A 144,179-nucleotide genomic window follows, 5' to 3' on the forward strand; every position below is an offset into this window, starting at 1 on the left:
AAGCTATTGCTAATATCAGATACCTGTATGCCTAATAGTCACTGTGCATTGTGGAATAAAAATGATCAAAATAAATGACACTTCTTAACTCAAGGGATAAATTATGCCACAGGTAAGATGCTAAACAGTGAAAAAGAAGAGATATATCTAGATGGAAAAGTTCAGCAACATCAGCAACCCCTGCTCTTCTTTGGGATTACAGGCAGTATTCAGAAGGAATAATTATAGCTGGGGGAAAAAGCTCAGGTCTATTTAGATTAGTGCTTTTGGAGGAATCTTTAAATTCTTCAAGCTGTGTCTGTATTATCTGGAATGACTTAAAGGGAGACTGGTTTAATTTCTAATATTCGTTATAATTTTTAGAAGATCAAAATTTTGCAGATAGGCAAAAATCATCTCAGATGCCTCTGAGGTGATAGTAACCTTTCTGTTACTATGGTTCTGTAAACATGGTTATGCATTCCACTCACAGCTAATAAATATCCTCTTTGGACAGGGGATGTGGTGGCCTGTTGAAACTTCCCTGCATCTTTAGAAAGCAGAGTCAAGGGAATTTTTTTGCCAGCAGAAATTATAAGAGGGGGGTATGGAGGTGGAGTGCAGTTGTCTAAACTGACATCGGGCAACAGTGTTGAGCAAAGGCTTTGATTCTTGCAGAGAGGGATAAAAAAGTAGTACAAGTGGATTTTGCAGCTCATATAAAGCACTGCTCTCCAAGTAGCACAGATGCTGGTGATACTTTCCATATAGCTTTCTGTATTTTTCATCATAGGAAATCTAAAAAAGAGGTTGATTCTCAGCAATGAAGGCTGGTCCTCTGCTCAGGCAATCTGATTGCTCTTCCCACTCCAGTGCTTGGACAGTGAGGCCCGAGGCTTTGTGTATGGTTCAGCATTTCATAAGATGCACACCTGGGAGGTAAAAAAAAGGAAACACTATTCACTTTTCGTTTTCCACAGCAATTTGGGGTAATCTGAGATTTAATTTATTCACCAGTTGAAAGAGAAGCGGAAATCAAGCCATCATCTTTCTTTTGAGCCAAGCTCTTTCTTGAGTACCCTGTGGAGGCTCACACAAAAGAGCTCTGATCATTCTAACTAGGTGCTTGTTCTAATTATAGAAAGATTGAGCATTGCTTACAAAATTGCCCACTGCACTTCAGCACATGGCATTGTTATACTACAAAAGCTTTTCTTTTTTTTTTTTTTTTTTTTTTTTTTTGGCCCCAGCAGACCCAGCATCAGCCTGTTTAACGGAGAGCTGCAAGGAACAGAATTAATGTGAAGAAACCTCACACAGATTTTCCAGGAGAGGCTGGCAAAGTCAGGTGCTGACCTGTTCCCTTTGTTGCGAATGCGGCCGATGCCTGTGTTGTAGCAGTCAGAGCGGGGCCTGGGCTGGGCCGTGTTCTTGGACATCGTGGGTAGAACCAGCAAGCTGTGATCAGGAATCAGAGGTAGTGCTGGGGACACAGCCCCTGTTTCGGATCTCTTTGATACAGTAGGGTGATAGCTTCTAAATGGATACTTCACTGCTATGCCCAGTATCAGCCTCAGCCGTGGAGGTGGTGAATGTGCTGACTAACACAAACATTGTAGTTCTGCCTTTCCTAAGTTGTGGATGCTTTGTTTCTTAGGAGAATGTTTGCCAGTAAGACCACGTGCAGGCATTTATGTCCATGGAGATGGAAAAGAAAAAGAAAAAACCTCATAGGAACAGCAAATACCCTCAGTATTGTTGGGATCTTTTAGGGAAGTCTTTAATCTAGCACTGTCTCACAGCCAGGGTACAGATGGGCAGGTTGCCTTCGTCATGGACGAGAGCTGGGCATCAAGGTATGTCCTTGAGCATCGTGGTCAATTACTCCTTCCTCAATAAACTAGCATCTTTTGCTTTGTAATTGACGTATTCCTAAATCCCTCTTTACTCCCGGCTGCCTTTGTGTGCAACTGTATCCACGCAAATACGAACGCAGCGTGGAGGCACATTACTGCATTTCCATCGTCGATTCCAGAATCCCGTTGGAGACAATAACTCAAAGAATCGTCGCGCTCCCGCTCCGCGCGCGTTGGGCCGCTTCCCTCCAACTCCCTTCGGGCGGCCTCGCCCCGGAGCTGGGAACTACCCGTCCCGGCATGCCGCGCGGGGAGCGCCGCGCCATGTGCCAGGCGCGGGGGGAGCGGGCGCCGGGTGCTGCGGAGCCGGCGGGGCGGTAAGTGCGCGTTGCCTGCTGCGGGCGGCCGAGCGGGAGGAGCGGCGGGGCCGTTCTCCGCGCCCCTCGGCGGAGCTCCTCCCGCTCGGTCGCCCGCCGGGCCCCCTCAGTGCCTGGCCCGGCAGCTCGGGGTTGGTTGTGGGCCTGTAGGACGCGAGCGGATGTTCTTTTGGAAATAGCGACCCGTGTCGCTGCATGCGTGTTTTGGTTACTAGGCTTCTGAGAGAAAAGGCACGAGCCGGTGACCCTGCTAAAGGGGCACAGTGAGAAGCGGGAAACTTTCTGAAATGAAGGCGATTAGCGCGGTCCTTCTCCACGGGGTAAAAATCCTGCACTCTGTCAAAGGTTCTCTTGAGAGCTTGCAGAGTGAGGCAGCCATCCGTGCTGCTTGATTCATGGTGTAAGCAGAAAGACCGCTCAGTTGTGTTTTCTGTCTGACTAATAAGAGGAAGGAGAGGAAAATACCGCCGATCCATAGTTTTTCTCTCAGGTTTAAATCCTATAAAGTGACAGAATGAGACAAAAAAATGTAATATTTTTAATGAACAACATGCTTACACTGCCTTGCACACCGTAAGTAAGGAATACAGTGCTGCAAAGTGGTTAGTGTGGTTGACAACTTTATCTCTGCCCACATCTGCCAGAGGAAGAGGGGTGAGGAAAAAAGTGATGCACCCGAGGCCCACCCTGGTTGGCTGTTGAGCCAGGCCTGGGCTGTTGGTACGTGCATCTGTCTGTTCTGCCAGTGCATTCCTAGCCTGGCCTTTGGATGAGCTGATGAGAAAGCAAGTTTCACTCACTTGGTGACTGATCAGGACCCCATCCCCTGTTTTGGATGCAGCTATCTGGAGCCACCAGCAGGGATGCATCGCGTCTTCTTTCCAGTGTTCATCAATACTGAGGAGCTTTCACAAGCAGCCTAGCAGTTTCCAATCAGCTTTGGGCTCTCTTAATATTGTTAGAACTTTCTTTAAACTCTGCTTTTTAAATTCTTCTAGTACACCCTTATAATTTCACTATGCTGTCATACCTTCAAAACATTTGCAATAGGGAGGCAGCCTATTCCTGTAATAAAGAACCGACTTACGATGAGCATATGCTGCCTTTTCTCTGTCCACCTGTTGTTTCTTGTTGTAAAATGTTTGGGACCACGAATAAATCTTTTTGTGGTGGATATACAAAGTCTAGACCACTTCTGGGTTAGTGGTCTGTAGGCACTGTAGAGTTAGAAAAAATAATGAAGTTAGAGCAGAGCAGCTTGCACTTGGCTGCTGTATAGTTGCACGAGCTCTTAGCTAGGGGCAGTGCTAGCAGCACATCATTAGCAAAGGAGCAATTAAAACTTGGACCATCAGATCCCTGCAGGCATTACTATGTTTTTCTCTGATGTAACTGTTGCTGTTTTGTGTCTCAGCAGGGTTCACCAGTCATGGCAAGAAGGGCCTTGAAACTTGCCTCGCTGGCAGCAGCTGCTTCTGGCATCTATCTGTATGGCAACAAGTTCATGGATCCCAATGATTTTGGAGTTGTTCGTGTGGGCCGAGCCATTGCCACAGTAAGTTTCATAGTACAGAAAGATTCCTAGAGGGGTTTCAGAGATTTGGAGTTCACAAATACTTGTGATTCTGTACAGACCCTCTCTTTCAGTTGCTAACTAGCTCCCAGGTGTCAACAGGTCAGCTGGGAGCTCCTCAAGTTGTTGACACAGTGCTGTTGACACTGTCTGATGTTTTTTGTTTTTAGTTTAAATGCTGCCAAACCTAAAAACGTTCCTGACTTTCACATTGCATGCTTTCAGTAAAGTTACAAGTTGTGGCCCTTTGCTGGCCTTGCTTTTAAATCCATTTGAGGGTTCTGCATCCATTGCTGCTAGAAGTGACCTCCCCAAAGTACTGTCAATGCTCTGGTGGCAGAATGTGTTTATGTCTGTGTGTCTGTATATTGTTCAAACAAGAATTTTCTGTTTCTTTTGGAATCCTGTTGCTTTAATATATGGGACTGTATATGGTCAGATTTGTCTCGAGAGATTCTTCATTTCTGCTGCATCAGTGATCTCTACCTTTCTACTTTGAGATCTGATCCTCACTTGGAAAGTCAGGGATCTGCTCTAATCTGAACAGTGCAGACTGGTCTGATTTCTGGACCACAAAGAGGCTGAATCTACCAGAGTATATGGGAACTGCTGGCTCATGGCTTGAATCTCTGATTGATCACCTGAGGCGAGCCGTGAGTCAGCCACAGGTGAAGGCAATTCAGCTGTGCTGCAGGAAGGGGTGGAGCCTGGCTGCACCCCTCCTAGACCTATTTAAGAGCTGACTGCCACTAGAGAAAGATCTCTTCTGGAGATTGCCTCTGCTGGTGTTTTGTGGGTGAGCCCAGTATAGGGGTAAGCCTTCTATTTATTCTCTTTTTTTTTTAATCGTAGTCTGCTTTGCCTAACTCTTGTTTATTTTGTGATTATAACATTCTAATATTCTTTGATTATACACAGAGTAATTATTCATGTTCATTTCCTGGCCTTGCTCATTTTGTAAATGAAAACTGAGGTTCTGTAGCAAGCGACTTTGGATACTGGTGGAATCTATGTGGACCTAACCTGCATATCCTCTGATCTAGGTCTGGCCAGGTTTCTTAATTGTTGGAGCATATCCAACCAAAAGCAGGCTCTATTTGAAAGGCTGTAATTCATAGAATAATAGAATAGCTTAGGTTGGAAGGGGCCTTAAGAACCATCCAGTTCCAGATTCCTGCTGTGGTCAGGGTCGTCAGCCACTAGATCAGGCTGCCAAGGGCTCCATCCAGCCTGGCCTTGAATCCCTCCAGGGATGGGGCATTCACACCGGCCTCTGAGTAAGGAATTTTTTCCTCACAGCTAACCTAAATCTCCCTTCTAGTAGTTTTGAGCCATTCCCCCTGGTCTTGTCACTGTCAGATATTATAAAAAGTCCTTCCTTACGTATAGGCTTTCCTCGAGTACTGTAAAGCTTCAGCGAGATCTTCCTGGAGCCTTCTCCAAACTCAACAAGCTCAGCTCTTAGTCTTTTCTCATCAAAGAGGTGCTGCAGCCTCCTCTGTATTTTTATGGCTTCCTGTGGACCTACTGAAACAACTCTGCATCATTCTTGAGGTGGAGGCCCCAGACTTGGACACAGAGCTCCAGATGGGATCTCATAAGGGCAAAGTAGATGGGGATAGCAACCTCCCTGATAATTAAGAAGTGAGTTTTGCAGCAGCAGATACAAGAATCTAAGATAAGGTATAGTGTAACAAAAAAAAAAAAAATTCTAGGAGAAAGGATATGTGGTTAGGAAAGCTGGGTTAGAACTATAAAACTTCAGACAAATTTCATTTGAGATGGATTAGAAGGATTTGAATCTGCTTGTACTTCACGCATAGTGGTTTTGTAGTCCTTTGCTGATCTTCCTCAGAAAGTTGATGAAGTTCCCAGTTGCTGAGAGAACTGGCTTTTGTTTATATGTGGAAACATATACATACAACTGAGGGAACATTGTACCATGATTCGGTGAGATCTGAGGATGGTTTTAGGAGTGGTGGGAAGAGCATAAGGAATTGAGGGTCAGTAGAATCAAAAGGAAGGCCAAGCCTTTGGGACATTGAGCACTGCACTGGATACATCAGTTAAAGAAAGTAATCTGGCACTGGAGAAGGGAGGGGCCAGTTGATCTTGTAGGTCTTTTTATGTCTCTGAGATTCAGTCTCACTCTGTAATGTGAACTATTCTTGGTTGAGAATGAATTTGGTAGGCTGGACAGCATCATGTTTCAGAGTTTTCTGTGTTCTGATAAAGTCAGAAACCTGGCGGAGCGTTGCGCATTTGCCATATTTCTTTGAGGGTAGCTCAAGTTGTTTTGAGTATGTGAAATGAGCACTGCGCTGTAGCTGGAATATTTCTCACACAGTAACAGGGATTTGGCAATGTCAGTGTTGCCTATCAGGATCATCGTAATACTAATTTAGTGTTTAAGATTATGATGTAATTAGCAAATACTTAATTAATTCCCTTGTCCTCAGTAATACAGGCCAATCTGTTAGCTGCTTCTCTTCAAGTTGGAGGTGATAATTACCCTCACAGACTAGAGATAAAATACAAACCAACTCAAGCATTCATGCAAGACTGATTTGAACATCCTTTCACTTCACAGTTGTTGCTTGAGGTTGGAAAGATACTTTGAAAAATTTTTCTTTTGAGTGTGTGTCTGTGTAGCTGTGCACCTTATGAATTCATCAGGGGCAAGAGAGCCTGAAAAACCAGAAAAAAAATTTGGTTTGCTCAGTTTGTAGTCTGGAAAACAGGAAACCTAAACTCCACAAGGAAAAAATACATCTATTTATATCTCATTCCTAGCTGGATTTCCTCATGGATGCATCTCTGAGCCTTTGACTGTTGCTTTGTTGACTTTAGTCACTTTGTTTTGAAACAGATAGAATCTCCCTTTCTGCCTGACTCTTCTGATCCTCTGATTGTGCTTCAGGTGTTTCATCTGTGCCTTTCCTAAGCACATGTGCAGTGAAAGAAGGCCAGGAATCCCATTCCACAGACAGTGGAGATGCCACCCCTTTGCTAGGGAGGTTTTAGGAAAGCTTTAGATCTGTTTCATGCGAATGGTTCTTTATGGCAAGGATCTTAAAGTTTAAGTGACATTCCTTTCTCTCCCTCCAAGTAAATTTTGAGGGCATGAGCTGTGTTTTTATGTTCCATTTGCTGGCCTGACTGTGGAAAGAGAGGAACTTCAGTCAAAGGTTAAAACTGTGAAATACCCAATATTCATTTTCAGAAATTAAGGCATTTAGAAATCTCATTTTATTGTCTGTGGCTATGTCTAGCTAATAAGCTTTAGCTGGTTCTCCATATTGTACTTTTGTAATTGGGTATCTAACCCTTTTGCTCTCTAGTCCTTCATGAAGTTGAGTATCCCTGCCAGTACTACTGCCTGTGGTTATCAGTGAGCCTGTGTTGAGCCACTCTGTTTCCCTGCTGAGCCTTCTTTCTAGACCGAGCTCCCTATGTACCAGTGTGCAGTTAGACAAGCTGGAGGTGTGAAGATCAGGAATAGGATAATAGGTGGGGCACAAACAGGGCTTCTGTAGCATTACTAGCCGCAGACCTTATTGTGGAGACACCAGATGGCTGGCTAAAATCTGAGCTCACGGTGCAAGGTGCAGTGCAGAGATTATGAAAGTGCTTAGAGCTTCTCAAAAGGAAGATAGTATAGAAATGCCAAGCATTGGCTATTTTTAATAGCTGCATGCCACTGAGATCCCTGCACTGCTTTCTCTAAATGTTTAATGCTTTTTTTTGTTTCTACAGTTTATTACCGTGAACTCTACTGTAGAGCTTAAACTTTGTAGCCTGAACTACATACATCCTCCTAAACCTCCTAGATGGTTTGTTGTTTTTCAGTCCAAGATAACTGCAGAGCTTGATCAACTTTTCTGTTTTTGTTTGCAGACGGCAGTTATCACCTATGACTACCTCACCTCCCTTCGCAATGTCCCATATGGATCAGAGGAATATGACTTCCTCAAATCACAGGTAGGTTATACTACTGGTTGTGTTCCTCGGAAGCTCTTTGAGGCACAGGTGTGTTGCCAAAGCCATTACCATAAAACAAGCTATCAAGCTGTCAGCTTAATGATTCAACGTAACTTCTACCAAACTGTTGATAACTGCAGAGGCAAACTGTGGAGCATTCTGGATAAGAATCGGGCAATACCTGCATTGCTGAATGGAGAAGTTCCTTTGTCAAGAGGAGGCACATGCAACCGCTGCTTGCTTATGCCTGTTGGAGATTCAAGTTCCTATTGTATGGGGTAAGATGTGTTTGGGCCCTGCTACCAGATCCCTGCTGTCTGGAGTGGTTGTGTGGAGGTCAGGAGCAGAGAATGGTCTGGCAGCGGTTTCTTATACTGTTTATCCAAGCATGTAATGCTTGATGGCTGAGACTTTTAAGTAAAAGCAGAGTTTTGGACAGGAAATAATAAGGATGAATTAGGCCTTTCAGTCTTTCAAGAAATCGGAGGTAATTGGGCAATGATACATTTCACTGTAAGACTCTATTTTGTTGTGTTTTGATATAGCTAACTAACGTGAATAGAAAATGCATTTCTAGTGAGAAATACAAGAATCCCTGTTGCTCCTCTGAGATCTGTGCTGCACCTTTCACTCTATCCTGCAGCTATACAATATCTTGTTCTGTGACTGCTGCTAAGTTTTACTTCTGTTTGTATGGTGTAGCCACTGTCTCTCTTCTATTCAAGCTCAGGGCTGAGTTGGAGTGAGAAATGTGGTCTATGCCAAATTAGACAAGTCTGTGCAATACTTTTAAAATAAGATATTTAACTTTTTTCTTCTTAGTATGTACAAAATGTAGGCAACTGATGTGGTTGAAATACATGAGGTAGTGCTCTCCAGGGACTCTCAGACCAGAGGAGCTCTAAAGCTGGACACAGCAGTAGGCCTTGTGGTTGAGCATTGGGCTCCATTTCCTGCATCATACCAAGGTGTGTGTCAGCCATACTGGTTCAGACCTCATCCAAAATTAGAAATCAATGGCATTTGGACTTAAGCATGCTTTGGGTTCTTCTGGCAGAAAATTGACACCAACAGCATGGTCTTAAAGAGTATTTAGGATAGTTTACAGAGCAGTTTCTCTAGGCTTGTTCCCATCCTCTCCTATGTAAAGATGTTAAGCAGTTCTGTTACAGAGCTTCATCCTAAGTGAGTGGCACTGATACCCTGACATAAACTAGGGATGGGCTTGTTGGACTCCTGAGTTTTGCTTTCCACCTGCCCATGTTTCTGCTGTTTGCCTTTGAAGCCTGGTTTGCAGAAGGACTGCTTGTAGCTTTCTTGGGCAACAACCAAGTTATGGAGTCATCAGTACTGTGGACAACTTGTTATTTGGCAGCTTTTTGTAGCAGCCCTTGCAAATTCCTGACCTTTTGCTGTATGTGTCCATGACTTCATTAACCTCTGTCGTGCAGGCTTCAGTGGTTTGTCAATTCATACCTTTGCAGCCAGTCCAGGCCCTGTTTGCTGGTGCTGCTCAGAGCTGTGCTCTCCTTGTGAGGCAGCCAAGACTAGCTGAGTCAGCATCTGTCTGTGGCAGAGTGGTGTGGCCAGCGCTAGCCTTTGGCTGTGTGAAGAGGAATGACTGGGGAGATGGAGAGGAGAGAGTAAATGCAGACATAGTGTGAATTGGCAAAATTCTTTGACCTGTGAAGGTCTGTCCTCCTGTTGGCAAATGTTAAAAAAAAGTTTGTTGGTCTAGAACCAGCTCTGAAGAGGGTGATAGTTAAGAAGTTGATTCTAAAGGTTAGGCCCTGGATGAGACTAAGAGAACATGAATCCTCTTCCCAAGTGTTCTGTGTGAAGGATAGTTATCCAGATGCTTTGTACTTGTACTTGCCTCTGTTCTTGATAGATCTTTGGTGCTCTTGGCCATGAATTGCATTCTTCTGCCTTTCTGTCCTTCCAGTGAAGCCAGGTGAACTTCCTCTCCATATACTGAGTTTGGACTTTCCTTTTAAACATGTGTATGAGTTGGTTACTGATTTCCAGCTTCTATTTTTTTTTTTTTGTGCTGTGCTTAGAGCAGAGTTTCTATGAAGTTTGGGTTTAGTGACACTAGGACTGTGTATAGTACCAGCAGGTCCAGGTGCAGCTACTGTGCCTCCCCTTCTGGAGTTAGGATGCATGCAGCTGCATTCATGTCTGAGATGGGGATATATCTTGTGAATCAAAAAGGGCTACTTTTGGTGTAGCTTGTCCTGGTGCTCAGTATACTGGTGGGTGCTGCTTGAATGCAAATAGTACTTAACTCTCTTCAGATCCTCTGTCAACCATTAAACTGGGGCCTCTAAATTACCCACAGGGTAATTTAGATGGGAGATGAGAAGCTTTGGTGGCCGCACCACCAGTGCCTAAGCCTGTTGGGGTGAAACAGGGGCATAGTCATTAGGAAGCAATTAAATGCAAATCAGATTAAGAAGGAAGTGGGTTCCTCAAGGGCTTTTAGCCAGGTTCCTGCTTAGCTCCAAGGAAACCTCTTCAATCTTACTCTATTTTTCTGTCCCTCATGGGCCACTTTGATGCTAATGTTCTCAGCTAGTCAGTTCTAAGCATCTTTTTATGGTCAGTAGATTGGTGAAGTATTTGCTACTTTCTACAGGGCAAGAAGCAGTAGCTGGAATTTCACTGTGTGTCCCTGGGGTTGGTTTTATCATTTGTGTGTCTGTGTGTTTCCTAGCAGCCACAAGATGTGAGGAGCCGCCTTTCTGAAGGCACTCATAGACCTTCTTCAGCAGTAGTGAAAAGAGGCCTTAACTTTTCCATTGCTGCTGCTTTCTGTAGCAGGGATGAATCTACTCAAGAAGTCAGACCATAGCAATGTCTGTAACATTGCTTCCTTCACCTCATCGCTGATGTCTAGACGTACTGAGATAAAGTTCTTTTCTGGCATGTTCTTCTTCTGCATATGAAGATATTGCTAGGATACTGATATCAGGGCCAGTGGTAGCCAGAGTTAGACTCAAGATGTGGGATGTCTGTAAGTCTAGTGTCAGAAAGATTTTGGGAAGGTACAAGTTTTCTTCAGTACATGCCTTTTTTTATTAAATGGTTCCAACCATTTTTGCACGTATGAGCTTGGACGTTTCTTTCTGTTCCTGCCTCTGGTTGTACGGAGAATCAGAGGAATCATGAGGGTATGGTGCCCTTTCCCAGATGGATTGTTTCTTATGTATTCCTTTCTCAATAAACAATTCTATTATGTGAAGGGCTACATTTCTTTGATATCCCCCTGCCTCCTTGAACAGTTGTTTCCCCAGTCCTGAGTCAGCCTAACATTTGACATTTCTATTGTTCCTCTCATCATAGCACCTGGATACCTTGTTTGACACTTCCTATATTGCTAGCCTCAATTTCTGTTGATCCTGCTGTCAGGAGGTATCTCATGACACGTTTGTTTAAGAACTGGTGTCAGTGGACTTCAAAGTTATCATCATCAGAGTAAGAGGATTGCAGTGGGTTGTTCAGCTTGCAAATTTCTGCACTAGTGATCATAGCTAAAAATCTTGAGCAGGGCATTTATTTTGTCATTTTACTATGTAAGGCAGAAGTTACTGCTGCAATTGTGGATACAGATATATATATTTTTTTTTTTTTAACAGAGACGAGGTAGCAAGGAGAGAGAGGATCTTTGGTCAAGGTGTCTCTGGAGACAGTAAGAATCCATTCTTGAATTAACTTTGGCAGTAGAGTTGCTTTGTCAGGGAAAAGCCATTTGGGGAGGTTAATTAACTTCCTCCTGTAGAGAACAAAATGTGGATGTTCTCATTCAGGCTCTTGGTTATTGGGCTTTCAGTATCTGGACAAATATTTTGAAGGTGTAACCTTGTGACCTTGTGCCATCGTTTAAACAGAATAGTATTTCTTGTTCCTTCAGTTATTATGGTCATATGTCATGTTTGTTTCTCATGGTGAGGTGAGTATTTTGGGGGAAAAAAAAAAAGTCTTAGAGTGATGTTGCCTGAGTGAGGGACCCTACCACCCAGGTAAGAAAACAAATGAATGTGCCTGCATATGTTTGGCTGTTTTTTTAATATCATACAATTCCTGATAGCTCAGACCAGCAAAATAGCCTGTGTCTGTGGCCTTCCACCATGATCTAGTAATACTGTGTGTCTTTATAGGAAGAAATATACTAAAATTGTTTCTTCACATTGTATCTAGACTGTGCCTGCAGAGAGATGCCTGGGAGGCCTCCATGGCAATCCTGCAAACTGACGGCTCTGTGTGGGGACCAGGGCTTGTTCTCCACCACAGTTGGTGCATGTGCTGGTGGTTCTCTTTGCCTTCAAACTGAGTTGGAAAGGCTGAGAAGAATGAAATTCCATAAGAGACATGGAGTAGCTGTTAGGTAGTAGTGACCTTCTGTCACTGAGCTAAATGGGAAACCAGTAAGGGGGAATAAATAACTCCACAGCTTGTCTGTGGTACCTGAGCTGATAATGTTAGGCTGCCCTGTGCTTGTTCTCCCAAGGATTTATCTTCATCTAAATGGAATGATGGACAGTAATGCAGCCTAAAAAAAGCTACTAGCAGAACCAGCTGTTGCCTTGATGACTCTCCACTTCCAAGTGTCCTGTCTAGCAAACTTTTTGCCAACACGTAAAGCATGGAAGCTTTGCACCAGAAACACATAACACATAGCACAAGCTGTAAAATAGATCTTAAAATTTTGAGACACTTCCTTTTCCTTCTCCTATTTTCTAGAGTACAGTCAGCTGAATGTTATGGTCACAGCATCTCTAGGTTTTAATTTTGTAGTGCGGAAGGTCCATTTTAGGGTGAGTGCCTACAAAGCAGGAAGTCCTTCAATTCTCTGCATAGGTTTATTTAGAGAAATAGGCCATCTCACTGTGGTGTTTCTGGAGGAGAAGGAAGAAGTGAGGGGAAATGATACCTAAATCATTGCACTTTTCCTGCTGGCTCAGCACTCTCATCCCTGAAATGCCTAACAGGGAGCATGAGTGTTGAGTATCAGGTATGCAGCTGATCTGCAAGGATTGCCTAAGTAGTCATGTGTCTTTCAGGCACCTCCCCAACTGGAGTGAAACTGTGGAGCTTGGGAACGTTCTGCCTTCTCTCCTCCAGGTGGGGCTATCCCTTTGTATTTGAATCCGTGAGGACCTCATTGCTTTTTTTATAGTTGCTGGGGTGCACATAATAGCCAGAGGAACATCTGAAGAACATTTCAGCTGGTGCGGAGAGGAACCTATTGGAAACTCTTGAAGGATGTGGGTTGCAAGGAGCTTGCATCATGAGGAGCACCATGAGAGGAGCAAGTGGAACATGAAGAAATAGTTTTATTTAGTTTTAGACTACATCTTGAGTCTTGGTGTGAAATAGACAGTCAGTGGTGCAAAGTTGGAGACTTGGAAAGAGATGGCTTTGGCTTTGAAGAGCTCAGGGTTTAGACTGACTTGTTTGCCTGGATTTTCACCCTGGATTTGAATGGTGCAAATAGATATGCATGCAGGATTTGTTAGAGAACTGAAGAGGGAAGGAAGCAAAAAGGAAGTGAGATTTCTTATTGTTGCTACTGTATGTAACTTAAGACTGTTCTGAGTTTGGATCAGTACCTATGTAGGGATGTTTTCTTAGTGAAGATTTGGTAGTTTTCAACTACTAATCAGTTTATATAACTTAATAGAATCATAATACAGCCGAGGATAGAAGGGGTCTTGGAACACCACCAGGTCCAGCCCTTCATGGGAATTGACAGAAGCTGAAACAACTTGGTTGTTGTAGGTTACCTGTGAAATCAGAAGGGATAACAATAACCAGTGCTTTACCTATTTAAAAAAAAAAAAAAAATAGGAATACAATCGGCTTGAGAGTTATATGAGTAGATGAGACTGGTGAAATAGGTATCTAATCAGTCATGTGAGGACAGAGTATGGTGATATAAAAACAGAGGTAGAAAGACTGTTGTTGCATGCAGAAGATATCAGGACAGGTTGGAATTTCAGAGCAGGGATGAAAACTGTAGATTTGATATGCTAATTTAGTGACCTTACAGCACTATCCCCAAAATGTATCTGATAAAAGAATGTGCTGAAGGGTAGCACACAATTATCTTACCTGTCAAGCCAGTGTCTTTAGTCACTTAAGTGAGTGCTGGTTGATGTCTTGCAAACAATTCCCTGAAGCTTTTAGCAATGTTGAAAGCATCTTAGTGGGTTTCAGGCTAATCCTTTTGCATGTGTGAGGGCTACCCAGTTTGCACTCTTGAGGTTACAGTGCCTCTGTTGGGAACTCTTTTGTGTTCCTACATCCAGTGTCTCAGGGCCAGGCAGGAGTCTGTGAGGCTGGGGAAGACTTGTGGACTAGAAAAAAGGGAGCAGTGTGTCTTTGAGTTGGAACAGCTGCTGATGTAGTCTAGAAACAAAATGAAATGTAGAGTTCAGTACTGGGTTCGAAAGCAACCCCTTCATTTATTGACTGGGGTGTTCAGATGCCCTGCCTAGAAAAATCTGCTGATGTGAGTACATGTCTGCATTTTAGTGCATCTGGACGAGCGTATCTATCTGCCTGTAGGTATGTGCCTATGTCCAGGGTTTATTCGTGTTGAAAAAGCCACTTCCAAGGCAGAATCCAAGATGTCTCTGGTGGAGTGAATCTTGACATCTGGCCTAGTTAAGCCTACTTTTGGTCTCATGGAATTGGTTTGAGGCTTCTCCCCCCTCCCCGCTTTTTTCTTGAGAGAGTCCAGTTTTAGCGACTGCAAATTCTGCTGATGGTGCACCATTCAGAATAGCTTGCTGCTCCTTCCTCTGCAGCAGCATCATTTTGGCAAGTCTGACACCAGTAACAACTTGTTTTTTGTCAGTGTACTGAGCTGATGTGACTTGCAAGGGGCCCACAGGGAGCAGATAAACATAGTGACAGGGGTCGTCTTTATACAGCCTCAACTCTGTTCCTAGCTACACTTTAACAATGAATTTGCGTGTGAGCCTATACGTAAACACACATGCACAGTGCTTTATGGAATACCTCCTGCTAAGCCTGGATTTGTTTACTGGCTTGCCAGCTTTGCTGAATTTAGAGGAAAATTCACTGGAAAGATTAGTAGCGGAATTGGTTTTAAAAAAACCAAAACAAAAACCCACACAACAACGAAAAGGCAACAACAAACCAGATCCTAAAATGTCTTTACTGCCCCTGCAGTTTATTTGAAAATGTGCTGGTTTTGAGTAGCCTGTGAACTCTGTGCAGCCAGTTTGTTATCATAGGGCTGCTCTGAACACAGGTGTTTTGTTTATTTTTTTTAGCTTTGCTAAAGGGCAGCAGGCTTTGCACTCCCACTTGTTTATTGTAGAATTGTTGCATGAAGAAGGGAAGATGCAGTTTCTTCCCTGGAGCCCTTTCCATTGTATTCACAATTAGGCAGCACAGCTGGGCATTTCCAGAACCCAGCAGGAGGTTTTTCATCTCTGAAATGCCCTGGTAGTGCCTGTTCTGTATCTCTTCCTTACTTTTATTTCTTGAAGTAAGTTGAGGTTTTGCTACTGTAGTCTGAATGTTCACTGCCAGTGATGGTTTCTATGTGGTAAAGAGTTAGCAACAGCAGGGCTGTTAGCAGGGACCTTGCTTTCCTTGCATTGTGCTGGTGCTTGTGCTGAGCTGCTTACTTGAAGATGACATGTCTGCAGCCTGAAGACTGTGAAAGGGTCCCAAGTGCTATACCTGCTCCTGACTGGCAGGTCGTTGATTCACTGTAGCTTCCCTACATCTCTGTTGGCCCCAGAGGCCACAGATTAGGGGCAGGTTAGTACCTGGCCTGGATTCACTTCCTGTTTTCTTGCTTCACTTCCAGCCTGCTGCAGCTCTGCTCTTACCTCCCACTACTAATGCTCCAGCACTGGCTGCCACCTTCCTTGCTCTCTGCCTCCTGGCAGATGGGATACAGACTTACTTCACCCAGTGCTGCACTCATTGGTTGCTCACAGGGCAAAGGTTCGCCACATAATTAATTTTCAGAGAAAATTGAGACCCAAGCCCAGGTTGGTTTCATTGCCAGGCCCAGTCAGGTCTCATATGCTGCGACTTCGCATGTTTCTGTCAATGGCAGCTGAGCCAAGAGGTCTCCCCTTCCCGGTTCCCTTCTGGAGTAGTGTTCTGAGCAGTGCCTGAGCTTGGTCCTCACCTGGAGTCACAAGCAGCTGTGCCTTACTTTCTTTCCTGGAACTTTCACTCCTGAAAAAGTTCAGTGTCAGGTTCCATAGTTTGCTGAAATCTGATGAACTCATGGCATGAGAAACTCTTCCAATTACAAACAGCCTACAGAAGCCATTATACTGCATATTAGTTATGAAAGACTAATACGGGCATATGGCTTCTAGTTGAAAAATATTAAATGCAAATAAAGCAACAACAACAAAAAAGGCTCAGTCCTTTTGCAAAATCCATTAAATGGTGGGGGCATATGTGCAGCTAATGAAGGAAGGTTGCTTAAAATATCTCAAAAAAATGTTCACTGCTTATAATTGTTGGACATATGTGTAGTTAATTAAAGAAATAATGTGTAGATAAGTCACACAACCACCATCCCAGTAACAGATGCCCCTCCTCCTACCCACATTGCTCAAGAATGCTCAAGAAATTTCATCTCAAGAAGGGGAATGAATTCTCAATTGCAGCCTACCTAGTAATTAACCACACTGTAATTCTGATGTGCAATGCTGTCACCCACCATCAGATGGGAGTGGAAAAGGCCCTGCATTTTGTTGATGGTTGAACATTTGTTTTCCTCATCATTTTGACACCACAGGTAATTGCCATTCCTGAAATATTCTCTTGCTATCATTACAAAGCAACTGTTAGGGACAAATTAATTATGAAGAGTCTCGTTATGACAGATTAATAGGCCAACAGAGATTTCTTCTTCTTTCAAGCAACTGAATAGTAAAATCTAGCAGCTTCCATATAACTGTTAGGATCATGTATTTTTCTGTAAACCAAGATGTGCTTTGCTGGAAATGAGGGATATGCAAAACTAGAAATAGTGTGTTTCCAAGCTTACTTTAATTGAGCTTTTGGTTTTCCAATATTATGTGCCAAAATAAGCATGAGGTAAGGCATTGCCATATGGAGGGGAGGTCTTCATGATTGGTATTGAATCAGTAGGATCTCGGTCCAGCAGCAGTGATAGACTTGTGAATTTGATGGGTTTTAGAATGAGGCACCAAGTCATTATTTGAACTACTTCATGTTCTCTAAGGGTTCCTGTTGTGAAGGACATAAGGTCTGTGTTGTTCAAGCCCAAGAGAGTAGGAGTTGGAAATAACTGAATGGCTCGTGGCTGTGTTTAGAAGTTCACCCATCTTATGTGTAGTCCGGACAGTAATTCATGTGGACTTGTTATCTGTCAAAGAGGCAGTTAGATTATATCTCATAATTGACTGCCTACTACAGGATGTTAGTAAATCACGTGCTGATGGGCACACAATTAAAAATGAGTCTGTCTTATGCTCTAGAACAGGCATAATGTAGATTTAAAGAAGCCTCCTGGGGGAATCCTGTTCGTATCATCAGCTTTGCCTTGTTTGAAGTCTCATTCAAGTTCTTAGGCAGCAGTGACTTAGCAAAATCTAATTGGGACCAACATCCTCTCTCTTGAGTTTATCAACGCTAACTGTTTATACAGCACTCTCTCCCTTCCTTCTAAAGGATCAAATCCTCAGTGGTACAGCCCCGCTTTGTGCCATGATCTCCCTAGTAGGAGAAGATAGAAGCTGTGCTTATTTCTAGAGACAAAACCAAGACAATATCTATCACATTTTCCATGCTAACATGCTTTCTGAAATCAATTCCATGTTTCATTTTAACTTCATCCTTTTTTTTTTTATGGGATTTCCAGGTGAAGTATGCAAATTTAGTAAGAACTAATAGATATCAGATGCTAGTAATCCATAAATAATGCTTTCATTGCTTGCTTCACAACCATCTTATGCAGTGCTTAATTCTCTGTGGTCCTTTTTGTCACTCAAATTTTGTCTTTGGGTCTTATTCACAGTGATTGTGTTTTGCCAGCAAGGTCTGATTCATTTGAGAATCTTTTTCAATATATACATATATATGTATTTTTTTCTGTCAGGTCTCATACTGATTGACTTTATGATAGACCTTTTGTCTGGAGTTTATTATTTACCTTCTAGTCAGCATTAAAAAGTAGCTGGTTTTGACTTGTCTGTGTCTACTGTAGTATCATCTTTGTTTTTTTCTTGTCCAGCGTTAGCCTCCTATACAGATTCTTCTCCTTTTGGCAAAGGAAAACCTTGACTTTTGCTCATGTGAGATTCAAACTGAAGCCTCTGGATGCTTAGATGGTGTTTTGTTTTTTAAATTGTGACAAGTATGGTCAGTTTAGCAGTATTCTCCACTGAGGAGTTCTAACCAGATAATGAAGGAGCAAGCTTTTCTTACCCCGCTTCTTCAGCTACCTGCAAAAGTTATTTGTAATAAAGATCTGTCTTAGATTTCTACTGGATAAAACCTGTTTCTTGCTATATGTAGTTGCTTCTCTGGGAGAGTGGGAAGTAAGGATGGTGATATTTTTCCACAGGCAATGAAGAAAAGATCTGTTTTAGAATGCCCCAGTTTGAACTGCTCTCAATGACTATTGACCAAACATTTTGGTCCTGGATAGAATAGATAACCTGAAAATGAAGAAATGAAGTCTTTCTGCTCCTTTTCTTGTTGAATGTGTGCCAGCTTCTTGTGCACTGATACTATTTCATGTTGTACCCAGTTCCTCATAAGTAGAGTAATGGCTGACAGTGAGTCTACAGTGGGATTGGGCACTTCATTTTATTAAAATTATAATGAAACAAGACATCCATCAGTTTTACTGAATTTTTTACTTTTGTTTCTTATATTTGATATTTACAAATGTGGCAACCCTGCCTTGTGGATGCTCATTCATCTCCTAGGTGAGAGGTAAAACTCAACTGGGCAATGGAAAGGGCAAAATGTTGAATATATAGATGCACGTTAAGATGGTCTCAACTTCATTCCCTTCACAACCTAGGTGAGCCATAGCCAAGTGCAGGGTGAACGCATGCAGTGCTTTTTGTTGTGATACTGCATACACTAAAGTCAATTGCCTCTGGTACTGCTGAGGGTAATTCCTTCTGCCTAATGTGGGAGCAAAAGTAATCTGCTCTGGGTAGTGACTAAACATCATACAGGTACACTTGGGCTGTCCTTTTGCTAATCTCAATGTGATGCCATAATATTCATACTTTTTAGTTTCTTTAAACTGCTACCTTGTGCTATTTTTAAGTGTCACCCTGAAAGTTAATGCAAGTTCTCACTGTTTCTTGTGTTCATACCATCCATAAAGATTCAGCAGACCAAATGCCACTTCCTGTGGCACCCACATCAGTGTTTTTTTTCCAAATTCTGCTTCAATTGGCAACTACACACACCAGCTGTTTCCAGTGTGAAAGCAGAGGAGTGGCTATGAGGAGGGATCTGACCTTCTAATTGCAGTTTAGCAAGTCTACTGTTTGTACATGAATCTGAAGAGGCACCAGCTCAGTCTCCATAGTGGTGTCACTGTTGGGATGCTAGCTGATGCAGCTTCCTTTCTTGGTGTGGAGCTGTGTGCTCTTAACTAGAGGAGAAAAAAAAAAAAAAGCTGGAGACATTTATATATATTTCATTGAAGATAGCAACTCTGACTGATACCCAGAGGGGATCAGATCTGCTGAGTAACAGGCGGGTTTTTTTTCTTTTCCCAACACAGGCCTTTTAAAATTAGAACTGTGCTTTACTACTGGTGATGATTTAGTGCCACTGCAGCCACTCTATAGGTTGGATGTAGTGCTATGACAGTTGTAGCAATTGGTTTTTTTTTTGTTTTTTTTTTTTTTTTTAAATTGACAGCATAATCCCATGGTTGTTATCTTTTCTGAGTTCCTAGTCAATCTAATTTAATCACTTCTAGGTATTTCATGTATTGCATTCTTTCTCCTCTTCAGGCACCCTTTTCTTATGGGAAGAGGGCTGTGCTTTAAAGGTCAGGGCATTTCAGGGAGAAGAATCTGCCTGTGTCAGTTTGGTAAGGGAATGATTTATTGAGATCTCTAGAGAGACTGCAATGGAAATTCTTCTTTCCGGATTCTGTGACCAAACCAAACGCTGTTGTGTGACTGTCACTGAGGAATTTAACTTGTTTTCTGTGTTTTCCTGGCCATTGTAGTGACCTGCCAGGAGTGAAGCTACATATGTAGAAGGGGGAGAAGCTGCTGTCACGTGTCTTAATTGCTGACTTTGACTGAGATAGGTCCTGACTGGAGGTCAGCTGTGACATGCAGCTGGTAGGGTGGGATTCGACTGTCGGGAAGAAAAAAATGTCAGCCCAGATTCTTCGGCACTGACAAAGTGGATGTGATGATTTCTCCCCTCCAGCAGCAACGGCTGCCTCTGCTCTTCCTTCTTCCCTGCACACCCACACTAGGAGAGCAGACTGTGAAGCTACTGTCTTGCACCGCTGCTGCTGAACTAGATGGGATTTAGCTGAGCTTTCTTCATCTTTCCTTCTCTGTATATGACATCCATCTTTATAAATCTCGTCTGTCAGTGTATCTTAGAAATTCCTCTAGACTCTTTTCCAGCTCCATTTTATTGCAGGATGGGGTAAGGGGACTAAAGAGGCAATCAAGTGCCCATCCTTGTGTCTGCTACTGGGGTCTGTTGCTTCTCTTTGAAAGTCAGGAATATTCAATATTGAACAGATTAACTTGATATTCATTTCATCTCATTTTTCACCTCTTCACTGCCCCCATTAACGCTCTGTATGTTTCCTTTCACATTTACAGTGTCTGATTGCTTGAGCAGTTGGGGAGATGTTACCAAGTTAATCCTCTTGGTATCACTGGTTTTATTACTGAGAGCAAATCATGAAACTCGTTCTCATCAATACCATCCTGGCTCAGCTGTCTTGCAGTGGCTCCTGTCGTTCCCTGCCTGGTTTGTTTTGCTTGCTCTATACCTGGGACTTTTTCAGTGAAAAGACCTTCTCTACACCCCTGTCCCTGTTGCGAAGGCTCCCTGTGCATAGCCATTAAGGACCAGTGGCAACTAAATCCTACTGTGGCCTTGTTTGAGCTAGTTTCCCCTCGCTTTCTGTTGCCGAGGGCAAGAACTCACTTCCCATGCTAATTCCTACCCAATGTTTTCTTGTGCAGGTATAGCTGTCTGGAAAGTATCACACTAGAGCATTTTTGCTGCAAAAATAATCTCTTGCCATTTCTTCATTAGTCTCCAGTTTCCATAGGGTGTGTCAGCAATTCTCGTTTAGGGAACACTTCTGAATGTAACACATTTCAGTTGATCTTGTTACCTACAACAACTGAAAGCAATTAAAGCAGGACTTAACTGGGAGACCCCAACCACAGCTATGAACAAGACAGTTTAAGAGAGTGTCTTCACAGCCCTCAGCTTGTTTTTCCTCATGATTTGATCGAAGCTGAGCTGAATTAATTTTGCTAGCAAGAATTTGAGATACTGTGTCAAATTTATTATTGTTTCACCTGACTCTGTAACAGGAGCTGCAGACGATGTGATCAGTGGGTTGAGACGTGCCTAATTTCACTGCAGCTTCTGTGAATGTCTCTGCTTCCTGCAGCCATGCTGTTGAGTGACTTCCTTTCATTTGTGGGAACTCTGTAGTGAATCGCAGGACACCCTCGTGTACCCATTGTCCTCGGCAGGCTTAGATCAAGGGATGAGCGCGGAGCTGCACAGAGCTATGAGAGAATTTCACTTGTGTGAGAAATGTAAATCTGATTTGGCATATGGAGTGGAAACTGGCCTTCGTTTTGCCCTCCAAGTTTCTCATGAAGTAGCTTAGGCTTTGAAATGTGTGTTCGCCATTCTACCCAGAGGCTTTAGAACATATTACTGTTCTAAATTCCTCTTCCTTTCTTACCTTCTGAAGTTTTACTTTTGTATCTCTAGTGAGGCAATGCTCTGGTGTTACTTCAATGTTCATTTACAGTAAATCTTAAACTTTTTTAATTGTGAAGGAGTAACCATTTGAAACAGAGCCGTAGAAACCAGAAGCAAAACATGTCTCTAAGAATTCTAACCAGTAACAGGGTTTTTTATTGTCCAGTTCTGCCTGTCTTCTTGCTTTTGGTGAATTAGGTAGATAATCTAGCAATGAGAACAGAACAGAGAACTTTGATTTTTATTCCCAGTCCTGACAGTATTGTTCTTTGTGGGACCTACTCAAATCATTTTGCTGATATGAGTTCTTTTTTTTTTTTTTTTTTTTTACGATTGAAAAGGAAGAATGGAGATTTACCAATGTGAAATGCTTTCAGAGGTATTCATAAAGTTAGCAGTAATAGTGTTAAATGATTTTCTGGTAGGAACTCTTAGATTATGGGCCTGCACAGGGACTGCTGCCACCATTGAGGATTTGTTTACAGACAGTATCTTTCAGGAAGGAGAAAGGAAAATGAGGTCTTGGTTTTCTCTTTTAAGGAAATAATAATTTTGGCTGGCAAAAGATGTCTCTGAATCCATCCAGAATGAACTATCACTTAAAGTTTGTTATGGAACTCAAGTATATTTCTGCCAAGGGGGCATAAGAGCCCTTGCCTCCACTGGCTCCTTGAATGTGTCTGAATCAAATCTGTTGTGTTAAATTACTGCAGAGTTTACTTCTGCTAAGTTTTTGGAAACCAGTGTGGGTATGAACTGGTGGACTGGGTTCTCCTCTGGATTAGGTGCTGACAGCTGCTTTTATGGCTTGTGTCCAATACTGCAGTATATTCAGTGCCTGTACCTACCACAGGAAATACACCATCACCTCACAGTATTACAGCTGATTTTATTTCCTCCTTGTGGTTAAGTTACTCAAATGATCAGGAACTCTACTGCTGATCTGTGCTGAAGGATGTCTTAGTTGTTCCTTGCAGCAGAGATCTAGTTTTCTGAATGTTTGTACTTTCAAGCCCTCAAAATTGTGTCTGATGAATAGACCTCTTGTCTGCAGCATCAAATCAATCATTATTTTGGCACAGCTGTCACACATTCACTGGAGGTGATGTCTGTAGATAAAGGGCTCAACTTGATGTCAGTTTCAGATTCCCATACTCAAGAGTGGGTGAGAACAGGCAGGTAATGCTTGGAGCAGTGGAGGTGGCCGTCCCTTCCCTATGCTTCTTATTCTCTCCGCTAAGGAGACTTAGAAAGAATAGTACTGTGTATCACAGAGGAGGGGAATCAACTGCTCCCTTCTGATTTTTCTCCAGGACTGCCCCACAGATAACTTAATTGCTGCTCAGTTGTTTCTATTAGCTATTTACCTAAAATTGAGCTGGCTAATGAAAATGTTTCTAATCAATATGAGGCAGATTATAACTCATTATAGCAAGGTCGTCAGTAATGAGGGATAATCAGAGCACAAATGACCGAGCTTGGAGCAAAATGAAGATGGAGCATAAGCAGATGATCAGCACTGGCTGTGCATGCACCAGTCAGCAAGGGTAGAGTTCAACAAGGTGACTATGGCCAAGCAGCACTGTTTCCTCCTCTCCAGTGACTGCTGGAAGAGATGTACCTCAGCCAAGCAGAAATGTTTCCCTAATTATGTGGTGTTTTGATTTAGGACTTTGTTGCTGGGCCTCTCCTTTGTCAGCTATACTTATTGTTGAAAACCATACTGTGACTAAAGGTATTAGTGTGGGAATATGCGCAATGTAGATGCGAGCTGTCTGCGTGTGCTTGTGCATGGAAATTTGTGGTTCTGATGACCTCAAGGGTGGCAGCTTGTATATCTGTGAGTGGGCTGCCTTGGAATGTTAGGAAAAGTTTTTTCTGATTTCCACAAATTTGCCTAAGTAATGAAATGTGTTCCTTTGCTTAAATTTCAGCTTTTCAAGCATTTGTGATGCAAGGCCCCAGCAGCAACACTAGATTTCAGCTGACACATTCACTGTGATCGTCCTTCCATCTTGTCAGGGTTCACTGCCTGTGCTAGCTGAGTGACACCTTGCTCCTGTATTCGGAACTGGGAGGCTGTGAAATGGTTGCTTCAGTCTAAAAAGTCATTTCTGTCCTTTATTCTTTGCAAGCTATGTGGGTAGCTCCAAAAATAATGCCTCCTGTTTGTTCCCACAGAAACTACAACAGATACAAAAAACACAGTAGCACTATTTGATAGAGCAAATTCTCAGCTACAAAACACAATTTTGAAACATAGTCACCACTATCAGCATTTTCAGTAGCAGTGAACAATTTCCTATATGCTGTGCTTGTTTTTAAAAAAATAAATAAATAAATAAAAAATCTGCACCAGAGGAGGTGATCTGCTGTTGCTTCTGCTGAAACACACCACTCACCCCTGTGTTTTTGGTCTTCACAAATGTTCAGCAGTCATTGGTGAATGTTAATAGGTGCTATTTTTTTTTCATGGGGAGGGATTCAGTGATGTACCTTCTCTTCATCCACAATAACACGTCAGATGCCATTCTGTCAGACTGCCCCTTTGCTGGCATCTTGTACGGGGCACAAAATGTAATGTGTATGTAACAAAATGATGGAAAAATTCAATCTCTGCTCCCATACCACCACTGCTATCTGCCTTTGATGTCATAGGAGGCATTACTTTCAGAGCAGTCCTTGTATAGCTCTCTCTTTCCTGCTTTCTGGCTGTTTCACTGGCTACCTATGGTTGTGCTGGAATTTCTGAAGGATTTTGGTCTCTGCCAGGACTCTTATGAGGTATAGCAGTGTGATCTGGGATTTGGATGAAGCTCTTTTACCCCTGAACACAGCTGACTAAATTGTACAGGACTGAAAAGGTACCAACCTACCTGCTTAAGAGAGAACATGTGGAACGCCTTCATCTCCTATGGGCAGACAGAAACCCACAGAGAAATTTTTGTAAGTGTTGTACATGACTTACACAAATAATGAATTATTAGATTGTGGGCTGCATTGCATCAGGAGTATTCCAGTTCCAAAGATACACTTTCAGCTTGCAATCAGCAGCGCGATCAGTTAGTATTAGTGGAAGGAAGCATTTGAGTGGGAAGTCTCTGGTGTGCATAAGAATGAGCTTTTGTAAATAGTAGGAATAAAAGGTAGTGTATAAAGGAGGCAGTAAGAATTCCATTTTGTATTGTGTCTCAGTGCCACATCCCTGCTGTCAGTCAGTTTGATTACCAGGTGGATAGTGTTAGGGAAGGCAGTAGTAGTTATATTAACTGGATGCTATTCAGACATGTTAAAGGAGATAACAGCCTCTTGGATGCAACCACACTGTTGTTTCAATGGGTTCTAGGCTTTCTGTTGTTGTTTTTAAAGCACAGAAGTACAGAAATATTTGGCATGGCATGTGATTTCAGTCGCTCACAGCGTTAAACTGGGGTGGACTTCCTTCTGTTCCTCTCCAGTTTGCGCTGCCTTGGGTTATTTAAAGCTGCTCTATAGTTCTGCTAGTCATGTGCGTGCAGCCCCACCGTTATCAGGATTTCCAAGTCTTTACAGTGGCAGAGAATTTAATAAATATAGAAGATCCTTGGAAACCAGCTGAGTCACAGCAAAAAGATTGCCCAGTGTTATTGGAATATGGGAACTGAGTGCACCAAATGGGTTCTTCGGAGATTTTAATGATGGTGGGAGCCACCCCATTTCATTCTGTCTCTCACTGTGGCTGATCAATAGGGTGATTCTTGTCTTGAAGCCTTGAGCAAGAGTGTTTAAAGCCCTTTAGACGTTTTATTATAGGTAATGATCTTGTGAGTCTGTAACATGGGGGACAGCAATCCTGAGTTTTGTAAAAAGCTTTGTGAAAGCACTTCTAGAGATGAAAAGCTCCATATTAAATCGGTTATGGTTGTTTTATCATGAATGTCTGGGCCTTTACCATTAAGCTCTTGGCTTTTCGGACAGTGAGTGCCCCTGGTTAACGCTGTACAAAATGGTGTTTAAAAAAAATGACTAAAGATTGTTGTTTCGTGGAATACCACATTATTTGCTGTTTTGTGAGAACTGGAAATAGGAATGGCAGATTTGCCTTTTATTATTTCATGTACCTCCTTTCTCTCTTGAACAGTAACTCTCTCTAATCAAAACAGCCCCTTAACATTTCACATCTCTTCTTTATGGTCTCTTCTCAAATGCATGTTATTTTTTTTCTTGCCTTTCTCTGCCCTCTTTGCTTTTTCTTCTGTACCTCATTCTGTGATGGAATGTCCGGAACCTAAGGTTGGTTTTGTGCTTTCAGTTTATACAATAGCATTTTGATATCTCTCACATCTCTTTCCTTGTACAGTTACACACTGTTTTTTTTTTTTTTTTTTTTCCTGAGGCCTACAGGGTGCGCTGTGCAGGTGCCTTCGCTTAGCCATCTGCAGCAGCATGATGCACGTGTTCAATGCTTACAAGTAGTTTAGAACCCACCAGAGTGTGTGGGTAGGATACATTGTTCCTTCTGATACATGTAACCTTGCAGCGGTAAGTGCTGATTGTGATCTGCTCGTCTATTGATTGCTTTCCTCTCTATGGGAGGGACCTGGCAGCACTTATTTTTCCATAGTGTTGAATACTTTCTTTTATATCTCCTGCAAGTTATGTCACTGTGCTGTTTTTTCTCTTTCTACTGCTAGTAGGGAAATTAAAACTTAGTGTAAGAGGGGATTAACAGGACACTACTGTTAGTTTTCAGCAGTGATGAAGAACATTCCATTGTAGCCCCTTCTGCCTTACGGGTGCTACCTGTTTCCCTTTTCAGCACACTTTTTGGTGTTTTTGCTGCTAGCTTAGCCTCAATGGAATAACAGCATTGCAGGTGCTAATGTGGACAGGACTTCTGCAGTATCACCTTGTCTAAAATTGCTCAGAGCAAGTTGGAATGAAGCTGTGGTGAAAACACCGCTACGTGTTGCACCCTTGTCCTATCCAGAGTCTCCCACTCTTACTGTCCATAGTGCTCTGGGCTTGTTGTGAAGATGGAATTCTGAGCATCTGATGCTCTGATGTAAAAGAGCAACTGAGCAAATGATGTAAAAGAATGCTCTTACATCTTGTCCAATAATTCATTGTTTTTCCTTTCACTTTTAGTGGGGGAACTTATTGAAAGGCACTAGAAAGCCCTGATGAATATCCCCCCCCTTTCTCTTGTATTGACTGTTGCATTAATGTGCTCAGAGTATTTTAGTGGACTGGTGAAGAATGATTTCTTTTTTTGTTTTCTCCAAATTCCTGTTGGCTTTTTTACATCGGTATCACAGATAACAAGATGATTTTTTTAGTGCTCTTTGTAATTAGTGTCTCAGCTAATTTAGTTGATACAGAACAAAAGCTAACAAGATGGTAATTTCCCAGATTATTCTGGACTTTCTTAAAAGCAAAAGACCATTTGTTCCCCTTTGGTTCTCTGGAAGCTAACAGTTTTAATGCACAGTCTTTTTTTCTTTGTTATCATTATTAACATTTCAGCTACCTTTTGAAATCATGTGCAATTTTTACATGATTGATGTTTTCAGCTTTTTAAAAATATTGATGTGGAGAGCGTATCCCCACTGTTAGCAGTGATGGGCAGGCCTATGGCAGACTTCTCAGAATCTGGCAGTGGCAAGAGAAGGCATCTCCACCCCCCTCCCTTGCTCAGGTTGAGAAGTAGGTGGGATCATAGAATGGCTCATGTTGCAAGGGACCTTAAAAATCAAGTTCCAACCTCGTGCTGTGAGCAGACTTGCCACCCACTAGACTAGGCTGCCCAGGACCTCATCAAACCAGGCCTTAAAGTGAAAATGAATGGGCAGGAAGCAGTGTGGAACTGCTGCTGTTCACCTGTCCAAGTGTGCTGCCCTGTGTGGGGGTGAGAGGAAGGAGCAGCTGTTCTAGACCCATCTTCCTGTAAAAATCCAGACTGATGGGCTTTCTGAGGAATTTGTGGTTGCAGTATTCTTGTAGGCAGCTCTCATCACCAGGAATTTCTGCTGACTTGTTTGTTACGTCTTTGACTAATTGCATTTCAGATTCTTCTCTCTGCATCCCTAATCCTCATTTCACGTTTTGCCAACTTTGAGTATACCCCTCAGGGTTGGAATGACTCTTCTGAAGGATTTTTCATATGAAGAATGCTTCTGCCACTTACCTTGCTGTCCTAAGTGGCCTTTCTGAGCTCTTTTGTTGCCAGTTCTATCACTAGATAAAATACTTAAGTTGGCACCAGGAAATCTTAGCTTTGGTGTTTATCTTCTAAATTAGTTCCTTCATTTGAAGGTCAGATTAATGTCTGCTCATTTGTGGCACCTGCATGTCTGTTGCTTTGCCAGGGTCTCTGTGAGCAAAGACTCCTTCAAAAGCAACAAAATGGCTGAGCAGCCAGATCTGATTGTACATCAAGAGTAAATTAACAAATGTCCTTGTGCTCTCCTGCTTGCAGAGACTATGTGCTTCATACCAGAGGTGTCTCTAAATCTGAGAATTCCTGCTTTCATTATGGCCCACATGGAACCATTTTAGTAATTAGTGTTAATCCCAGTCTAGTCTCAGGGTTTAGGCAAGCCACATAGGTTGGATAGCCATGCTGTAAGCTAATGGACAATTGATCCTGCTGAAATTTGGAGAGAGTATGGAGTGAGAAAGAGATGCCCATGTGGGTTGGGGAAACAGCCATCTGCACACTCAGACAGCATTTGTGATCTGAAGTGCTTCCTGAGGGAGGCTTATTCTTGGTAATCCTCTGTATGTGAAACGCTTCCTTTCTTTGCAGCATGCTCCTAGGCAGGGTGCATACAAGCAGGTCCATGTCTAACTAGCTGTTGTTGCTAGCTCTTTCCCCGATAAGAAGAATTTTCAAGGTATTGCTTATGTAGCAAAGCAGTATCTTGTGAGATTCCTTGGAGAAAGCTCTGAGGCATTCCGGGGGATTTCCATTCACCGTGTGGTTTCTTTGAGATGGGACAGAAACGTGGGTCAACAGAGGCAGGCACGGTAGGAGGAGTGTGGCTCTCTTACTTTGCCTATGGTTAGGATGAAAGAAACAAATACTACATTTGGACCATGACCTGACTTGAGATCAATTAATAGCAGTAAGAATGTTTTTCTCCTGAACACCTTGTCCTGTGTGATAAGAGACCTTGACAGCGAGATTCACAGTCCTGCTTCATTCTCACCTTCACCTTTAATGAAGACTGAAGTTTTGTTGAGTTGAAGGCTACAGTTAGGTTTTCTTTTTCCAATATATGTTGTTCAGTCAACACTCTCTCTGGGCAGGAGCTGCTGTTCCCTGATCCTGACAGCCTCTAGGGCAGCTGTCTCAGTGTCAGCCAGACCAGTCATAAACATGCTGTGGAGAGTGCTGGGTGTGGGGCTCCTGATCCATTTAATTCTTCTGTCAGAGTGCCATTGTCTCTGTTAAGGATTGCTGTAATCACAAGGCAAAACTAGGTTCTCTGCTGGATGGATAAGTTTGGGAGGGCGAAAATTTCCTGTCATGTCTGCAGTGACAGGCATGAAGATACACCTTGCATCCAAGTGTGTCTGCATTGATTGTATATGCAGTTACTTGAGCTTTCCTTCCTCCCAGCTGCCTTTGGTAATTCACCACCCAGCCATTTCCCAGTGATCCTTGCAAGGTGGCAAAATACTTTGGGGCCAGTGCTTCTGGTCCCAGCTGGCCAGTGTAAGACAGTCCTGTCTTACAGCCCTGGCATCTATGTCTGGTGCTTTACTTTGAGCCGTGCAGCAGCCCAGAGCCTTTCAATGGGCTCCTGCTGCATCTTGTGGGGATCACAGTCCATGTGCTGGCCTTCACTTGGTGCTGGAGGTTTTTGAGTACATCTACAAGGAGGCAGGCCTGGTGCCGTGTCCTTCTTGTGCCCTGGGCTGCAGCTGGCCCAGCACTTTCGGGGAGTCAGCTCCACTCAGCCTTCAGCAGGACTTCCTCTGCTGCTAGAGGACTATGCAGAGGGCAGTTATCAAAGCTGCACTGCAGGCTGCGTTCCTTTAATGGGCTGAGTTCCCTGTGCTGTGACAAAATACCCAGCTGCTCTGGCTCCCTCCTTCCTCCTGCTTTCCTCTTTCATCCCATTATTCCCTTCCCATGTTCTCCTTTGTTTTCTTGTCCTTTTCACAGCTTCTTTTCCATATCCCCTTTTGGCCTGCTTTTTCTTCTGCACATAGAAGGGAAAAGCAGAAAGCAACCAGGATAAAGCCCTGCTTGTTACAGCAAGAGCTTCAAAGGAGGTGTGTAAGATTTAGCACAGGAATATGGGAGGCTTCAGGACTGCTTGTGGAGGTTATTTTCTACGTATGCCTCTGTGAGAGCTTTTGAGCAGGCAGTATGCTGAGATAAGCATTTGTTCTTTGTGCATTTATGCTTGCTTGTGTGTGGCCACCTAGGGAAAGTGTGTGTGTGTGTATGCGTGCATGTGTGCATCAAGCTGTCAGATCTCACATGCAGAGTGTGAGAGACTCTCACATTCTCCTCACACTCCCCCTGGCCTGTATTTCATGCACTTGCAGCTCAGCACCCAGCCTGTCCCCTGACATTCCCAGAAGCAAGATATTTGCCGTGCCCTGTGGTGTGACATAGCACTGCTTTGCATGGAGGGCAGAAGCGGCCACTAAACAGAGACTGTGGGTGTGGATGTACATGTAGTGGCATTTCTGCATTTTTGCGATGGTATTCATCTCTACCACGTACTTTAAGGCTTTCAGTAGAGTTCCTTACCCCAGTATCTTGGTATTTCCTGGCCAGATGAGGTCTGCACTGTGGAATTTGACCTTCAGTGACTTACAACATGGAAGCCGTAGGAATTTAGGGGCCTCTATTAAGACAGATGCTGAGCACTGCCAGGAGATGGGCACATAGTTGCTTTTTGTCATTGATTTGCTTAGATTTTATTAACATATCGGGTAAGCTTATCTGAAGTTTATGAAAGAATATTGAGTAGCTCTGTCCTTGGCAGGAGGCTTTCCTACTGAGAGTAATAATAGCAGAATAAATTATTGTCAATAACAGACGTGGTAACTGGTTGGCTCTTGAGAGGCAGAGTGAACCTCAGGAATGGGCAAGTGGTAGATGATAGTTTTTGTCATTTGCATGCTTTTTGGCTAGTGTAAGCAAAACTAGTAAGTCTCCTAATTCCCAGTCCATAAAACTACTGTCACTTTGTTGGCGATGTGAGTAGTAAGACTATGATGTGTCTGGACTTGAGTGGTGTAATTTCTCCTTTTGGCTGAGGAGTGTGAAGAACTTCCACGTGTTGCCCTTCCTCACTACCAGAGATATCTGTAGTTTTAATTATTTTTAATAATATTTTTTAACAGACTCTTCTTCCAGGCTCCAGATTATTCCTAGCTTGGTATCTGCAATTTTCTTCTCACTTGAATTCTTTGTTCTTTCAAAGATGGTCCAGTATTGTTTGCAGTACTGACACTTGTCTTTTGACAAGGGTTCCCTGTGCATCATAGCGGTGGATAATAATTATGGTAGATGTTATGTTCTGTGTGAAGATGTAGCCCTGGGCAGAGCCAAAAGCTGTTTGGATGTCCGCGATCATGGTGCCTGTGCAGATACACATGGAAGCCCCTTATGCTCTGGAGTATCTTGTCCTGGTCTACTTCAGTCCCACTAAATCAAGGTGCAGTCCTAATAGTTAACTTACGCAGACAAAGCCCAAAATTAAGAATGGAAATTCCTAGGGTGTTTCAGCAGCGGATAAATAGAAGGTGTACATGTGGTTCTGTGCGTGTAATAGGTAGCAAAAGGGCTTGGCTGATGTTCTGTCTCTCTGCAGGTGCACCTGCGCTCTGCTGAGCGCCTCCGAGAGCTGTGCTGTGCCAACCGAGGCACCTTCATCAAGGTGGGCCAGCACCTGGGGGCACTTGACTACCTGCTGCCAGAGGAGTACACCCGCACGCTCAAGGTGCTGCACAGCCAGGCCCCACAGAGCACCAGGCAAGAGATCGAGCAAGTCATCCGTGAGGATCTGGGCAAAGAGGTAAGGGCTGTTCAGGACAAAGATGCATTTGCAGGGCTCTGTGAGGAAAGACTGCTTTCCCTTGACTGCAGTAGACCAGTTCCAGCTGGCACTGACAACCCTTTAGATTTTTGAGCCCCTAATTAACCTTCGAAGAAAATAATAGCATAAATCACTTTCGGTGCTTGCAGTCAGGTAGCACAATATCCAAGGAATTTGTAACCATTAACCCCCAGCAGGCTGCAGCACTGAGATCAGAGGTGGGTGTCTGTGTTCATCAGATATAAGGAAAGTAACTGTGATATTTAAAGAGAGCATTCTGCTGCTTTTTGTCTTGCCCTGTATGAAAAGAAATCTGCCTTACAACTCCCAGGCTGACCAGGGGCATTTCAAGGAGCACAGCTGATGTGGGAGGGAGGAGGAAACTGTGCAAAGGCAGTAGTAGAAAAGGTGGAATTGCTGGGTGAGAGACAGGCTGTTGAAGAATAGAAGCAATGTGTACATACAGAGCTGCTGATACAAAAGAGGTTTATGGGGCTCTTTGGGGGTGTTTCAGGAAGTCTGTGTGGTGAGGAGGTGTGGAGAGAACAAGGGGGTTTGACTGAAGTATTTGCACCTACCTAGTAGATAAATTGTGGATGGATTTGGATGTGGTGGTTGTTGTTAGAAATGAGTTTGTATCTCCCTGCAATTGAATGGCAGGGTTAGTGTCAGCTTCTGGCCTGCATTCTCTTTGCCTTCCTGCAAGCTAGATGCTTCATTTCTCGGCGCTGTGTCCTCAGAACCTGGCCAGTACCAGCTGTGTTTCATAGCTCAGTGAATAGATGGAGCAGGACAGGCTGTCTGCTCCCTGCTGCTCTATGGGGCTTCACCCTGCAATCTCACTTCTGCAGATGTGGAAAAACCACCTTGAGGTTAGCTGCTACTAAATGATCAAAACAGCCACCTCTGTCTGCCTGTGTGGTGTCTCTCAGAAGCAGAGCCATATGCTGAGGAGGTGGGCCCGTCCTTCTATTCAGCTGCCACAGACATATCCTGGTCTCTTTCAGCGTTTTGGGAGCTAGGCAAGCTTTCCATGCCTCATTGATTCCCAGCGAGACAGCTTGAATCCAGTCTCCACAGCAGCCCTTTTTCCTCTTAGCATTCACAGCACCCACATGGGCAGTGCTGGGCGATACTTAATTTTAAAGAGACAGGGGGGATAAAAAGATAAGAATGGGAAGAGAAAGAGGAAATGCTAAAGAGAAAGAGAACAATGATTGAAAGAAGAGAGAAATGAAAGAGAATGGAATATATGAAAATGGAATAACTGGTGAAACTGGGAGGTATTAAAATCACAGGTAAATGTCCATGGTTATTAGTTACAAGGTGGTAAATTTAGGATTTTGTTTGTTTTTGTAATGATTTTGTAATGATTCTGGCCCCTCACAAGCAGCTACTGAAGCTGTTAAAGAGCTGAGTGGAAAATTGCAGGAACGGGAGCAGTCTCAGTTGCTGTTAAGCTAAAGGCCTCTAGAAACTTTGACCATCAAAATTTCTCACATCAGCATACATTTACACTACTGCTGGAGAGTTTGTTGGGCTCCAGGGAAGACTGAAAGGCAAAACAGGCCCTTACTGAGAACTTGGCAGGGATTGAGTTTATTCCTTCCACTGCTCACTTAGTTCGAAGCTGGGAGAAAGGGCTGGGGTGAGCCCAGAGGTTGACTCTTCTCTCTGTTGAAGGCAAATCGTATAAGGAGCTTGAATACGTGTACAGCCATACATTTAGAAGGATGTCAGTCCAGCCTTGCTTTGTGGGAGCACTGGTAATGGGAAGTAGTTTCTAATTGCATGATTAGCCTGCACCTCCAAGGCTGTGGCTTTTACACCAGTGCAAGGACAAGCTTACCGTTTGTAAGAATCCTCCTGCGGCCGTACAGTCATGGAGCTTGCTGCTTGAGCAGGGTGGGATACGCTGATGGTTTTACTATGATTAGTGAACAAAGCATGTGAGGCAGTGGTCCTGTGCTGTGGTTTCTGAATCAGGATGTATTTTTACAGACAGCGGTGTTTGGGGGACCCAGCCTTTATTTAGTCAATGGGCTTTGCTCTCTTTGTGTTCCTACCCTTGTGTTGGCACTGCACTAGTGCTGTGCAAGAGGAAACATACTTCTTGTCTGAGAAGATGTTATCCCTGTACAAAAACTGTTGCTAAGAGGGAGGCTTGCCCTTTTGTCACTCTACTTTAAATTGCTCATGGAGATCCCAACAGTTTCTCTGTTGAGTACATGGGCCTTATTCATCCACTGTTGAAATATAGGCATGTGCACCAGGGGAGCATGGTCACATGCAATGCCACATGGCCATGTGAACTTACCAGGGAAAAGAGCTGGGATGCAGCAAGGTACTAATGCTCTGGCTTTTGCTATGACGACCTTAATCACTACAACAAGAAACTTCCCTGCCACTGAGCTGCTGCAGTCTGAGAAAGGACAGCAGGAATAGGAGGATCTCTTCTTACTGTTATTTCTGTATGAACTCTTGGTACAGCATGGCAGCCTTTGCATGCCAGCAATGGCAGAGAGGACAGTCTGATTCCTTTATTTCAGGAATTGTTTATCTGCTCTTTAAGCACTGCAAGACATATGCTTAGTTCTGATGTGCATGACTGAAGTGTACTCGACTCTGTGGGAGAGTAGTAGAGACTTAGTATGCTGTTGGGTATTACACTGCATGTCCTGCAGCATCCAAGTTGTTCCCAAGGGAATGTGAAACACTTTCTTTAGCTGACTCCGTATGTTATACTGGAGAAGATTCTCTTGCCCTACTAGATGACAAGGTCTTCAGATTATGATGCTGCAGATCCTGATATGGCCCCAGCCAGCCACCTCCCAGGCTGGCAGTGTTGTTAAACCAGACCAGGATGCCAGGAGAGTTGACTGTTTACCCCAGGTTTGCACAGAGTGGTAGAGTGCTCTGCATGAATGTGCTGCTGTGGCTCAGGTAGTGCTCAGTTGCTCTCACTCTTGATGCTGTGCGTCTGATACCAGACGGCTCTCACAAACATGCTGTATATGCCTTGGCAAAACCTCTGAGTCCAGGTCTCCTGTTGCTTGTGATCCTGATTCTAATAGTACACCTTAAGCACCCTCTAGTAATGCTGTACCAGGTGTGTGCTTTGAAGTTGGCCCTCGTGTACATGACTACCAGACACGGGGAAATTGCAGGAAATTGCAGTTAGGTCAGTGAAAGCCTCTTGTGCCTGCTGTGGGTTTTGTATCCAGCAGAGGAGATCTCCTGTTCCTCTGTGACATTGCCAGCCTCTTGTTACACCTCAGAGTGGGGGCTGTGATGGCAATAACTCTGCATGCTGCTGTAGTGAGCACAGGGCTGGCTGTGGGACAGGAAGATCTGGCCCTTTTCCCACCCCTCCTCTAGTCTCTCTCAGTAGGCCTTTCAGGGCTTTCAAGCAGCTGTCAACAAAAAAAACACACTTGTATTAAAATTATAATGAGGAATAAAAATCTTCACTTTTCTCAATAACTTGAGTTATAAAAAAGAGATTTTTATCAATTATGAAAGGGATTTTGGCCATAAATAGGTAATTTAAAGAGTCTGTAGATGGATGGTGAATAGCATTAATGTCACCCAGAACAAATGGGCTTGCATTACTCAACTAGAAGGCAGGAACAGCCACTGTATGGGTCCTGCTGCTATGACAGCCTCCACTGTGCCCATCTCTGCCATTTTGTGGGTATGATCCTCTTGGTGCTGGTGGAGTTCAGTACAGCTGCCCCTGCACAGGGACCGTGCAGGTGCCAGCTGCCCAAAACCAGGGCCCCAGTGCTAAATGCAGAGGGAAAGCAAACAGGGAGCTTTGTGTGGGTCAGGCAGTCCTCCTTACTCTGTCACTGTGTTCCTGCATGCTCTGCTTTCAGGCTCCAGAGTTATTGATCCTTAATGCCACACCAATGACAAGCTGGTGTCTTTATTCCCAGGGAGCTTTGAGACAGGGTGCTCCCTCCTGCCCTGCGTGAGGAAGCTTTTTTCTTTTCCCAGGTGCACTAAGCCCCATTGCCCATGAAAAGGAAAGTTTTGGTGTATAGGTGGGAGGTTAATCTTCTTTGTCATCCTTTAACTTTACTGATTTACAATAAAAAAAAAAGTTGGACAGCAAAATTTCTGAGGGATTACTTTTCTTTTAACCTTCTGCAAGAAACTGAAATATTTGAGTTCAGAAAATGCAATGAAGAATGACGTGGAAAGGAGTAATTCTGGTTTGCAGAATAACTAATCTTTAATTTGCAGATTATTCAGGTGCATAGGGGCTAATATATAGCTTACCTGCATGGAATTTATTGGCTCAGTGTGTCTTGTGTGCAGATGGTAGGGTTTCTTCAGTATAGTTTTCTGAGAGATTTGATGACACCTGAAGTGTTGTCCTGGTGCAAGTCTCAGCTGGTAATGCACAGCACATCTGTGCCAGGTTGTGCTCCATGTTTTCACCCCGTGAAGGTGGTGGATGTGCTCAGCAGTGCTCTATCCATAGACACAAACCACATCTCAGCACATGGGTCACCGTTCCAGTTCCAGGCTTCTGTGTCTGCTGTACACTCAGAGGTCTATTTGATGCTCTGATACAGGCACAGGCTGGGTATAGCAAGCTTGATTTTTCTCTTAGGGAGCAGGGAATCCTGTCACTTGTCCATCCACTGATTTGCTAATTTCCTACTTGATTGTGCCCCATTTGCATTTTCTGTTTTCTGTCAGAATTTTAGGTCTGTCCAGTTGTTTAGCTCTTGACCCATCAAGAACTTTAAAACATGATGTGGTGAATCTGGCATCTTTTGGCAAAAGGTTGTTTGTAGGCAAAACAAAGGACATAACATAAAATAACGAGTTATGGGGCCTCAGCTTGGTGTGTCTGCATTTTTCTAACATGTAGAATAGACACAGCATTTTTGAGTTTTTGAGGTGTGCAGGCAATCTGGTGAGCTGTTTTCTGGTACTATGGAATCAGTCTGGGAGTTTATGATTCTGTGAAGGGATGCTGAGCTTCAATCTTTCCTGAAGATTTTCTTTCTGGTAAAAGGGTTGCTGTGGGTGAGAACATGGCAAATCCTCCATATGGGAAGCCTTACATGCAAAAGTGCTTTGAAAATTGAAGCAAGCATTGGGATCTTGGGAGTTTCCAAGTTCTATCCACCATTAGTGAGCCAAGTGTTTCAGTCCATACTAAGCAGGCCAGCCTGAAAAGAGAAAGTTTTCTAATATTCTGTGTATAACAGTCAAGTTACGTTTGTGAGCATTAAGCACATTTTGCACTTATTTTCTGTAAGATTTGCAGTGCTTTGGTTTTACAAGATGCATGATTCAGAGCCAAACACGTGAAGCTGTCTGTGACAACTGAAGCAATAAAATCACGTGACCTACAGCTTGTGCCAGGAGAGCTCAGCTGAAGCAAACCAATGCTCTTTTCCTTTACAAAACTCACATCACCACTCCATCTCAAACTGGCAAATTCTCAGAAGAGGCTGTTCAGCACCAGCCCTTCCAAATTCCAAAAGATTAGTAGAAAATATACATTACTTGGCTCATTTCTGATAATGGATGGAACCATAGTGGTATCAGTTGTGAGTGGAGAACAAAGCTAATTTTTGCCAAACATTTTATTGGATGTAATGGATTGGTTCAGGTCTATTAACTGTTATTCCCATTTATCAAGAAAGGGCAGAAAGAGGCTAGAGCAATTAAAATTACCAAGGCTTGTTAAAAGGGTTTATACTAAATACTCAATGTAACTTTTGCTGCCCTGTCCTTTGTGGCTTGCTGGCATCTTTGACCCTGCTGGCAAGGAGATACCTAAGTCCCTGAGGGGCTCCTGTGTGCCCCTCTTCTTTTTTTTTTTTTTCTTTTTCTTTTTTGTTTGAAAGAGCTGAGACCAGTTCTTAAGAGCATGTCCTGTTAAAGACACTTAGAATCATCAGGACCAGCTCAGAAATTTCAGGTTGGCTTTTTTGAGCTAACTTTTTGAGACACTGAGTGGTTCTCAGTGTGTGAGCAGGGTGGAAGGGAATGATACTGTATTGGCTCTGTAGGTCTTATCTCTCCACTGACTACACAGCCACAGCATGTTGGTGGCAGTGTGCATGGCAGAACAGCTCCACTGACTTGGTGTCCATTACCTGGTGAAGGAACCGGTGCAGCCTGGTCAGTGACTAACTCTGGTCCACTCTCCTGGCATTGCTGACAACAGGGCAATGGAGTGAATCTCAGTTCTTGGCCCTTCTTTGATGAGGTGATTCCCTCAGTTAACGGTGAGGGTTTTTTTTGTTGTTGTTGTTTTTTTTGAATGGGTGTCCCTGCTTACGTTAGATAGAATGCTTTGATTCAGCCACAAGGGCTCAAAGATTCTGAGCTATAGAAAACAGAGCTAGATAACAGGGAAGCCTCTAAAGAATGACTGATCTCATTCTGTTCCAGGAGTTGACTCTGTTGCTCTTTCTGTGTTGTTCTGTGCTGTTTTTCACTACATCAGCCCTAGGGAGGGATGTAGGGCAATTGGATTTTGGCCCTAGAACTGTGGGTTGCTGGATTGCTCAGAAATGCGTGCGAATTAATAAAAATTAACCCCCTGCCTTTGTTTCCCTAGCCAACTTTTCTCCTTGTAACAACCTCTGGCAGTGCACCCTTGGGGTGCCAGATGAGAACTTATCAAGGTGGAAGACAGATGAGCTGTTCACCACTGCACCCTGGACTGACAGCCTTTCCCTTTGCAACGCCTGTCACCTTGCAGTGGCAGCAGCAATGCTAGGTCTGTAAGTGCAGTTGATTTATGTTAACTGTGGAAACGATAATGTTTAATCTGTAAAGTGCTAATCTATTTTTTATGTTGATTATGAATAGGCCAGCTGTGCCTACTTTCCTATTCATAGAGTTTAGTGAACAAGCCCATTTCACAGGCGGGTTTTGGAGGGTGATTTACATGAGAGTAGACACTGCTTTAAGGAGGGTAAATCAGCTGAGTTATGTCACTGAACTTGAGACCTGGCAGCCCAACAAGATCTGAGGGCAAGGGAAGAAACATGGAAGGAAGAGGAGGAAGGGACAGAGAATAAACAAACTGTAAAAAGAGCAGATGTATCAGAGTAGAGCCATGAATAATAGTGGAAATATGGGCAGGAGTGGAAAGGACAGACTGATATTCAAAGGAGAGTTTGATAAGAAGGAAGTGGGAAATGATGTGGCTGGCTTCGCACAGGGCTTTCTTCCCTGGATTAGTTCTGAAAGCTCTGGCATCTTCACTAGGGGAAGCATTGTTGCCCTTCCCCAGCAGGGTGTCAGTGATGCTTTTGGCAGAGATTCAGTTGTAGATTTCATTTGCTGTGTTATTTCTCTTGAACGAGTGTTCTGGATCTCCATACATTCTTTCTGAGAGTATGCTGCCAAGGACATGAACTCCAGGGTCCCATACAGTTACCCTACCTCTGCTTCCCTTCAGTCACTGCACCTTTTCTATGTGGGGTGGACTATACAGCTGTGCCTCTTACTAGATGTACAGGTGTTTTAATATTTCATCAAGGTATAATCAGTACCAGTAACTGACTCACTAAAAGAGATTAGATTTAGGTTAGATATTGGTGAGAAGCTCTTTACTATGAGGGTAGTAACACACTGGAACAGATTGCCCAGAGAAGCTGTGAATCCCCCATTCATGGAAGTGTTCAGGACCAGAATGGATGGGGCTTTGAGCAGAGGCAAAAGTCCCTGGCAGGGACTTTGGAACTAGATGATCTTTATGGTCCTTTCCAATTCAAACCATTCTGTGATGAGTTTAACATCTCCAGCAGGGCTTTACTGTCTTTTAGCATCTTTCTTCTAATGTAGTGAGTGCATTATATCTGCTTCATGAAATGCATGCCATTCAGACTGATAGCCTTATCTACCAGGCTGCATGTACTTCCATGTCTACTTCAAAGCTGCTCTTCTAAGACTGTTCCGTATTCTTCTGGGTAATGTTGTACATCAGTAACACTTTATCTCACTTGCATTGATATAATTTTGATATAATTATGTCCAGAGCCTAACGAAGCAACGTAGCTGGGCAGAATCTAGCTAAGACTGGGGCTTTGTACTCTGCCTGTTTTTATCGTGTCACACTTCTGTCTACTCTGGTGACAGGCTGCTGGGCAGTGCAATGCAGCTTCTGCCATTCCTGCTTTTTGTCTTAGGCCTGGAAGCATTTTTACACCATTCCTTTCTGAAGAAACATAGGAGTAATCCTTGTAGTACTCACAGGAGCACTGATCTTTCCTCTCTCCACCCCCTCTCCTGTCGGTTTTAGGAGGTGGAGTAGATGGGTCTGTTGTAGCATACACTGACATGTAAGCAGTGCTGTCCTCCCAGATCTGTACCCTGCAGTGCAGCACTCTGTTTCTCGTGCACACCCTACCTCTTCAGAGACACTCCAACAACCATCCTGGCCTCTTCTTTACGTGGCTTTCTATGGATCTCGTCTGCCACTCCTCACACAAACTGTGCATAAAGATGCACTGTGCTGTGCTATCTCCTTTTTTTGTGTGCAGATTTGCATGTTGCTAAGATGCTTGTAACTCATCTGTCTCAACTCCTCACCACTCTGCATAGTCACGTAAACCTGCCCATAAACCTGTTTCCTCCCAGCCCTTTCTCTCTTATGCTTCTCAAAGCCCCCAGGCATTAAAAACTGAATCAGAGGCGTTTAAGATGAGGCACAGGTGATGTCTGCTCCCAAAGGTCCCTATATATCCTCAGGCTCTGGCAGTTGGTTATTTCTCACAGGACTGCTGCTGTAGTTCAGGCTTACTGCTGACAGGGCCCTTGGGGCGTCTTTGCAGTCAGCAGAGCCTTCCCTCTTCCTGACCATGACTAAACTGAGCCTGTTGTTGTAGATCCATTGACCCTTTCCTGTTCTACTTTCAGCCAATTTGTGGCAGGAATGTATTTATGCCAGGAGTCAAAATGGTCTTGGAAGTTCACTTGCTTCTGTGTGTTTTCTTAAATCTCACTTTCTTGCTTAATGTGCCAGCTTAGCCCCATCTCTGTGGCATTTCCTACCAAATTTGCGACAGGCCACTGATAACTGTAGGAGAGATATGGTGCTTGGAATATGTATTTGGGAATGTGATCAAGGAGTTATGAGAGTATTGGATACCTGTATGTATCTTGCTGCATGTGTGGCTTGGGAAGAATGGGAACTTTGAGTGGCAAAGGGCAGAACAGTTGTATTTCTGTCACCTATGAGCACTAGGTGACTCATAGGCGGAATGGTTTCAAGCTACGGCAGGGGAGATTCAAGCTGGACATTAGGAAGTATTACTTTTCAGAAAGGGTGGTCAGGCACTGGAATGGACTGCCCAGGGAGATGGTGGAGTCACCGACCGTGGGAGTGTTCAGGAAAGACTGGATGTTGTGTTGAGAGACATGGTTTAGTGGGAGCTATTGGGAATAGGTGAGCGGTTGGACTGGATGATCTTTTAGGTCTTTTCCAACCTTGGTGATTCTATGATTCTAGTACTTCGTGCTCTAGTCATTGACAAGAGTCCGCTATGCCAGGCACTATACAGGTGTGACTGAAAATCAGCTTCTATCCTAGAAAGCTTGCAGACTTGATGTAAGATAGAATACAACAGATCAACGCTGGCAGAGTGTCAAAGGCAGGAACCATCCTGGACTGTCAGGTTGATATTAAGTCATGAATACTTGAAGGTGAAGGAAAACAGACAGTTTTGGTCAGCAGATAGAAGGTTTTTGGAAGATTATAAACAGACCATGGTGAGGGGAAAGGTGTAAGACAGAGTGAGTTGAGGAAGTTGGGTAGTGGTGGTTTGGTTTTTTTTTTTTTTGTCTTGGAATACTTATGGTCCAGACAAGACCAATGTGTGTATGTCAAACCCCAGGGAAAAAGGTGTTTTGCAATCCAAGTGTGACAGGATGGGAACTGGGCTGATAGAAGTTTTCTCATGTTCATATGGAACTACTTGTGTTTTAGTTTGTGCTTGTTGCTCCTTGTTTTGTTCTTGTTCACCGCTGAAAAGAGCCTGGTCCTTGACACTTGGCCTTTAGATATTTTTAAGTGTTAGTGTTGAAAAGACTGCTGGGGGAGGGAGGTGTTGTTCTTACGAAACATGTAAGATTTAGACCTGGCCTGGAAATGAAATCTAGAGGGAGGTCTATGTTGAAGAAAAGGCCAAGATTGCAGGCATACTTGACAGGTTGGTGATGCTGCCTATTGCAATGAGAAAGGAAACAGAAGGGATGGTTTGAGTAAGAGGATTAGGAAATGTACTCTCGCTATGTTGTCTGTGAACAAAGAGACAAGTATCTGTAAGATGTCTGAGAGATGAGCTGAAATTTTTAGTTTGGCCAGTGGCAGTCTGATCTACAGTCATAAGAAAGGAGGTGAGAATTTCGTGAGTTATGACATTGGAAGTGCTGGTGAGAGTAGTGTCTGCGGGCAAAGCTTGGTGGAATGTTTCTAGAAAGACAGGAAAGAGGTAAGGATACTTCTCAGACTTGCTAACAGACCTGTTAGAAAAGCAGAAGATTATTGATGTCTTCCTTAGGAGTTAGAGGGGTGTTCCTGCTGTTAGCACTTTCAGCTCTATTGGTTGGGAGCAGAAGAGGAGCTTACAGGGAATGCAGTAAACCTCAAAGCCTAGGATCTCAGTAGGAAGGAGTCCCTCTACTGAATCATGGAATAAGAGAAACCCTTTGAGCAGACACTATGCAAAAGAACATTTATTGGCAGCAGAAAGTTGTCTTCTGCCTTGCTTTCACTGCTCACTAGTGTAACAAGGATGGGAAGCCTCATTTATTAGCAGGGGAAAAAAAAGAGAAAGTCTTTTCAATTAAAACACAAAAAATGGCATGGAGTGGACAAGTTGTGTGCTCTTGAAGAACCGTGCTTTCAATCTGTCTCAAAGATTGACAGGTGTGGCTCTATCCTCACTGACAGAAAGGATGCAAGAGAGGAAATATTTTTCCAAAACGACAGAGATAAAAGAGTGGATGTAATGAACGTTGTTCAATTCAAGTGGGAGACAGCTCAAGATGAAAGAGCAAATTAAGAAAAAAGGTATCGTTTATATGCGCAAAGGGAGGGCATGAAACATGGGGCAAGTTAGGGCATCTTTTGCCCCATGACTTGCACCATAGGAGAGAGAGAAAGGGGCTCACAAGTTGCTTTCTTTTTCAGAGTGATGAAATGGGAGGATGTGAACAGGAATATAAATATATATATGCCTCTGCTTTGTTCTATGCATTTTGCATAGATGCTTATATTGTGCAAAACTGTGTGCAGGGACACTGTTTAGTGTGCATGTCTTCCACCTTCTGTTCCCCAAAAGTACAGTTGCTAGGACTAGCTTGACTCTGGATTGGAAAACACTGGCCGCTGTTGAAGGCAAGTTACAGGCAGAGTGAGCTGTGGATGTTGTTTAAGGTAGCAGGCAGGGGACTAGCTGCATCAGACATGTATTCTGAAGTGGAAGGAAGTGCGATGCTGAAGGAGCCTGGTTGCTGTTCTGATTAACTGCATCTGGAAAGAGGTCCATACCAAGGTGCTAGAGGGGATGGCAATTTGTTACTATTCAGAGGTGACTTGAGGAAATAATTCATTTCAATGACGTAAATTTCTTCTGGCTTCTAGGGAAGGGAAGTGGACTTGCAGCTTGACATTGTGATGCAGCTTCTGACTAGTTTAGGCAGTGTATAGGTTGTCCAACCTTTTGGCTTCAATGGGCCACATGGAATAAAGAGGAATTGTCCTGCTGTTGAATGTTTACTCCTGGGTGGCTGAGCTGTGTTAATGTTGGCATTCCATGTCTTGGGAAGGTAAGAGGACACCTGATATTCATCGATAAATTAAAAAAAAATTTATCTCCTTGTCACAATCAGGAAGGTGTTCCTGAGACAGCTGGATTCCAATTTGGCCATGACAGTCCTTGCCTTTACTGGATCGGATACTGCAATTTCTTTTATTTAGAACAAAAGCTAGTATTTACCATCTTACCTCCTCACCAGCATAGGTTGGTGGAACCAGGTGACTTGGTTTGTTATGATCTGACCTCACTTTTCATTGAACGTGGTTATTTGATGCTCTGCAACGTGGTGTAGCCCAGCATTCCATAGGAGGATATCAGGGAGAACCAATGTTAGAGCTCAGCTCTGCTGAATTCAAGGCAGGCATTGTAATGTATAACAGATCTCCCCTTGAAAGGGACCACATTGCTTTCCCTCTATGCACTGAAAGACATAGGAATCTTGTGTAATAAGCCTTACATTATTGTTTTGGTGCATCAGAATACACATGCTCCTTTTACCTGGATTTGTTTGGATGCAATACATACCTCTATATACGTGGACACTTATGTGTATATGTAATGTGAACATGATGGAATCCATTCAGAAGAAAAGTGCTATCCTCTGTATATCTGCAATATTATTAAATATATTGAGTTAATAAATACATATTCTTGACAGATGCATTTAGGAACCATCAATTAAGCTTGGCATTCATTAGGTGGGGAGAAGCCCAATCAGATTTCACTGACTCAACAAAGCCTCCTATAAATTGTAGGCTGTTTGTTCTGACGTTTGATAAATTATTCTTCATAATCCACTGTCTGCTGCGATAAATCTAATCTTTCAGTTTTTGCTGTCTTAATAATTCTTGGAGCAACGCTGTCACATTTTGTTTTCATAGAGGGGATAGAGAGGCTGGGGCACTAGGAGAAAAAAAAAAAAAAAAACCAAAAAAAACAACCCTCATTTGCTGTCTGAGAAATAGCTTACTCTACCCAGTGTAACATTTTCTCCTGCCTAGAACTAGGTCTCTCACTCTTGCAGGGGTCAGTGGTTTTTTGGTGCCATGGACAGTTAGGTCTACGTTCTTCAAAAGGTGACCAGTAAGCAGATAGGTTCACATCCCTTGGACCTGATTCAGGAAAGGCATCCAGACTTTTGAAAGCAGTAGGGTCCCATTATCAGTAAGGAGAATTCTAGAAGTTCTAGGAGCCATAATTCTTAGAAATGCTGTGTCAGGCCTAGAGCTGAATAACTCTTCAGCTACTCTGCCGTGAGAGAGCAGGGCGACCCTGTGCTAAGCTATGTGAAGACGACAGCTGCAGTGCCCAAAACTTCCCTGGGAAACTTGCTCCTGTTCCCACGTGTGGTTCTGTCGCGCAAATCTCATTATCACTGTGCTCCACACTGTCCCATCTGGGAGGCTGCAGACTGCACAGTCTTTGTGTAAATCTCAGAAGGCTGCTGCAGTCTGAGCTTGCTCACCTTAGCAAATTGCCATCCATGGAGCTGTGATTTAGAAGGGAGTGTTCAGTGCCATAGAAAGGCTATAAAGGCAGGGCTGGCATACAATTAAGCTTTACCTGATATGATCTTCCACCTTTCATAATCTGATGGCTAGCTATTTCTTGGGTCAGAGGTTGTATCTTCATGTTTAGTAACTTGTGCTGGATTTTCTACACTGGCTAATCTACCTGCCAGGAATTTTGGAATTTGTAACCCCCTGTGGCAATGAGTTTCATGGCTTATTTCAGCAATATGGGGAAAAATACCTTTTTTTTTTTTTTCTTTTTTTTTTTTCCTTGTTTTTAATGGTGCTGTCAGCTAATCTTGTGTGTTAATGGACAATTTGCTGCTCCTGAATTTTTCTGCAGAACGAATGAACAGTGCCAATCCCATTTTCTGTGACTGAAGTTCTCTGTGACGTTCCCTCCCTGTTGTCTCTTTCCACACTGAATGGCCCTTTGAGGGGAAAAAAAAACATAAATTGAAGATAGTCTTGAAATGCTTTGGTGAAGAGCTCCCTTTCCCATGGAAATACTGAGCATTTGGAGGTCTCCTGAGTCATCAACCTGTACCATACTGGTTTGGCTCTGGCAGAGCGTGGGAAAGTTTTTCTATAAATAGATGTGGAAAACCAGAATTCTCAGTGCTGGGTCAGGAGGGGGTTCCATCGCTTAGATCCTGCTCAAGGGGATAGCTTGTTGGCAGCCCTTCTGGAGAGTGAAGTATACCTCAGCGTTGAGTGGGCAGGTTGGAGCCTGGCAGCAGTATTTGACCATTTACTGCAGCACATGGATATAAAAAGGTTGGGATTAAGAAGCAATGTACTTCAAAAGAAATTAGCTAGCAAGACGTGCATTTAATGTTTATGGTTTGAAGATTAAGACACTGGGCTGTAACTCAGGATATCTGGTTTAAATCCCAGCTCTGCCAAAGACTTCTCAGAAAATACTGGGCAGGTCATGTAAGGCAATGCTTTCAGAAAAGACTTAGGATTTAGCATCTTAAATCCAATTGACTTCCAGTAATTTCCTAAGTGTTTAAGGACAAGATTCACAAAAAACACTGAGGCATTCTGTTGCTCAACATTGAAGCATCAGCTGACGTGTGCCATGGAACTCAAGCAGAGCAGTGTGTGCTTTGGGAAGATGCTTCAGTGCATGAGGAGAACTGTGGGCAACAACCTGGGACAACTAGAACGTGAGAGCTTGTGCGGGGCTTGCATGGCTCTGCACCTTGTACAATAGCACTCTGGGCTTAACAACAGTGCTTAGGTGCAACCTCAGCACAAATGCATGCTAAGAAGCGTCTGAGTAGATGGATCCTGCAAGAGCTTTTATATCAGCTCCCTAAGGTGTGAATACTAATACCAACGATCATGAAAAGATTTTGCATATTTTAAACAAGCTTCATTCTTTAGAATTAAGCAGCCAGGGCTGTTTCCGACCAGTGAAGTACAATGACATATTCGTTTGCTGGTTGAGCACGTGCCCAGTGTGGAGTGGGATGTACAGAAAGCTAATGAGGGAAACCATTGTGTGTAGGGATGCTGCCCACCTGTGCAGCTGGTTGTCATGCTCATTTGGAAGAACACTGGTAAAGTTTCTATTCTCTCTTTTAAACCTTTATTAAACCTGTCTGGAAATTATGCTTGTTTAATCTCCTGCTAGGATTGCAGATGGTTACAACCAGTTTGATAAAGCCCTTTGAGATGAGCTGTGGCCTGGAAGAAAAATTCTTTAAGTACCACGTCGGGTGAGCTTCAAAACTCCCCCAGACTTTTGCTTGCTAATTAGCCACCATGGAAATGGTGGGCAGAATTTTTGTAAGGGTCACTGGGTACTCATGAGCAGTAAGAGCATACAGCCTGCTCCACGAACTGGGTGCACCCATTCACTTGGGAAGGACCTCTGTGACAGGCACTGTAGGAGCCTGGCTTCCCCCCTTTTCTGCCTCCATAGCATGCAGCCTCAGACTCACTTTTGCCTCTCTGGGACATGCAGCCCACTTGAGAGGCGCTAGTTGCCTCCAGCACACTGCAAAAGGACAATTTCATAATGAATGAGGGCAATTTGCTAAGTGGGGTCCTGGAGCCCTGCTGTAATTTTGCTGCTGCTTTATCTCAGTCTCACACCTGCTCATGTAATGGTCTGGCTGTGATCTGCTCCCTCCCTCATGTGCATGCGTTCCTCTTCTGCTCCTATAGGAGCCATCAATTCTCTGACCCCATTGTGGTCCCTCCCCTTGGTGCCTTGGCATGGAGCCTGCAGGCAAGCACAGATTTCCCCTTGAACTGCAGCAGGGCTGCTGGGCTGGCTCTAGTGGACAGGGATGCTAACCTGGCTTTCTTGTCCTTAATAAAAAGATTTTAAATGAAATCCTTCTGCCCAAAAGAATTTCTTGAGACAGCTTTCTTCAAATGATATTTCCTTGGAAAACTTGGTCACATGAGAATATTGTATATATTATTCCTACCAGAAGGAATATGTGCAGCTTTTTTCCCCCCCTCGCACACATTCAGTAGTGGTGAAAATGATTGGATTGACAGTGTAGGCGATTAAAAGTTTTTGAGATCCAGAGCAGCTGGAATTTTATGCAGTTTATATGCAGTTTTGCTAAAAATGTACCTTACAATGGATTCAGGCCAGTGCACTCCCAGTTCTGTGCTTTAGCCTCTTAGAGGATCTTACTGTCTTTGTGACAGGTGGACTGGTAATCTTGTCTGGGATCCTGTAAAGGGTATTTTCCTTTAATGTGAGGATGTGGAGTAGTAGAAAAGGTGAAGAAAGTCCCAGCTTGACCTCAGGTAGCAAATTCTCTGTTGATGTTTTTTCTTTCCTTAAGAATATCGTAGTATCCAATGTGTTCCTCCTGGCGCCTCAAGTCTCTTCTTAACGGGCTCCCTCTTCATCTGATAGACAAACCACACAAAGGTAGAAATCTGTCTCTCAACACATCCCTTGAGCCATCTGTCATCCTGTAGGTGTTTCTTTCTTTATACTAATCTGAAATGAGAATCTCAAAATCCAGTGAAGTGAGAGAGAAAAGAAAGGGAGGAGGAAGAGAAAAAAAACTTTTCTCTCACGAGACAGGAATGTCAATAGGTTTGAATTATGGACCTGCTGTAATTAAAAAACACATAACTAGTTGTTTTTAAATGCAGTTGTTTTACTTAATTGATTTTGCTGCCAGGACCAAACAGAATTAAATAAATAAGACACCTTCCTCGTGAATTGCTGGAGGCAGCTGAGCCACTGTTGGAATCTAATTGCTGCAAACGCTCCAGTTTGTTGCTACCAATAGATTTCTGTGGAAGGGGTTGGGAGGGAAGGGGGTAGGGTGGTGTAGGAGGGGGCTCATTCCCTGGCAGCTGCAGAAGGGAACAAGCTGCTCCTCGTATAGTATTTTTTTTCTCCTTGTCAGCAAAAAGAATATTCGTTTAACACTTTGCATGAAGACTTCGCTTAGAAATTCTTTATTCATACCTAATTACTAGCTCACTGCAGCTTCCATCTTTAATTACCTTTTAAAAAGCAGGTTATAAAAATGCACTGATGTTCTTTGTCTTTTTTTTTTTTTTTTTTTTACTGCATAAATTACAGGTTTCTCAACTGTTCACTCGACATCAGTCCAGCCCAGGCAAAGGGTGGGAAGTGTTCCCTTTGCTGACTCTTAGGGATACCTTAGAGCTTGTGTGCATCTTGCTCTGCAGAGCAGGACAAAAATTCCTGATCAGCATTACACAAACTGGCACAAACATAACCATGTTGGCACCCCTTTTTAGGGGAGCAGAGGAGCCTGCCTAGTTTGCCAGGATGATATCATGCTACTGTGCTAATAGTGGCTACAGCACCCCTCAATAGCCAAGGATGCTGACCATAATTTCTCCAAATTGTTTTCAAGACAGCTTGCAGCGGTCCCTCTCATGGTGCCTTGGCCGTTCCACATCCTAGATGAAATGTGCTGCTGACACTCTGACATAGATTTCCATAAACAGGCCACTTCTAAGAACACTTCCTTGCTGGGCAGGCTTTATTGGGAGGCCAAGCAATGAAAAGGGTAGGCAGAGGACATAGAAATGATGAAAGAACTGAGACTGCACAGATTTGGTGCATACTGCCTCTGACCACTGGTCAAGGCTTTTCTTATGGGTAGTTTCTGGCACCCCAAGCTGATGCCTCTTTCCCTTTTCCTGACAGGTAAAAGAACTCTTTGTGAGTTTTGAGGACACACCTTTGGGAGCAGCATCACTAGCCCAGGTGCACAAGGCAGTGCTGCAGGACGGGAGAACGGTGGCAGTAAAAATCCAGCACCCAAAGGTCCAAGCTCAGAGCTCCAAGGATATTTTCCTCATGGAGGTAAAGCTGCCTGGTGACTTTGACAGTTGTAATGCAAATGACAAGGAGTGAGCAGGTATAACATTAATCAGTTCTGTAGCTTTGGAACTTCCACAGACATAAATGTTGTCATACAGGCATAACACAGGAAGTTGGTGAAGATTGCTGTGAGGATGGTTGTGTGAATGGAAGGACTGAACAAGAGGGTGAGAGTGAAAAAGGGGAGAGAAGGACAGACAGGTAAAACGTGAATCACAGCTGATCAAGTCCTTATGAGTTGAAGATTAGAGAGACTTCCAGGTTTACTCTTATGTCTGTGTGCCCATTACCTCGCTGATTATACTGGTTGCAGTTCCCCTTGCATTCTGGTCTGTGTAACTGAAGAGTAATAATTCACCAACGTCAGCGTGTTTTTTTGGTTAAGGCTGCTGTGATTCAGTTCTATTTCTTGATTGGCACCTTAATGCTGACCTGATTCATGGTGGAAATAAAAACATTGAAATATGGAGAGTGTAACGTAACAGGAACAGATGCGCAAAGGAGGGGTTCAGCTAGGAACAAGTTTCTCACCTGAATGGTAGGCACTGCTTGTGCTCCCAGTGCAGTGCTGCGGCTTCTTTCAATCTCCTGAAGTCTAGTCCACTGAAGAGAGAAACTGGAGAAAAGCTGTGGTACTGTGCTTGCATTGTAATAATCAGAGATGCCAGTGGTATGGTACAGAAATGGAAGTGGGGCTCAGATGGAGGAGAGATGAAAGGTTAGATCTGTAAGTGCTAGTACTAATGCTTTTAGCTCTCCAATAAGCACGTATCTGTACGTATAGCAGAAATGCAAAGTAATACATCTATTAGTAGACATTATGTTCTTGGGACTAAAGAGAAGTTGAAGCTCAGGAAGCCTGCCTGATAAGAGTTTTGAGGATACTGCTGATGCAGTGACACACTTCTCCATCACAACAGATCAGGAAACAAAGATCCAGCGCCCTTTCAGAGGGCAGTGCGTAACTAAAACTTTCTAAACCAATAAAACACTGTACTCTGAGCAATCTTGGTAGTCTGCAAACCAACACAGCTGGTTCCAGTTAGAGCACATCAAATTGTAGCATCATTTATTTTGAATTACTAGTAGCATAAATTTTGGAGTTCGATAAATATATATTCTGTTAATATGGAATATGTTTGATTCTGGACTTGTTTGAGAACAGACAACAGTTTGAACTGGCTTTGGTGCCAGTTGTAGTTTTGGATTTGATCCAGATTTTCTTCAGGACTGACTGCAGTAGTCTGCCCCATGACTTTGCTTTTGTGAGTTGTCATTTGGCATCCTTCATTCCTGCTCAGGACAGCATAGCAGAAACTGAGCAGTCAAGACTGAACAAGATGAAGAAAGACTGTGAGATCAGCACAGTAAGAGAATTGTGTATGAATGAGTCAAGACCTAGATTCACCTTCAGCCATTTGTGCTGTAAACAGTGGACACCACAGAAAAAAAATCCCCCCTCACCTTATGACACTGTGATTGGTAATTATGCTGTTAAGAGAGATTCAGACAAATAATTTAATGATTTTTTTTTTGTTTTTGGACTAATCCTCCTTGGAAATGTAAAACTAAAGCAGTGTGCATCCTTTTGTCAGTTTGGTATTGTCTTTTCTGCAGACAATCTAGTTTGTCATGCTGGAGCTCCATTATGTGCACGCATTTTTGGGAAAATACCTCGCAACGTGATGCATTTGGTCTTTTTTTAATGGTCCTTCACTGGAGCGTTGGTTTAAATATGCATCATCATATCCTTGCGTGGAACTGTGTTTGACAAGGCTGCATTTAAAGCTGGGTTATATCCACCGAGGTTCTGGTCCTTTAAGAATCAAACAGCCACTGCAGTTAGATAGGAGGTTAATTTAAATGTTGTTGGAGACAGTCTTCTTTAGAGACTGATGGAAAAAAATCTGAATATAGATGGAAAATTCCTGAATCCACTTGTGATTTCGTAACATAATTTTCTGACTCTTTAAAAATCAGGACACCATCTGATAAATCCAGGGAGAGATCCCTCTGCTCTTATGTCAATTCTTATTTCAGGACAATGTGTTAGACAGATGTCAGAAAAGTGACAAGCCAAATATTTTTCAAGTATGTCACTGCTGATGGTCAAGTTGGCAAATTGGTTCTAAAGAGCATTCAGAGGAAGCAAAAACAATGTCTGAATTTTCTCACATCAAGCATCAGTAGCTCCTATAAAGTTTATGTACATGTTCATGAAGATTGTTGGTTACATTTCATTTGGATGACATAAATTTGTAAGGATTTGTGGGTTTAGATATAACAGTAAAAATCATTCAGTGGTGTCTGGAACCTGGTGATTACATTTTAAAGGAACATTGAGTTTGGAACTGACATTTAGATAAGAAAAGTAGAGAGAGAGGTGGAGAATAAATGTTTTCACATAGCTGAACAGTGGCAGTGATGGTTCACAAATTTATTTTTTGTCATACGTTTCAATGATAACAGCTTTCTGTGCTTGTTTTAATGTTCCTCCTGCAGTACAGGAATCCCCACCTTGTTGGTGGAGATCTAAGAAAGAAAACTGTCCTGGAACACAATGGCATATTTGTTTTCATTTTCAGATGATGTACAGAACAAGTAAGATAAAGTTTGTGAATTAAGTTTTATTTTTGTTTCATGATTCAGTAGTTAAAAAATATACATATTTCTTCCTTAACGTGTGCTCCAAATTGTCAGCTTTTATATATTTGTGACACTGGCTGCGAAACTGGCCCTTCATCTGAATAGAAAGCATTCTTGGCTGCTGTGCAGCTTTGGTTTTGCCATCCAGACACATAGTCTTGGATAGGCTTCAGGAAGGAGTGCTTTTCACTGGCTCCTTTAGTACATGTTGTTCTAAAACATTTCCAGAATCGTTTCAGTAGATATTTTCAAAGCAATGTGAAGCTGCCTAGTTCCCTTACGAAGAGGATGCTACCTCAGAGTTGCTGTCACTGACACCGAGAGGCAACTTGCTCCTCACCAAAAGTTTGTTTAAAGACATGTTGCTTACTCCCTGTATCTGAATTCCACTGTTTTCTTTGAATTGCTTGATGGATTTGCTGAATTGGCAAAATTTTTGTTTGGTAGTGGAAGAAGTAACACAGAGGTGATAAATCTTATTTTAGATTCCAATTTTTCTATTCCAATGAAGCCAAACCATGACTTATGGAATTAAAAGAGTTTAAGACTCAACAGAAAGTAATTGCTGGGCTATTCTTTTGGAAAGGTATGTCTTGTCCTCTCATCTCCAGGGCTTTGGTCACTCAGTTTTAGGCAGCAGGCAGTTGGGTTCCGGCTGCTACTCTTTTGTGTCCTATTATTTCACTCCTGGATGTGTCTGTGTGGAAGGCCAAGCCAAAATTTGTGTTGCAGAATCAAGGCATGAAGCCATATACTGTATTATAATGCTGCAGAAATCCTACAAGTACTTAAGGTGGATTTTTAAATTTTTATATGTTTAAGTTACATGGAATAATCCTGTCAAAACAGCATCTGCTTTGTGTAGCTGCCAGCGCAGCACTGTGGTAGCTGTGTGGCTTTGGAGCTGGAGTGTGGCTGACTGTCTGTTTCATTGTTCTCAGGTTCTTCTCTTGATTGTGAAGCACATCTTTCCAGATTTTGAGTTCATGTGGCTGGTGGAAGAAGCAAAAAAGAATCTGCCTTTGGAATTGGATTTCCTCAATGAGGGCAGAAATGCTGAAAGGGTTGCTCAGATGCTCAAGAACTTTGACTTCCTGAAGGTGAGGGAATACATGTTCCCATGTATGTATGTGCATTGGTAGTCTCACTTTATGGTTCTCATGCACCTCATTTGTCACCTGGAAGAACTATATGGAGGGAGAGTGGTGGTCAGTCCTTTTGTGTTCTTAAATTACTCTGCTGACCACGAAACTAGAATGAGGCTGAGGATGTCAAGGAGGGTTTGGTGTGCTGTGTGTATATTTCAGGAGGAAACATATCTGCATATATCTTTCCTCCTTTAAGACAGTATATTCTTTCTCTGAAGTAAGCATACGTTGTCCTTACACATCCATGACTAATGCACTCATGTTACCTTCATACACAAACAGCTGCACCCATACAGTGTTTCTCCTCACTGATGCACATATGCCACCTCTCCTGCCGCACACTGACAGAGGTCACTGACAAATGTTTCAGGTACAACCAGATATGCACTCATCCCCCTGTCTGCAGACGTGCTCATGTCTTCATACTTGCATATGAGCATCTTTTTTGCTGATGCATATGAGGCACAGGCTTCTGCTGTGTGCATTCTGGAAATACTCAGGTATGCTCAAGCGCTTGTAGACCTGTGGCCACAGTCACTGACATAACTGCATTTGCACATATCCAGTGACAGCAAAAAAACACCTGTTCCTTTGGACCCTCCTGCATACAGATATCAACACAAGATTTTGATCTCTTGTTTATGCAGAAGTCCCAAGATGGAAGTGATAGATGTCTGAAGTGAATTGAGTTTTTGTTAGACTTTACATGCCTATGTGTCCATTTTCTCCTTGCTTCCTCTGTGCAAAGGCTACAATTCCTTGTCACCAAGTTTGAGGCAGGCCTTTTGAAGCTCAGTGGCAGCAACTGGCCTCTTTGTAAACACAGCTAAAAGCCACCAGGGTTACAGAAGGCCAAAGGCGAATGATTTTGCTGGGTGGGCACTTATCAGAAGGGCTGTACCTTAGTGAGCTGTATCCGTTGCAGCTGTAACTAGGAGACTGTGAAGTAAATCCCCATGGAGACGGCCAATCGCTTTCTTGCTGGGTTAAGGAGCTATCATGATATCAACGTGTGTAACAAATGGCTTGAGATGACTAAATAATGGATCCTGCCATCTGACCTGCCAATTCAGAGACGTGTTCATCACCCGAAGGCAACAGAAGAATTGGGCTCTTGTATCATTAATTTTCCTAAACACGCAAGAAAGCCAAGAAGTGGATTTTGTGCTGTGAACCTGGTTGAGCTTTTAAAGCCAGAGATAAATTGTTTCCATGCACTAGCATTACATCCAAGCATCTGTGAGTAATTAAAAAAGTCACTGAAGAATTCATCTATGAGTGAGAGAGGTATTTCCAAGAACTTAGATTGTTCTTTGTAAGCCCTTTGACTTGCCCCTGTAAATCTTGAGACAAGAATGAGTGTCGTCTGAAATGATCTAAGGCAGTGAGGATCTGTGTCTAGGAGGCAGACCACAGCAGCTAGAGGGACTCTGGAGGGCTTCTTGTTTTGGAGTTTGTTTGCTTTCTCATGAATATAACTCTGCTGCAAAGAGTGAACATCCAGATAAGCTGGGAAGATTGCTGTATGGGACTTGTGTGGCAGGATTTTGGTATGATGAGGGCTGCAGGGGTAGCCTTTGTGAGTAGAGCCCAGCAACTGACCCATGTCAGATAAAAGGGAACAACTGCTGCACCACAGAAGTGGGGGGAGAGAGAAGTGAGAAACAGATGAGCAGCCCTTGCAGCCACTAAGGTTAGTGAAGAAGGAGTGAAGGATGTGCTCCAGACACAGAGCAGAATTTCCTCTGCAGCAGTGGGAAAGAGCTCCTCATAGAGCAGGTGAATGTGGTCGGACAGAGGCTGACTGTAATCCTCATTCTCTGTCTTCTGGCACCACTAGGGAGGAGGAGAAAGAATGAGGTCTCCCCTGAGCCTCCTCCCAACTGAACAATCCCAGCTCCCTCAGCCGCTCCTCGTAAGACTTGTGCTCCAGACCCCTCACCAGTTTTGTTGCCCTTCTCTGGACATGCTCCAGGGCCTCAATGTCTTCCTTGTAGTGAGGGGCCCAAAACTGAACACAATACTCGAGGTGTGGCCTCACCAGTGCTGAGTACAGGGGGCCTATTACTTCCCTGCTCCTGCTGGCCACAGTATTTCTAATGCAGGCAAGAAGAGGATGGATGGTGATGGAAGGTGTTTTTATAGAATCATGGAATCAAAAAAGCGTTCGAGTGAGAAAGGACCTTAAAGATAATCTAGTTCCAGCTCCCCTGCCACTGTCAGAGACACTGCTCAGTAGATCAGGTTTCTTAAAGCCTCGTCCAACTCAAACTTGAACACTTGCAGGGATGGAACGACAACTTTTTTGAGCAACTTATTCCAGTGCAACTTGTTCCAGTGTCTCAGGACCCTCTTAGTGAATTATTTCTTCCTAGTATCTAATTTAAACCTACTTTCTTTTAGTTTAAAACAATTGGCCTGTTTACCATAGCTACATTTCCTCATTAAGTGCCCCTCTCCATCTTTCTTGCTGGTCTCCTTTTAGGTTCTTACAGGTGGCAGTGGGTTCTCCCTAGAACCCTTTCTTCTACAGTCTGAACAATGTCAACTCGCAGCCTTTTCTTAATAGGAGAGATGCTCCAGCCCTCTTGTGCCTGTCCTTGAGCTCGTTGTGGCCTTTCTCTAGACGCACTCCATGTACTTCTTACATTGTGGATTCCAGAGCTGAACATCGTACTCTAGATGGGGTCTCATGAAACCATTTTGGTTTTTGTTTCTCACTGTTCTAGTCCCAGAATCATAGAATGGCTTAAGTTGGAGGGCATTTTAAAGATCGTCTATGTTCAATTCCCTTGCCATGGGTAGGGTTGCCAGCCACTAAACCAGGCTGCCCAATATCTCATCCAGCCTGGCCTTGAATGCTTCAAGGGATAGGGCATCCACCACTTCTGTGAGCGGCCTGTTCCAGCGCATCACCACTCTCTGAGTAAAGGATTTATTTCTGACATCTAACCTCAATATCCCTTCTTTAATTTTAAAGCTGTTCCCCCTTGTCCTGTTACTATTTACTCATGTAAAAAGTTGATTTCCCTCCTACTTACAATCACCCTTTAAATACTGGGAGACTCCTGTGAAGACTCCCCCGAAGTCTTCTGTAAGCTAAGCATGCCCAACTCCCTCAATTTTTATTCATAGGAGAGGTGTTCCAGCCCTTTGATCATCTTCATGGATCTCCTCTGGACCCTCTTCAACAACTGCATCCTTCTTGTGCTGGTGTCCCTGGGGTTGGACATAGTACTCCAGATGGGGCCTTACGGAGGCAGAGCAGAGGCAATAATCTCCTCCTTCCTGCTGGTCACTGCTCTTTTCACAGAATCATGGAATGGTTTGGGTTGGAAGGGGCCTTTAAGATCATCTATTTTCAACCCCGTTATTATAGGCAAGGACACTTCCCTGTAGACGATGTTGCTCAAAGCCCTATCCAGCCTAGCCTTGAGTGCTTCCATAGAGGGTCATCCACAACCTCACTGGGCAACTGACAGTGTTTTGATGGAGCCCAGGGTACCGTTGACCTTCTAGGCCAGAAGACAGCACTGGTGGCCCATGTCCAGCTTTTCATCCATCAGCACTCCCCAAATTCTTCTCCACAGAGGAGTTCTTCCCCTGATCTGTACTCATATCTGAGATTGCCTTGAGAAAAATGCAGCATGTTGCACTTGGCCTTGTTAAACCTGATTAGATTCTGTCATGGTTTTATGATTGTTATTGGTATATCACATCATAACGTCATACAGTGCACTGGGAGTTAAAGAGTTGATGTTCCAGTTCCATGGATTCTTGATATTTTTGGGTACCTGGTCCTCAGAAGAGAGGAAGAACTGCATCTCCCAGAAGACTTCAACTATTCTGTTTCCATTTTCTCTTAGTAGGAAAGATAAAACTGTTTGCAGGTCACAAGATGTGCCCTTCTTTCACTGCTCGTCTCTACACCTGTGTTCCCTGGCCATCTTGTCTTCAACATTAGAGTAAGGTCTTTGGTTTTGGATGCTCTCTTGCTCGCTTTATTTGATTTCTTAGCCTTAATTTAATTATATTGTAGTATATTGTGTTATCTTGCATTCCAATATTATATTTAGTAAATTAACTTTCCTCCTCAGATCATTGCCACTGTTGTGTTGTTAGAGCCTTCTCCCTACCCTTTTTTCCCCCTCTTCTCCTTTCCTGCTTTCCTAGGGCTTGGGTCCATGGGTCCCACTTGCCCCATTAGACTGGGCTGAACCAGCCTGTAAACCATGTGCAGATTCTTTTGTGCCCAGTTTCTGAGCATGTCCAGCTCCCTCTGGTTGGTGTCCCTCCCTTCTATTGTGTCAACTGCACCATTCAGCTTGGGTCATCAGTAACCGTGCTATGGGCACACTCGATCCCACTGTCTATGGTATTGATAAAGATATTGAAGAGCACTAGGAGATAGAGACCAGACACAGGTGCTACCTGGATATAGAGTTGTTGACAGTAGAGGGCAATGTGGTGGAGCATAGCTGTATATTAATGTGAAACCACCACAAGTGCAGGTAACTGAATCCCTGTTGAATGAATCCCTTAGCATCCAAGTGTATGTGAGGTTAACATGCAAGGTATCCTAGGAGTGTTGAGCAACATGATTGAGAGCTATTGAAATTGCTCAGCAAAGGACTCTTTGGTCTGGTCTCGCATATGTGGTAAGGTAGAATCAGCTCATTGGATAAATGAGCTCTCTAGAATAGGAACAGTGCAGGAGGCAGGTAGTTTGTGGAACTGTGAGGGACTGAGCCATTGTCAGTAGTTACAAGCAGAGTATAAAACAACCACTGTTTGTTCAAGAGTTCTGATAAGCTAAAAGCTAAAAGCAGCTTGGCTGGTTACTTTGGTTTAGATTTAATTAGATGGATAACAATTCTTATCTTTTCCTGCCCTACCCCAGTTGCTGGACATTTGAAGTGTGTGAATTTAAGTTCACATCTGAGTTGTGAATAAGGATAGGAAGCTGCATGGGTGTCTTTCTCTTTGCAGAATCCAAAATATGTATCTGTTTTAACTGTATCCTAGGCTGCATTGATAGATGCATGGGCAGCAGGTCAAGGCAGGTGATCCTGCCTCTACTCTGCACTGGTGAGAAGTCACCTGGAGTACTGCATCCAGATGTGGAATCCTCAGTACAAGAGAGATGTGGACCAGCTAGAGCATATCCAGTGCAGGGCCACAAAAATGACTTGGGATGGAACACCTCCTCTACAAGGACATGCTGGGAGAACTGGGACTGTTCAGTGTGGGAAAGAAAAGGCTCTGGGGAGACCTGAGAGCAGCCTTTCAGTATCTAAACAGAGGCTTTTAAGGGGGCAAGCTCTTCAGCAGGGTTTATTGTGACAGGATAAGTGGAAATGATTTCAATCTAAGAGTGGTTATATAAGGAAAATATTTTTTATGCTAAGGGTAGTGAAGCACTGGAACAAGTTACCCAGAGAGGTGGTGGATACCCCATCCCTGGAGGCATTCAGGGACAGGATGAACAGGTTTCTGAACAACCTGATCAAGCTGTAGGTGTCCCTGTTTGTTGCAGAGGAATTAGACTAGATGACCTTTAAAGGCCCCTTCCAACTCAAATCTATGATTCTATGAACTGGGGTACAGTAGTGGGAATAGATGGAGCTCTCTTATGTCCTTGGTAGAATGTACCCCTCTAATTTCTCCTACATATGAAGATAAATATGGACAGCTTGAGACACTGAAGAGCAACAGTGTGAGGAGTATCCAAAGGGAACTTCAGTAATATCAGTCTTTTGACAGTGGAAGCTTCAGCACAGAAAGGATTTCTCATGGAGACTGGAAATGGAGGAGCCTGCCTGAGCTAAGACTTTCGTTATACTGCGTCACTGCATCCCTGTGTGATACAGCACCTCTTCCTTAGACCTAACTCAGCTTGATTTACTGCGGATTGAATGAAAAATGCTTTGACGTTTTACACTCGTTGCTGTGTCACATTGGCAATTAGATAGTTAAGGGTATCCCAGGGTTTCTATGACATGCCTTTTATTTGTGACACTTGATTTTTCTCCTAGTTTGATTGCAGATGGCCTAAATACATGGGGTTTGTCAGCTCAAATGTGTTTGTGTTTCAAGGAGCACTACTGAGATGCAATTTATGATGATGTCTTATCATTTCTAGAACTGTGTAAGTGGGCCCTGTGTGTAGCGAAGGAGATCTGTTTCCTGTCTAAAGGCACCAAGTGAATGATTCAGAAACTTGTAGTTAGTACTGAGCAAGTCAGTTGTAGGAGCTGTGAAGCAGATAAGGAAGAGATATCAGACAATAGTGGGAGTGGGAAGAGGTCAAAATCTCATAGAGCAGTGCCTGAAATGTTCCAGAAGCACAGACTCTTCTACTGTTGTATTGGTGTGTTGTTTTGCAGTGTATTGTCCCAGAAAGTGACCTGCAGTGCCATTAGATGGATTTACGTCTGTTGTGCTTGGGGAGAAAAGAAGTCCTTATTTCAACCTCTTGCTTTTTTTGTTCCTTTTCTGAACTGTGATATGTTCTCCTTCCTTTCCCCAGCCTGTTGTTTGACCAAAGCTATCTATTCCCTTTTCAGGTCCCCAGAATCTATTGGGAGCTCTCAACAAGGCGTGTTCTTCTCATGGAGTTCATGGAAGGGGGACAGGTGAACGACAAGGCATACATGGAGAAGAATGGCATTGATGTCAATGAGGTATTTTCTCAGCCGCCTCTGAACTGGGCATGTGAGCAATGTTAGACCAAGGCTGATAGGACAGGAAGGGCAGAAAAGGGAGCGTATATTTGTATGAAGAGAGTAATCAATCTGAAAGATCTTAGTTCTTTTGCTTTTGGGAATGTATACAATCCCTTTTGGGAACACTCTTTTGTAGGATTGTACAGCTAGAGATCTTCAGAGTGATAACCATACTTTTATACTGTGCACACCAATGTTTTGTTCCAACGTGACAGTCTGTGTTATCCTAGTAGAACTGCTTCAGCTTCAGATCTTTTTGTCTCTTTTCTTCCTCTATCTTTCTTCAGGATTAACTTTCTCTTGGGCAAATGCATGGGATGTAGCTTTTGTAACCCGTTAGGAGGCACAGATTATAGGCCTTGTATGGTCATAGTTACTGGAGTGGCTTGACCCATGGTGTTTTGCATAATATTCTTGGATTGTTCAATTCTGATTTCCAAAATCTTTCTTTTGAATGTAACTCAATAGTTTTCTTCTTTGTTTCTTGCTCCAATACTACTGTGTAATTTTCTTGTCCCTCATTAAACAACTGCTAGATTTCATCCCTGGGGAAGCCACATTTCTCTGATGGATAAGATAATTTGTGTGTCATGAAGTTGGAAGATTTGGATTCTTTGTGGCTAAGAGATTCTTGAGGAAACAAGGCATTACTTACAAGAAAGCTAAGGTGCCTGAGGAAAGAGTTTTGGGCCATTCAACAATGTGGAAAACCAGCCCTGTTGATCAGTGAATGCTGGCTGAGGCAGTGCTTTTTGCCTTTCTCATTGTGCCCTGTTTGTGAACCTCAAAGCCACACTCGGTTGATTGGCTATTAAAGCTAGTAAAATCAATTGTACTTAATCTGTCCATCCACTTAATTCTCACTTCTGAATGTTTCCTCTCTCTCTTTACTCTTCTTCCTTTCTGCTGCTTCTTTCTATCTATAAGAAAGTTCTTGTGATGTTGGTTAAGATATACCAAGGGTGTTTCAGGGGAAGGGAAAAGTGAGTTTGGTATGCCTCGCAAAGAGAGAATGTTGTATGTATCTTCTCAGCTGCTTCCCTAAGTCACCATGATAACAGAAAAATGTCTGGTGGAGGACTAAACAACCTGCCTTTTTCTCTAGATAGAACACTTCTTTCTCTGCTCTTGATCCCAGCAGAAGCCAATAAAATATTTTCTAGTAACTGCTGCGGGCAAAAGACAGGCACCTTTTCTTGTTTCACCACTGAAATACGGGAAAGAAAATTCAAAGGTTAAAATAGATTTTGAGTCTCTTTCCATTCTAATTATGATGAACAAGTCAAGGTCAATGGACAGTAGTGAATGACTTCTCTGGAAGATGTCTGATCAGTTTTTATTAAAGAGGCTTCTTGAATAACTTCCTTGTATATAATGCAGTCTGCCTTCTTTCACATCTCCATCAGGAAGCATTTGGAGCATTTTGGTCATTAGTTTCTCTCCTCACTCCCATCAGGGAGTCAGATAAATGATTGTCAGCTGATCAGAGGTAGACACAATTCTTTGTCTATTTTGTGCTGATTATCTTCCTTTATATTTACCAAGGTAGGTTCCTGCATGATGCGTCATTGTGTGACTCAGAAGAACATGATAGCTGGTGGACTTCTCCGTCACTTGAAATTTAAAAAGCCTAGTTAGACTTCAGAACAACCAGTCAGCTCCATTCTCCCAGACAAAACAACTGGTCAAAAGTGAGTTGTTTCTTTGAGCAAATATATCTTACATAAGCCCTTTTCTGCTATATGGGCAAAGGTCAAATCTGGTCCGCAGCACTTAGATACAAGACTAAATATTTCTCAATATCCAGCCTTGAAGTAGGCTCATTTTGATGCCTTAGCAGGAGGACTCTTGAACCATATTTACATACGCATTTTGGGCAGGGCTTCCTCAGAGTTCTTGGACAGAAGATCTATTCTGAGACTGAGGTAACCAGCCCAGCAGATCCGCTTGACACTTTGGTTGTTTGCTACCTCCAGCAGTTTGAGAATTCAAAGTTGTATGGAGAAGCCCAGGGAAGTGCATTCTTGGCAATCTTCCAGGGCTTTCTCCAGACAGCCAATGTGGAAAACTCAATAACTGCAGCTTTTCAATGGGATATTTTGCTGAGAGTATATGTCAAAATCAAGTACAGAAGAAGCTGACTTCATTTTTTTTTTTTTTTTTTTTCCCCTAACTTTCAGGGGTCTTTGCTTTAATAGAAGAGATTTAGAACCTTTAGATTTAGAAAATTGAGCTCTTGTTTTTGTTCATCTATTCCTTTGGGAAGGTTGCTTTGTGATACCTTGGCAGGATAGGTTCCATGCAGCAATGAAACCACGTATTTTACTGACCTGTAAAAATGTAATTATAAAAAAGTTGTCAACAAATTTTTATTATGGCAAAGTATAAGCTGTGGAGGTTTCTGGTAGTCTGTCATGTGTGTGATGTTACTCATCTCAGTGGTAGAATCACACATTTCTGCTGACTGTTTCAGTGCCTGTGCTGAGCCGTTCTTCCTTTCTTTCTCTCCCTGCTCCTCCAAATTGATGATCATCTTTTCCTGACTGCCAATAAAGTAACAGTACAAAAGAGAGGGCACCAGCCCTGTGAGAAGTATATGATGAGGTATAAGGTCTGTTACTATGGCCACAGTAAGGTGAGGTAGGAATGGTGTGAGATGCAGCAGATGGGAACAGGTATGACCAAAGTCCAGTATTTGCTGCTGCTTGATGCTATGGGTAAGGATCTACATGGTGTGGTGGCAAAATGAGCAAAAGGCGGCAGGCACTGAAAGGAACTTGTGGAGGGGGTGGCAACAAAAGTTCCAAAACTACGATGTGACTTATACAGCAGTTTTTGTTTTCAAGAGATGCATTAGTTCCCCATATATCGCTTCAATCTGTTTGTCAATCCTTCTATCACCTTACTCCATTTTGTTTTACTGAGCTGAGAAAGAGGGGTATTCAGTAAGCAGGATTTCTCTTTTGTGACAACGCAGCCTTGAAATCAAGCTGAGCTTCTCTTCTTTAAATGGAAAAGATCCCTGAGGTGAAAGCTCCCTTCAAACCAGGTTACTGACATTTACTTAATACCGTCTGTAGCAGGATTATCATTAAAGCTGCCCAAGAGCACATTAATCTCTCTGGATCCGTCCAAGCGCTAGACTGTAATGGCATTTAATCAGAGAAGGCTTTGATTTCTATAGACAAGTGCAAACACTGAAATATCTGCCTGTGTAACAGTTACTTATTCATGTGCAAGTGTAGCAGAGGATGAGAATGCAGCTGGGGTATTGACAGTGAGCTGGAGAGGGGAGTTATGAAGAAATAAGCTGGTATGAATTTTGAGAGAAGTCCAGGCCGTGGTGGGTTGAAAAAGGCACCACTTGGAAACTGAATCATTCTTGTCTTAAGACATTATTTACGTTCTTGCTTGGGAAGATATATTTGGAGGATGTGAGTAGAGCAGAGAAGGAAGGAAAAATGGTCTGTGGAGCTCTCAGCGCATTTGTAGCATACCATATAAAGAGGGAAGGAAGCAGAGCATGTACTTCTAAAGAAGACCCAAGTGGCACAAATGCTTCTTTTACACCCATTCTGATTTTATCTGATCAATTTAGAGAGATTTTGTCCATATACAAATTTTGATATTATCTTTGATCTGCTGCATAGGTGTCCACCCTATCCATTATTTTAGATACTTTGGTATCTAAAAGCCTATTTTAGTAGAGGCTGCTGGGTCAGCAGGCTGAGGGAGCTGTGAAGCTTGCACATGTGCACATGCCATATTGCTTTCAACTAACCAGCCAGTTCAGGTAGTCAAGTGGAGAGTTTACCACAGAATCATAAAATTACAGAAGTCGAAAGGGACCTTGAGATCATTGAGTCCAAATCCCCTGCCAAAGCAGGTACCCTGTAGTAGATCACACAGGTAGGCATTCAGAGGGTCTTGAATATCTCCATAGAAGGAGACTCCACAGTCTCTCTGGGCAGCCTGTTCCAGTGTTCTGTCACCCTTAGTGTAAAGATATTTTTCCTCGTTTGTATGAAATTTCCTATGTTCAAGTTTTAGGCCATTACTCCTTGTTCTATTGTTGCACACCACCGAGAAGAGCCAGGCCTCATCCATCTGCCTCTTGCCTCTCTTTAGATATTTCTAAATATTTATCATGTCCCATCTCAGTCGTCTTTTCTCAAGGCTGAACACACCAATGTTACTCAGCCTTTCCTGATATGGTAGATGCTTCAGGCCTTTTATCATTTTTGTGGCCCTGCATGGGACTCTTTCCCAGAAATCCCTATCTTTTTTTGAACTGAACACAGTATTTTAAATGTCTAAATGTCACCGGGGCAGAGCAGAGGGGGAGGATCACTTCCCTTGACCTGCTGGCCACGCTCTTTTTAATGCACCCCAGGATACCTTTGGCTTTCTTGGCCACAAGGGCATGCTGCTGGCTCATCGCCAGCCTGTGCTCCATCAGGACCCCCAGGTCTTTCTCTGCAAAGCTCCTTTCCAGCAGGTCAGCCCCTAACCTGTACTGATGCATGAGGTTATTCCTTTCCAGGCGCAAGACTCTGCCCATACTCTTGTTCAGCCTTATCAGGTTCCTCCCTGCCCAACTGTGGCAGCCACTCCTCCCAGTTTTGTACCATCAGCAAACCTGCTGAGCATGGACTCTATCCCTTCATCCAGGTTGTTAATGAAGATGTTGAACAAGATCGGACCCAGCACCTGCCCCTGGGGAACAGCACTAGTCACAGGCCTCCAGCCAGACTCTGTGAAGAGCTGTGCCAATCAGCCAGTTGTCAATCTACCTCACCATCCACTCATCTCTCCCACACTTTCTAAGTTCGATAACAAGAATGTTGTGGGAGATGATGTCAGACACCTTGCTGAAGTCAAGGTGCACAACCCCTGCCTACCCAGTTGGTGATGACATCATAGAAAGCAAACATTTGTCAGGCATGATTTCCTCTTGATGAGTCCATGTTGACTACTCCTGATAACCTTCTTCTCTTCTAATTGTTTGGAGGGGATATTCACCATGATTGCCATGGGTTACGTTTGAGTCAGGTAAAGGAAATGGTGTCCTTTGCTTCAGCTTGCAAAGAGCTTTTTCAGGGACTGTGCATGATTCAGAAGTCAGTGTTTTGTCCAGCTGAGAAGTGAAAGCAAACAGCTGAGGTACTTAAGATGAGCTACTGCATGCAATTGTTGCCATCTGTCACCCCATCCTATGTGGCTTTCTGCTTCCTTCAGTTACTAAATAGAATCCTTACAGCAACTCTTAGTCTGATAAAGAGTCCAACTACCCTCCCGTAGTTAACAGCTTTGCAACTTAAAATATGCTTTTAGTGTGAAGTTTACCATTCTGCCTAGGGGCAGGAGCTGCTGTCTTGAAGCTGCCAAAATTTAAGTGGGATTTCCTAGACTGAAATCTCTTTGTCAATGCAAGTGTGGAAAACTCTCATGTCTCAAGTATTTGTACTTATAAAACTCAAGTGTTAGGTGAAATGGAGCATGGAGTTCGTGGGGAAAATGATTATTCTTATCCCTGCTGATTTAATCCAGGGAGATGCAAAAGACGCCACATAAAGAGTTAAATTACAGGTAAACCCTTATCTCGTTGAAAGTCAGTGTCAATCATCAGTGTAAATCAATTGTATATGGCTTAAGAATCTCAGCAAGTTGCTTTACATTAAACCAAGGGAAAACATATCTACACTTGAAGCCAAGCCAGTGAACCCCCTAGCCATTTGAGGTCTGGCTAATATGCAAGTAGCAATTAAACACCAACTGATCTTTTTTGTAGAAACTTACCAAATTAATCCCTCAGTTTCCTGGCCAGATAAGTCTGAGTAATTCTCTCCACTTATGTGCCATGGAAGATGGGTCACTCGATGGGAAAGCAATCTTCTCAGTTCTCAAAAGAGAGTTTGGAGCACGCTAGATGTACACCCCAGGAATCCTAAAAACTACTCCTGTATCTTAATGACAACTTATGTGTCCAGCAGTGCATAGTGATGGTGCTGCATTACAGAGCACTGTGTTTAGATCCTCACAACTGCATCAAAGAAGACAAAGTCTGAAATAGGATCTCTTGTGTGTGACCATGGAAAGGAGCCATTACAGAGCAGAGACAAAAAGCAAGCTCCAAATTGTAACTATTCCCCATCCACACCCTTTGCTAATTTGACACCAGTTTAATTGGGCAGGATTGTCCTGGCAGTATTAAGCAAACCCGTAGATGATGGCTATAATAACAACAGCAAAAGAAAGCGAAAACCCGATACACACTTCAATCCAATTAACCTTCGATTAAGGTTCCAAAATCAATGCTATTCTTTTGGCCTGAGGAGGTAATATTGAGCCCTGAGAAATGAGCTGCACAACGACCTTTACTTTTAATGAGATCAATAGAAGTTAGTGTCGCCATCTCTTAAAATAATTGGCAAATATTAAAGCCAAATTAAGGCCAGAGACTAGTATCTGCTCCCGATCTAAAGAGACAGTCACAAATGGAGGTGGGACAGGAAAGGATAATGCCCTATGAGGCATTGTAATATGGGTCTTATCAGGGCAGGCTGAGAGATCTGCTCTACAGTGACCGTGTCACAAGATTTTTTTTAATTTGCCCTTCATCTTCGTCTCAGTTGGTGCCATGGAGCCAGGACCTCTGCAGCTTGGTCAGGAGGCCATGAAAGTATCAGTGACATCTGCTGGGAGACACTAGCCAGTTGGTTACATTGCAGCTACCAACAAAGATGATATACTTGCCATCTTGTGTACATAGGCTTAAATTTGCACGCACTCATGGTGGTTTTTTTTTCTTGATAATTATTCACACTGCCCTTGTATTTGTAAGGGTATTTATTTGTGATGAGCCTTCCACTGTTTTTTTATTTGTTGTTCTGTCAGCTGGTTGTGCTGTTAAGATTTTCGTCTCTTACAGAGGCTGGTGTGTGTCTGGAGTTTTGCTGCTACGGAGTTCTTTGCTAGGGGATATGAGTTCATCAAGTAGTGGGGGACAGGAAGATAACGTTGTCTATACTTTCCAAACTGTCACCTGTAGTCCAGCAGTGCTGGGTAATACTGATGACAGCAAAGCTATGTGTATGTACAAGAAGAAATATATCACTACTGCTATCTGTGCAGCCATGCAGCTTGAGGTCCTCTGAATTAGGTGACAGAAATGCAGTTGATGTACTTGGTAAAACAGTTGGTGTGCTTCTTATGAGTCAGATAACTAGAAAAGGTGGGTAAGCCACAAGGTAGGTAAGAAATGGATAGAGGCAATTGTGGAAAAATATTACTGTAGCTGAGCTTTGCAAGGTTTGCCCTTCACACTGATTTTATTAGTGATTTCAGTAATGACCTTGACATGAGCAGAACTTTCTGAAGGAGGTTGCAGATGGCACCAATTTGGGAGGGTCTGTCACTATAGAGAAGGATTAAAGTAGCAATAGCACTTGGTGGCCTTGAGGACTGAAGTGATAGAAAGGGATAAAAATGAGAAATACCAAATGAAAAGCTATACTCTTAAAACTAATGAGAAGAGTTTCTTAAAAATGCTGGGAGTTTATCAGAGGAAAGTGACGTATTAGAATTAAATTTGGGATATTACTCAGTTGGCAGAGTGCATGTTTCCAGTATGGTGCAACTGTGTTAAAGGTAGGTTGACACCTTCAACACATCAGATAAAGGGACGTTCTGTAGAAATGGGGCTGTGCTCATGTTGTACTTATGCTGGTAATTATTGTTTCGGTAAACACACTGTTGGGGGAGAGGACAAGTTAAACTCAAGGAATTTGTTAGAAAAGGAAGCAATTGACATAAGCTGGACATGATTGAAATTAGTCTCAGATTTTGATGTCTGTACTGCATTCTTATTTTCTTGTGTATTGTAACTCAAGCAGGACTTGAGTTACAAGCCAATGCATAGGTTGCTCTGAAAGTAATGTCTGCTATTTATTTCCATGGAAAGCACAACAAATATAAAGAAAACATTAACGCTGTTTTATAGAGCAAATTCTCAGCTGCAAATCAGTTTTTTCAGCATAGTCACCATTATTAGCTATGCATTTTTGCCAGTGATAAAGAAGAGTGTGCATGCTGTGCTTGTAGAAGTCTGCACCACCACCTGCATCACTGTGCTCACATCCACTATTTGGTCTCCATAGGTATTCAGCGAGTGTCAATGAATGTCGGTGGGTGGGATCTTTTCTGCATAAAGAAATTCAACTCCACTCCTTTGCTTCATATGCACTTTCTTGTCTGGCACCATTTTGTCAGATTGCCCCTCTGCTGCTGTCTGTTGCCCAGCAACAACGTGTAACAGAATATTGGTGGGAAGGTTCAACCTCTGCTGCTGTGCCACCAGTGTCTACCTCTGACATTACAGGCCAGCATAACAAAACCAGAGGCATTAATTTTGGAGCAGTCTTCGTATAATTTACTTATTCCTCAGCTACATTTTCAAAAAGGAAAACAATGAATTGAAAACATGCAGCTTGCCTGACAGAGCGCAATGATCACGTCACGTAACGTGGCAATGGGAGGTTTTGTTTTGTTGTCTCACTTGATACCTATAGTCATCATGTTCTGGTGCTGCACAGGAGAACAAGTTGAACTTCTTTTAAGCAGTAGCATACCTTCTGGCTATGGGCAAGGACATGCTTCTGGCCAGAGACAGTCTGGTGTCATTTCGATCTATCAAGCTCAGCTCTGCTTGCTGACAAGCGTAGTTATTTTTCTTGTATGTTATGCCTGAATTGTCCCATTCTTAGTTACATCCTTTTTTACTTATATTTCTTGTAGCGCATTCAGCACTACAAGATTCTGTTTGTTTGGTATTCAAACCTTTTAAAATTGTTAGAGTGCTTCTGTTCTGCTACTCCTTAGCCACCTTCAGAATCTTCAGCTATTTTAATCCTTTTCCTAAGTAAATTCCTCCTGCATGCTGCTCATTTATTTGTTTTCTGTAAACACATTCCATGTTGTCTGAGTCTCTATTAATGAGGTGTCTTAAAGTGAATGTAGAATTCCAAGGGTGATTTTTAAATTTTTTTTTCACTACATTCAGTAGAGCAAAGCTGGTAGACCCTGGTAGTCATAAGGACCTCGTACTGAATGACAATCAGGGAGAGGAATGGTGACCTCTCCTGTCATAACATAATGTCTGTTTGTGTTTACTTTGGTTTTGCTACCGTAAATCATTGCAACCTTTTGTCTAATTTGCTCTGCACCTTCACCTCAAGGTCTTACGCAGCCTAAATGCGTGCTGAATTCCTCTCTTCACCACAGTAGAGGTTTTCATGTGTTTGTTTTCTCATTTCACCTGACTGCATTCTTCCAAAATGAATTCTTTGTAAGTTATTTATCCAGTGGCATTTTCAGTAAGAGTGCACTGAAGGCTAATACTGATGGAGTTACTGTACTAGAGAAAGCAAAACAGGGGCAAGCACATGTGGGAAATCTGGTGGCTTAGATGACAGCTCTTCCAATTGTTTCTCTACAAGTATTTTAAATACCTTATTCTCATAAATATTCAAAAATCAAACCTTGTCCTGGTCCCCTTTCACTGCTCCTTTGGGGATGTAGAAATAGAAAGCTAGGAAGCTGGTTAAAACAGAATTCGATTTTTTTTTTTAAATTTTTTCACTTAGAATGGTTAGTGAAAGTATTTTTGTCCTAAGTCTAAGAATCCTATCAGAATATCTGCATTTCAGTCCTTCAGCAAGTGTGCACGAGATAAATGTGTACAGAAAATGAAGCTATGTAAGTCTTACAGAGTTGGATATATGAAATGTCTGTATCAGAGGTCATACATAGCATATGCAGCTTTGAAAACTTAAGGGGCTATATTGCATTGAATGTATGCAAAAGGGTTGCAGTTATTTCTTAACTTTCTGTAAATATGAATTCTTTTTGTCTGAGCTATAATGACAGATCACTATTCACATTTTGCACTCTAAACCTTAGAAATATGGATCTCTAAGGAGGAGACTGTGGAACTGCTCTGGCAGCCTGTGCCAGTGCTTACCCACCACACAGTAACAAAGTGCTTCCTCATCTCTAGACGGAATCCCCCATATTCCAGTTTGTGCCCGTTGCCTCTTTTGTTGGCAATGAATGCCACTGAGAAGAGCCTAGCTCCTCTTCTTTGTACCCTCCATTCAGGCACTTACAGATGTCAATAAGGCGCCTCCGAGCCTCTTCATTTCAATCTGAACCGTCTCTTCACAAGAGAGAAGCTCCAGTCTCTTCATTTGGATGGCCTTATGTTGAACTATTTCTAGTATATTTGCGTCTCTTTCCACGGTGTCAATATTTCATACGTCTGTGTCTCTCTTGTACTGTCCTTCATTGCTTCAGTGATCTGTGCTGGTAATTCAGAAGGAAACATTTTTCCCCTCTGTCAGAACTTACGGTAATACCTATGTGGAAATAAGGAACTGCGTGACTGTGATATACCACCTGGTTGTCTGATTTGGTGTGAGGGCAGCATTCGCCATGATTCTGTAATGGCTCCAGCACTCACCTGAGGCATGGAGGGCTATCCCTCCTTGTTCTACAGTTGGTGTGCTGCAGAAACAGTTCTTATGCTTCCTTATCATTTGTAGTCACGAGAGCATTCCTCATAAGGATGGTGTTTTAGCTTGGTGGCTGGTGGTCTTCCAGTTTCTCTTCCAGGCTGTTGGTATGGAGCTTCGCATGCTTTGTCCTGATGCAGTAGTGTGGCTTTGTTCTATAGCTACCTAAAGAGGAAGTCACTGTGCTCCTCTCAGAGGCTGCTGCATATTGTAGGTGGTAAAACAAGACCTTGCCTGGCTGCCAGGCATTCTGCAGGACGCACTGGTTAGTATAACATTACCTCTGCTTATGGGGACAGCTATCTGTATGCTGCTTACACTGTGTGTCTGGTGGCATTTATAATGATTGTCTTTTAATTGGCTTGTAATTGCTTGATCAGCACTCCGTTGTGGAGCATTATGCCACTTTCTGGTGGCAGGGAGGCCTGGCAGTGGAATGTCAGGGTTGAGAGGCTTCTGTGTGACTGTGGTGAGGGATTGATCTGAGGCCCTGGTATTGTTTGTTTGCACATAGGAGGTTGTTAACTTGAATAACATCTCTGAGTGATGAGGAGCACTGATATGGAGGTATGCAGCAAAGATAGGATGATTTAAACAGCTTTCCTGTGCTGCTTCATCTTCACAGATATTATAAGTCGGATTAGTATGGGACAGAGGAAAGGAAGAGTGAAAGTGGGGAATGGTGTGATGGAGGGAGGGCAGAGGGAACCCACATTTGCTCTAGTAAGCAGATGGACAGGCTGAATCTCCTCCCACCCATTCACTTTTGGTTCCTGCTGTCATCTGTGGGTGGAAACACGAGTCCTCCTAGAACCCATCTCAGCAGCTTCTTCCACGCCTTCGTTGTTGATGTTTATCTGCCTATGTCTTCCATCTCATTTTCCTCCTCCTTACTAGAAACCCTATTCATACTCACAGATGTTTTTTCTTTTTTTATGCCAGGCAAATGTTCTAAAATAACTTCTGACTCCACAAACATCTTCATGTTGCTTCCTGTGTGGATCCTTCCCTAAGCATTCTTGATCACTTTGCAGTTGATGGCAGCATAAGGACATTGGCTTGTGCCAACCTTTTGGTCCTGCAGAGACATACAGGGTCTGCTCCTGTCCCTAGCAGGCACCCTGCTGTGGGTGGCACTGTGTGACCAGCTCCTGTTTCCTCACAGATCTCTCGCAACCTGGGAAAACTCTACAGTGAAATGATCTTTGTGAATGGCTTTGTCCACTGCGACCCACACCCAGGCAATGTGCTGGTGAAGAAGTGCCCAGACTCTGGCAAGGCCTACATTATTCTCCTGGACCATGGGCTCTACCAGGTATGTAACTGGGGGGCTTCCAGGTCTCTGCAGGGCTCCCTTGATTGAATATCAGGCTGGAAGATCATAACCAGCTGCTCTGTTGCTCCTTGAAGCCTGGATGAATTTATTTCTCCTATTTTTCCTGTAACTCTCCAAGGAAACTTCCTGACTTGGGGGATAAGGCACAGCTAGGGGACACAGTTTTCCTCCTCCTTTCTTCTCTGTGGACTTCTGAGGGGTCATGTCTTTCTCTTCAGGTGCTGAGTGAGTCATTCCGCATGGACTACTGCCGCCTTTGGCAGGCCCTTATCAAGGCTGACATGAAGAGGGTGCAGAAGTACAGCCGGCGGCTCGGGGCAGGGGATTTGTACCCTCTCTTTGCCTGCATGCTCACCGCCAGGTCCTGGGAGTCTGTCAACAGGGGAATTGACCAGTCACCAGTCTCAGCCAGTGAGGTAGGACTCATGGGCCCTTCCGTACTGGGAGTCCTTCCTTGGATAGTTTTCCCTTGTTTTAACCACTTGCACTGGTGCTATCGCAGTGATGTTGGATAACCCTTTGCATGTCCATGGCAAATTCTGCATTTACAGCTAAGCTAGAAAAAAGTGAGGAATTTTTCTGCAATGTGTTTTATAGTGGCTGAACTTAATTTCCCAGTTTCACTTGTCATGGGCTGCTTAAATTTTGTACGATATTTTAATGGGTTAATTCACCAGTTCTGGGAAGGCAAATCAGCCTTTTCTTAAAAAGAAGTGTTTAATGCAGCTGTGCAGGCAACCAGCAAGGAGGATAGGATGAGGCAGAGGAGACATAAAGGCTTAGTGGGAAGAAGACATGAGAAGGGTAATGCATTATCACTATTCATGTAAATGACTATCAGCACTGATACAAACTCCTAAAAACCCTTGGAAATTACCTTCCAATCACAAAACCTATTAACTTGAAGTCAAGGTTGCTTAACTGCAGGTTCTGTCAACTCAATCACTACAAATGTGGGAAATTGCGACTTACATTCTTCCCCCCCTTCCCTATCTGCACATGCTGGGATCCTTCTCACACCTCCTAGCGCTCGTTACGTGCACGCAGTGCCTTAAGAATAGTAGCAGCTCCTGCCAGCTGTGCTTTTTTTAGAGATGAGCATATACTGATGTGATTTCAGTGTCTGTAGGGAGAAATATGTTGTATTCTATGTTTTGTTCTTATCTGCAAACATTTGTTGTAGATAGGATGATAATGATTTAAGTAGCATTAAAATATTGCTCTGTTAAATTCTCTTCTGGAAATCCCTTTGGGTTGGCATTTCATTTTGGTGGATGTGGCTGAATTTGCTCTGCTGGCTTGCTGTTACACACAGTAGTGAATAGGCCAGATACTTTGAGTAAAAGAACACCCCTGGTAACTTGATTGCTTCCTACCTAAGTTAATTTTGTGCATATTAGAAATGATTTAATGACTGTTTAGCAGATCTGTGCTTTGGTCTGTTGAGTTCTGAAGCTGATAGCTCCAGAAAAAAAAAAAAGTAGGGGCACTAAAGTGAACCAACACAGTGCTGACTACACGGCTAATACTTCAAGGCCAGTGTTGAATCTGAGCTAGTAAGCAATGTTTATCCTAAACCGGCTTATGTAAGTTATGCTAGAGATATAACCATGGCCGCATGGTGCCTTGTGTGGGCTAACGAACTTTGTCAGAACTGGATTGCTTGTATGGAGCCAGCTCTGTTGGCTCTGCCTACATGACACAATTAATGCTGAAACTAGATAATCCTGTAGCAGATAATGGGGAGCTGAGCAGATTTACTGTGGCATTAGGAAATGAGCTGCTGTTTGCCCTTAGTTTAGAGGTGAATTTGGAAGATTGTATCAGCCGGGAAAGCCAAGTGGCTCTGGTAGGCAGCTGCCATCAGCTAGGGGCTTGTGAGAGGGTGCATGAGGGTGGATTGACAGGAGAATGTTCTGTGAGACCCTCCTGATACAAAATCTTAGTTGCAGTGCTATGTCCAATCTGGGGCACTGCCTCTGGAGGAAGGTTTGATGAAATTTGGGAGAGGCCAGTGGGAAGCTATGAGGACTGGTGGTCAAGCAGATCTAACTCAGGAGGTAAGTCAGGGCAGAAGCAATCTAGAAAAGTTCAGGCTGAGAATTTGTGTGTGTGATTTCAGTCTGTTAAAGACTGCTGCAAGCAGGACAGGAAGTAATGGGCATAAAATTTCAGCTAAGAAGATTTGGGTAAGAATATGAGAAAAGCCAGATCTAATGGAAAGGGTAGTGAGATACTGGTGCAGTGGTCTGGGGAGGATGCTAGTCACATCACTGGGGAGTTTTAAGGAGAGGCTGGGCAAATGTGTGAGGATTTCTCTAGGTGTAGTTGTTCATGCCTAAAGCCAAGGCAGGCAGCTGACTGCTCAAAGTGGCTGCTAGCCCTATCTCATCAGATTTTATGATTGCGTTTTGCTGCATCCCACAGCTGTCTCTGTGATTGCAGCCAAGGGGCTTTTCTCAGGTCCTGAGGCACATCTCAATTCTTCCTCCGTGTGCAGGCTTCACTCCTGATAGAAAATGGCAGTTCTGATGACAGATCATGTGGCTGCTTTGTGGTGTGTACAAACAGCTGGAGCTAAAAATACAAAGAGAAGAAAGAGAAAATAAAACTTCTTTGTGGAAGATAAAGTACCCTCTGCTGTGGTGCTGGTGAGGATAATGAATATCAGCAGAGAATTTTCTGCCAACGAAAAGTGGAATGAAACATTTAACATTTAGGAGAAGTGAGCATCTTCCATCTGAAGCTTTATGTGTTTGTTCAGCAATAGAGCCAGAACATCATTTATAATTTATTTGTCAACACCAAAGCGACCATGGTGGTGCTTGAGCTAGATACACCTATGACCACCATGGCCTGCATACTGCTTTTGTGTGGGCTTTTTCCTCTGTATTGAGTCTTAAGTTTGCAAAAGTTGAGTATGAGATCTCATATCATGAAGTACGTACACATACACACAATCTGTCATTCCATAGGAGAGAATGTTTTATAGCAATCCTTTCCCTTCCTTACAGAGGACCCTCTCTCTCTTTAAGAAGTCATTTACTACTCTCTACATCTGTCCTGTTGGATTCTGGCTATTTTAAGTGTTTCAGGGACTTTTTGGGGGGTTTACCAATTCATGTCATGGCCTTTGTAGGAAGAGGTAAGAGCAGAGTATATATGGAATCAGATCTACCATCCTGTCCTACATTTCCTGGAGTGATGGTGAAACTGTCAGATGTAAGAAGCAGCAGGCCTGAGGCAGAGGGCTGGCTGTTGTATGTGCTACAATAGTAGCCATCTTACATGGTTCAAGCTTGTCAGTAATTGCTGAGCTGTGCTATCCTAGGTTAGTTTATTTGTAAGCTGGGGAGCTGAAGAAAAGGAAAGATCTCTGTGTGTGCCTTGATTTTTGTACTTTCAATATCTGATCATGGCTGCTGTGAGACAAAATATAGGTGCGTCAGACCAAGGGTCCTACAAATTACAGTTTTATGATATTTTGGGTTAACGTGAAGGTATGCATAATGCTTTCTCACCTTCACTCAGTTGTGTTGAAAACAAGGATTAAACGGGGCCTTGGAAATAGCTTTACCAGTAAATCACAAAGCCTTCAGTTTCATGGGACAGCAGAACACACGTGACATGAACCAGCCTGGTTGTTTTTGCTTTTTAGTACCTGGTAAAATGCTGTCTCCTCCTTGCAAATCTCAGTTGTGTCTGGACATGAGTTTCCCACACTCAGCTTTTCTGTCCTTTCTCCCTGACATGACCTGGCTGAATGCAGGATGTGGAGATCCGGTCCAATGCTGCTGCTTACCTACCCCAGATCACCCAGCTTCTCAACAGTGTCCCCCGCCAGATGCTGCTGCTGCTGAAGACCAATGACTTATTAAGGGGAATTGAGTCAGCTCTGCATACGCGGGCCAGTGCCAGTTCCTTCCTCAACATGTCTCGCTGCTGCATCAGAGCCGTGTCTACGTAAGTCTTTTTTCCAGACATCGCAGCCCAGACACAGAGCAGCCTCCAGATATGGAAGGCTGGCTGCCCTCTGAGGGCTAAGGGGAATCCTAGGGCCAGCAGGCCAACGGACCAGTCTCACAGCAAGTATGTGAGCAAGCAGTGGTGTCAGGATTGCTGGAGTGCTACAAATGTGCAGCCAGTGAAGGCTACAGCGGTATGCACCTGTCCTTGTTGAAGTAAAGCTGGGCATGGAGGGAGAGGACTCCATGGCCTTGGGCACTGTATGTAGTGCAAAGGGAACTGGGTTCATGCGAGAGCAGGCTGCCTCTTCTACCAAATTTGTGCCAGAAAAGGAGACTCCAATTCCTCAGGAACTTCTGTTTGGAGAAAATCTGTACTCCTAGGAGACCTGACAGCTGGTGATTATCCAGGAGTGGGACAGTCTACTCCCCTGGGAAGGGTTGGTTGTACGGAAGGAAATTGTAGGATAGGCCATCTTCCTGTTGGGCTGTGTCCTGCTGGATCTAATGCAGCTGTTTCTCTCGTTCTAGGTATCAGAGGAGCAAAAGTCACTCAATTTTCAGGAGAATCCACATCTCACTCACAGAAGCACTGAGTCTATGGCAGATCAACTTGTATGAACTCTTTCTGTGGCTGAAAGGGTCTGGTCTGGGAAACTGGGTCATTGCTTTCCTGAGCCGGATGCACCATTCCACGTAACTGACATGAACTGATGGGAGAGGCTCAAGTGTTCCCGCCCTCACTTCTACTCTCCATGGCACATTTGCATTTATGATTTTTTCTGTCTGTTCTGTGGGCTATTCTTGGGTCTTGCTCCTTGTTACATGCTGCACTGTCCTTGCTTGTTACAACACAGCTTTCTCTGTGGCAGCAAGATGTGGAGTAGGTATGAGGGTTCTGCTGCTTTATAGTTTAGGAAAGGAAGGTGTGGTATACTGTGTGTCAGGAAAGGCATAGTACTTTCTGTCCCCATTTGAACTGGGGAAATTCCACACAGATTCCAGTGGTACCGCACTGGAAGCAAAAGACTTTTCTAGGCTCTTTCTTAAACAATCTTACAAAATTAAAAAAAATCACTGCCCTGCCTAGAATACCCCCAAACCCCATCCCTTTAAATTCCAATATGATGTATTTTAGCTATTGCAGAGTCTCCCTAGTCTAACATCTGCTCAAATGTGCAGAGAGTTTCTCAGAGAGAAGTGAGACCTTGTGGAGAGCTGGCATTATGGCTTCTACTTCCAGCCCTAGGGCACCCTAATGGTGAGAACAGTGGACTGGAACCCTGGCTTCCTGAGGTTCATCTCTTCTGTTGTCAGCAAGTGCCTGTGTGGTTTTGGACTTTTTCAGTCCTGTTTCCTTGCAGTTGTAATGAAGGAGACAGTGGTCCTATGGTTTGTGATTTTTTTTTTTTCTTTTTTCAAAAATCAGGGATAGCAAGAGGAAGGACAACTCAGGGCTCTGAAGCTGCTGGTAATGTATGTGTACTGTACAGATACTGCCACACAGCCAAAATAAATGTGTTGCATTAAAGACATTTGTAGGAAGGATGCCAAGCTCTGTACTCAGGGTGATATTGTGACCTCTAACCTCAAACCTGTCTCCAGGGGAGTGAGTGATGCAAGGCAGTGCTTGTTAACTGCGAGGTGAATGAAATACCATCTTGGTCCTTCCTCTGCTCAACCAGTTTGTTCCACATCCCGATCCTCTGCTGTTGCATCAAGTGTGTTGGGATGGAGTGGAGGAGTGGTTACCATCCCCCTGGTAGGACACACCACTCCTGGCCAGCCAGATCCATGCCATGCCTGCCTCCTCACTGTCTGCAGAAGTGTGCTGCAGCACATCTGTGAGATGTCAGCATCCCCATGCTGCGCATTGAGCATTTTGCCTTGTCACTGCCTGTGACATTTCACTGCTCTTGCCTCAGATGAAAACCTGCCACTTGCTCGGTGGTGCAAGTGACAGATCTGATGACTCTCACTGCAACTGTGGGATGGTTACCAAGAAGTCTTGCCCAGTGGTATCTCTTTTGCTGATCCTAGGAGGTGACCCCGCTGTTTGTGAGGATTCCACTAGTCAGCAAGATGGAGGTGGCTGCTGAAGTCATTTCAGCTATTTCATCAGCTGTCTTGGTGAAAAAGGGGCTCCATGCTGAGTAGCAAAGATTGAATGGGAATGTTCCTTCGCTGCCACTAAGCTTGTTCAGGTTTGGCTGAGGTTCCCTGAATCATTAAGGCTGTGCCTGAGAGTAAGGCACAAAAAAGGCCTCCCATCTTCATACAGCTTCCCAGTTTGCACAGTTGTGAAACATCACCTTGCAGTATGTCCACTCGTGTGTGAAGGGAATCATGGGACAGAAGTGTGGGTAAGTACCTGTGTGAGTCCTCAGTGAACTGACTCTCTTACTGGCTGTGCAGAAGAGGGAATGGATTTATTCACAAAAGGTACCTGACTGCATGTGCACTTGGACATATTGAGTTAGTGACTGTGGAAATGTGGCTTGCGACAGTGACTGCGTGTTTTTGGTCTCCTATGCAGTCAATTGCTTGAGCCTTCCCTATGATGGGGACAAGCAGGAGTGATGTGCTTTCCCATCTTTGCTAAGCATGAAAACAGAAAGCAAACTAAGACCAAATGTCCTCACAAAGCTTGTCCCTCACCTGTGCAGTGACAGGTCAGAGATTCTCCCTGCTTCTGGGTTGTGTAATAGCATCAGGGAATAGAGTGGAGGTGACTGCAACGACGAGACTCCTGAGTCGACATGAAGTCACAGGAATCCCAAGGTAGTGATCCTGCAGTCTGGATGTGAGTAAACTGGTCATGTGAGCAGTCTTGCTGAATCAGTACCTTTCTTGGGCAGTTAAAGCTGGTAGCCTGGCCGCTGGGGGATATGCCTGTCTCATTCTCTTCACAAGCAGAGCTATGCTCAAAAAACTGGTCAAATGCACTGAGTCACCTACTGTGCAGCCCCTTCTCTTTTAGCTGCCTCTGCAAAAACTGTTGCTTAGCCCTGTCTAGATATAATGACCAGAGCACTGTTTGGATCTCTCAAAGATCTGTGAAAGCTCATTCCTTAATGGGATCCTAGTCATATGACTCATTTCCTGAGGATCCTGCAGCTGATATCTGCATGGATTGCTGAACCACAGCCTGCTCCCAGCCAAGCCTGTTCTTTCATCCCACCAAGACCCAGCTACACAACTGCTAACAATGCTGCTTGAGGAAGGTGCGAGCTCTAAAAGTGGAAGGGTGTCATCAGTCCCTCAGACTCATTTTTGGCAGCATGCAGCAGTCAGACAGCAGGATATGTTTGAAAGAGCTTTGTCTATTGACATTAGTTTCTGCCGGGAGGCTGTGTGCGGCAGAATTAGCAGTGGGACTCCTCAGTCAGTTTTGCTCAGCTCTCTCCCTTCCCACAGTCAATCAATGAGAGTTTGCCTGAGGAAAGAACAAGCAAACACCCAGCATTTGACCCTTTAACATTTTTGCTTTGTCTTTTTGCTGAATGCTCTCAAAGGTGAATCTGTTAAAAGGGTTTTGAAAAGACACCTCCTCATCCCAACTGTGCTTGTCGAACATGGATAACCTGCATCAGTTCTGTGCACTTGGCTTCTCCCTCCAACCTGCATTTATTGGTGTTCTCACCGCCAGCAAATGCAGTCTTTGCTGTTCTGCTTGCAAGTTGACACTCTGCCTGGGTTTAGCTGTGAATGAACTGCTCTCTGCTTGGTGCAGGTATTGAGCATTTGCTTTAAAGCAGACTCCTGAACGCACAGACTCTTTCTCAGGACAGACAACTGGGGTGGTTAAGCTGAAGCCAGAGATGCAAAACTAATGTGCCACTTTCTGCTCCCATGGTATGAAATACTGCATTATAGCTTGCTAATGTCTCCCTTCCTAATAGCTCTCGGTGCTCTCAGAGGTGCTGAGAAGGCAAAAAAGCCTTCCAACTGATATTTAAACGTGCATCACTGGGTTGGCTTAAGGTGGAAAACGGGGGTAGTCAGTCAGAATGATGTTGCCTTGCAAAGCTGTGCAGGAGTTTAGGGTTGCAAGTGAACAGGTTTCTTTCATAACCAAATCAAAAAGTGAGAGAGCATTAGTTCAAGCTAAGCACCAGAGCTTTACCTAACATGTCCAGTGAATTTTAATGACAATGGGTTGGCTGCATACAGATGTACAGATTTAGGCTGCGCTGTGCTGCCATCTTGGAGGACTTGTGAACCTGGTGCAGTCACAGTGTAGAGGCTTTCCAAACAAGCCACTGTCTGCATCTCATAGCATGTGAACTGCAACCAGCACTCAGCCAGGCCACCACTGAAGTTGATTCCAAATGGGGTTGTTAGGGCTACGTAACTCTTGGTATGGTTCTTGCCTCTAGCTACTGCTTCAGTCCATTTCCCCTCTACAACTGTCTCTGGAGGCAACAGCCACTCCACACTCACTGCCTCTTACTATGCTACATGTGGTCAACCTGCAAAGCCCAAAGGCTTTCTGCTTCTGGTTTGCTGATCTTCATGCACTCCTGGCTGGGCAGGCAATGGCCATTCTGCCCCACTGCCTGCGAGAGGGACCAGCTCTGGCAGCTTCATTGTGAGCCATTAATAGCCGTGCTGGGCAGTCCTGCCAGGCTGCAGGCAGCTCTTTGGAGAGCAGCACAAGGTTCCGTGTGATGCTGTGTGCTCCCAGCAGTTAATGTTTCTAGCTCAGATTGGGAGCTTGAGGTTTGGAAGGGAGGAGACTTGAAGGAAGGAAAAAGGAAAAATAAAGATGTGCCATCTTTCCCATTTAGTTAGTAAATACCCAAAACTGTTGTGTCTGTAAGCTGATGCATAATCTTTAAAAGCTTCTGGTCTGCTCTACGTGCTTTTTGTTTTGCAGGTTGCCCGGACACAAGCAGACAAAGTGAAGAGTTCCCCTCCCGCAACCCCACATGCCACTGCAGTGTGGTGTAATGCTGAGGCACAGCCATTTGCAGGCATCTTTGAGCTTTTTTTTTTGGCTCTGTCTCTGTGGAGCTTTCATGTGGCTGTTATCCTCTCTCCTCCATATGAGACTGGGGGCTCTCCTGAGCTTTTTGTTCCAGCTGGTCAGCTAGCAGCTGTCACTCGCTGGGGATGCAGGCTGGTGCATTTGAAGCCCTCAGCTTGGGGCCTGTCTTGGCTCCCTGTGGTACAGAGCTGGGAGGCTTGGCACGGCTCTGCAGTCCCTCTTGGCCACCTGGCTCTAGCTCCACCAACATGCCTGCAGGCTGGGGACATCCTTGTTATTCCAGGCATTTGCTCAGGACTGTGAAAGAGCTGGAGAGTAGAGAGTGGCATCAGTAATTCATGAATTACCCTCCTGAGAAATGTTATCCTTCCCAAACATCATGCAGGTGACAGTAAAATTCCCTGACTTCTTACTTCATGAAGAGTCACTAGAGCCTTTCTCCTGAAAAGAGAGACCAGCAAAGTCGTAGCCCTGCTGAAAAGGAGCAGGAGGGGGTTGTGGTGGACCCACATAAGCATGAGCTTGCAGTGTGTTCTCGTTTATACTGGTGGAAGTCACATCCTTGGTTATATCAGGAGCATGGCTGGATTGTTGTACTCTTCTGTTTGGTGCTGGTGAGTCCACACCTGAACCATTGTTCCCCTTTTGAGTCTCTCATGTCAAGAGGATGTTGATAAACTGGGCAGGGTCTGTTGGAGGGCTATCAGCATGGCCAGGACTTGCTTCCTACAGCCTGAGAAGGAGATGGGCTTATTAAGTCTGGCAAAGGTGAAGCAAAGGGATGTCCTGATAATGGGTAACAACTGAGAAGAAGTTAGAGAGACAACAGAGCCAAAATCATCTTGGCAGTGCCAGATAATTTAATGTGGGCCAATGGCCACAAGTTATGCCTTGGACAATTGAACTGGAACCAAGGAGAAAGTTCCCCACCCTGGGCTTGTCTTTCCTCTGAAATAATGCCCAGGCCGGTGCTTGCCAGCCATTTTGTTTGGTTTTGTTGCAGACTGGCTGTGAGTCTGGGTGCCCTGGCTTGAAGCCAGGCTGGGTTACTTACCTTGCAGCTTGAATTGCCCAGCATTTCTCAGTTCCTTCTTAGATGAAACCCGCATGTTTTGGTGCATTCATGTGAAGGTTCTGTGTGCTCCTCTCCAGGATCCTGCTGGGAGCCCACTTATGCCAAGGCTGCCTGAAGCTTTAAAATAGGAGTAAATTCTGCTTGCATCCGGATGAAGTCTTCCTGAGTGAGCTGAAGGGATGTTAAGTGACCTTTGTGTGGTGGGAATTGGGGCCCATGCTGGAAACACCCATTGTTTCTTCATTTGAGGGTGTTTGAGCCCCTTGCAGGAGCTGCATACAACTGAGACCTTCCCTGCATTTCCTTGGGAGGCTGCAGCCAGTTCTTGGAAGTGTAGTGATCCAAGTCTCTGTCATCTCCAGGAATCATTGCAGTGTGTTCACCCTCAGCTAAGCTTGAAGGATCTCTGAAAGTTGCAGCTCAAGCAAGAGGTGATTCTGCACTTCTCTGTGTGGCTTCCACTAAACCTGTGACATGTTCAGGAGCACCAGCCTCCTTCAGGAGCTTCAGTGAAGCTCAAAATTACGTTCTCAAAAGGGAGCTGCCTTTCTGAGTTGCCTTGTGTGACACAGAGAGCTTCCCTCTGCTTGGAGTTCTCCGTGACACTTCAGATCAGTGGCAGTGTCAGATCACTGGCTGCAGTCTTTGCATAGCTTCCCTCTTGACCCAACTTGCTGCATTCCAGGTATTCTCACTTTCAGTGTTCTGTTAAAAACTGTTCATTCAACCATTCAGCCTGCACAATATAGAGTAGGAAGGAGGAGGTTTTTTTTTTTTGTGTGTGTGTGTGTGTGTGCGCATGCATGCAAAATGCAGGTTAGCTGCTAGTTTGCAGCCCTGCAGCTGTAGGTTTAGTGTGGATGTAAGTGACCAAGCAAATGTCTATCCAGTGTGGTTGTCCCTGCAGGCTGTCTTCTGTGGTGTCTGTGGACTGCAGGTTCCTCTGGCCTCTCAGTTGACTGCCTCATAATGCCTCTGACTTTAATAAACCAATGACAGAAGAGGTTGCTAAATGGTAGCTAATAAATAAAGTGACATGCACTAAGTCTGGTAATATAATATTTCTCCTAAAGAAAATATGAAAAATAGTAATCACAGCCATTGTTATTACTATCTTGTCCTTTGTCAGGCTTAAACTATCCATCATGCTGATAAGGCTGAAAGGAATGCCCAGCAATGTAAGATGCATACATCACAGAAGATGCACTGGAGATGAGCAGTAGAAAGCTGCTCTGCAACAGAATGTATGGAAGGCTGAACAGCATGGTGGCATGGGCTGGGGGTTTGCTTTGGTGTGTCAGCACACCTGGAACACACAGGTGTGAGCCGGGGCCGCGGGAGGATTGTTTTATGTGGTGAAGGGCCACAAGAAGCCACTGATGGCTGTGCCTTGCAGTTTCCTGCTGTGGAGGCAGGCTGTGGGGCCAGGCAGGGTGCTGCAGTGGGCCCCTGCGGCCTACACAGAGGCCTTCCGGGAGGCAGGTGAAGCACCGGGCAGCCATGCCTGAGGGCTCTGCCTGTCCTTGCAGCTGCAGATCCTGCAGGCCAACACCTCTGGGACTCCTGTCCCATCCCCCAGGCAGTGACTGGGGCAATTACCCATCCATGGTGGTTAATTAGCACTGCTGGCCTCCCCACACGCACCGCTGGAGGTTCGCCCAAAATGAGCTGTCATGGGTGCCATGAAGAGGTGAGTGCGGCCGCCATTGTGAATGCGCTTCTTGTTTGTCTTTTCAGTGCCGAAATCCTGTCAGTGAGGAGAAGCGATAATAACATGCTATTAAGTTCTTTTTGGATAATGTAATTCAGGAGTCAGGAGGCAGTTTGGTCATTTATGCCTTTGAAAAGCTCGGAATAATTTCCAGTGTCATTATCTTCCCTTTTAAAGAGCCCATCTCAGACATCAATACACAGAGCCCCTCAGTGCCTCATATTGCTTTTGTAGTTTTCTCCCACCTTTTGTTCTTTTCTCAGAGTTTTCAAGGATTTTGTTTTTGTTTCCAGTCAGCCACGTACCCTGAAACATGCACCACACCCCACCTTTCTGGTTTCTGTAGCTCTTTTCCCCTTTGTTATCTGCTTGGGAGCTCATTCCTGTTTCATTTCACTGTTTCAGGCAAGGGATGGGGAGTGGCTGCTACACAGTCCCACATCACCACCCAGACCTCTGGGCAGTGGTGAGGGGTGGGCACAGCATCTTCAGCCTCACTGCCACAGCACGCGGGCATGGCCTTGGCAGGTGAGTTGCGTGTAGGGCGTGATGCATCATTACTTGCTTTGCTCATGCTTTTGTCCACTGTGTGCTTCTGTGTAAGCGGTTAATAGGCATTTTTGCCCTGAAATAGCCCCCAGGATAATGGAGTACAGCGGCTCCTCTGCAGATGCAGCTTACACTGTGGGCATGAAAACAGGCAGATGTCTCCTAGTGAATGCAGCAAAAATTACTACCCAGAACTGGGGCAGGAAAAAAACCTGGCTCTTCTGCATACGGAGGGCACAACTGAAGGGGAGAGTTTTATTCATTAAATTAATTGGCAGCAGTCTCTGAAATATCAGCCTTGGCCTTAAGATTGCTTCTAGTCTTGGAAAGTAACCTAGCTCTTCTGGTTTTAGAAGATGGTATACGACTCCTATTTTCAGTGTGCTGGCACTGCTGAGGTTTCAGTGCAAATGGGAGGGCTAATGCCCTTCTATGGGCTGCCTTTTCCTTTCCAAAGGGAAATGTGTTCTCCCAAACTTAGTACAAAAGATCTGCAGGGATCTGAACTCAGTCATAGGCTTATAGAATATCCCGAGTTGGAAGGAACCTGTATCATTGAGTCCGACGTCTTCTGAAGGAACTGGCTGGCACTCACGTACCAGAACAGCCTTTGCTGGAGTCAGGGTGTGACCTGGCGTGAGCTTATTTGCAGAGATGGTGTGGGAAGTTTTGCACAGGAAGCAGAAACATTAGCAACAACACATGGCCTCATTAGGGGGTTGGCTGAGCATTGCTAGCATGGAGTATAAGGTTTCCTTGGGTGTGAAGAGGAATGAGGATGCTCTTTCCTTTATGAGGGATGAATAGGTCTCTTAAATATTTGTGATGGTCTCAGACTTTAATTCACGGTTCAGTGCTAGTATTACCAAGAAGGAAACCACGCAAGCAAATGGTGTATCAAATACATCTGATCATAGACAGCCATGCATTTCATTTTGCCCAAAGAACGTGGAGCAGAGACCTGCTGTTGGCCCAGCTGTGACAGGCTGTGCCAGCCTCCATTGCCTTGTCCAAGTGACCCTGTCAGCATGGAAGTAGGTGAAATAGTTGCTGTAGCCTGGCACATTCACCTGGCTTCTTCCAGCAGTGTGTTTGTGTGGACAATGGTCAGAGAAGGACAGAGTGCTCAGACCTATGAAGAAGGGCTGAGTGAACTGGGTCTGTTCAGCCTTGAGAAAAGAAGGCTGAGAGGGGACCTGATCCAGGTCTATAAGCATCTAAAGTGTGGGGGGCAGAATGGCGAGGCTGAACTCTTTTCAGTGGTGAATGGAGGCAGGACAAGGGGAAACGGCTGGAAACTGCAGCATAGGAAGTTCTGCACAAACGTGCGCAAGAACTTCTTTACAGTGAGGTGACGGAGCACTGGAACAGGCTGCCCAGGGAGGTGGTGGAGTCTCCTTCTGTAGAGATATTCAAGACCTGCCTGGATGCCTACCTGTGCGACCTGGTGTAGGGAACCTGCTTTGGCAGGGGGGTTGGACTCGATGATCTCTGGAGGTCCCTTCCAACCCCTACAATTCTGTGATCTAAGAGAGAATATCACAGCCTGGAGAGCAAAAGGAAGCAAAGAAGAAAATAAAAGCACAGGGAAAAAGTCAAGGGCTCTTGTTTGCTAGGACAGTCAGAGCAGGGCTGGTGTATTAAAGCAGGATGGACTCAGCCAGCACCATTACCCTCCTTTTGTCATTGATTTCTCACGTGTTCAGTGGAAAAGAGCTGCTTGGGATATCTTTGCAGTGGGACATATATTTCTGTGCAGCCTTTGCACAGAAAACCATGCCACATGGTTACACCACTGAGAGCGTAGAATGCTGTTTAATATCTCTCCCCATTGCCTGTATTGGATTGGCAATAAGATGTGTTTAAACAACTATTCTATATCTTACAGGTTCGAAGAGCAAATTCTGCCAGACACTATACATAGAGTCAGAAGAATTTAACTTACAAAGATAGCTCTGTATTACTGCTGTATTCACATAAAGATAATTTTGAACTCCACGCTACATTACTCTAGGGAAGCTATTCTGGGCTTTCACCAAACAAACTGCATGTTGGACAGGGGATGTTGTCCCTTTTGTATGCATCTTCAAGTGGGTCAATGAGTATATTGGCCACTGTTACCAAATCTGAATGGATTATCTCTAGGCTCCTACCAGCCTATTCAGTATCTGTCTTTCCACAGAAATTCCTTGAAATATATGGATTAAAAGCATTACAAGTGCTGAGTATTATAAGTGTCTCAGTTGAAAACATACAGCCAGTGTCAAGAGAGAGAGTATGTTTATATTGTTAAGGCATGTGCCAGTGAATGATCCCACTGCATATAGACTTTCAATTTATTTTTCTTGTTTGGCTGTGGTAGCATGTTAAGTGGCACAGAGGTTTTGGAAGGTTTGGGGCAGAGCAATAAGCCCTAAGAGGAAGAGTCTTGTAAAGCACCTCTGTTCTACTTTGGTCTTTTATTAATATATTTCAGGGGAAATCCATTCCTGTTACAGGCTGAGGTCTTCAGCAGAGCAATAAGCCCTCTTCACCATGAGCTCTAGGGCTGCATAAAAAGAAAAAATGTTTAGAATATTCCTAGGTGCAAATTTTCTGGTTCTTTGCTGAAAGGACATGCTACATGCCCTGAGCATCTGCCGTTATATAGCCAAAGTGACGTCTGAGTGCTGTAAAGTCATTAAAACCTTAACACTACTTATAATTAATAGCTACCATTTCTAAAATGAAACTGGACTCTTACTGGCCGTATAAGACCAATGCTCCATCTAGTCCAGACTGCAGGCTCCAAAAGTAGTTCATTCTAGTTGGCCCCAAGAAAAGTGAAAAGCCTTGTGAATGGACAAAACTTAGTTGCCAGCTGGAGAAGTTTCCTTCTACTCCATACTTCTGTTTGTAGCAAATCTGAACTTTTAACAGGAAAGATTGTGTTTCTTTTGTTAATACACATCAATATATATGTCTTTACATATAACGCTGCTGTGACTGTTTTCAGTGATTACTGAGTACTTTGAAATCTTTGTAATTGGTACAGAGCAGTGACTAACCAATTGACTGTATCTACCTGGGCCTAGGCACCTCTTATGACACAGAAGAGGCAAACACTGACTCAGAGTGGTCACCAGAATGTCCTGTTCAGGCCCTCCTAGTCTTATGAGTCGCTTGGCTCACTCATATCGGCAGATTATCTTGGATGCTTGAGTTATGTGGGCTGGGGTTGAATCACCGAGACCCCATGAGGCATCTCCATTCCCAAGATAGGATCAGTCACTCCAGTAAAGTGCAGATAAACTCAAAAGATGGCCTTTAAAACCACGGTAAGTTATTCTCCACCTTTAATATTTAATCAGAACAATGAGTGTTTTGTTTCCTTCCACCTAAATTGATGCAGCCTGTGACTGTTGCAGCACTGAACTGTAGTATGAGTTTGTGTTACAAAGTAAGTTGGGACTTGGAGAGCCTTTCCTGTCACCTCCCATGCCTTCCTCTGGGTTATTTCTGGCTGTAGAAAGACCTGTTGGAAAGCTGGAGAAAAGGCATTGCTCGTTGTTGTGAGGAAAGAAATAGCTTAATAAGAGGAACTGGTGGCTGTCATCGCATTTGGAGAAGGTGTCAAAAAGGCGAACAGCAGGGGAATTCTTAACTGAAGAATTTGGAGGAGATAGAGCAGAGGGCCTTGAGGTGGAGGCAAATGGACAGAGATGACGGTGGAGGATTCCTCCATGGTATAAAGTTTCAGTTTAGTTGTGAGGTGGAGAGGGGCTGGCTCATTTCATTGATCACTGCTACCTGTGTGGACCTGCAGTGCTGAAGGAATGCAAAGGCGGCCAGAAGGCAGGGTTTCATGGGGATGTCTGCATCCCAGGCTGAAAGAAGACAAAAACAGGTAACTTTTGATGTGATTCAGAGAGTGGCTTTGCAGATATGCCACAAACCTGCCCTACAGGGGATCCTCCTTAGGATGATGGGAAATTCCCTGTCTCCCTACTCTCTGCTCTCCTCTGAAGTTGCCAATGGGGAGGACAACTTGGGGGATGCATGGCAGTGCCTTGCAAGACGCATGCCCATGCTTACCACACAAGCCAGTACTGACTACATATTTTTGTAGTATATACATACTGTGCAGTTTTCTTCCGCTTGCGAGATTGCTCAGTGGAGGTTTGTTTGTTTGTTTTTCAATAGGTAAAATATCACAAAAGAGCAGCATTCTGGTTGTAAGCACCTGCTAAGAGATCTCAAAACCCCGATCCCAGCAATCTCTGGGATGCAGCGTGATTCAGTGATGTCTTTGGTGACATTGCTAGTGACTAAAAGCTCTTTCCCAAGCAGCAGAAAGCTTAACCCTTGATTTATAGCAAGGGCCAGTGTGTTAATACCTGCAGTGTTTCAATTTTGCCGCTTTCAAAGTGTAATGCGTATTAGTGAGGACTGAGTGTACTTCTTCCTGCTAGACTGAGGGGAAAAGATTCAGAAGGGATGCTAGAAGCTGTCCTCCCATTGCAAGTGGGACAAAACACAGGGCCAGCCAACTTGCAGTCATAATAATCTGGAGCTCATTAAGCATTCTAATCAGGCAGAAATATATTTTTCCATCAGCTCATTACAAACCATAACGAGGTTGAAGCTCTGGGTTATTGCTGCTGCTTCTTTCTCTGGAGATGAGTGTCTGCTGAAGGCTTCAGTATCTCCTTTACTAAGATATCTGCGTGATGTGGGAAAGAAGAGAAAATGGGCAGAGCCAAGAGCTGTGGGGCTGTGCCAAGGAGAAGAGTGGTTTTGCCTGGTGACCTGGAGGAAGGCAAATGTTTCTTTGCTTCTCTGGCAAAACATCAAGAGAAGTATGGCTAGGGAAAGTCCTGCTCCCTGAGATGGTGTTTGCTTTTGAACATGATAGCATATCTCTTATTGGAATTGCAAGTCTGATGAAAAATATGTAAAGAGAGCTTCATGCTGTCTCGGGCATGGGCTGTTGTTTGGGGTGATGTGTGATGGCATTTGAGGACAGTCAAGAGAAAGTGAGAAGAGAGTAAAGCAGTGTTTTGGCTTTTAGAGAGTGCCATGTTCTGCATTGATTCCCACTTTCCCGTTCTCTTTCTCCCCCCCCCCACATTACTGAGGGAGTTTTGTTTTGTACTTCAGCTCGTTACTCAGACCCAACACACTACTGTCTGTGTTACACCAGTACCCCTCCTCTCTCCCTGGACTTTGCAGGAATTTGGCCACGTGAGTGCAGCTTGCAGTACGAAAGTCTCTGGGAGACTGAACACATAAACAATGTTGTAATAAGCAAGAGTTGACACTTTTTCTGAGTCTGATACTAGGTCTTATTGACTGACCCAAAACTACTGAGCCTACTGACCCTGAGAAACTTCTCTCAATATGGAGATCCATGGCAGGCTGTATTTATTACCAAGAAAACCCATGCTCTAGTTAATCCTCTCATGTCAGCTACTCAATAACCTCATGGATTCCTTTGCATCTGCAAAGCTATCTATTTGCTGAGACAAATGTCTTCCTTTCCTCTTATCAGTGGCAAAAGTTGTCATCTTTTTCCACCATTTTTCTGTCCGTCTTCCAAGTTCGCAATTCATAAGACAAAAGCCACATAGTAGCTAAAAGAATGGTGTTCTGGTGTGATGTCTAGGTACCAGCTAGCAAGAAATGCTTTCAAGGAAGAAGCCGATTGGAGACTGTGTTGGGACATTAAATTAGATTAACTTGGACAGAAGAATGTTGAGTATGAAAATTAAAATAAGCAAGTAATTAGTGTCTGGAGTTGCAGGGGGCAATTAATTTAGTAATTCCACATTGAGCTTGCTGGGTTTAAGTTTCTTGGTTGTGTTCTTAGAATTTTTTGCCTCTGACAGGCTTCCAACTGCTATCTCTGTGCCACATTGCTTTACACCTGAGTTGACCTGCCTTGATAATGTGGACTTGACATCCAGTCAAGCTGGTTTTGAAGCAGAAACTCTTCTCTTAAAATGCTTTCTTTCTAGTCCTAATAAGAGCGAGTTTGTAACCTCCACTGAAGTGCCCTTTGTGCTCCCTGTCACCCTTTTCAAAGTGCCTGGCTGTGCTTGCTCTCATTTGCAATAGTGGGCGATTGTGTTTGAGCAAATGCAGAGAAAGGGCTAGCAGGGCTGGAGTCCAGGCCAGATCTAGTGAAGTGCCTGAAGACTAAGAACCAAAGTGGTGTTCCTAGTAGCAATTCTGCTGCTTGTCTTTATTCTGAGGAGCAGGCTGTATTTTCCTGTGAATGAGACAGCTGAGAATCTGGTGTGGAGACTATGGAAGCCTTATGCAAGTTATGGGATTTACCAGGAAACTTCTAGGTGCTCATGAATTCTCCACTCTCTGGTCTGGAGGGTGCCCAAGAAGCCGTGCTGAGCTGGCTGTGCAGTATAGCTCTTCCAGCAGGCAGCCTGTGCAAGCTATGGAAAGAACATGATGAGTAATTACGTGCTGTGTTACAACACAGCTACACAGGGAGATTTAAATGGCTCTTTCCAGCTATTGCCTGATTGCTGCTGTGTGAACAGGAGTGAGGATCCTCAGCCTCTTGGAATTCAAACTCCCTTCCCCCACATATGCGCTATGACATCTGTATCAGAGACCTCACCTCTGAACTAATTTTACTGCTATTTTTGCCATCTACTACCTTCACTGTGGTCTCTCCTTCCTTTCCAAAGCAGTGTCAAGCCTGCTGTCCATCCATCTATCACAGCCCCTTGCTTGCTGCTCAAGGTGTTGGCAACGGGGCATTGAAAAGGGAAACAAGTTGCTTGACAGACAGTTTTTATAGCAGCAAATCAACAAGAGAAAACCATAAGAAAGGCACGTTGGCTCAGTTTCATTAATGCATTTGGCTTTAGGAAAGATGAGATTTTTCTTGGAGCAAATGGCACAAATCGGGCTGCAGAAACACATCAAAATAAAGAAATCTTCAGGCTTTTAATTTTGGAAAATCTCTGCTACTGTCTATCTTTTTCTTTCTCTTTTTCTCTCTCTTTCTTTTTCTCTGTCTTTTTCTCTGTTTCTTCTCTTTCTTTCTTTCTTTTTCCTTCTAGAAAACTTGAGGATGGTTCCCAAAAGGGACATGAAGCCTTTGGTTGTGCTTCAGACTATGTCCATCTCCGCCCAATATACTGTTTCCTTCCACTTCAGTATCAGCTGAAAAAAGGAAGGGAGAAAATGTAGCAAGTTGGTAAAACCTGCAAAAACAGCCATGGTTACCACCGAGCCTGGAGTTGGGCACTGGATCAGGAACATGGGGCAGGGAAGTATTGGTGCGTTTTTGAAACTTGTAAACTCACCACAAGTGTATTGAAGTGAATTTAAGGTGAGATTTTTTTTCTGGAGAACTAACAGAGACCACAAAGCCTTGGAGAGGGCCAAGATGCATATGGTTTGGAAGTAAACACTTATTTTTGCCACAAAAAGGTTGAGCAATTTATCCCAGCCTTCTAGTCTCCTGGCAACTATGAAAAACAGACCATACTAGGACCACTATTTTATTTAATCTAATCGCAGGTCCTTTCTGTCCTCCTCCTTCAGTCAGCCTCCTGGGAGATGGAAAATCCTTTTGAGCACGTCATCTGCAGGATTTGGGAACTCAGGCTTGCTGTGCTGCAGTTACATGTTGCTCAGGGCTGTGCAGGACTTCTGCTAAACGTTTCTTTCCCCGAAACAAGGCATTACTTCGGAGAGGTTTTGTTGTTGGTTTTGTTGTTGTGTTTGTTTGTTTGTTTGTTTTTAGGGGAATGTGGCTATATTAAAATGAATTTGATGCATTCACTTCACAATTAAAAAAAGGTCCAGTTGTATATTACCTCAAAATAGGAATGCTTTACAGTTCAGATCTCTTTCCTTGTTTACTTTTCTGCCTACCCACAGTGTTTAGAATATTTCACTAAAGGTCTCTGCTCCTACCTATTCACTAGAAGTTCTTTCTTGCCTATGTAGATACGCAATATGTTTAATGTGCAAAGCGTGTGATTAAGAAACATCTATTCTGATCATGAGGAATATCACCTATTTTCAATATTCTAGAAAAAGTATTTTCTAACTTGCTCAGGCATCAGGAGAATTAGCTCAGTTCTCACCTGCTCAAACTTCTGGACTTCCACAGCCACCTGGGCTGCTTGTTCAGGAAAATGGAGGGAAATCACCCCTAGAGTCAAGCAGCAAGACATTGCACCAAGGGGGATTTTGGCATCAAGCATGGTAGTGTGAACAGGATCAGGACTGTGTGGCTACACTGACAAACTGGGTAAGGCCTGGTGTGATCAGTTCACTGCGATTAAACTGCAGTGCACAGGGAGTCTCTTCTTTACTCTCTTTCACTCTGTCTTTCAGTTGGCTCTAGAAAATGAGAACAACTCTGTTTTGTACTTTTCTCCTGGAAACTGATATGCCCTGTGTACACAATACTGGGTAAACAAACCACTTGCTCTACCTCACTGCCCTGTGGCAGTGATATAGGATCGTAAAAGGAAGGGTCCCAGTGTCCACTGGCAGGGCACCCCACAGGGAGGCCTGAAAATAATTAGGAGGCTGTTTCTAACCCTCCCCTTATTCTTTGTTCAAGTTGCACTTTTTTACCACTTTGTTCAAAGGACTGACCTCAGAGCTATTCTTATCAGGCAGATGACCTGAACTGCATACTCACCTCCTAAGGTGACTTCTGGAAAGCCTTTGCTCACATGGGTGAGACCAGATGTCTGATGCTGCAGCACCCAATCCCATAGGAAATCTACTCAAGAAACGTGTAGGGCCAAGCTCTGAGAAGAGCAATTGCTAGAGGTGCGTGGTTTTCTTAGGAAGCTCTCCTGCCCTCTGCAAAGTGTATTCGTGAAAGCTCTAGGAGGCATCCTGAGCTGTGAACCCTGATGGAAGCAATTTGGTAGGCACTGGGGGAGGGTGGTGCAGTTCTTTCTTTCTTCCTGATCAGACCTAGTGCCTGAAGGCTAGCTCTTTTTGTCAGAGCAGGGAGCAGCATGCAGCCATCCCAGGGACACTAAATAAAACACCTGGTACTGTTCAATGGCTCCTCGATTTCCGTTGTTGCTACAGGAAAAAAAAAAAAAATTGTAGTTTCTTTCTTCATTTGTATCTTTGCCCTTCATACCCTTTTCCTTTTTAAAAAATCCATGGAGAGATTAGATTTGCAAATGAACGGGCAGGGAAATGACAACAAAAGGGAGTTGGAGCAGAGGAGTGCAGGTATAATTACTGTAATTAACTCAAGCAGGGGCACAGCCAGCACTGGAAACATCACACGGAGATGCTGTGGGCGAGAGATGGGAGAGGAAGGATGGCCAGTTGCAAGGAGCACCCATGGCCCTGTGGGTTCCCCACTGCCCATGGCAATAAGGAAAGCTCAGTCCTGAGCCAGCCCTGAAGCCGAGCAAAGCAAACCAGCTGTGGTGACCTCCATCTCCCCAGATGGAAAGCTGCGGGTTGCTCACAGCCTCCATTTCCCCTTGATCTCAGGAATAGAGGATGCTATGGGTGTGTATAGTGCCTCTGATGTGATAGACCACGTCCTTTCACATGGAGGAAAACCCTGTGGCAGCTGAAGTTGCAGTAGAAGTTGAGACCAATACTGGTTTTAGGATTCTATTATCTTTTCAGATGTGAACCTCACTTAGTGAGTGTGTATTTCAGATTTAATAGATGAGGAGTTTGCAGACCAGTGCCTTGGGATGCCAATACGTTTCCTAGCTAGAACTGCTGAGAGGAATGTGTGTGCAGGGCTGTGCAGCTGTATGGTCACTGCTCAGAAGAGTTACACAGGCTTGTTAGAAGAGGCTCATGCTTTTGCTGTTGAAAGATTCATGTCCCAAGCTCTGTTCCATCGTAGACTTGAGAGCACCTAAATATGTGGCTGGTATATTTAGAAACTGCTATGACTACAGCCCATAGATTCACTGAATCTGTATAGCTACTGAGTATTGTGCTGTTCTGTAAAAACTTCAAAACTCACCCTTTTCATTGTGAAAAATATCTGATATGTAGAGGGGGGAATAGAGAGTTCTGTGAACTGCTTCTGCTTAAACTTGCTTTCAAGGATCAAAAAAAAGATAGGAAGTTGGGTTGGAAGGGGCTTTGAGAGATCATCTAGGCCATCTCCTTGCTTTGGGCATGTACATCTGCCCTTCCTTTGCCCTTGACAACATTTTGACCAAATTCTGCGCACCTATTCCAATGCTTCCCTTTTCTAAACAGATTAATGTAAATCTTCCATGCTGAAGTTTAACTATCACCTCTCTGGGTGTGGACCATGGGTGTGGAAAACAGGTTATTCTTTTCCTTGTAGAAGCTCATCAGATACTTGAGAACTCTCTCAATGTCTTCTCAAGCGTATTTCTTCTACCTAAACATGCTCTGTCTGTTCTATCTGCTCTTGTTGGCCAGAGATCCTAAGCTTTTGGCCATCCCCCTTCTTTTCTCCTGGACTCTCTCCACCTCGCCTCTGTCTTGGAGTCAGTTGCCCGACAATGAATATAATACTTCATGGAATAACCTACATCAAGGTCTGACAGACTAACGTCAGCATCCCAATATAGTACTTCCATCCTCTGAAAGCAAGACACATTTCTTACTCCTTTCCAGCTTGTGACATACAGTAACTTCCAGATTCCTTTTTGCAGAATTGCCATCTAGCCAACTGTTCCTTTTTCTGTATTTATGAAGTTGATTATTTCTGCTTAAGTTTAATTACACGAATATGTCCAGGTTGAATTTCAGCTTGTGTTCTGAGATCATTTATCCAATTTGCTGTGATTGTTTCATATTCTATTTCTGTCCTCTAGCGAATTTAATCCTTCCCAGCTTGATGTCATCTGCAGATTTAATAAGTGTACTCTTCATTCCATTATCCAAGTCATTAAATGAAATACTGACTTGTGTTGGACTCACCAACAAACACCTGTAGAATCCACTCAATACATTTTTCATCTGGGAATGAAACAGTGATAACCATTTTGAAGAAATGGTTTTCTGACTAAAAGTTATTATTCCACATTAGGTTTATGTAGACAACCTTTTCTTGAGTGGTGTGAGTCAGATGTCAAAATGTCAAAAGCTTCACTAGAGTAGAGACACAGCACTGCTACTTCCCAAAACCTGTTATTCTGTTGGGAAAGGAAAGTAGATCACTGCAACCAGAGTTACTCTTGCAAATCCATACTAGCTGTTAAGCTGCTTCATAAGTATAACTTTACATTAGCTTCCCATTCCTGTCCTATTGAAAAGATATGGCTAAGCGCTTTAAACCAATGACTTCTCAGTACTTCATGTATAGTATCTGTTGTATACTGATATAATCCACTTTATATTTGGAAGTAGTTACTTGCTAGTATTACTAATATTACTTATACTGAAGGGAAATCTGTGTCCCAGAAAGCCTTCGTAGCTTGATCAGTCAGTCACACGGGAAGATGAATCTAAAAGCCTTGAAATCTTGCCCCTTGGTTTGGGTCCAAAACGTAAAACAGATGAGCAAGGACGCATGCTCTCATGCATGTGGGCAGCACAATCCCACAGCAGCTTTCTCCAGAGATGCAGCCATCAGATGGGACTGGCTGTGGTTACCAAAACCCTTTGGCTGAAGAGGCTCGCAGCTCAAGTCTGCAGCTCCCAGCCTGCTGCATGAGATGCTGTGCACCTAGCAGATGCCATAAGGGGTGGTGCTTCAAAGAAACAAAGTCCCATATTCCCTGAAGAAATAATTTGCATCTTAACCCACCAATGGGGATCAGGTTGTGAATCCCAAGCACCAAAGCCAACCTGCTTCCTGGGTTCCTCATAATCTGCAGCACAGACATGAAAATACTGCACCTTCCGCAGATAGCTGCCAAGGAATCTCAGATTGTGGTTGTTTACCTCTCTTTTTGCTTTGATAATTGGATGATAAAATGCTGATCTCCCCTCTGCTCAATAAGTGTATTTAGGTATTTCTAGCAAATAGATGACGAAACTGCTAATGTAGAAAGTCTAACAATTTCCTTTTCTTCAGATCCTATCGGTTAGAACTTTGCCTCACATACTTAGGAAAGAAATGAAGCAATTCAACAGCAATACATATGCTTTCTGATTTGGGGAAAACTTTTTGTTCTGTCCCATTAATTCCCAGCTGTATTCCAACATCATTCTGGGCAGTGTTAGCATGACCGAAGGGACTCTTCCATCTTAAAGTTAAGATTTTTATTTTCTCAGCTCTGCCAAGTAAAAACTCACCTGAGCTACATTGCAAGTAGGTGAGATGTTGATGGAAAATTCTGCAGAAAGGGAAGAAAAAAAAATCCTAACCACCAGCAAGTAAAGCACTCCTGGTTGTCCTGGATTTTGTCCCATCCTTTGTCACTTTTTATACACGAAGCCAGGATGCTGAAAGCAAGCATCCAGATATTTGTGTAGGATGAAGGGGCTCAAACTAGAGGTTTTCAGGGGCAATGATTCACTAACTAGCTTCTTGAAAAACTCCTAGCACACTTTTAGAAATAATTAGAAAAATATGAGCTGATGCAAATTTGTGATAAAATAGTGTGACTCATCAAAATGTCATCAAATTACATCCTCATCTTGTTACTTCTTAAAGTGTCTTTAAGCATTGTAAATATGCTGTAAGCCACAAGTGCTATTGGAGCATATAATAGTACCAGCAGAATTGGGATGAATGCTTACTGTTATAATAGATCTAGTTTTCTTGTGCCTCATACTGTTAGAAGTTGGGAGTGACTGTGATGTAGAAAGCAGGTGTTCTGTTGTAAGGAGATAAGCAGCTGGCCATAGATTATAGAGGCTTTCTTTCTTCCAGCTTACATTTTTCCCCCCAGATGTTTCCAATGTTGACATGTTCAAATTGGAGAGAGAGCAAGTATTAGTATGGAATAGCTTCTGGAAGTCCAGTATCCTCAAATCATATGATTTTTCTGAATGACTGGCTAAAAGTCTACTTTTCAGTGTTGGAATTTGAACTTTGTTGTGACACTTTTTTGTAACAGCACTCCCCTGTTGGGATTCTCTGCTCTGTGATAAGTGTTGAATTCACAGTTCAGCATGTTGCTTCATAGAAACTTGGCTTCTTTCTGCAGTCCATTTGCCTGTTTTCATGAAACTTGCAAAAACATAATGACAGATGGAGGTGTAGCCATGTCAAATACTTAGCTGAAATTTGCCCACAAATATGCAAGCTGTGGGGAGCTGCTGCAGTTGTAAGCAATATACTTACAGAAATGAGGCTTCCCTAAGGAAGCCTTGGTGTATTTAGCACCCTGGGGATGGAGTCCTCTCTCATGATGACAGCTGCCTTGGGGAGCAGCAGAGAGGGTTAAGCCTGCAAGGTCTCCTGTCTGTGGAAACATTGGTGGCCTTATGCATGGTAAAGTGCCTTTTTGGCATGCAGAGCTGCTAACAACCTCCTTCTCCTCCTCAGGCTCAATGCCAGTGGGCAAGCATCTGCAAACCAAAATTACAAAGCTCTCTGGATAATGATCTGCCCATTCCATATAGCAGGTGTCTAAGGCTGAATCCATACCACTCCTTCCCAGCTCTATTCCCATGCATGTCAGGAAGAGAGGGCTATTCCTCTTTCCAGCTGCTCCCACCCCTGAGATGCCAAGGGAGTCACCCTGCCAGTGGAGGACACAATGGGCTGATCCTCCCTGTAATAGCTGCAGTGAGCTCTGATCAGAAAGCCCTGAATCAAATCCCAGCCATGTGCATGGGCAGAGAGGAGATGTCATTTTTTGTCTGATTCATATGATGGATATACGGAAGAGCAGTGCCAGTTCCCACCTCCTCTCTGGGCACCAGGAGGGGGAACTAGGATGACAGTTAGGTCACTCCTGTAGTGCAGTTCCTGTGAGTTTTAGGCTGCAGGGACCTACCAAACTCTCTCTGGGTGAAGTTTGGAAGTCGTCATGACCTTCCTGTAAAGCTTCTGGATAGCCTGCAGCCTGGTAGCTTCTTGCAGCTTCATGGAACTTTGTGTGCTCTGGTTTCTGGAGACTTCACTTTGGTGGAGTCTGGCATTTGGATGTTAAAGGCTCCTAGGCACCATGTCAGTTGTGGCCCTGTGAGCAGTACAGATTTCTCTCAGAGTATATTGTGGGGAGGGGAAGTGTTGACAGAACAGGATAGAAGCATGTGTTGCAGCTGCATTCCTTGAATCAGGATCTTCTATTTTTTTCCACCACAAGCAATTTGCACCCATGGATTATGGCCTGGCTCCCTCCTGCCTTGCGTGACTCCAAGTTGCCTGGAGTAAGGGGTCATTCTTGGTGAGGGAAAAAGAAATAATTTCACATCACTAACAGCAGGGAAGAATATCAGTCCTCAAGCAGAGAAAAGCACAATGCCCATAAGCATGTGAGATCAACTTTCTTTTGGCTATTGGGGATAAACTGAGAACTAAGGAAGATGAAGCTGTTTATCTTTTACATTAATATAAAGGATGGATGATTGTTGTGGTTTAAGCCAGCAGGTAGCTCAGCACCACACAGTTGTTTGTTTGCTTTCCTCCTTCCCAGGCGGATGGGGGAGAAAATTGAAAAAAACACAAAGTAGAATTCATGGGTTGAAATGAAGCTATTTACTAAGATAGAGAAATGGAAAAGGATGATAGTTGGGACAATAAATATATATATATTGCTTGTTATAATACATTCATAAATACATCCACGAGCTATTGCTCATCACCCCCTAATTGATGCCCAGCTAGGTCCCTGAGCATTGGAAGAGAGAGATAAACTCCCACCTCTTTCAAAGCTCTCCTTCTGCATGATGTCATACAATATGGAATATCCCTTTGGCCAGTTTAAGTCAGTTGTCCTTATTTTGTTCCCTTCCGGCCCTTTGTTAGTACAGCCTGAGAAACTGGAATGGCTTTGGCTCTGTACAACACTGCTTATCAGCAACTATAAGCACCAGTGTTCTATCAGCATTATTTTTTTCCTAGAACCAAAACATAGCATCATACAGACATTTTATACAGAGACTCTGTGACTCCTCTCAGAAGGAATCCTTCCTTATCCACATTTATCTTGTAAAATAAATATTTAATAAACAAAGGCAAATACTGCTGAAGGGCATTCCAACACATTAGCTTATTCCCCTAAGCAATAGAACAAACAAAGCAACTTCATTAGCATTATATATATTCATATATAGTGTAGTGTTTAAGTACCTCCCGTTGGGTGGAATTACTGGGCTTGTTCAGGCAAACCTAAGCAGCTCGGAGACTGGCATGGGCCACATTATGCTCACAAGGATGGAGGCTCTCTCATGGTACAAAGGTGAAGATTTCCTTGGCGGGGACATCAGCCTGGTGCCTTCAGAAACCTGTGTGGCCACAGCACGGTGGAGAGACCTAGATTCGTAGCTATATCACTTTTTCAAAGAACAATCTGTATGTCTAGAGGATAAGATTCAAATACTGCTGTCGTGGTGGTGTTGCATCTCTGTCTCCTTGTTACTCTTGTTGGCTTCTTCATGAAAGCAAAACCTTCATGAAAGCAATCATTTCACAACAATGGAGGGAGAATGATAGGGTGAAATGGAATGTAACAAAACTTGTAGAAAAAGAGGGAGTGAGGAGGGAAAAGAAGACCATGTGGAATGAGTCAGTCTTGCAATAGAAATCTGTGAGTTGTGCTCTCCTGCTAGCTTCTTTTTCAAAGTTTTGCTCTTTTTGGTGAGATGTGGATCACTTAAGAAATAATGTATGGTAATGCTTATCTTTATAGGATAGGTGCATGAATTATTTTAAAATTTGTTCTAATCTGACAAATGTTGTAGGCGTAGTAATATTTTGCCCATCTCGTTTATCTCCTCCATGGCGATTTTAAAGCACATTGAAAACCATACACCAAGTTTCTGAAGTTTTTACAGGAAAGGTTCACCTCTGGTTTACAGATAACGACATTCAAACTAGAAGTTCAAATGGTTGAGCCAAGAGAATGCCCCCGCACCCAGACCCAGCACTGCCAGCTGATGTGAAGCCCAACCATGCAGGCAGTCACCTTTGTGGCCATACAGGAGAGCCCAAGGCAGAGCCTGGGGAATGGCTTAGCAAGAAGAGGTTTGTGGCGCTCACCGCTAGCAAATGCCGCTGCTCTGTATTTGTACAAGCACCTTGCAGGGGAGCTTCCTTCACTGTGCGGCCTGATGCCAGCACAGGCCCAGCTGTGTGAGCGGTGCCCAGGGGGAGTTGTTCAATGCTGAGGACATGGCTCCCCTGGGCCCTGCACTCTGTGGCTGTGCTCAGGGCAAGGCCCTCCTCACTGAGCCCCCCTGAGCTGGCACAGACTCTCCCAGCCCCTCTCCAGTCCATTTACTACTGTTAACTCTGCATTCCTCAGCCCGGAAATGCATGCTGCTGGGGAATGGGATGGGTGTGTGTGCTGTGCTGTGCTGTGCTGTGCTGTGCTGCGTTACTGGTGGCAGCAAGGCAAGGAGGCCTCCGCCAGTGCTCTTTTTGCTCCTACTGCTATTGCCTGCAGAGAAAACAAGGCAGCAGTGGCATAGAGTTTCCATTAATACATGGTGTACATATGGCAGGTGAAAATCTGGTACACAGGAAAAGCTGAAGCCAGTGTTGGGTAATCCAGCCCCATCGGACACCTCCTCTCTGTTTCTTTTTCAAGAGCAGTGGCTTTTCTGCTGCTGCTCCTTGCTGCTGGACAGCCCTGTCACAGCCAGTTAAGTCAAGCACATCTCACAGCACTGCCCCCGTGCTCCCCGCGCTCCCTCCCTCATACCAGCAGAGGTTGTGTGCTGCACGGTGAGAGGCTGAGGTCCGTGGGCTGCAGGTGCATCCTGGGAGTTGGCACCCAATCAGCTGGGCCAGGCTGACAGCACTGGTGTGGTGGAGACCCCTGGGGCAATGAGGGGGTCCTCTGCAGTCCTGTTCCCAGGTGACTTCATCTCAGGGGCCTGCACTGCTCCCCTCATGACCAGTCTGCAATGTGGGATTTACTGCAAAGGTGCTGCTGTGGTCCCAGACCTGGCTGGTAGACTTCCAGACAGGAAAGCCATAGAACAAAAAGGCGGAATTGCATTTTGATCTCAAATACAACCGTGCTGAGCCTGAACTATCTCTCATTGGTAAAACAGGGCTGTCTCAGGTCCTCCAGGCTATCAAAACAATGCAATTTTATCAATAGTGACTTCTCCTCAACCAAAGATATTCCAGCCCCTGGGAGGAAGCACTGCATGGCCAGGTCAGTCTGACTTGGATATGTGTACTTAGTCCTGATCCCAGCCCTTTCCTCCCACTGCTTTGTTCCACGCTCTCCCCAGAGTGATTCTTTTCAATGTCCTGCACATGTGCCAGTGCATAAGGAACAGAAGATGCTGCCAAAGTTCATAGTGAGTGCCACTGAGATCTAGAATAAATACTGCCATGTAATAGATTTTTATCCACTGCCTTGCCGTAATCCCCGTATGAATCCCTTCCAAATTGCAGTCAGGCAGCTGTTTGTACAAGTCAAACATTGATTCAGCTGCTCTCGAAAGGGATTCAGGGAATACAGGCTGGAGAGAGCGCTAGCAAGGGAGCTGGAATAATGGGATTTATTTGTTACAAGCTGAAGGGTTAAACTGTTTTCACAGTGCCTAATGCCAGAGTATCTCTCCTTTCCACACACACACAAGGAGGTATTCACAGAAAGGATAATTGCTTAAGCAGCGAGCCTGGCACCTCAAGGAGCTTTCGTGTCCCTGCTCACTTGGGCATGGAGGGCAGGGCTGCAGCCTGGGGCCATGTGTGTGGCTGGCTTGTGGAGTCTGTGGGCTGGAGACCTACTCTCTATGTGTGAGGCAATCACCTGCTTGGCCTGGGTTACAGCTAACAATGTACTCAGCATCCCTGGTGGAGTGCAAGGGGGGTTGTTTTCTGGGTGATACGTGGATGTTCAGGCAGTCCCTATGGAGGCCTTTTTAGGATTGCTCTGACTTCTGGTGGTGCTGCATTACAGGACATGACCTGGTACCCAGAACACGGGGCTTCTTCCAGGAGTCTCTGGCCCATCCCAGAGCGCCTCTGTGAAGGGGAGCAGTTCAGAAAAGTCCCAGAGTCCTGAGCAGTAGTTACTGATAACCTTCTGCTCATATTATCTGGCTTTCTTAGCATCTGCAAAGATTTCCTCTGGAAGGATCTTTCAATCCCTCACTGTGTTTGATTTCTAATTCTATTCATGCCTCCTCCAGTGGGCTTTGGCTCATGTTTTCTCTTTGCTTACCTCTTCCCTATCATTGGCACTGGGTTGAGAGGCATTGACTCTTGGGACTATGATGGTGTTGAGCAGCTTGTGCAGGGGTGCATATCTCTGCAGGAGCCAGCTGCTCACATCAGACTCCAGGCTGCTACCATCGTGGAAGGCCACATCAAACATGGAGTAGACAGAACCAGCATGGTTTTGTTCAGCCAGCTGCTTCCATATGACTTGACACCCCTCCAGCAGCAGTGACTTCCTTAGGGGTCTCTCTGTAGCTTCTCACAGAGTGCTTCCATACTCATACTGTGTTCCAGTGGAAGAGAGAAAGCCAGCATAGTCAGTCTCAGGCTGGTCAGTGTATCCTCCTTCCATAGACTGGGGCAGGCTAGAAAGAATTGCCATGGTGGATTATAGGTCAGTGAGGCAGAGATCAGTTCTTGCTCTTGTTAGAGTTTGGTGGAAGTATTCTCCTCCGTGTATGGTGCCATATATGATTCATGGACACAAAAGAGCTTGGGGACCACATGGCATCGTGGCATCCTAGGCACCAGGCACTCAGTGAAAGTACCAACCTGCAGCCTCGGGTCAATTGCCACTGCTGTTGCCCATAGTAGAGCAAAACATAAAAGGCAGAGAGAAGCAAAAATGAAGGATGCACATTTCCTGAATGAAAGATTGTTGTGCACTGTTTTAGATGGGGGAGGGGAAAGTAATTGACAATGATAGTCTGCTGGGCAGGAGACAGAAATTTCCATGACTGTCAATCACCAACAAACAAATCAGGTTTGGTCTAACCTAAGCCAGATCTGAGCAAAAACTCAATCTACCTGACCCTTCCAGGAGTGGTGAACTATCAGGGAAATCACTGTAGATTTTCCATGTGGGGTTTTTAGGCTTGTTTCCACATCTGCAATAAACAAGCAGGATCATGGTGCCAGTGAAAGTGATTTCAGCTCAAAGACTGGGGCAGCCATGGGTGAGGAAATGAGGGGTGTGCATGCAGTGTTATCTCCTGCTTAGCTCCAGCTTCACAGATCAAGTCAAAATTCACAGGAGAGGAAACAAATTAAATCACCTGATTCAGGGAGAATCTGTTGCAATGAGACTGTCCACAGATTCAGGGTCATCTCAGGATGGGGAGGGAGAGGAATGGAGCTGTCCACTCTCCAGGAGAGTGAGAGCAAGAGGCTTAAGGCTCCTCAGTGGAAGAGAAAGTAACTGGGTGCCCTGGAGCTCACAGCCCTGCTTGAAAATGATGGAGGCTGACAGATCTGGGATTAATCTAAAGGTTTCAGCTCTCTGAGCACCGAGTGGAAATTCGCCTGGAAACCACAGCGCAGGAGCTTGGCGTGACGAAAGCACTAAGTGGAATGGGGGGAGGTGGAGGCACGCATGGGTCAGATAGCTTGCCCTGCCTGATTATGCACGAAGGAGAGAGCCTTTGTCTTCTGCTTTCACAGTGATGTATCTGTGTAAGGAGGGAAGGTATTCAGTGCTAATAAGAGTGTTAGAAAATAGGCCACTTTTTTGGTGCATTTGGTCTAAATGCAGATTCTGCTCTGGGTGCAGCTTTGCATTGTTAATTACATATAGAGGCAAAGCTGTACAGACACCACAAGATGCGGTTTTACCTTTGCAGATATTTGTAGGTGTTGGGTTGCTTGTGTGGAATGGGAACAGGGATCAGGAGCCAGCTAAGAGCTGGAGTGAGACTGTGCATTGTTGATGCAGACTTGGACTGCTCCTATTTGGCTTGTCTAGCAGTGTAAGAGAAAGGCTACCTCCTACCTAGAGTGTCTGTCGCTCTCCTGTGAGGCTAGGCTGCTGGTGTTCAGTCCAGAATGTGGAAGACCAGGGCACTCTTTCTGTCTCATTTTGCATCCACTAACACTGCTGTTGTATCCCATAGAATTACAGGCACATATCAAACATCATACAATGTCCAGCTGAAGTCTGCAAGGAAGGATGTCATACACGGGCATACATATGCTCCCCTGTCCTCAGACACCAATAGGCTAGAGCTGAGGATGCAGAAAGTATTTTCTCAGTGCAAGAAAATTACAGATTCTTGTACATCCAGCACTGCACAAATCTTTCATTATTAGCACAGCTGTCATGAAACTCAGCCATATCTGCACATTTGTGCCTTTATCTCCAATTTCAATACAACAGTGGTATCACCTCTGTTGTTCACATTATAAGACTGGATGCATCACAGTGCACACTCTTCACTCTTCACACACTGAGTTTGCCCTATATGTGATATATATCCTGTGTATGGCTCTGCTAAATGCTGTGGATGAGTTTGCTGATCTGGTTATTCGAATGTCACTGGACTCCATCTTCAACAGTACATCTGAACTGGTGCAGCAGATAGTGTTGCCAGTTTATACTGGGTTGGGATTTGGTACATAATGTTAATCTGCAACAGGCACTTGTTTGTGTTTCTGAAAAGCAGAGATATTCTCAGTGTGTAGTCAAATTGGCATTCTTATCCAGGCTCCTGCTTGGTATAATTGTAATTTCCAGTTGATAATTGTTATTAAATTATTAAATAATGTAGCAGAAGGCAGGTTTAAGGTTGTGATGTGATTTTTACTTCTCTGATGCAATAGTCAAATGGCAATCAGCATAATGGTATGTGCTGGTACAGAGACTGGGTATGCAGCAGAGACGAACACAGGCACAGTTTCAGACAGACCAGCCAAATCTGAACACATGTTCTCTTTTAAGAAAGGAGTTTAGGAGAAATAATTTTCAGCTTCCTGTTCCTCACGCCCAGTCATTATGACAGACATTATGATGGTCTCTCCCTGCTTGTGTTTTAGAAAAGCTCAAGGGCTGAATTGCAATACAGTCTTTGCTAATTCAGAATAAGTGGGCAATACTGCAGCTGCTGTCTGTTTCCCTATCTAATATGTGAATAGCAATTGATCTGGATTTTTTCTCCAAATGTGATGTGATATAGGGTATGAGATCATTGCCAAATCTTCATGAGGATTTATGCTTGGATTTGCTCAGAGGCCAAAGCAGCTTTGTTGCCTTCTGTATGGGTGAAGCATAGAGTCCCCTCCTGCCTGGAGAATTGTTTCCCTATGGGCATCTTCCTCTGTATTTTGTTTCAGAAGCCCTTTTTGTGATCAAATTGGCAGCAAGACTGCTGCTTTGACATCTTAGGAGAAAAAGCACCACATAAGTGGTACATACTGTTGGGAATATCAGAGAAGTAACTGCAAAATAGCGCTGTGCATTGTGTTTATTCTCCCTCAGTGATGTCTGCATTAAAGCCCTTCGATTACAAGTGATGACAAAGTTGTTCCCTGCTGCAAGCTGAGCCTGAAGGCAGGAGGCCAGTGTGTGGTGGAAGGCACTGTGTTTCTCAGAAAGATACGTTGCCTTTGCTTTCTCTCAGCAAGCGGTTCTGAGGAAGAAATTCTTTGGCTTGATGTTTAAGTACAGAGACAGAGTCAGTGATGCTGGGAAGAATTTGGGTGTGGGAGGGAGGTAAATGGGCTTGGATGAATCAATAACAAAGTTAAATCTTTGATCAAAACATGAAGTGACATGTCTGCCTCTCTCTCCCTCCCGCTATCTGTGCAGGGCTTGGGTGAAGCTTGGGAAAACGGGAGTTAACAAATCTTTTTTATCAACTGACTTTGCAATTCTACACTAACTCAATGTAACGACATATATTGTGCCAGTACCTAGAATGATGTGATATGACAAGTGAAGAGACGAAAGATGTCTAAACCTCATGTAAGAACATGTGTACCATTTCTCTTTTTCTTTTCCACTGTGTGTGGACCGAGCTGTACTACAGGCACGTGTCCCAGCAGGGCAACAGCAGAGCTAAGCTTTGGCTAGGTCCCATTTTCTTCTGCATATTAGAGTAGAAAAAAACTGAGCCTCCAAGATCTGAGTGCTTTCCTTCAGCCTACTGCTTCTGTTTCAATACCTGCCTTTCTTGTTCAGCCTCATCTGTGTCCTGCTGCCAGTGGTTGGAGCCAGTGGTTGCTTCCCTGCCTTACTGCCAAGCCTGGCATTATGGGGTGGGACTTCTGGTGCTACCTTCTCCAGATGGAGATGGAGATACCACTCATGTGTTGGCTCTTTCCTCTCCAGTCCCTGCCAGGGTAACATAGGCATTTTCTGTGTAATTCATCCCTCATGCAGGATTCACAAGGCCTACAAGAGGAAAGAGAACTCTTGAGGCCAAGCAAGCCATAGTTCATAATATCATGAGAAAAGCAGTGAAGTATATTGGAAGCAAATTGAGCCGTCACCTCAGGCTCATTGCTGGCATGAAGCCACTGCTGAATTTTGTTTTTTCACATGGATTTGAGAGCTGCTGTAACACCCTAGCCTCATTCTTGGCCTTGTGTCATTAATGCCATGATTTTGCTTCATCAGATTGGCAGAAAGTGACTTGTGACATTAGAATGGAATAAAAACAGAGAAGAAAGTTAGTGTAGTTCAGTCTGGTGTACCTGACTTTTCAAAGTAGTCTTTGATTCCTGCAGAACCCTACTTCCAGTGGAAGTTCCTCTGCACTTATTAGTATATCTGAGGCAAAGTTCAGCTACCATTCTACTGAGGCACTGAAAACAGCAGCAGTTAATACAGATCTGAGGAAGAGATTTCCAACCTTGGTGTTTGCAGACAAAAATCTGATGACTGTATAGTGCCAATGAAAACCTAGCTTGGATCCCCACTTCTAACAATCTACTCTGAAGAAGTTTGAATCCAGTGCTAGTTTTGGTTCCAGCTTACCTAATCTGCAGGATGCCTTTGAGTCCATCCTATAGACACAGTCAGTCCTTACTGCAGGAGTACATGGAGCGAAGTTGTTTCCATAATCTTGCTTGAACCTCAGTGTCCTGTTTTACCACCACATTGCTCCTGTCTGGGTGTCACTGGTGTGAGCCTGTACTGGAGGTTTGGTTGATTTATTAGAGGTGAAATAAAATACTCTGTCCCTGGCTGTGTCAGTGCATGAGAGTATCCAGCTGTCAGTAGGTGTTCAGGCAATAAATCACCAGCATTTACTCCCTGGACAAGTCCGTAAAGTTAGAAGTGCAAACAGCAGTCTGTGTCAGTGATGGAAAGCCACCAACAAATATGGACACAATGGGAGCAGATTTTCTCCATGAGCTGCAGTAATAACTAAGCCAAAGGATGGAAAAATGTTGTGAGAAGAAGCTATTAGAGTTGCAGTTGGCACAGCTGGTGTCTCTGAAGTAGGGAATGTGCTCAAGTTTGATGGTAGTCGAGTTTCTCCAAAGTTTGACATGTTTGGCAGGTCTGAGTTTGTATCTGTGTTTCGAAAGCTCAGTAAAGGTTGCAATGGTGCCAAATGCAGGAACCATTGCTTGCAAGTCTGCCTTCTCAGGAGCCTTTGAAATTAAAGCCAATGAAAAACAGGCATCATGTGAAAAAGAATGATGTTTAGGACTTCTCATCTTCATGGTGCTTCACAAATATGACCCAAATAAATCTTCTGATGTTGGTAGAATCCATGTTTGTTTAAAACCTGGCCAACACTTGCATTTAATTAGCTCATGATATCTACCATTCAAGGAAAAACTGCCTTTTCCAAAGGCCATTCACTTCTCTTTGAGCAGAATTTCATTCTGGTATATTATAATGCAACCACATCCAAGATAAGATGGGCGCCTTTTTTGGATGCTGTCTCATCTCAGGCCTTTCCGGACAAATCTGTTGTCATATGTGTTAACGTTTATAGTAAAATCTGCAACTATGATCCTTTGTGATCAGTAGAACCTAAACAATTTGATTTTTTCTACATTAGTGATATATATATATAGTGAAATACATTTGTAGGCACAAAGTTGAGAAATGAGGCACCCAGCACTACCCATTGAGCCACAGCTGTTATTTTGATTAGTACTTTGAACTTTTTACCATCCAAGTCATCAGAGAATTAGGCAACTTTAGATGTAGTTTTTCTTTGTTGGTGGTGGAAACTTGAAGCACCTGATACTTAAAACATGGAAAATACGAGCAACAGGAACCAATGGACTCATTAGATATGAAACTTTCTGTGTTTGTCTTCAGTGCATAGGTACTGCCTATTTCATGATCCTTTCTAACACATAACAGATTGCCATGACTTTGGTCACTCTGTATGCTACAGTCTTGAAGCCTATACTCCTATATTACAGGTGAGAACTCTGGTTTCTAGTTCATTTTATAGCTTTGCGTACTGTCCTGAGCCAGAGTTGCAGCCTTGCAATAGTGTAAGTATAGCTGGTCTTGCCTTGGAGCAGCGGGATGGATTGCATAGCCCTCAAAGTCTCCCTTCCAAACTGATTTTCTGTGATTGCAACACACACACACCTTGCAGGAATACCTGGCCTGCGGCTCTCTGCTCCCTGTAAGCGGCTTTCCTAAGCAGAACTGCTGCCTGGGGACACTCAGCCACTCTGCCTGTTTCCCAAGAGGCAGTGTGGCTGTATCCCTGGCCCTGAATGGGACATCAGGGGGAAGACACTTCAGAAGCAGCGTCAGCTTTTTCTGCAGCTGAGCTATGCTCTGCCCCTCCTTCCCTCAGCCGCTGCCGGCAAGGTAGCAATTACACTTCATCGATCCTATTCTCCTGGAATTGCCCCGTACACACCAGCACAGTGTTGCAATCAATAGCCCAGCCCTCACCAGAGATGGCAAGGGGACCAAAGAGGCAATTTGCTCACTGGACAGGTTACGATGAAATAATATTGTGTTAGGACGGGAAGCAGCAGAGCGGCTAGCACTACAGATTTTCCTCTGTGGCCACAGGGAAAGCCAGGGCTGGATGAGATTTAGAGTCTGGCTCAATAGCTGCTGCTTAGATCCTGCGGGAGATAAAGTGTGACTTGAAAGAATGTGAGGAAAAGATTGTTTAGGAAACAAAAGCTGATGTGAACCTTTAAACCTATCACTTAAAAATTGTTCTGGCTGGGAAGAAAAGAAAGAGAGAAAATGCCTTTGTTTTTTGACTTCTAGCTGATAGGCATTAGTATGTACAGGCTCCAGAGCAGACAAAACTCGGCTTTCAATAGCCAAGCTCAATCAATTAGTTTATTAGTAAACAGCGAATACTGCATTCAAACAAGGGAGGCACTTGCCTTGCCAGTCACTGCTGTCATCCTGTGTTAGAGGAATATTACAAAGCAGGTAATGAAAGGTACAACTTCAGGTTTCTGCCAATTTCTGACAGACAAGCCAGGGGGAGTTTCAAGACCTCTGAAATGCTTTTATCTTTTCTTGAGTAGCCCCTTGACTTTGTATTCCAAATGAAACGAGTAAATATTTTCATGCCTGTTAGTCTTCAATGCAAAGCTCATGCTGTGTAAAGTCATCTCTCCCATGTGAAGTATATTACAATCTTCAGCCTTGCTTAGTCTAAGCAGAGAGGGCACTGTACATGCAACTTAGCTGAAGGGCATTCATGCTCTCAGTACTTATTTGTACCCATTGTCCTCTTCCTAACATATTTTAAATACTTAGAACACTTAAATGCATAATACTTAAATACATATAACTATTTAGAAACCTAATACTGATCTCTAACATGGAATAAATGTTAATAAATTAAATCAGGTTCCTATGAGTATGGTTAAGATCTCCAGTCAAAATGTTGGCTCACAGGAGGGGAAAGCGTGATGTTATACCAGAGGAATTCCCTGAAGGCTGCCTGCAAGGCCATGCCTTGCTCATACTCTGCCATCTCAGTCACATCACGTGGGTTTTTCAAAACTGCCCAGTAATTTGGAGTGCCTCATTAGTGGTAACCCAGGATTGGCTTACCTGCAGGTCGAACAGCTCTGCCCACCCAGTCCATCAGGCCTGCCATGAGGCATCTCACAGCTGGAATGAAGGCTTTCTGCTTTCAGTGACTCTCGGTTTCCACTTTTTGAAACAGAGGCAGTGCTGCAGGAGCTGAGCAGCTCAGTGGGAAGCCTCTAATTCTGGCTTCAAGGCCAGAATAGCTTGTTCACATAGTGTGGCAGCAAGTAAACCATGGGTGACTTGGTGCTCCTGAACAAACCTGGCTTTTAGGTGCCAACTGCAGGCTGTGCACCCTGGCTATGGGGCTAGATCCTTGCAGCTTCCTTCAGCCTCCTGCAGCCTCCAGCTGTCCCTGGGTTGACCAGTGTTTCTGGGCAATGCTCTCAGGCCCAGCACAGTGCAGAGATGGATCCTATCACTTCCATCAGGGAACTGTCTGGGCACTGAATTGACTATGATCAGGCTGCTCACAAGGCCCCTGAATGTCTCTTCAGCTTCCACATTAAAATACTGCTCCCCAGCTCATCCTGGGCAAATGCAGTACAAAGCTCCCTGTCCCTTTGTGAATGGAGTACAACACATTTGAGTTGGGACCAGCAAAGCAGGGAGCATTTCGCTAGTGAGCAGGAGACCCTGGCTCCCTGGTGCTGCAGAGGGAGAGGCTGAAGTGCCAGCTGCCCTCTCAGCACAGCTCTGCTTCCACCTCTGCCAGAATGATGTTGCTTATTTGTCACCTCAGAGAGGAGAACCCAGCCATGTGCAAGCATGGCATCTGCTTGGCAGGCTGCCTCTGCTTGACACTAAGCATCGTGCTGCACAACTCTGTTTGCGGGTCCTATGCAGCTTGTCCTTGAGGCTTTGCAGCAGTGCTGCCACAGTGGGTTCCAGTGCAACAAGGGACAGGGAACAAGTGCCTCTCACATCTGAGCTTCTGTAGCTGAGCCTAAAGCAGGGTGGCTGCATGCGGACATGAGCAGGGACCCAGGCCAGCAGGGACCCTGTGCCAGGTGTGTTGCTTCTCTGTCTCTAGGGGTGAGGAAGTGTCAGCAGAGTCGGTTGGCAGGTGATGGGTGTCCAGCTGTGGGAACTGGGATGAAGTCTCACTCCCTTTTTGGGGTATCTCCTACCTGGAAATGCATTCAAGTAGCATTTGAAGATTTCTTAATTGTTCTTCTTCACAATGCAAATGGATCTGGCTCAAATCCCTAACTGCCAATAATTTTTGAGTACTGATTTAGTTCTGGGTATGACACCAAAGTCTCCCTTCCTCCAAAATACTGTGGTTATGTTATGCAATGGCATAGTCCTGACTTGGAGCAAGGGGAAAATGAGTGGGTTCCTGAGCAAGGAAGGAGAGCTTTGCCCCAGGCATACAGCAGCATCAGCCCTTGAGGTGCAAGAGTCCCTGTGGAGCAAGTCCCCCCTCCGTGAACTGAAGATCCCATGCCTGTTGTCTGTACTTGTGCAGTGATGAGGGCTTTCCACTAGAGAGAGACATGAGTACACACACAAAACCTGTTAGCTATTTGTATCACTCATTCCACCTGGCCAACATGGTGCAAAAGGGAATGGCTGGAGCAGACCATGAAATGAGCTTTTTCCAAGACAAAATTTTTACTTTTATTTTCTTAAAGTCCTCAAGGCTTTTAGGTTTTGACAATGAAAATCCTCAGTTTTCTTCATTCTTGCTTTTAATTTTTTTTCTCTTGCTATTTTAAGTACTCTTAATAGAGGCCAAAATATTTTCATACACTGGACAATCTTGAAAAAAAAGTCAAGAAACTTGTCAAAATATTTTTATCAGAAATGTGTTTGTGGAGAAAATTTTCAGCTGATTGCTGTTTATCTGACAGGGAAAGGCATATTACCAGGCAAAAACTGGCAATTCTTAAGGACCTTTTTTTCTCCGTACACAAAAACCTGACTCAGTGATCCCTAAAGCATGAACTTCTGTAGGGGGACCACAGCAGCTATCAAACAGCACAACAGCACCTTTAAAGAGTGAAAGTGAAGAATGACCTTCTCCATTGAAAATCTCAGGAAACAGAAATGTGGCCGAGGGCAGTGGTGTTAATATTATTGTATTTTGACATGCCTTAATTCTTGAAGGCAGACAGGACTGTATTTCGCTCACCAGAGGGAGCTGGTCGTCTCAGCTGTTTCTTACCAGAGATCTGGTGTAGCCAGCAGAACCAAACCTCCATTGTGCACTGCTGGACCATTTGGAGGTAAAAGCACTGTTGGGTGAGATGCCTTCAGCACACAGTGCATTGTTTTATGCATATAGATTGGATTTTTCTTCGTGGTTTCTCGCTGATATGAGTGTAGAATCTGTGTAGCACCTACCAGTGCTTTGCCTGGGATTTCTGGTGAGTATGTAAGTCAGGGGCAGGGCTGTGAGTCACACTATTTATTCTATTTTGAGTCCTCTTTTGAATTCTCTCCCCTGTGGTATATGGGTGGTTGAAGGAAACACACATATGCACACTCCACATACTGCAAATAGAAAGTCTGCATTTAAAGGCCTCCTATTGCTTACTCACAGACTCTGCCAAGCTTAAATCTGCTTGTCTTAGTAAACACACCTTCCTGTGGTGTTGCTCACCAGGAACAGATGGTCCCTTGGGGGACAGATGGCCCTGGAGCTGGGAATTTCCAGAGGCTTTTGGTGGGAGATGGGATACCACCCTTTCCCTCACAGATCTATTCTAAAGGCTTTCTCCTTTGGTACTTTTCTAATACCATGAAAAATCCCTTTTCATTGCCAGCAGGTGTAGTTAGGTACATCCCTATTCTAACCTATGGTGAAGCAGTGTGCTCCAACATGCAGTGTACTCCTGTCTACTGGACATACAAGAAATCAGAGGAATGAACAGGGAAATTAATGTAACACATAGACTTGAAGACATGAAATGTGGACCTTTTCCTGTGGTTCCTGCAAAATACCCTCTTGCCCCCAGATATGCTTCCTGCTCTACCCAGGGTAAGACCACAGAAGATCTCTGTCATGACTGCAGACTGGGGTGTAAATCTGTGGCTTTAAGAGTTTATTGTGAATTCATGTAGATTTGAAAGAATCTCAACGTCTGCTCTTCAGTTACATTCACAACTTTTTTTCTTTTATATACATTCTGGGGCAAGAGAGGTGTGAATTTGAAATTATCCCTTCAACTATCAGCATCTGTTCCTGAAAATGAATCCCTACCTCTGAGATTGTTTCCTGGACATTTCTACAGAACATCTGATATCTCTCAGAGATGTCTTCTCCTTTTCCATTTGTATGCACTGGAACCATTAGGACCACAGCAGCTGCTGCATTCGCTAAAGCAGGGGTCAAACTGAGGGATAAGACCAAAATGTACAGGCAGAGAAGGCCTGAGAAGAATATAGGAATGATGTCTGGACGTGTAGGAATGGGGTCAGAAAAGCAGATGGAACTGAGCTTGGCAAGGGATGTGAAAAATGAAAAGAAGTTATTCTTTAGATACGTTGGGTAGAAGAGACAGGCAAGGGAGAGTGTAAACTCACCAACTAATGAGGATAACTGGCTTCCTCAGACATGGAGAAGATTGAGGTACTTCAGTTCTTTACTTGATCTTCACCAGCAGTCGGGTTTCCCATGCTTCTCATGTCCCTGAATTTCTAAGCAGGTTGGGGGAGCAAAATCCCTCCCACTATAGGAACATGGCAAGTCTGAGATCACCTCAGGAGGCCGAATGTATATTAAGTCTATGGGGCCCAATGATGTGTGTCCTAGGGTCCTGAGGGAGCTGGCTGATGTGGTTGCCAAGCTTCTCTCGATCATATTTGAAAAATCATGGCTGTCAGGTTAAGTCCCTGGCGACTGGAAGAAAGAAAATATCACTCCAATTTTTAAGAAAGGGAGAAAGAAAGACCTGGGAAACTACAGGCTGGTGAGCCTCATGTAAATGCTTGGGAAGATCGTAGAGTAGATCCTCCTGGAAAAGATGTTAAGGTCCATGTGAAATGAAGGAGTGATCTGAGATATCCAGATGATCTTCAAATTCCCTTCCTACCTAAGCCATTCTGTGACTCTATGATTCTAGGAAGCACAGCCTTCCCATGGGGAGATAATACCTTGGGTAAGGGACTTGCAGTGGAGGGGTAATAGAGTTGGGAATTTTTACCTCGCAGTCATATTTTATTGTAGATCACTTTCTCCCTTTGTAAGCCCCCTTCAGGCCTCCTAATAAACCTCTCTCTCCACTTATTTATGGACTCTCATTCTGTTTCAAAAATCTGGTAAATGCAGAAGCATTTAGACAGAAAATGTAGACTAAAAGCTGCTCTAAACCAATGTTTCTTCCCTCTTCCTTGTAAGCCCAGCGCACATTAAATGAAACTTATATGCTTCTTGAAGCTGCCTCTGTTATTATTGGAACTGATGCACATTCACTCCAACCAATCTATTTTTATTTGAACCACTTATGCTGTATGAAACCAAGCATAATAACTGTAGTCAATATAGATACATTTGTTTTTATTTAAACTCCAAAGTGTGCTAAAAGCAATAAACGCTTTTTCCCCTGAAAACCAATACGTATATCTAATAGATGGAAAATGTATGTATCAGTCTACACTGGAGTGACCAGTGGCCCACTGGGCTGCTCCTAAAATCCATCATGTGCTGCAGATGGCTGCAGGGGAGGAGGACAGCAAGAGCTGTATGCTCCTCTGGGGATGACCCCAGCCAGTTCCACCAGGCACGGCTGGTTACAGCCAATTGCAGGCACTCACAGCTGCAGTTGATTCTGGCCAGCCCCCCTGTGGGACGGTCTTTCAAGGGCACATGTGAGGCCTTCAACCCAGGCAGGGCAAGTTGTGGTACTTCTGTGAAGGTGTGTGTGAGATGGAGTGGTGTGCACTAAGTGAAGGGAACTATGAGGCCAGAGAAGGGAAGCGGAGGAGGTGGAAGAAAAGCCAAATCCTTCTCTGGATCCATTGAGAAAGAGCAGATGTGGGGAGGCAGCCTGAATATGGTTGGGAGGTGTGATTCTGAGGGGATGAGATGTGGAGTAAGAGGTGTGGGGGGAACAGAGAGGGGAAAGAGAGGTGTGTCACGGGTGAAAATTGCTTTTCTGGGGTGTTTGTTTGCTTCTTTCAGTACCAGAATTGGTGATTAGAACTGCCAGAAATTAAAAATTGATTGCAGATCCCCTCCATATCAGTAACATTTTCTGTCCACAGAGCCAATATGCCTCTCTCAATGGTATAAATTAACTGTTCTGGGAATGGGCTTTCCCTGACACACGGGCAGCAGGCCTTATGAGGGCAGCAGCCAATCTCCTGCTCTGACAGAAGCTGCCCTTTTGCTTTTGTTTCTCAGGCTGCCTGTCAGTTTTCATCATGAAGATGTTACTACGTAAGAGAAGGAAAACTTCAAGAGTGATCAAAATGGCTCATCGAGGTTGGAAGGGCAGCTCAAGGTAAATTCCAGAGTGGTTGTACCTGTCCTGGTTGTATTTGAAATGTGAGGTATTGGTTTGTAGCCTGACCACAAACATCATCATTTCATACCTGTGCAAAGTATAAACAGATACTATTTTCTGTGTTCTTTCTGCACAAATATATAGTGTGTAAAAGCTAAGAAATGCTGTGAACTGATGATCATAGATAGCTGTGCTGCGTTCTTTAGCTCCTCCTACAGCCCACATACCATCACGTCTGTTTTCTTGTTCTGGCATATCTTTCCTGTTAGAATAGTCTCTTTTTTTGTAACAGCTTTGTTATGCTTACTGTTCTACGAGGAGGATTGAAAACCTCTAGTTTGGTTATTCTGTTCCAATGCCTCTAGGCAGCACCAGCGTTCATTACCAAGCTCTCATTAAACATATTGAGTTGGGAATGGCATGTTTCCAACTGTGGCCTTTGTTGGGCTTTTAAATAGTTGTAGAAAAAAAAGGTTTCAGGGCATTTCAGTTGGCCAGCAGATGTAGTGTGTCTATATCCTGAATGCCACATGTTTTCAGTTTGTTAATATGACTTCTATGTTACCTTTAACTGCTTTCCATACCTGCAGTGGGTTAGTCTGGGCAGTTGTGTACAGATGGTTCACACTAGTTGGTCATGGTACCAAGTGATGCACCAATAGCTTTCATTCAGTGCAGTTGCTATCTTTTTAGTATGCACCAGATTTTCAGAGGCAAGCGAGCACGTTCAGCTACTGGATGAAAAAAGCAAGTTAGTCATTACTGGATGAGACTGGAGATTTATGAGCAGTATTACAGTGCACACTGAATTTACACTTTATCTGATTCATATATGCTTTAGAAAACAGTATGCAGTGGACTTCCTTTCCTTGCAGTTTGGGTTCCTGTAGTGCTTCTGGCTTGTGCCACATTTACATAAAGTTGGTTTACAAAAAGTTGCTTGTTAGCTTTAAAAGCTGAAACAGATTCACGTTCATGCAAGGTTGTCGCATAACTTGAATTCAGTAGTAATCAAAGACCTCAGGAACATCAACGTTAATATAGTTTTGCTTTGGGTGAAATCTTTTGTTTAGAGAATAGGTTTGCTTAGCTGCTAAGTAGTATTAGTACAGGTGTATTTTCTTGTGGTGAGCTGTTTTATTCTCTGCCATTAACTTCTTCCTTTTCTTAAAAAAAAAAAAAAAAAAAAAAAAAAAAAAAAATTGAGGGAAAATTGTTTTCAGCTGGGGCTGATACCATAATATGTGGGTGCTTGGAGTGTGGAATATGCCACTAACCAGTGGTATCTGACTTGATAATCATGGTGTAGACCAAACCAGAGACACTGGACCCTGAATAGCCCTATTTCTGATCTGTTACTCATTTTCTCACAAAGTGAGACCTCATGTTTATCCTATTAGCTCTAGTGGGGGGTTTACATCCTTACTTTGTCCCTACAAGAAATATAAGTAGTATGTGCTAAGGCAAGCTCAGCTGTTCTTGTAGTCTTTGTCAGAATGAATGACTGGTTGAGAAGTCAGTCAGCGTAGCAGCATCTCATCCTGTTTTCAGTGTACCAGAGCTCTCAGAAACTGTAACATAGTGTAGTAACCTTCTTGTTCATATTAGCAGAGATCGAGGGCTGAATTGATCTTTTTGCTCATTTTGGAAAGAGTTATCCTTGCTGTGAAGGAAATTACACTTTCATACTGTTCTGGGTTTCAAGTAGCACAGGTGAGCACAACACCCAGCTTTGGTCCTGGAATCACAATGCTTCTGCTGTTTGCTGCCAGTATTTAGAGGAATCTCTGAGGGCATTTCTCTCATGTCTAGGGCACAGAGCTGCCAAAAGCAGGGACTGCCTGAGTTGCTTGCTCGGGGGCAGTTTGATAGCAAGATACTGCAGACCTTCTCAGAAGCCCTCCCAGCCAGCTGAACATATAGACCTATACTCAGTGTCTGCATGGATTAAGAATTTTCTGGATATGCATGGTGGTGTCCCTTAATCCCCTTTCCCCCTCAGATGTCTCAGCTTTAGAATGAATTAGATACTAAAATAAATGGTATAAGATAGATGGACAGTATGGCAATAACAGCCACTAGATGTTTGGAGACTAATTTGATGTCTGAAAAATGTTATGTAAGGACTGAAAGATGGAAAAGCATTATTGATATTATTGATATTGCAGTAATATCTTTGAGGTCTCATTCTGGGACTTGACTGCTACTGTGCTAAGCTTTCTGCGTGCCCATAAGAGCAAGATAGTCCCTACCACAAACAGCTTCCAAAAGAACAAAATGACAGTTTCTGTAGCATATGGTGGTTAACCAGAAAACGGGGGAGAGAACAAGGTAAAAGTGAGATGATCAAATTTGGCATAATAATCTGTAGTCGTGACACACCCACTCCTTTGCCACTGCCTGTGTTAAAATCCTGCAGTGTCTTATAGTGTTACAGAATAACTAGCTTCTTCTTACAGACTAGGTATTCTTCCTCCCTTCTGCCTCTCCTGGAAGGAAAAGTTACACCCAGGTCACCACTGGACGTGCACTAAACTGCCAAAAATATCAAGAGGAATTCAGACCATTGGTGTTGGTATGCACAGCTGATTGATACAGGAGCATCTGTTCAGGCACACTTCAGACCCCAGTACCTCTGGGTTAATCCATTTAGCATTGTCTTTTCATGTTTGCTGAGGTATTTGAAGGGGCTTTATGAAAAGGAGGACTTCTCTGTAACAAACAAGATAAAAAGGTAGAGATAAGCAAAGAGACAGGATTTCAATCCTAACCTCCATTTAAACTGACTGGCTGTCAATACTAATAACATAAAGACAGCAGTGAAGTGTGGCTGACATGTGCCAGGTAGAGAATGCTCAGAGACATCTGAAAATCCCATCAGAAACTGCAATGGCAAATGTAATCAGCATGTCTGGAATTGTCTAATTCATTGGTTTTGTACTATCTTGAGAAGCTGGCAGAAATCCTCTGCACATAACTTGTACAGGCACAACTGTGTCCTTTTACAGTCCTCTTACCCTTTCTTGGTACTCTGTAAATGCAAGTAGGGGGTGGTGATGAAGATGCAAGGTGTTCCTGCCCATAGAGGATGCCCATATAGGATGTTACTGCTGTGGGAGACACTTTGGTGTATACAGGGGGCACCAGTGGTCAAAATCGTGGAGCTGGCATGTCAGTTCTGTGTATTAGGAGAACTTGACCGTCGTTTGACTAAAGGTGGTATGATGCAGGTCAGGGGAGAGAGGCACTGTCAGAGTGGTATGAGGGTACGTGGCTGGAAAAGCTGGTGTGATATAGGCCAGGATAGCATAGGTGTGTGGGGAGACATCAGAGAGTGACATGTGATGCTGTCAGTCAACTGCACATGGTTGAAGTGACTGTGGGTTACTTTGCCTTTCTAGGAACATGTCCAAACATAGGTACAGCACAGTAAGGACTGGAAAACCAGTGGGTGAGGGGGCAGATCTGAGAAGTCAAAGGCTACAAAGGAAATGCAGGAGCCCAAACTGCAACTGAATATATTCACAAGTGCACGGTGAGCAAGCAGTGGTTGATGGCAACACAGGGATTTGGGGGGCATCATAGTAAATACCCAAAGCTATTTGCACAGTAGATTAGTGAATGACCCAAAAAAATCAATAAGCAAAAAGTGCATTTTAAACTGAAGCTTGCAAACAGGTAAAAAATAAATGGATGCAGAATGGCTAATGACCACCTGTGGCTGACACTGAAAATTGACTGTTTCACACAGGAAAAGCAGCTTGAGCTACACTGACATGTTCCGTATAGATACAAACGATAAAGCTATGGGAGAACTGCTGTGTTCAACTGTTTGTCTTGACAGGGCTTTGGCAATAGAAGGGAGTCTCCATTGGACTAGTCAGCAGGATTTTAAGTAATAGTGGTGGGAGCACCTTGTGAGTTCAGGGTGGAGGGCAAGCTTCCAGCATCAAATAAGGTGCCAGCTGTATACACAGGGAACAAAAGGTCAGCTGTAGGAAGATGTAATTTGATTTAATGAGCTCATCCACAGAACTACGGGGCCAATAGGACTTCTAAAACATGAACACTACAGGGAAATTCATTAACAGTGGCTACGCTAAGAGCTGAGCTAGGAGCAAATCACAGACCCAGCTGTCACAAAGCAGTAGTTCCTGGCCACTAAGCAATGGGCACTGCACAAACCACACAAGCGAATGGGTATTGCTAGGCCAGAAATTCCTGACTAAATCAGGAGAATATCCATCGCTTCTAGTCATGCTTTTTATCTCAGTGCCACTGTTATTACTACTCTTGCCACATCCCTAACTGGTGAATAAAAAAGGAAACAGCATTGCAACATGAAATCAGGTAGAAAAGCAGTGTGGATAAATGACATGAGTTAAATGGGAATGGGGAATACAACTGTGATGGTAGCTGAAAGAGGATAAAAGAGAGAGGAGGTCAAGTGAACAGCTGTAAGGCATTGCTTCAAACGAAGTTCAGCTGCAGGAAGATTGTTCTTGAATGAACTGGGTTGGTCTTGCAGCTTGGACTCACAAGTGAGAAGGGCTGGTAGGCAAGAACAAATTTGCTATAATATTTTTTGGGTGAGGCTGAAGAAATTCCCTAGAATGCCTGGGACAAAGATACTGGAATGAAGAAACCAAAATGAGTTGCTGGCAATGGAATACAGACTGTATTTCCAGGTAACTGCTAGACCTGGTGATCCATTGCCACACTACTGTTGCAATATTAGGTGAATTGCTGATTCACCTTCCCTGGGGAAAGGGCAGAGTTGGAATAAATCAGCGGCCTTGTGCTGGTAAGTTTGTTTTGTTTTCATTTCAACTGATAATATTTCCTGTCTCTTGCTGCCTTTTTTTTTTCTTGAGTATTTAGAGTCAGTGTTTTTGCAATAAGTAGGTCAGGGACCCTAAGTAGGTCATGGTTACTCTCTAAATGTGGCAAATCTTTATGTGAAGCTGGGGGGTGGGGGAGAAAGTCTGATGATGAGTAAACAAAAGGCACGAAAAGTTGGCTTAATGGGAGAGGTGATCCTAGGGTGAATTGGAGAGGGCCTGAGAAGTACCAGTATGATGTAGGCATGGATCAGGACTGAGGAAATGAAAGGGCTGAGGAGTGGGTTAAAGCTGAGCAGAGAAGAGTAGGGAAAGGGGTAACAGCTATGGGCATGAGGAAAGCAGAGCAAGGTGCTAGGACTGAAGGGTTGGAAGGAGAGGGGTTAATGCAGGGGAGTAAAGAGATGGTGGGAGCAGCTCAAAATGAGCTTGTGTGGAAGGTGGTAAAAAATGCTGAGATAGCAAAGTACATCTGAGAGAGGGAAAGAGTGTGCTGGCAGCTAGGAAAAAAGTATGACCTGCAAGAGAGGGAGAGAAGAAAGGTGATCAAGGAAGTTTAACCAAAAGGTGTAAAGTGGGAGATAATGGAGTATGAGACAAAAATTCATGCAGTGGGAAGCTGGTGATTCCAGCAGGGCTGTAGTGAGACTCGTGAGCCTTTCCTCTTGTATTTGGGAAAGGTGGGTGTGTTGATGGCAAGAACTGCAAAAGGTGGTGTGACTCTGCCTATGCTTCCCAGTTGTTCCCCATTTTGCATGGGATTTTTCTCACTTTAGTTTCAAAGTTTTGACTCCCATCCAAAGTTTTCTGTTCTTCCACAGGAATATTCAAAATCTGTTTTCCTCAAAAGTAAGAAATATTGACATTGTGGCAACAGGAAGGGCTGTTTACACTGATAAGAGAAACCTTCACGATTTGAAAGTTAATTATTTTTATGTGCCTAATTTTGGGCCTTTGTTATGGTGTCTGGCACACTTGGGGTTGGCAGGTCAAAAACTATGTACGCTCACAATGTTACCCTCTGGAATCACCTCTAAAGCTAAGTTTCATGGAAATGAGGAGATGTCATTTCCCCATCTGCAGCTTTGTGCTCTTTTCAAGGCATGTCATGGATGCAAAATGAACTGCAGCATGCATCTGCTATGTGGAGGCATTCTGGGTCTGATTCACGTGCTTGAAAAAGTTTTTCTGGGCTCAACAGGACATTGCATTGCTTTTGGTGGTCTCTTAGGCAGAATATGCCTACATTCAGCCTGGATTCTCTCTTTGTAAGGTTTATGCTGTCCCATTATGGTATGCATATTTTTTTCTCTGAGGAGTATTAAAGTAGCAACCTGCAGGAAGGGATGCCCAGCCTGAGCCCTTATCTACTACCCTTACTCCTGTAGTTCCCCTACCAACACTAAAAATACTTTAGTTTTCTTCTATGGGAGGTATTAGGCCTGACCTAGCTGGGTTTAGTATTTTCCATTTCTTTTGCCTAGCTTAGCTATTATGTGCAGTCCTGTAGGAATTTCCCTCTAAGAGCAGTGGCTGAGAGCAGTGGATTTGGATGAGAGGGAAGGAGGATGAAAAGGAAGATGTTGAGGACGGTGTCTCTTCATTAATGTTACCAATGTGGTAAGCCTTTCTTTCCCTTCTGATTAGCGGAGATGTTGCTGCGAAGGTGGTATGCAGCTTTGATTCTAGCAGTGAAATCCACCAATTACCTCTGGGCCATTGGCAGTTCTTGTCTGCTAGGTCTATAGAGTTATCTATGTCTAGACACTGTAAACGAATGTAATCAGTTGGAGTCAGTGTGCAGATGGTTACATAGAACTGATGGGGTACAGTACTGTACTGCTGCGATATTAATAAAAATGTCATGCAGAGTATAGTCTGGCATTATCCTTACGTATCAGCATATACATCCTCCAAGAGGAGGGGAAGAAAAATTTTAAGGTTATTTACTTGGCTCGTATTCTTCATAACTAAAATCTGTGTGAAATCCAGGACCAAGACAGGGCAGCAAATTGTATTTTTCACTGAAATAAAAACAGTTTTGTCTGTGAGTGCTCTGCAATATTCAGGCAAGTACAGTGAGCACAGTCAGGTTCTTATACAGAATAGTGCAGATGTCCCAGATGGGGACAATCTTTGAGATAATTGTAGTATGACTGAATGTCCAAAATTATATTTTAGTGAGGTGCTCTAGTGACTGGGTGAAGAACATTAGATGAGTGTTTTAAAAAGAAGCCCTCAAAATAATGTTGTTTTTTTTTTCCCCGCTTACTTTGGAGCAATAAATGGATTGTTTGAGAGTGAAAAAAAAGTCATTAATAATTTAATATACTGAAAAACTGAACTAAGTTTTTAAAATCCCCCTTTGGGGTATATATTTTTTCTAGCTGTTTGACATTTTCTTCATCCCAGATGTTTCTCCTGAGCATAAATGCTTGTATTCCTTAAAAAAACAAAACAACAAACAACCAAAAAAAAAAAAAAAAAAAAAAAAAAGCACAAAACAAAGAAACTGAAAACCAGCAAAACAACTCTGCTCTGTTGGTGGAATGTCTGGTGCAAAGATATTGCAGCTACAGACTTTCCCCAAATATTTTGTAATCTGAAATACTCTGCATTGCGTAAAAACAGGGGTCCAATATGAAACACTGAAATGCTGAGGTGAAGCTGCTGCAACTTTTTAATTTGAGAGGTTTTTGAATACAAATGCAGATCTCTTGAAGTTGGTAGAAATTTGCAAGGACTGTGGTGACAGCATTTGATTTATTATTTTTGTCACTGTTTAATATTGCCTGTTGACTTTCCTCTGTGCACGTGTTAAGAACAAGAGCCACTCTGTAACTTCACAGCAGAGTTCAGATTGCAGCAAAGTGGTGTAGTTACCTGTGTTACATGTGTGGAGGAATCACTGCTGAGATAAAGAACGTGCTTGGGGTTTGTGGTGAGCAAGGACCAATAAAATTCCTTATGGTGCTGATAACCAAAAAGGATTAAGAAAGAATGAATCGCAAAATACTGTTTTGCTTTCTGGATGGAGATCTATGGGAGTTCTCAAGATCTTATTTCTTTTCAAGAGTCTCATTTCTTTGTCTTGTCTTCTCAATTCCAACCTTCTTGATTGTTCTGGAATCAAACATAGAGCTTGGATGCAGCTGGATCAGGTGTCCACCTGGGTCAGTTCCTTCCTCTCTCAATTCCCTCCCTGATTGTTTGCCTGCACCCATCTTGATCCCTTCACAGGCTCCCACCCAGTTCCATTTTTGTAGCAGCTCAGCATGCACTGCTACTTGACTGTCTTTCTGACATCCTGCTGTTTCCCTAAGGAGGCTTTATTGGTTATAGAGTCCCAGCATTTCCTCTCCAGCTTTGGAGAGGCAGTGGGAATGTGTTCTGTATCACTCCTATCTTTAAAAATGAGGACTGAGGGAACTACAGGGAAGTTACCATCACCTAAACCCCTGGGACAGGTGCAGTTAATCCTGGAAGCAATTGTTGGGCGCAAGACCAACAACAAAATTATCAAGGGAAAGTTGTATTTGAGCAACCTGATATCATTCTACAGTGAAATAACTAGCTTGGTAAATGAGGACCAAGTGGTAGATATAATCTACCAGAACTTCAGTAAGGCTTTTGACACTGTTTCCACTACGATTCTTAGAGCAGCTGATGAAGTATGGCCTGGACAAGCAGGCAGGGAGGCAGATTGAAAGCTGGCTGAACAAATGGACCCACAGCATGGTGATCAATGTCATGAAAACTAGTTGTGAGCAGTGTATGCAGAAGTCTTTAATAGTGTATTTAATATATTCTTTAATGAGTTGATAGAACAGAATGGGTGCGTTTAAAAAGTGTATGGCCAGCAGGTCGTGGGAGGTGATCCTCCCTCTATGCTCTGCCCTGGTGAGGCCACATTTAGCATACTGTGTCCGGTTCTGGGCTCCCCAGTTCAAAAAAGACAGATCTCCTAAGAGGAGTCCAGCAGTGGGCCACAAAGGTGATCAAAGGCCTGGAATATCTCCAGTATGAGGACAGGCTGAGTAACCTGGGTCTGCTCAGCATGGGGAAAAGAAGACTGAAAAGAGACTTGATAAATGTTTATAGATACCCAAAAGGAGATAGGAGGCAAGTGGATGAGGCCAGGCACTTCTCAGTAGTGTGTAGTGACAGGACAAGGAGTAATGGCCTAAAACTGGAATGTAGGAAATTCCATACTAACATGCAGAAAAACTGTTTTGTGGTAAGAGTGACAGAGCACTGGAACAGATTGCCCGGAGAGACTGTGGCATCTCCTTCTATGGAGATACTGAAGACGTGTATGGATGCTTACGTGCATCACCTATTGTAGGGTACCTGTTTTGGCAAGGGGCTTGACTCCATCCCTGTGATTCTGTAATGTATCATCTTTAAACTTGCTGTGGGTGTGAAACTGAGGGAGGAGTAGCTATATGTCAGATGGTCAAGCTGCCATCCAAAGGGACCTCAATAGATTGGAGAAATGGACTGACAGAAACATCATGAAGTTAAAAAAAAAAAAAAAAAAAAGTGCTGAGTCATGCTCCTATGGAGGAACAACTCCAAGCACCAGTATGTACTGGGGGCCATCTGGCTGGAAAGTAGCTCCTCAGAAGATGACCTGAGGTTGGACACCAAACTGAACACAAGTCAGTAGTATGTTCTTTCCATGAAGAAGGCTAGTAATATCCTGGGCTGTACTAGGAGAAGCTTTGCCAGCAAGATAACCTTTCTCAGCTATTTTTCCCTCTACTCTGCAGTGGTGAGGCCATACCTGGAGTGCTGATTCCAGTTCTGGGCTTTGCAGTACAAAAAGACATGGAGCTATTGAAGAGAGAACCAGCAAACATCCCTAAAAATGATTGAGGGACTGGAACATCTCTCATATTAGGAAAGGCTGAGAGAACTACTTTTGTTCTAGCTTGGAGAAGAGAGGAGGCTTAGGGTGATCTTACCAATGTGTACAAATATGTGAAGTGAATAGAGTGAGGCTCTTTTCTGTTGTCCCTTGATAGGATAAGAGCCACTGGGCACAAAGTGAAGCACCAGATTCTGTCCACATACAAGGAAACGCTTCATATGTGGGTGACTGAGCTCTTGCGACAGAACTTGTGGGAACTCCCTCCTAGGAGACATAAAAAGGCTGCCTGGACATTGTCACTTGCTCCAGGTGGCTCTGCTTGAGCAGGTGGATTGAATGTGATGATCTCTTCCAGTGTTGACCATTCTGTGATTATCTGAAAAAAGACATTGAGCCATGGCAAGTGAGGCCAAGTTGGGCTTTAGAATGCAGGTCAGAGAGAGAGAGTGCAGCAGCTGAATCATACCTAGCAACGATGACTGCTTGTTATCAATTGGCAACTGTTTGTTGTTAAACATGTTGAGGAACCCAATATAGCTGTGCCACTGGGATATTAACAGCTGAGATGATACTTTCCTTTAAAAAGCTCTAGGTTAGAAAGTTTTTTAGTGAGCATTATGAGAAAAAAGTGTTGCACTCAAGGAAGGGGATAAATCTGATCATAATGAGCAGCAGGGAGCATCTGTGAAGGAAAGAGAAGGAAGGTTAAATGAGGGTGCTTAGCAGGAGTTGGTATGAAGAGCAAGAAGAAAAGAAAGTGCAGATACATAATTATTAGACTGTAACCCTGCCAGTCTTTAGAGCTGCTTAAAATCTTATACCTACTAGTATGCCTTATGTTAATTTGCAAAGATGACTCTGTGGCTGCATTCTGTTACTTTTGAACATGAAATGCTATGTGTTGATATTAGCTCTCTTTCTGGACTTAGTGGCATGCACAACTGTAGAAATCTACAGAAATGTCGTTGTTTTAAATAAGGTATTGAATAAGCAATCTATGTTCTTCAGATAGATTTGGTGGTGTTTTCCTGTTTCCTTGATCTCTAATATTTATCTGATTCTTTGATACTCATCCAGTTCTTCTTACTGATAAACTGCATGTAGGGAGTTTTGTTCATTTCCCTTAAAACACACATTCCTGTAGAGTGCCTTATAATATTCTTGAAGTCCGATCTCCACTATGCTAGCGGGGCAGTAAGATTTTGTGTTCCAGGCCTTGACCTGCAGCTCTGGAGATCTGCATTTAATTTTCAGCTCTGCTACTTACTTCCCAAGTGACCTTGTGCATGTCATTTATTCTCTCAGCATTTAATTATCACCCTTTTGCAGATGAGAAGTTGACACTTCTCTGCCTTCCGGAGAGTAATGTGAGGATAAATTTATCAACCTTCATGTTCTTCTGTGAACAATGGGAGTTCACTGAGGCAAAGCAGAGTCCAACAGGGGAGATGAGGCAACGCAGGGAAACAAAGCAGTGATGAAGTCCATATTGGCTAGTTAAAGATCTATCCTACGTGAACTGTGTATGATGTATTGCAGGATTTTTACATCAATCCTCTGAGTGTGCAGTGCTGTGACTTTGTCATGGTATTCTTCTATACAGTACAGTGACAAAACAGGGGGCTGAGGGTGGAGATCATGAGGTTACTTGTACTCTTTTAGTAAGCAGTCATCAGCACAATTGCTTATGTCATGTCTTTATGTAGATCTAGCCTTTTCACTTTTGTAGATATCCAAGTAAAACATGAAATAGGAAGGGGGAGGGGGATAAAGCCAGGCCTGCTAGAGAGCAGCCTGGGGAAGTGGTAGTGGGATTAGGTGAGAGGCGAGGGGCTCAGCTGAGGTGCGTCTACACTAATGCACGCAGCATGGGCAACAAACAAGAAGAGTTGGAAGCCATTGTGCAGCAGGCAAACTATGACCTAGTAGCCATAACGGAAACGTGGTGGGATTGCTCCCACGATTGGAGTGCTGCAATGGATGGCTATAAACTCTTCAGGAAAGATAGGCAAGGAAGGCGGGGTGGAGGTGTAGCTCTCTATGTTAGGGAATGCTTTTACGCTACTGAGATTATGACTGGGGACGATAACGTTGAATCCCTATGGGTAAAGATCAGAGGAAGGGCTGACAAGACAGGCACCCTGGTGGGCGTCTGTTATAGACCCCCAAATCAAGATGAAGAAACAGACGAGGTATTCTATAAGCAGCTGGCACAAGCTGCACAGTCGCCTGCCCTTGTCCTCATGGGGGACTTTAACTTCCCTGACGTATGCTGGGAGTACAGCACAGCACAAAGGAAGCAGTCTAGGAGGTTTCTGGAATGCGTAGAGGACAACTTCCTGATACAGCTGGTCGGAGAGCCCACGAGAGGAACTGCCCCACTAGACCTGCTGTTCACAAACAGGGAAGGTTTGGTGGGAGATGTGGAGGTTGGAGGCTGTCTTGGACAGAGTGATCATGAAATGATAGACTTCGTGATTCACGGTGGAGCCTGGAGGGGGAATAGTAATACTGCTACCTTGGACTTCAGGAGGGCGGACTTTGAATTGTTCAAGGGACTAATAGGGGGAGTCCCCTGGCATTCAGTCCTAGCAAGCAAAGGGGTCCAAGAGAGCTGGTTGCTCTTCAAAAAGGAAGTCTTAAGGGCGCAGGAGCAGGCAGTCCCCCTGAGCTGCAAAATGAGCCGGCGGGGAAGAAGACCGGCGTGGATGAATAGGGAGCTATTCCTGAGGCTCCGGGAGAAAAAGAGAATCTACCGCCTGTGGAAAGAGGGACAGGCCACTCAAAATGAATACAGGGAAGTTGTTAGGATGTGTAGAGGTGAAATCAGAAAGGCAAAAGCCCAGCTTGAATTTAACCTAGCTGCTGGTGTGAAAAGGAATAAGAAACTCTTTTATAAATACATTAACAGTAAGAGGAGGACAAAGGAGAATATCCACTCTTTGCTGGATGAGGCTGGGAATGTGACCACTGAGGATAAGGAAAAGGCGGAGGTTCTGAATGCCTTCTTTACGTCTGTCTTTAAAAGTCAGACCAGTTATCCTCAGGATACCCCTCTCTCTGACCTGGTAATCTCGGCCGGGGAGCACACTAACCCCCCTGCGATTCTGAAAGAAACAGTCAGAGACCTACTGCTCCAGCTGGACTGTCACAAGTCGATGGGGCCAGATGAGATCCACCCAAGAGTGCTGAGGGAACTGGCGGAGGTGATAGCCAAGCCGCTTTCCATCATCTGTCAGCGCTCCTTGTTGACTGGTGAGGTCCCAGATGACTGGAGGCTTGCCAATGTGACTCCCATTTATAAGAAAGGTCGTAAGGAGGATCCGGGGAACTACAGGCCTGTCAGCCTGACCTCGGTGCCAGGGAAGGTTATGGAGCAGATCGTCTTGAGGGAGATCATGCGGCATGTGCAGGGTGACCGGGGGATCAGGCCTAGCCAGCATGGGTTCATGAAGGGCAGGTCCTGCTTGACCAACCTGATCTCCTTCTATGATCTAGTGACCCATCTGGTGGATGAAGGAAAGGCTGTTGATGTGGTCTACCTAGACTTCAGCAAAGCCTTTGACACTGTCTCCCACAGCATTCTCCTGCAGAAGCTGGCAGTCAGAGGCTTGGATGGGTACACTCTTGGCTGGGTGAGGAGCTGGCTGGAGGGCCGGGCGCAGAGAGTGGTGGTGAATGGAGTCAAATCCAGCTGGCGACCGGTCGTGAGTGGTGTTCCGCAGGGGTCGGTGCTGGGGCCTGTCCTCTTCAATATCTTTATAGATGACCTCGATGAGGGCATCGAGTGCACCCTCAGTAAATTCGCAGATGACACCAAATTGGCTGGAAGCGTGGATCTGCCTGGGGGTAGCGACGCCCTACAGAGGGATCTGGACAGGCTGGAGAGCTGGGCTGGAGCCAATGGGATGAGTTTCAACAAGGCCAAATGCCGGGTCCTGCACTTCGGCCACAACAACCCCAGGCGACGCTACAGGCTTGGGGCGGTGTGGCTGGAGGACTGCGTAGAGGAAACGGACCTGGGGGTATTGATTGATGCTCGGCTGAACATGAGCCGACAGTGTGCCCAGGTGGCCAAGAAGGCCAATGGCATCCTGGCTTGCATCAGAAACAGTGTTGCAAGCAGGAGCAGAGAGGTGATTGTTCCCCTATATTCAGCACTCGTCAGGCCGCACCTCGAGTACTGTGTCCAGTTTTGGGCCCCTCACTGCAAGAAAGATATTGAGGCCCTGGAACGTGTTCAAAGAAGGGCAACGAAGCTGGTGAGGGGTCTGGAACACAGGCCATATGAGGAGAGGCTGAAGGAGCTGGGAATGTTCAGCCTGGAGAAGAGGAGGCTCAGGGGAGACCTTATTGCTCTCTATAACTTCCTGAAGGGAGGTTGTAGTGAGCTGGGGGTCGGCCTCTTCTCTCGTGTCATTAGTGATAGGACCAGGGGGAATGGTTTCAAGCTACGCCAGGGGAAATTCAGGCTGGACATGAGGAAGTATTACTTTTCAGAAAGGGTGGTCAGGCACTGGAATGGACTGCCCAGGGAGGTGGTGGAATCACCGACCCTGGGGGTGTTCAAGGAAAGACTGGATGTTGCGTTGAGGGACATGGTTTAGAAGGAGCTATTGGGAATAGGTGAACGGTTGGACTGGGTGATCTTTTAGGTCTTTTCCAACCTTAGTGATTCTATGATTCTATGATTCTATGAAATATGGTCATTAGCTGAAATCATGGAGTATGGATTATGTTGCAAATAGGAGAAAATAGTGCAAAGCAGTGATGTTCTCTTGGAGGAAGGATGCTACTCCATCCGTGTCAGTCTGTGCTGTTGTACTTCACATCCTTAGAGCAGCTTACTGCTTCTACTCTCACTGTCAAATGATTTCAGCTCCGTCATGGGACATCTTCAGTGTTTCCCAAAGGCTTCCATTCATACAGGTGACAGTGGTGGGTTTAATCATGTGAACAGGCACCTTGACCTGGGAGCAGAAATATTAGAAAGTATGTTCAGTTTAGAAAAGTTGGGTTTACTGCTGAGGAATCAACTGCTTATTTATCTCCTAGACCACTGACTTCAGTCACTAGCAGTGACTAGTAACCTTTCAGTCATGAAGTACACATCATAGACACTTAATAGTCCAGGTAGTGCCTCTCTTGAATGGTTTTGGTTTAAGACTTTAAAGATCCACAGAGAACTAGCTGCCCTTTCTTCCTTCCCAACTGTTCATGCAAGTAACAAATATAAGTATGTTGATTTGCAAAGCTACTGCTTTGCTTGTGTTCAAGTACTTTTTCATCTTGCTCCTTCAAAGAAGACGTGAGTATTCTTCTGTATTGCTAGTTAATGAGAGGAGACTTGGAATACCAAGTTGCATATGGCAGTTAGTTCCTTTACTGGTAAGGATGAGAGCAATTTCTTGCCCTCAATATAGCAAAATACTTGTCAGATGGCCCTGGTCTAGATTTCATTCTGATGCCCACAGCCTTTATTAAAGCTAAATGGGTCTGCAGATTTTCAGTGCAAGACAGGCCTCTCTTCTATTAATAGAGGTTACTGACATGTGGATGGAAAACATTTATGAAGATCTAGGCTTCATTATTTTTATTATTTTCCAGGTAGTGAAAAGCTACCTTCCCCACTGCTGCGTAGTATTGGGTTAAAAAAAAATAAAATAAAAATCCTTGGTAACAGATTCAGCTTCAGAATTGTATTCTTCTTTTTCCTGGGTTCTAGGAAATGTAAGTGGCTAGTTTGGACATGGGCACTATTACATCTTTTGGAAGCCTTCTGATTTTGAGTCTCAAGATTTTATAAGATGATAAAATATCTTGGACAGCAGGGTCCAGAGACTAAAATTAAAGACAAGTGAAAAAAGTAATAAGGATACTGGGGCCCAGTTATTTAATTTTTTAACTTGCTCTCTGTAATCCATACCCGTTTGAATAAGGTATCTATATATTCTTAAAGTTGGGAATCTGCTTAGGAGAAGCAACTTTATTCTTTACTATTCATATTTTTTTTCTGTCCCAGAGACATTTTCAAATCTCTAATCCTACATTCTTAACCTGACCAGGCCCTGATTACCAAATGCTTTCCCTGCATTTCATAAGTTGAAGATGCAATCCAAGAAAGTCAAGTAACTTGCAAGAAGTAGATGCTGTCTTTACTTTGTCTTCATTCTGGCTTCTCTAGAGTAATGTTGGGGTGATATACAACATGTTTCCCGTTAGGAAAAAATGCACTGTAAAGAAGGAAGCCTAAGTAAATATACAATAAAGAGATAATTCAATGCTCTGCTAATATCACAAGGAGATTTTGTTTGGGGTTTCTATAGGCCCTTTCTGTAGTTCAGAGAATGATATTTGCACTGAACATTACTTCTAAACCCTGTGCAGAAAACAGCCAGCATACTCTCAGCCTATTTAGCACCTCTGTTAAGTAAGGGAATGTAAAGAGGTAGCTGTGGCTATTAGGAGATTGGCACACACATGGTATTGCTGTCACTGTGAAAGGGTATTCATAAAATGTGCTATCGAGCAAACGTGGCATTGCTGTTAACAGAGAAATAACCCTAGTAAAATGGCTTTGCAACTCTTATGATTTGTGCAAGGTATGAAAATGCAGCAAGACCTTTAGTCAAAATATCTCAGAGTGGGGATGAACAAAACATTCCCTTTCCTGCAATGCAAGTCAGGTTGTATGGGTGAGTACAGCTGACATTTAGGTACATGTAACAGAACTTGGCAACAGGAAGTGAAGGGAAGTCACATGCTTAGCAGAAAATTCAAGGGCACACTCAGGAGACAGAATGTAATTACTCAATTTGGATTTTAGCCATGACACAGACTTGACCCTCAAAGCAAGTATGATTTTATTTATCTCTTTCCCATCCTGAGTGTTCCTAAGATTAGAGGTAGGCACTGAGGATCTTGTATTTAATTTTCTTGATAAGCTTTTTCTATGACCTGCATTCTTGTAATATCTGAGCCTTAAAACATGACTGAATTTAGTTTCTCACCTCTCTGAAGCTAGGAGGTACTTTCCCAGCTCCCTTTTCATGCCTGGAAGTGGTCTCTGAAAGAAGTACGAGATGAGGATGTTCAGTTTGTTCCTTGCACTGGGGATTGCAGTTTTAGTTGCTGTCCTTTTCCACAAGGAAAGGGCATAAATATCCAGGTTAGGAAGCATTTGGTAACTTAATGGGCCTCAGAAGACTTGATGGGAACCAGAGCATTTCCCTCACTGACATCCTTGTTCTTTGTGAGCAGAAAGGCCGAGGAGAATTAGGGGCTGATTACTGTATATTTAATGAACAAAATATCAAGTTTGTTTTGTATAGAGTATTGTATATTATGCAGCTGGCCTGTCCCTTCTTCCTTGGGACTCACACTATGATTCTCTGTTCAGGTAGGCTTTCCTGTTATGTGAGCCTACCTGTGGGCTGCTTTCTTTCACTTCCAAAGCACTGTCTTTTGATCAAAGAGATGAGATGTCCACTCTCCCCATCCCCCTCCCCTCTCCCAATTTTGCAGGCTATTTCCTACAGAGCAGCTGCACTGCTCCTCTACAGCCTGCTGCTGGCCCAAGTAGCTGTGATCATAGAAATAACTGACTTGGTGGGGACTTGGAATAAAAAGAGAAGACGGATAATCTAGGGGTACTGACTATCCTCTCTATTCCTCCCCTCAAAAAAAAAAAAAAAAAAAATTATAGATACAGGACGTGCATGGTGCAGCGCAGCCTGCCCGCGCCGCGCGGTGGTGCCGATGGGAGGCAGGGCCCGGGTCGGCTCTGCGCAGCTGCCTTTCAGCACCACGGAGAGGGCCCGGCCCTACGCGGCTCGTGCCGGGCGCTTCGGCTGCGGCGTGAGCGAGGTGCGGCCCGAACGCCGACCTGCGTGAGTGCGCGGGGCTGGGAAGACGAAATTCGAAGCTCTTCACGAGAGCACTCGGCAAAATGGCAAGTTTAAACCCGTACTTGGCAGCAATTTTCATGCAAGGGTTTCTAAGCACTTTATGAATATTAATGAAGCCAGCTGCAAAACCAAATCATCTCCATATAATTGGGGTAGGCTGTATTATCCTTTTCTAGTCTGGGAAATTGAGGCAGATAAAATGTGTTTTGCCTCAGCCTGCTCAGTCAGCCAGTATTAGACCTGGGAAGCAAAGATTATGACCCTTATGATTTTGCCATATAATAGAAATATAATAATAGAAAGCCGTATAGCTCCCACAACTGTGCTGATTTTGGTTTTAAGAGATATATTTTGTTCTCTAAGTTACCATTCACTTAACTGATCTAGATTGGCAAGTTTATGGCAAAAAAAATTCAATTTAGCCCAATTATAGCAATTCTCACCTTTTGCCCTACTGCATAGTGAGGACTGCTAGTGTTTTCAAAAGGATGAAAGGCAGTCACTCAGCCTTATTCAAATGCACATCAATACACATGTGGTGCTGGGTTTGTTATTTCTATTTTTGAAAATTTTGATTTGCAAGAATGTCTTGCCCCTTTAATGCTTAGAAATACGTAAATGCTTGTGCTATTTTGCACTCAATTGTCAGGTATGTTCCATGCTGTTTTGTTGTTTCTCTGGACAGGTGGAGATGGAGAAGTTAGGCGCTGACGGCTTCTGTCTGGTGAGCTGATTCTTGATTGACTGATTAGCTCCTTTGTATGGCAGGCACTTCTCTTGGCTCCTTCATTAAATATGCATCATAACCCTTTACAATAGGTTTTTTCTTTTTTCCATTTTTCTTAAAATATTTTCTCTGAGACAGAAAGAGAGAGAAAAAGGAGGAGTAATTGTGAATGTTTTACTATAGGTAAACTATATATATATGTAGGTAAACTATATATATATGTAGGTAAACTATATATATAATGTAGGTAAACTATATATATAATGTAGGTAAACTATATATATAATGTAGGTAAACTATATATATAATGTAGGTAAACTATATATATAATGTAGGTAAACTATATATATAATGTAGGTAAACTATATATATAATGTAGGTAAACTATATATATAATGTAGGTAAACTATATATATAATGTAGGTAAACTATATATATATAAGCTCTATATATATATAGAGAGAGAGCTTATATATATATATAGCTTATATATATATATATATAGTTTACCTATATATATATAGTTTATATATTTATAGATATACATAAAATATACATATTATAATATTAGAAGTGTTTAATGATGAGGGAAAGCCAGGCTTCTGTTACTGAAGCTGCCAGAGAACCTGCAACTTGGAAATCTGGTACATGTACATTTAAATAACTTCAAAAAGAAATTGTAAAACACTGAAAGAGTCCAGTAATTACTCTCGTGTCTCAAAATATTTTTCTCATATAGCATTCCATCAATTTCTGCCTGAATAAATTTTCTTCAGAGGTAACAAGTCAACCTTTGGAAAATATACTGGGAGGGGTTGGGAAATGCTTTTCATTTCACAGTTGGAAAAGATGGAGCATAGGGAAGGAAACTGGCTTACAGATATGGTTGCAGATCGTCAAGTCTGTGTGTTCTGTTGTTTAAACAGGACATGAAATCACACTTTCCTTCCCAAAGTGGGAGGCAAGAACCAAGAAACAATCATAATTCTCTGTCACTGCTGTTATCTGACGTAGCTTCTTGCTGCAGAAAAGGCTATGTCTTCATATCTAATGGGTTGTCTGCCTTCTGTAGTGATACTGGTGTATGTGAGTCTGAACTTAAAATTGATATACTAGTATAATTTCATTGTTTTGTTATAAGAACTTTTCTCATGTCATCTTGCATTGCTTGGAAAGGAGTTTAAGCTGGGGAAAGCATAATAGCAACTCCTGCAGCAAGCATCTGCACAGGGAATTATAATGCTTGTTTAACAAGATTTCTGAAATTGGACAGATAGGCTCAGTGAAACTTTCCTGCATACAAGAACTAGAAAGAGCTTCTTGTTATAAAGCGAATTATTGCTTAACAAGTTCAGAGATGACATGGTCACTTCTGTAGTGATGATCAGCAGTGCCATAAGTAGATTTAGCCATAGTCCTGTGATTGTGCCCGGTACAAAGAGATGAGATAATCCAAGTCCTCTGTCACCTGTTGTTTGCAGGAGAGTGGCAGAAATCTAAAGTGTAGTTTCATGTGGAGTCTTCCATTATGAATGTTTATGCATAGAGTGATCGTAATCAGTGCCTCATATGATCTCATATGAGTGCCTCATAAGTCTCATGTGACTCCATGCACAGAGTTGAGTGCAGTATACTCAAGACACTGCAATTCTGCTGTGACTGACCCATGCCGCATTCAGGTTGCAGTAGTTCCCTTGATTTCAACCCTGGGCCTCTTGCTGTGGCAGTGACAGGCTAGGCATTGGTTGGAATTTGTTGAAAGCCTTCTCTTTATTAGGATACAACTAGGAGACATAGCCACTGCAGATCTAGCAGGTCTTTTGACTGTTTCTGCCCTTCACCTGAGGGATCAGCTCCTGTAGGGAAGATTCTGTCATTTACAACAAATCAATGCAGAGAGGCACTGCCTCATTGTTTAGCCAGATATAACCATTGTTTTATTGCATTCCACACACCTGATCCTAAGGGTAGGAAGGTTCAGAGTTTCCAGCATGAAATCTAGGGATCCAAACTGCATTTTCCTAGAAGGAATATGCTTATTACAGAAATGTAATGGTTATTCTGTATTAAGCTTGCATGAGATTCGCACGTCTTTCTCCATCATGGGGATCAGGTCTATGTAGATATTTAGAAACAAACACATGGAGCTATGTTGGGATTTATATGTGGTGTAAGTTTGAGATGTGCAAGTCTGAAGTTACATATTAAAATAATTAAAAGGAAAAAAAAAAAGAGGTCTGTACACTGAGAATCTGCTCAGACACTAAGCATAGATCCATTCTAGAGTAAGCATGATGTCTGGTTCAGAAGAAGTGTGGAGAGCTGGGAGAAAGCAATAATTCAACAGAGGTTGACACTGGTTCATTTTTAATTATAAGCCATGTTCATTGGCTTCTAAGAATGTTTTATTAAGTCATCTTCAGCTAGGGGAATATTGATGCCAATGAAGTATTTCGGAGCAGTATCTGTGGTGGTATGAGAGGTGCACTGTAGGAGGGCTGTGAAGGCTACTCTATTTTTGGGATACAAAATTGCAGTGCAAGTAGGAATAGATGGCACCTTGCTGTGAAATAATCTAATTTATATCCATTTCTTTACAGTATTGCCCTTTGAATGACCAGTGACATGGCAGCCTTGTCTAAAGGCATCTGCCTAAGCTCTGCTCGTCTGTGTTAAATGCAGAGTTTCAGCTTTGTTAGGAATCATTTGCATGCAGCAGATCTTGTTCTCTCTGAGGTGCATTGGTGTAGTGCCAGTCAGCTTGGGGAGAAGAGGCAAGCCTGATAACTGTAGATTTTACTTGTTTACTGTGTATTTTTATCTCTCCTTCAATCTTATTTTTTTAAACTCAAATATTTGATGTCAGTTCATTTATTTTTATGATATTTTCATTCCAGAAACAGAAAGTGCTAGAGATGCCAGCATCATGGGGGCATCTGTTCTCTACTCTTAATTAATCCTTTCTCCCCGCTCACTTCTATCCTATATACAGAGCTGCGTGACTTTTTTTTTTTTTTTTTTTGAGTACCTGTGTCATCCATTACAGTGTTTCTGTCTAGGGGTGATAGACCATCTATGAGGTCTTAAGCACTATTAAGTAATCAATAAAAGACTTTGCATGCAGTTGGTTCCAAAGGCTGAAGGTCTCAGTTGAGTGAGGAGCGTCCTCAGAAAAGATAGTTGTTTTTTTTCCCTGTCAAGTGCCAAATACTCATCGTGCAGATTAATTATGAATCTGTTACTTCTGTTACTACGTTGCATCTCCAATCCTGTTTTCTACCTCTGGTGAAATATCATGAATATTATATTTCTTCCCCCTGCCTTTTTTTTTTTTTTCCTTCATAAATGGTGCCTTCATACTGGATCTTATCCCAGATACTTCAAAAGGATCTAGGGAAGTACATTCAGGATTGACAGAGTCATTCACGTATTCGGGATGCGATGCATTGTGTCTATCTTGAATGCGTTTATGCGTATTACTCAAAGCTGGGGGCTGATGTGGTTGATGGAATGAAGGAATCCCATAGGACTTGTCACTAGCCACAGCTGGATTTCAATAGGAGCCTCACACTCTTTTCAAGGAAAGGAAGAATGAAAAACTTACATCAGGAAAAGGAAGCATGGAAACTGAGCCATTAAACCATAACAGAGTATCGTGAGTTTACATCTATATATTTCCCAGATCAAATTAATGTCCCAGAGTTCATGCCAGTAATGAAATTTAAGGCTCTGTTGGCACCAGAAAAGGAATGTTGTGAATTGTATGGGAGAGTTTAAGTGAGGCAACAGTAGCACTAACAAATAGATCTTGGGCAATAACCCTTCTCTGATTGTGAGGGGGATGGATAAGCCATTACCTTCGTTGATTTTTTTTTTTTTTTTTTTTTTTTTCCCTCACCTGTAACTCTCATGTGGATATGACACTTTGAAGTGCTGAGAATCCTCAATATCCATTGGAGTCTGTGCTAACTAAAGGCATAGATCACTCTTCAGCCAGATTATTATTTCTGTAAGTCTGAAGTATCCCTCTCTGTTCTCTGCCTTAGACACAGCATGCTTCCCTGTGTGTTCCAGCACTCCACGTGTCTTGCTTGCCTCACTTTCTGCTTCACAGATGCTACATTAAATCTATCTGTTTAGGATGCTTAGGAGATGCTACAGAAATGTATTGCTTGCCTTGAGCAATAGCAACGGTCGGCCAGTTGCACTGCTCTCCTAGCCCATCAGCTGTAGTGCTGTGGTGCTTGTGTTTGCTGGACTGTTCCTTCTGAGTGTGAAGGAGGTGAACACATGTTCTGTATTAATCTTCATTTCAATGAAGTTGTTTTAGTTCATGCTTTATTGCGGAGCTTTGTAATAATGCATCTGTAATGGCAGCCCTTGGGGCAGCAGTCGCATGTGGCAGACTGAGTGCCTGAACTGCTCCTGAGAATGATTCCAATCATACAGAATGAGGCACTCCCTGGTGCACCATCTGAATTTATAATACAAATTTATATAATGCCCTAAAGCAAGCTTTGTATTTGGTCTGGGACACAGGGGCCAGGCTAGAGAAGGGGAACTGCTCTCCATTTTGTGCTTTCCCTTTTTTAAATGCAGGCATTTGTCTAGCTTCCCAACCTGCCTGTCTTAAAGCTCTGACCGAGCCCAGAAAATACAAGAGTATACACTGGCTGGGTTGGTGTGCAGAATCTGTAACTGGACATGATAGACCAGCTGCTACTCTCATGGCCTCATTTAGAGCCACGAGACTTAGAGGGGAGATGTGTAAGGGGACACAGATGTGTAAGGGGGCAAGCAGTGCCTGGACTGACACTGTTGGCTCACTGCCCTCATGCTTTTGTTGCTGGAATTTAGTGCTAGAATAACCTCCTCTGAGGTTGGGATCCAGGCCACTTAAGATTCAGCTTCAAAACTTGGTTACTTTTGGATAGATACCCATATCTTCATAAGGGTTTTCATAAAGAACTTCAACACCATAGCTATCTAATTTGTATTAATTAAAAAAACAAAAAAACAAAAAAAAATATAGTACTTTAAAGATCAAAAATCAAGGCTTTAAACTTGCCATAGAGAACTCTGTGGGAAGATATGTTTTGTGCTTCTTGACTTGTTAGATGATTTTGATTATGTTAGGAAAATTCCCACTTGCAGCGTTTCAGTGCATCAGGGAGAGAATTCTTCTCCTCAGCCCACTTTTAATGGAATCCTATTTGGGGTTCCTAATCTCATTTTAAATCTAGTTACAGATTCATGTAAAAAAAAAAAGTTAACTGTCATCTTGAGAAGCCACTGATGGTGTTGTCCTGCATTAATGTTTTTATTCCACCTGTGCTTCTTGGCTGAGAAGGGTTTCTGTCTTAGGTGCAGCAGACCATATATAAATGTTTGAACTGAAAAGAATGAACCTAAGACTAGATAGATCCAAAATCTGAAAAATGGTCGTTTCCTACCTTGTTTTGGAGTATCATCAAATGGCTCAGCAGGAAGTATCCCCATCTTACACCACTGATATTCAGCAATCGAGATCTCTGTATTTCAGTGTCTCTGAAGAGGTCAAGAGAAATGTGGAAATAATCTTGCTTGAGGAATCATTGGAGCTCTTCAGAGAGTAGCTTTTAGTACTTGCCCATACTCCTTTCTACTTTTTCTGCTTTTACCCAAATGTACTGATGAACAAATAGGTAGGACGTAGTATTTGTTGCCAGAGAAGCATACAGATGTCATCAGATCATTTTCACAGCCCCATCTGAGCATTTAGAGACAAGAAAGGGAGGCAGAGTTAAGTGAAGAAAACAGTAAACGCTAAGGATTTCCTGGGTCTTGCAGCAGCTGATGATATCACAGAAACTGGAGTGATCCCACTGAGTTAGAAGATTGAACAAATAAGAAAGGATGGAGTTCAAAACAGGGGGAAATAATCATTGGAAGGCTTATGAGTTAACTCTACTGTGCCTTTGTTTTTGACCATTTCACTGGACGCTTCCTGATGGATAGAATAAAGCAGAGTTGGTTAATTCCTTTTTCTTTTTTTTTTTTTTTTTTTTTTTTTTTTTTTTTTAGTGGAGGCCTGCAAGGCTGTACGAATGATTGTCTTCCTTTTGAGCCAACATTTGGGCAGTCATAGTAGTGGGACTGTTGACAATATGAAAGGTGGGAATGGAAGTTTTTCTGTTGAGTAGATATGATGGAAAGTCTATGTCTTAGAATGAAGTACAGATATAATACTCAGTAGTGGAGGTCATAAAAGCCAGTGTAACAACCATCAGATTTTAGATACGTACTTTAGCTGAAAAGTGTGTATAGTTTTTTTTCTTTCCTTGCAAACTCATGTGCAGGAATCATCAGTTGTCATTATATTTACATATCCGTAAGTATACATATACAAGACACTCTTCCACAATGCAGCTAAAAGATAATGGGTAACTATATAGAAGACTTCAAGAAGGGCTTCACCATCTTCCCCCCCCTCCAATTACAATTAGTGTGTGTAATGACATATACTCTCTTTCTGTACACAACTTGCTCTGGTTGTGTTACTGTGGTATTTACACACTGGCCACCCTTAAGACTTCTCAGGCATTTTTACTCTTGTGAGAACACTCTCATCGAATGTGTTCTTCCTCACATGTGAGTACCTGAGTTGCATTTTTTTTGGCACTTGCTTTCTCATTCATATACTGCTACACATACAAAAGTGTACCTGTATACTTCCTGTTCCCTGTACAAAGTGCTGAACAAGGAAGTACTCAGTGGACAAGTCTACACAGGAAGCTTTTGTGTAGCTATTTAATAGGTGCAACAGAAAATGCTAGGAGGAGCAGGGAAAAGGCAGTGAATTAAGAATAAACAGATGCATCCTGCAACAAGGGGCCAGAATAATGTTGGAGGTTGCACCTCCTGCTGGAGGAAAAAAGTGATGTTTGCAGGAGAAAGGCTTAGAACTACCTCTCCAAAATGATGGCAAAGTGAGTTCTGACCAGATGCTGCCATCATTACTCTTTTCCCATCTGTTTTTGCTTATTATTGTAACGAGTTTTGCTCTTTCAAGTAGGATAAGGTCACAAGTGAGATAAGATCAGCTTTTTTTGGCACAACCAAGATGATCTGATTGCGGTTTGGACTGCAGCTTCTAAATTCACCTTGGGTATTAACTTCTGGGCAAAAAGAACTGAGAGTGCTAATGTGGCCAAAAAAAAAAAAAAAAGAAAAAAAAAAAAAGAAAAAAAGAGAAGCCGTAGTTAAAGAACATTCCTGTCTTGTTGCATAGACTGCTTTGCCCCTTTTTTCAGTAGTAAATTCCCCTTGAATCTCACTTCCACTAATAGTACCACACAGATGCTTGAAATCAATGGTTTGGTGAACACTATTCAGAGAAACAGAGGAAAAAGTCTGGAAGATTATATAAAGTGGGGCTATATTGTGGTGCACTCTCCCTTCCCATGCCTTGCTTCTCTACCCAGGACACTTGTTTACATGGGATCACCTAGATTTTAGTGTTGCAACATTTGGATAGCCTGCCATGGCAGGTGATGCCTGTAATTCCTGCAAGTTCTGTCTCCAGGGCTCATCTCAAACCCTGATCTGCCTCTTATCACCCTTCCTCAGTGGACAGAAGATGAAATGATGATGATGATGGCACATGTAGGTTATACTGCTTTAAGGAGTAGGTTGTACTGCTTTAAGGAGCTAGGTAGCTCCTGTGAGCCAACTTGTTCCCCTGAGGGGTGTGAGTGAATGCTATCTCATGGATACTATAGCCACTGTACTGAGTTACCAGCCCCCGTATCTCAGAGCAGTACAAGTGCATTGAAAATGAACAGTCTGGCTGTGCAACTTATTGATAAATGCTCCAAATTAATGGCACAATTATGGCTTTTTTTTTTTTTTTTTTTTTTAAACAAGTACGTGAGATTGGTGAAAAGTTTGTGGTTTTATTCTAAAGGAAGGAAGCAAGAGATGATGAATGACTGCTAATGCCTCAGGTATGCTTACCTGTCAGAGGGGTGCCAAGTGCCTGTGACCAGATGTTTAAATCTGTGCCAGTCTCCTTGGAAAGGGATCTTGCTGTCATCTTAATGAAGAAACCAGAGAGAGGTTAGTGTGTCTACTGATCATCTACATGGACGTGCAAGTGTACAAGATTGGCAGATGTTGGTAGTGTATCCTGGGGTGAGGAGAAGCATTAGAGTCAGCTGCTGTAAAGCTCACTGTCCTGATGATTTTTTTTTTTTTTTTTTTTTTTTTTTTTTTTGTCCCTTCTCAGTACAACTTGTTTGCAAACTGTAGGGCTAGACTACAGATATGAGAGGAAGAACTAGAAAAATCTGCTCTGCTGTAGAGCAATGGGAGTACTGTGGGCTGGGTGTGGGATTTCTTGTGCTGCACTTTTTTTGTGCAGCTTTTGTGCTGCTTTCCTCTTGCCTCTGTTTTGCTCTGCACTCCAGCAAAAGGAAGCAGCCTTGAGGAAGCTTCCCTGCCCTCTTAATATTTTCCCACTACTCTTTACCTATTTTTAAAATGATGGCTGCTATTTTTGTACCTAACTGTACCACTTATTCAGAAGTAGAGGTCTATGTGTCCGAGTTATGCACAGTAAGACTTTTTCAAAGCAGTTGTTACCTTCCCTGGTTCGTATATAGCACTCTAAATAAGCACTCTAAATCCTCTGATGAAACCCCTTCTCTCCCTTTTTGATTTATAAGAACTTTCTCCATGGGGGTCCTGGATTTTCTAATTGAAAAAGTAGGAAGTAGATGAAAACTAGTTTACCTCACTCGAATCCACTCATGCTTCAACTTTCTTGACCAAACTGTCTGTGAGCCAGAATTCCTTGTTGTTTTTTTTTTTTTTTTTTTTTTTGTGTGTGTGTGTGTGTGTGTTTTTCTTTTTCCCCTTGTTGGATATGTGCTGTTCGCCCTTCATCAAACTGAGGAGTTTTAGCTTAGAGTTGAAAGTGCTGTTGACGTTGATTTTTTTTTGCATGGCAGATAGGTGGCGAGACCAGGATCTGATGCAGGGACATTGTCTTAGAAGACATTGGAGAGTGATGGGCCAGAGATGGTGCAATCTCGGATGACTGCCTCATCAAATCATTACTTGATAAACTGTAAACTACTAAATGCAGAATTGCTCAAGCTATCAGTAGGGGCAGAGAGGTACCAGAAGCCAGATTTTATTGCCAGTTGTGCGTTTTAAATCTGGAGTTAACTCTTGAAGCAAATAAGGCAATACCTGATCTTCTTCACAGTGACTGAGACTAGGATCTAATCTCATGCCCCGAGGAGGGATTGATAATTCTCACTGTGATGCTGTCCATTTAATACGGGAAGCCAACAATAACCTGCATTGGTGCAGACATAATGGGATAAATTCTTTCTCTAGGGAATCTGATTTTAAGTCTGGAAGATGCTTCTCTGCTGGGCCATTGCCACTTCCCTGATACAGGTCCCATTAGCCTCTCTGTGCATGTATCTGAATTTGTTGGGAGCTGTGGTGGACTGTGTTTTCTGGAAGAACTTCCCTGGGGACTCCTAATGCTACTTGAAAGCGTGAATTCTAGTGTTTCTGTGTTGCTATTGCACACCTCAGGCACCGCTTCATTTTGATAGTGGACAAAGTGATGCATACCTTTGTATAAAATAATTATATATTATTTACCATGTGCTGTGAGTAGGCTGTCTGCTATTCAAAGTATTGAAGGGCAAAAACCGTTATGTAGTGATGTGAAAGAGAATGAAAGGCAGCTTTACAGCCTGCACTACGGGAAAATGAAATTCCAAGTGTCTGGCTTTGCAGAACGAGCATCCCTCACAAACATTACAAAATCCCGGGAGCTTGAGAGAAGGGCCCAAATGCAGGGACTTCGACTTTGGCTTATGTGTGCTTTTTGTATGCCTGGTGCTCCTGTGTGCTTCTTTGAGATGGACTTTCAGTGCAGTAATGCACTCAGAAACTTCCCAAAGATGCTCCCTACAGAAGGTACTCTGAATGAGCTTGTTTACTATGCTAAGTGTTAATGATGAAACAGCAATCAACTGATATATGTACAGTCTTTGGGTAATTCAGACCCTTCCTGTCCATGGTGTCAGACGGTGCCCTTTTTTCTGCTTTACCAGTGGATGAATGGGTAAAGAGTTTGAGAGCATTAATAGGGTAATTCGGGGGGCAGTTAAATGAACTGGGCACGGGGCAG

At 43.6% G+C, this 144,179-nt stretch overlaps 1 protein-coding gene across 1 annotated transcript; it reads left to right on the forward strand.

Moving 5' to 3' along the window:
* Window positions 1-3,641: 3,641 nt before the first annotated feature.
* Window positions 3,642-76,552, forward strand: ADCK1 (aarF domain containing kinase 1; the record flags this gene model as incomplete). The annotated part of the gene is given in 12 exon segments (XM_079536810.1): window positions 3,642-3,767; window positions 7,683-7,766; window positions 12,830-12,835; window positions 12,837-12,890; window positions 31,574-31,777; window positions 49,285-49,443; window positions 53,049-53,207; window positions 59,822-59,938; window positions 71,717-71,866; window positions 72,106-72,303; window positions 75,657-75,850; window positions 76,384-76,552. Coding segments are annotated over 12 exon segments (1,620 nt in total).
* Window positions 76,553-144,179: the final 67,627 nt, after the last annotated feature.

The sequence above is a fragment of the Tetrao urogallus genome (genome assembly GCF_951394365.1).
Source record: "Tetrao urogallus genome assembly, chromosome: 6".
Lineage (NCBI taxonomy): Eukaryota > Metazoa > Chordata > Aves > Galliformes > Phasianidae > Tetrao > Tetrao urogallus.